Source organism: Heteronotia binoei, chromosome 6 (assembly GCF_032191835.1).
Source record: "Heteronotia binoei isolate CCM8104 ecotype False Entrance Well chromosome 6, APGP_CSIRO_Hbin_v1, whole genome shotgun sequence".
Lineage (NCBI taxonomy): Eukaryota > Metazoa > Chordata > Lepidosauria > Squamata > Gekkonidae > Heteronotia > Heteronotia binoei.
In genome coordinates this window covers 39,285,656-39,407,551 of record NC_083228.1, presented here as the reverse complement: position 1 = coordinate 39,407,551, position 121,896 = coordinate 39,285,656, and the positions used below count along the sequence as shown (strand labels likewise).

The 121,896-nt window shown below is 42.4% G+C and overlaps 3 protein-coding genes and 1 non-coding gene across 5 annotated transcripts; 2 read left to right on the top strand and 2 right to left on the bottom strand.

Moving 5' to 3' along the window:
* Positions 1–636: 636 nt before the first annotated feature.
* TBC1D12 (TBC1 domain family member 12) lies at positions 637–56,570 on the bottom strand. Of its 2 annotated transcripts, XM_060241317.1 has the most exons (14): positions 55,782–56,569; positions 39,336–39,459; positions 28,348–28,404; positions 18,275–18,390; positions 16,816–16,898; positions 14,621–14,738; positions 13,054–13,160; positions 12,276–12,356; positions 11,135–11,229; positions 6,369–6,440; positions 5,092–5,220; positions 4,371–4,480; positions 3,314–3,572; positions 637–2,298 (listed from the first exon to the last, which is right to left on the bottom strand). In XM_060241317.1, exons 1-14 carry the CDS (start codon positions 56,498–56,500, stop codon positions 2,230–2,232), a joined length of 2,139 nt encoding a protein of 712 aa, XP_060097300.1. In that variant the 5' UTR covers positions 56,501–56,569; the 3' UTR covers positions 637–2,229. The 2 variants fall into 2 exon arrangements, with proteins under 2 accessions (XP_060097300.1, XP_060097301.1); XM_060241318.1 differs by lacking the exon at positions 28,348–28,404 and having other exon boundaries at positions 55,782–56,570.
* Positions 22,545–22,619, bottom strand: TRNAI-GAU (transfer RNA isoleucine (anticodon GAU)). The gene has a single exon. It is a non-coding gene; the product is annotated as a tRNA-Ile (tRNA).
* A 28,441-nt stretch (positions 56,571–85,011) lies between the features above and the next one.
* Positions 85,012–86,425, top strand: LOC132573316 (D(1) dopamine receptor-like). Its single transcript, XM_060240822.1, has one exon. The coding sequence runs from the start codon at positions 85,056–85,058 to the stop codon at positions 86,256–86,258; it is 1,203 nt and encodes a 400-aa protein (XP_060096805.1). The 5' UTR covers positions 85,012–85,055; the 3' UTR covers positions 86,259–86,425.
* A 19,576-nt stretch (positions 86,426–106,001) lies between these two features.
* On the top strand, positions 106,002–107,301 carry FGFBP3 (fibroblast growth factor binding protein 3). The gene has a single exon (XM_060241316.1). It carries the CDS (start codon positions 106,096–106,098, stop codon positions 106,873–106,875), a length of 780 nt encoding a protein of 259 aa, XP_060097299.1. The 5' UTR covers positions 106,002–106,095; the 3' UTR covers positions 106,876–107,301.
* The last annotated feature ends 14,595 nt before the right edge of the window (positions 107,302–121,896 follow it).

Genomic DNA, 121,896 nt, shown 5'->3' with positions numbered 1-121,896 from the left:
TAATACAGCAACCATAATTTGCTAAAGGCACCATGTGTCTATTGTTTTTATCCACTTTTTTGTGCAAGCACAGCCCTGAGCAGCCAATGACATCCACAGAACTGAGAGACAGACAGAATTTCAAAATGTTTTCTTCCATAAGCAATATATTTGAGCCCAGATGCAAACAACAGTACAGAGATTAGACTAAAATTAAAGAAAGAGTGTTCCTATGTTGCTGAGTGCAACAGGAAACTTTTTTGAGAACCTTTATTTTGCACATGAAATGGCAAATATTGTGCTGCTGGTCAATCTGTTTGGAAGATTCTCTCCATAGCACTAGTATTCACAACACAGGAGGCATAGCTTCTCATCCAGTGCAGAAAGGTCTTATTCTATAGCCAGCAGCGATTCTTCTGTTTAAGCGAGAAATGTTTTTTTTGGCCTGACCTTGATAAGAAGAACCAGTTAATGTTTGGTGCAGTTTTAAAGTCTTCAGAGAAAGTTTTTATGAAGAATTAAAAGTCTTACTGGTTTAAAATGTTCACCCAAGATATTAGCTCCCATTATGCACAGGAGTGATTCAAAATTCTACAGTCATTTATTCCTTTGTATTTAACTGATAAGAGTTATTTCAGACACAATAAAGATCAAGTATTCATTTTGTTTATGAGTTTTATTTACATAGGAATTGTTACTAGTGGTTTTGAATGAAGGCTAGATCCCTTCTATTTACAATGTATATACATTTGTGTACTTGAAAAGTAAGAAAACTGTACAAGAGAACCAAATAGAGGACATATACCGGAACTAAGTAAATACATAAGAAAAATCAGACATTTTAACTTTAAACTGTATGCTGTAAGTAGTATTTAAATGTAGTTTTAAATTTGATAGCAACATAAATATTACAACATATTGTAACTCAATTTTTTTTTAAAAAAACAGGTTCTGCAACTTTTTAACACTTGACAACTGAAGTAGTTTCACTCTTTTTTAAATGCATTGATAAATTTGACTTCATTTCCACATACAGGGACCAGGTACAAAAAAGTCATAATGCAATGTTATTTACATTAATACTATCAAAATGGATTTAGAAAGACCAAGCATTAGCTGCTCAGAGTATTAAGAGGTATCCTTCCCCCTCCCCCCGGCCCTCCAGTTCAAAAGCCATTTTAAAATTCATTCAGGAGTGTGTGAAGGAAGTTGAAGAGCTTCCTTGAGTTGCCTTTACAGTATCATGCTGATGTTAACTGAGAAAAGATTGGGCTGACAGAATGCATTCAGGGTATTCATTATTGTACACTCTGGAGTTCAAAACTACTCAATTCTGCATCTTTAAGTGAAAAAAAGTTAATATACAGGGATTCGAAATTTCAACATTAACATTCCTTAAAATGTGCAAAAGGACATCACTAGCTTATTAATTATACTAGTGTTTATCATCAAGTATAAGTCACTTTGATTAGTCAACAACAAAAAATCATCTGATTTCCATGGAATAGCAATCTGATTTTCCTGTAAGCAAGCTGCCCACCCAGAACTTCGGCCACCAAAATTCTAGAAATTGATTAGTTGCTCACATAAGCATACCATCCAAGCAGCTGGTTTGACCACTGCCAAAAGACCTTCTACCAATGACTGAAGGAAGACTGGGGGCAGATTCCTCAGTTCCAACTTGCATACATTCACATAACTGAAGAATGGAGTTATAATTTCAGAGGACCTGGCAAGACAAATCTAAAGCCTCCTATTACCCGGCAAGCATGTACACCAAAGACAAACTTGTTTGGTCCTAAGAATTTCACTGGTTGATTTTGGAGGTATTTGCACCAAAACATTTGGTTCAGGTAGCAGTTTTTTGGGCCTAACTTTAACACCTGCCTTCCTCCCAAAAGTGCCTTTGTGGTAATCATAAAAAGGTATCCCTCAAAACTTTAAGTACCAACAAAAGTTATTACAAATTTTATTGCATTAAACTTTAAATATTAAATATGCATTAGCCATTTTTTTTCAGTTTCACAAGTTTATTATTTGCTTCTTGTGAAAAAGCTATATTTCCACAAAAAGCTCTTTAATACTGGCAACAGGGCGAAGATTTCATCCAATTCCACCACTGCATTCAGTCAAATACTGTCTCTTCCTTGCGTCTCCCCAAGCAGTTTCTCCTTAGTGGTTTTCATTGGGAAAATGTTTAGAATCCTTTAACAATCCAAGTGGTTTTCTACTTTACCGTTAAGCTTGAAGTTAACTTTTTAGTGCTGGACTATGATTTTTGTCTCCTTCTTTGCTATCCTTCATTAATGACGCAAACACCTGCAAAACAATGGTTAAAGGTTAAATAAAGCACATCAATTAATATTTATAAAAACTGATTTCTTCAGGGTTCTTTATGTACATCAAATCAATGAAGCCCATTCTGCCCCTCGTCCCCAGTGATCTATTGAAAAGTAAGGGAACAAATTGCCCTGTACTTGAAAAAGGCCATGGTTTCTGTAAACTGTACACCTTCCCACCCTCCAGTCCTAGCAGCCTCCTCATCTACAATTACAAATGCAACCAAAGTGCTAGCAGTTTCAGCATGCAAAGGTATCCTAATACAGCAGTCATTGCATACAGTACCCTATCCTCTCTTTTGGGAACTCAAGAAGAGGCATCCATGTGATGCACCGAAAATGTTAAAAACTTTCCTCACACTGGATTTGGCCATATTTTACCATAAAAAATCTTAACTGAGAAGCATTTTTGTACACTGTTTGCACCAATGAACTGATCTCTTAGGAGCAGAGGAACTGCAACATTACCCCAGTGACTTTGCAAGATTCTTACCATAGCATACCCTTCCTTTTGAAACAGTGTCTCCATGGGTGGTGGGTACAGAAATGGAGTTCTGATGTCTAACCCACTACATTCTACAGTTTATACCTATGGAAACCTGCCAAATCCCAACAAATGCAAAGTCTTCAAATTTAGAAAAGTCTCCATGCAAGGGCCTACAGATATGAATTGCCCCAGTACATGCCAGACAAGTGCCCCACCCAAACCAAAACATCACACTTTGTAAAGGAATATGAGTGATGATTCCTATTGGCCAGAACCCCAACAGCCAGCCACTCTTGTTCAAGTGGCATACCTTTAATTAGTAAGGTTAGAAGGTGTGTTTGACTACAGGTTGCCTAGAAAGGCTTGGCCAGGAACTGAAATGCACCAGTGTTCTAACACTGAGCAGACCTAATTCATATTATACTACACAGAGGTATATTTAAGGAATAGTTATCAAGCACCCTTTCGATGATTATCATGTATCCGGCCATACAATGATACCACTCACCTGAGCCCATTTTTTGTTACTATTCTGCATCTGAATAGATGCAATACAAGTGAAGAGCTTCTCTGATGTGATGTCTTCCGGTAGCTTTGTCAGAAACTGTGCTATATGAATGAAGTCCATCTGTAGGAGGATATCTTCATATAATCTAAGAATTCCTAATCCAGTTCTGAACAAAAATTCTTCTCCATCTCTACAAAAGACATCCCAGACACGACAGGCCAGATCAAGGGGTAGTGACTTGCTGTACAGGGTGAAGATCCTGAATTTTGAAATTTATAAGCATCAGGTACAGGGGGACAAAGGACATGCCTACAACTTTTGCTGCTTAAGAAGTGGTTTGAGTTTCTCTAGTACCTACAAGTATCAGTGATAATTATATGAAAGTAATACTTTGGGTCTGGGAAATTAACACTGACAGATTACTTTGCTTTTGAATCTACTTTATCAGATGCAAGACAACTCATCTGGGGTTGGATCCTGTGAAAGAGATCCATGGATGCAAGGAGAGGTGTTTTTCACTTATATCCCACCTGCTGCAGCCCTCTCTCTCATGCTGTTCCTAAAGGTCCCATCTCCCAAGAGCGGCATTCCAGGAAGTCAGGCTTTCATGCACAGAATTCTGACAGGATTCAACTCCTGCAGTTCACATAGAAGCCAGACTAATGAGGATACTTGCACAACAACATGTTGATGTAACTCCCCTTTTTCCGTTTCAGAACTGCTGCCTTTCCATTCCAACATGTAATATCTAACGTTTAACATTGTACTAATACCAAACATCCTTCTATAACACAAAAAGCCAAGCTCTCCCTTGTCACCCCAACACTCTTTTCTATCCACATTTTGCATTAGTTGCTGTTTTTGTTGCTATTTTGACAATCACAGCAGAGGTAGATTTTTATTTTTTTCAACTGTACACACATTCAACTGCATACAGGGGGAAGCAAATCTAGGCAGTCCGTTAAGTTTTTAGTAACAACATTGGGGACCAATTCCTCAATTTAGCAAGGTGAGACCATAACATAAAATCGAGTATTTAAGCCAGTTTTTAACTTACCAATCTATTAAGTATATGTCTGGAGTAAGATTGTAGGTTTTAAAATGATGAAACAATTTGGGGAGGTTTTCTTCGAAAAACACTTCAAATGCTGCAAAGTACTTCAGCATCTGTGAACAAAAGAGAAAATCCTAAGAGTATTTCCATGCAGGAAAAAAATGAAGTGCCAACAATGCCAGAGTCCTCAAGAAACTATAAAACGGTTGACACAGCACAAATGGGTGATTTAAGAGAGTAAGATACAGCATTTACACAGTGAAACTATTCTTACCACTGAAGCATCTGCAGTTCATTGGCCCAGATTTAACCAAAATTCCCTCATGCAGCACTCACCCCAGATACATAGATTTGCAGCAGAAGTGATTAACAGCCTGGATAACAAATAATGTAGTGTGTCCTTTTCCTTGTTATCTTTCATATTAAAAAACTGCAGGATGGATATTAGCTCAGTGTTTTCAGAAAAGGCATACTGGATTTACAGAAATGATAACTGTCAAGAGTACCACAAACAGAGAGGGGTAAACAGTGCTGATAAAGCACTTATTGTTGCTGTTGTCAACCCAGGAATGCAGGTATCCATGGAATTGATACACATGAAAGCAAAGCCACTGAGCTAGAAAAACAGAAATTCCACAGGCAATCTGCCACCCAATGTCTTGATAACAAAAAATATATTTTAAGCAAGATAAGAATGTTACAGCAGTTCAGACTGGAGGCTTACCATGCTGTGATCCACACGGAAGAAGGCTAGCTGGCATGGCTTGTTCAGGAGGTTTGCAAAGGCAATGAAAGCATCAGCCTCTTCCAGGTTGAGAATGAGGACTGCAGCAATGAAGGACATTCCCTGGACCTTTGACAAAGCAAAATGAGCGGGGGGGGGGGGGGGACTTTAGCAAGTAAGTACAACCTCATTTTTATGTTAAAGCAAGTATATAAAAGCTTGATATAGTGTTAAAAACAGCTACTGCATCTCCAAATTACCCTTCCATTTTTCTCTCACCCTTCTTCCAAAAGGTTCACATGAGTGTACAAAATAATTGCCCCCAAACCCCAATCTACCCTCATAAATTACCCCATAAGGAAGAGCAAACTGAGGTTACTGGCCCATGGTTACTCAGTGAGTTCCATGGAACAGTAGAGATTTGAACCTGGATCTCTCAGGTCCTGGTTTGATGCCAACCCCCTATACTACTCCAGCTCTCAGCTCTCAGTGTACATTGGTTATGACCAGGGGTGGAATTCCAGCAGGAGCTCCTTTGCATATTAGGACACATAGCCTTGTAAGCTCTTGGAGGACTGGCTACATCAGGGGTGTGTGGTCTAATATGCAAAGGAGCTCCTGCTAGAACTCCACCCCTGGTTGTGACAGACAACTATGGAAATGCCAAATTCAGTGCTATTTTTGTTGTGCTGATCACATCTGTCTGCATCCCTGAAACAATGAAAATAGTTAATTGAGAGCAAAGGCAGGTAATTTAGGAACACCATCAAATGAAAGCCAGAGTCCAGTGGAGTCCCTGTTTTATACAGACTATTCATGCATCTGAAAAAACCAGTCACTGGGAAGCCACACTTACCAAGTGGCTCCCAACAGAGGATCTAAAGCATGTAAGATTCTTAGACACTGCAGCACAGCCACACCCCCACTCTATGGACCAGACCTGTTTGTGACACAGCAAAGTTTCATGCAAACTGACTTGTCTGCAAGTCCCACTAAGTTCAGTGTGGCTTGCTTTGACCCATGCCCAAAGTTGCAGCCTTAGACTCTCCTCCAATCTAAGATGTCACAAATATGGTCATCTTTACTAACAGTCATCAGGGCAAATTTCTCACTGCACTATTTATTAATGCCACATAGATCAGGAATGTTCTACAGACATTTAATATCCATGGAAATTGTTCTTAAAAATAATACTGTAAAATTTACAGATGCTATGCATCGGTAGTTATCTATCTTCTGTACTAAGGCAAATATTGCAACATCATGTGGATACTTACATATCCTACATCAGGTCTGTAACACGTATATGCTCCCAGGACACTGTGCAGAAGATCATGATATGGGCCCCCCTAGAGTAGAAACAGAGGACAAAAAATGATGTTAAAGTACAGAATCTAAACAATTTGTTTTAAATCCAATAAATCCATTTACATCCTTAAATATTTTTGAACAACTAACATTTATCTATCAATATATCTAATTCTCAACAAGGCCAAAGTTGTAGATACTTAAATCTGGAGATTAAAGCTATGGATAGACAAGAAAGGTCTGTCTACAAATCCGAAAAAGACAGATTTGCAGAAAAACCTGAAATCTAAATAAAAATACACTGAGGATTAAAATCCTCTAAACCAGGGGTGGCCAACAGTAGCTCTCCGGATGTTTTTTGCCTACAACTCCCATCAGCCCCAGCCATTGGCCATGCTGGCTGGGGCTGATGAGAGTTGTAGGCAAAAAACATCTGGAGAGCTATTGTTGGCCACCCCTGCTCTAAACTAATGCAAGCAGTTCCTGTAGCTTTAAGAAACAAATGCACTGTCAGTGGCTATTGTAGGAGTTGCCAGGTAGTGTAGTGTAGTATAATAGCAGTAGTGTAAGCCTTTGGGCCTTGCTTTCTATCAGTAAAAGGCAAGGGGTGGGGCTAAGCCCTTTCCAGGGCTGTTTTGGCCTTTGAAGGAAGACTCAGCAGCGTCAGGCCTGCTAGCAGCCATCAGGCAACATCACAGACTTGCATGACTCACCCAGGACTGGCTACTTGCTACTGTTCAACAGCAGCCACTCCAGAGAAGCCAGGGTGTAGTGGTTAGAGTTTCAAACTAGAAACTAGGAGACTAAGATTCATATCTACTCTGCTATGGAAGTTCACTGGGTGATCTTTGGCCAGTAACATACCTCAAAGGGCTACTGTGAGGATAAAATGGAAAGCAGAAAAGATGTAAGCTGCTTTGGGTCCCCATTGTGAAGAAAGGCAGGGTATAAATGAAGTAAATATAGCTGAGAATGGCCGGCAGATAAAACACTGATGGACAGAAAGAGAGAAGGAAGCAGGGAAACGTGAGGATAAAGGAGCTACCAGGAGGAAGGAAAGAAGAAATAGGGGGGAAAGCGGGACAGAGGGAAAAGTGTTGTTCCCCCCCCCCCAAAGTTCTCAAAGGTTTCCCACCTCACAACCAGAATGAGAGAAGGGGGAAAAGCTGAAGACAAGGGGGCAGATAGAAGTAGGTTGGCTGGTGGGTGAGAAAAGAGAGAGGGAAGCAAGAAAATGGAATAGGTTATGGGGCCTTCAAGGAAAGGGAAGAGAAAATAGTGAGGAAGGAAAAACGAGATACCCTTGCAAGTCTTTCAAGGTCCCCCGCTCATGTACTATATATAGCCTCCCTTTCTCACAGAAAGGGGATTAATATAGGATAAATCAATGCAATCAATATAAGCCATCTAATAAGCTATGAATTAGGATTACAGAAATCTGAACAAGCACAGAAATTACACATGATACAGAACACAAATGCAATGCAGAAAAATGATACTACATCAGTAGAAAATAATGCAGTCACAGCAGGATAACACAGCCAACTGATAATACATCCTATACACAGTGGTGTAGTCTGCAGTCCCTTTATAAGCACTTTCCTGAACTATTCTGTTACACTATAACCCTATTACCATTGTAGGAATGCCCTCCTGAACAACTGTTTCACAGAGTTCATAGAACAACAGAATGTGGGGTCCACAATCAAGAATGCAGGCCTATGGGCAGCTGTTTATCTTGCCCATCTGCAGAAAGCCCTGAACAGAGGAGCAAGGCTATCAGGGTGGCGCATAGGAGGAGAGGTGGCCCTGCAGATATGAAGGTTCAAGGCCCTGTATGGCTCTGTATATGAACTGAGCCCAGTAACTGACAAGCAGCTAAGACCATACAGCGTGTGAGAGATACATGCTCCTGATAATAACCAAGCTGCAACAATCTGTAACAACTAGTCTTCAAGCTAACTTTGAGGAGAAACATGTGTAGATACAGTATAGGCTCTTAAACAAGATAGAAAGGGTCACCTGAACCCCCTTGAAAGTAGAACATACAGTGTCCTTGAAGGCCTCGGCCTTTCACAGCCAGAAATGCTAAATTGCAGATATAGCCACTTGGCAAATAGATGCTTCCTGTTCCTACAGTCCTTGCTCCAAGACAACATGGGAAAGTGCAAGCTAGTCGAAGTTTAGGAAGTTAATCAGCATTTTAACCTGGGTCCTCATCTCTACAGCTGAAAACTGGAGAGTTCACAAACACCAGAACACTGATTTTGCTTCATGTTCTCCGGACTGTACACATCACCTGTTAGTTACAAAGAACTCAACACTGAATTCAAATTAGGTGCAATCTAGATCTCAGAACCGCACAACCTGCAAAGCAGGGCTCTCCTTTCTCTTCTCACCACAACCCTTCTCTTGACAATTCTGAAGTTTAAGAAGCAGCCTGTAATAATCTTTAAAAACCTTCACAGGCTGAGACCCTCATGTCTGAAGGACTGCTCTTCTTTATCCAGAGCCATGGGCCAGCTTGTTCCAGGGAATTGCCTGTTAAAAGTGGTCTGTAAAGTATCCTCTCTGGTTAGATTTTTCTAACTGTGCAAGAGCATACTATCCCAGTCAGCATTTGCTGGTCAGATATTGACTTTTACGCCTTCTGAGGCCCAATTCTGGGCCAAAAAGGATGATGCAGATGGCTTGTGGACCTTGTACAAGATTGCTTGGGCAGGTTAATGCATGTACTTTGGATGCAGCTTTGGTGTTATGCTCCATGATGATCTTGTATATTATGACATTATTATGGATTATATGCTGAAAGCTGCTTTGAGCACAGACAGAAGCAGTGCATAAATTTTGAAAGAAGAAAAAAAGGCAGATATTCCACTGGGTAGGAAGTTTCTTACAAAAACTACTTTGGGGCATGTAATTAGCAATTTCCTCCTTGTTTATCAGGAAATAACAAGCTATTTTATTAAAGAAAGTGAATTTAGCAACTTAATAAGTCACTTAGCTCATATGGCAGTCTTATTTAGAAGTAAAAAAAAAAAAATCCAACCTGAATATTTATGTTTGGCCCTTAATACAAAACAGAAACGGAAAATTAACTTCAGTTTGTAAATGCCAGGAATGCAAGCTGGCCAAGCAAACAAAGAAGGGAATTGCCAGACTAAAAATAATAATGTTTCAATTTCTCTTTCAATACAACAGATTAACTCTATATCTGTGAGCCTGACTGGTGCGCAGCTCTAGGAATCTAACCACAGTAACTCAACATTCAGTGAATATACTACAGGAGTTCATAACAGCTTTTAATATCATCAACAGCGGAAGTGGAAGATCACTTTGCTCGATTTGCTGTTTGGGGAGACAAATTTTCAACTTCCTTGCCCCCAATCCCACACCTAGTAGCCACTCCCTGTGTTGAATTTTGTATTTTAAGCTCCTTTATACAGGAATCTGCCACCATTATTATTATTATTCTAAAATGCTATGCATTCTGGGGGCACTGAATAGATCACAACACTATGTTCAAAGTGCACATACACATGAAAACAAGGGGGGCACAGGCATCTTAAGTTTTCACCCCCTTTCATTAAAATACATGCAAGCAGATACCCAATTATTTCCTGCTCTAAACTGAGTTGGAACCGACTGGTGCTTGCACAGGGGACCTTTCCTTTCCTTTTTCCTTCAATTTCTTGAAATGGGAAAATAAGCATTTTCTTCTCTCGCCCTTATCAGATATAGTTTGTAGTATTTGGGCACAAAATACAAGATGTCGTATAAAAAGCAGTATAAGATCTAGATATTTATACCCTGCTTTTCTCCCCAGCAGAGACCCAAAGCAGTTTACAACATTCTCCTCTCCTCCCTTTTATCCTAATAACTCTGTGAGGTAGATTAATGACTAATGTAGAAATGATAAAGAAGAAGGTGAGTGTGGGCAGAATCTAAGGGAAATGTTTCACAAAATGCAGCAGAGGAGCATAATTGAGATAATTAAAATCATAAGACAAGTATCAATGAAAACATCACAGGGAACACTACACTGCCAAATGGTTATTTTAAATATATGTCATAAGATTTTTTTAAAAGAATATGTTAATTTACTGAAGAAAAAAAACCCCTCATGCAGCTATGCATGCATCAGACTATTAAAACTTTGGTATATGTGTAGTGGATCTGAAAAACTCTAGAACTGGCTTTTGGAAAGCTGTTTTTCCTAGTTGCAGCAAGAGGCTTCCCCACACACCCTATGATCTATGGCTGCGCCTGTGCTTTTCACCCAAGCCAGAGAAAAGGCACATGCATTGGAAAAATTGCTCCACATGCTCAGCTAGAAAATGGTGTCATTTTGTCCCTCTGCAGCAGGAACACACAAGTATCCATGACATTTGCCAGTCTAAAAGTAACATTACAGCTTACTGCCTCTTGCTGCCTCTCCCTTCATTATAATCCACTGCAGTGTAGTTGGTACTCATAATGTATCTTGGGGTGGTGACAATATCCACCCACCTTCTTCCATACCAGGCTAATCTGATTCAGAGTTACCTACTGCAGCCATTTAAACAATGGTTTAAAAAGCTTTACTGTTTAACTTGCAGTTATTAGTAAACACCCATTCAAGACCACGAAACTGTGACACAAGGCTCTGCAAAAACTTTCACTGACTCAACTGAATGGACTGCAATGGAAAAGCTACCTACTGACTAATTTCTAAGCAAAGTCAAAAACGTTTTACCTTCTGAAAAATATAGAGGGATGGAAAAGTGCGGGATATATCCAATTTTATTAGTTCCAAACTAGCCTCCCGGTCAGCCACCGATACTCCAGCATCTATTTAAAGCACGCAGATTTAGAGACATTTCTGTATATTAGTTTCCATAAGCATGTTAAAAAGTATGTCATAATCCTACACACAGCATCAGATCATTACAGCAGATCAAACACTCTGAGGGCAAGATTGCTTCATCACAGAGGGAGAACGGAGCTGAGAAAGTTACTTAATCGGCCTGGGGGTTTTTTTGGTTGTTGTTTTTTTTTTAAATGCAACAAGTAAAAATTGATATTCTCTCAGAAGGCTAATCTATGACAAAAAACTTCATTCAGGATACTATTGCACAGAAATTATGTTTCAGCAGTAATCAAGAGATTAAGATATTCACATCAGATGATTCTGCTGGGAAGGAACAGACATTCCCCACCCACCCCGTCCCATTTCTATAGCAGTTAGAAGACTCGATTAAATAAGCAGACTTCTACTGAACTGATATATCCAGTTCACCACCCTCTTGTTATATAAGAAAAAAGGCTCACACTTTTGAAAAACTGAGAACAACTAAACCTGATACTTAGAGGTTGTCCGGGGCTGGCACCTCCACCCCTGTACTCACCAACCCTGAATCAGCCCCAGGACTCCAGTGGTCTCAAAAGTAGGGTTTTTTGAGCTTTAATGCCAAAGGCATACAACATCTTGGATTTTAATGGTATAGGAGAGTAGCACATTGCCCTACTGGCAGAACTTTTTCCTAATGAGCTGCTACACTAACAGAGGGGACACAGGTGTAGATCTCTGAAAGCAATCAGCAATATTATGTGTTATAGCCTACTCAGAGATGTACCGCTTCATACTTAATGGGGAGGGTCACATGCTATTTGACACTCCACCCTGTAAAACTTCCTGCATACAGTACATTAGCTTGAAAGGGAGAAGGTTTAACCAGTACTCTTCTCCCCTACATGTCTGCATTCCAAGGGTTAGCATCAAAAGGAGATTCCCTCATCTTCTAGTATAGACTAGGGGACCATAAGCTTTTATAATTGTCAGTACAATATGCACACAGTGAAATCTGTTACAAATAGCAGCTAGAATTCTAACTCACCTTCTGTGTCATTCTCAGCACCTGTCTCCCCAAAACTTTTCCATCGCTCCTTGGCTCTGGATAAGAAGATTTCGTAGAGTTCTGCAAAACACATAGCAAAATAAAACTCAATTTTAGCATAAAACAGAAATGTATAACTGAGTTCAGCCTAGAGCTAGCAATATGTTTTTCGGATCTAGACATTTTAAAATGAAGAGATTCACATCTGCTGCAGTCTTCAAGGTACGTTTTTGGGAACAGTCACTAAAATTAAGTGACTCTAGTCTGAGAGACCTACAGGCTGTTAAAATGCACAAGATATGGCAGTTAAAGCAACGTTGGTGATTTTTTTGCTGAGAAATAGAATCCAGAACGCACTTGGCTTTACTAATATTTGCTCCATGAGAAAGTGAAGTCATAAAGTCAGCAGTATCCTCAAACAAAATCTTCAGCCAGCACCCTCTGATATTTACAGTTATAGCTTGTGTGCATATCCATCCACACACAAACCTGGCATCAAGAAGCTTTAGACTTTTTATATACATTTCAAGAAAAGGGATTTTTTTATTTCTTTTGCTTCATTTTGAAACTGACACTGGGCAGCACATCTTATCTTAGAAGGAAAGTAAATATCCTATACTGGTGAGGGATTGCAATACAATCCTCTCTCAGCTGAAAGGAAGTTTGTACCTCACCAACAGAAACAAGTTCTCTCAGCTTCAGAGAAATCATACTTGTATCAAATATACAGTTATAGACCACCACTTCACTGAGTAGGTCTCCATGCTTTATCACATACCAGGAGTGATATTCAGTTCATTTCCTACAGCGAGACTCCAAACCTTCCCACGTACACTTGGAGGTAACCCTTGCCACCACAATTCCCGAACTCTTCGTGTAGAACGCCTAAAAGAGAGAAAATAAACATTTTTTCCTGCTTAAAAACCAAAGTGCTTATGTCCTGCAAAAGTACTGGTACAGTAATGGGAAATAGTGCAGCTATAGATATTGTTACCCACACAGGGGTGCCAGTAGAATGGAAGCCTCACGTACCCCCCAGAAGCAAATGAGTAGAGGCCCACAACATATATGACATGCCCCTAAGTCATCATTGCAGCATGTAGCTTCTTGAAGTTTGAATTGGCTTGCCTTAGTAAACGCTGAATATTGTTTACCCATTCCTCCTTCAGCTGTTGCACATGTGCAGGTTTTTATGACTTCTGTGATTATGTTCATAAGCCCGGCCCCCACAGCTCTCCCTTCAAGCATTTCAGTCTAGCATCAATGGCAGCAGTGTTGCCCTTAACTTGATGAATACCAGTAGTAGAAGAAAATGATATTGGATTTATATCCCACCCTCCACTCTGAATCTCAGAGTCTCAGAGCAGCTAACAATCTCCTTTACCTTCCTCCCCCACAACAAACACCCTGTGAGGTAGGTGGGAATGAGAGAGCTCTCCCAGAAGCTGCCCTTTCAAGGACAGCTCTGTGACAGCTATGGCTAACCCAAGGCCATTCCAGCAGCTGCAAGTGGAAGAGTGAGGAATCAAACCTGGTTCTTCCAGTTAAGGGTCTGCGCACTTAACCACTACACCAAACCCTAAGGCCACTGTCTCCAATGGAACTCTGCTTCTGATTGCACTGTTAGGCACACACTTCTAATCTGTTTTCTTCCTCTGATCTTATGAGATGTTCCTAGACACTGGGTCTTTCTTTCAATTCACCGTATCAGGCACTTATAAAAGGTTTTTTTGAAGAACAATAAGAATTTGAAAGCTGTGGTTCTATATGACAAGAAATCACTGGCTTCTTTTGTGGAAGTAAGATCACTTTGTGTGTCAGGCAGCAATACTTCCCCAACAAAGCCGGGTTTTTTCCCCACGGTCTCTTTGTGCACTGAACATGGGGGAGCTACCAGTCCCTAAACATTCACAGTGTAATTTTCTGAGACGCTGTTAATGACAATAATGCCTTCCTATAGGCACTTTTGGCCTGGACCTGGATGCTCCAGGATAGCCTGATCTTGTTAGATCTCAGAAGCTAAGAAGGGTCAGCCCTGGCTAGTGTTCAGTTGAAAGACCACCAAGTAAGTACAGGATTGCTATGCAGAGGCAGGAAATGGCAAGCCACCTCTAAATGTCTCTTGTCCTGAAAACCCTACAGGGTCACCATAAATGTGCTGTGACCTGATGGTACTTTCCACCACCATACAACCTGTTAGAGCCATATTTGAGGATGTCAGACCAAGACTCTAAACCTGCATCAGCCCAACTAATCAATTGTAGATTGTAAACAAATGGTGGAATTCTTAAAAGGGATCCAGAAGTTTGTATCCATCTTCTGTTACTATGTATTAAATTACTTACATGCTCTCCCAATTAGGCAATATTTCATTGATCCAAATCACCATAGCGCTAGCAATATTCTCCTCTTGTTTGAAGCGTTCTTTCATTATTTTCTTCCGCCTGTGGGCATCCTTAATTTCTGTTAAACCCAAAGATTGGAAAAATTTGTTCTTAAGAGAGTAAATTTGATAATATGTTCAACGGGGTCCCTGAAATACAACCAATTTACAAATTTTCTTAACACGTCACCTGTATATAGATGTGCTCTCTATAGAAATACTGGTTGCCATGCTGGAATATATAAGCAAGGGGGGAAATGGCTGTGCTTACTCTACTAATAAACAGTTTTCCAGCAACTTTTCAAAAATAAATGGGTAACCGTACCACTTTAATTTGGAATTTTACACAGCTTGCTTTGTTATGTTTCTTACCAAATTCTTCAATATTCTGCTGAAGAGCTTTTTTTTAAAAAACGTTTCAAGAGAGAAGGTTGTATATCATTCTAATTTGGTAGAACATTTAAAACAGCTTCCAAATAAACTGTTATGGAAGATGCTCATACTAGACTTCTTATAGCTTACAAGTCATGACAAGCCAAGTGAGGTTAAACATTAGTGGATGATTTAATTAAAGTCTCAGAACTCAGCAAGGGCTGAGAAACTCTTTTAATTACAGCTGATTCTAATTAAACAGTGGCTCTGATCTGGAGTAGTAACAGTTTTAAATTTCTTGTTCTGATCAGAATGACCAATACAGCAATGCTTTTGTGTATGCTTTTTAAAATGGAGATGCTACATTTGAAAATGTACTCCATTTTATCAGATTCACCAGTAACAGCTACAGATAGTTCCCGCCCCTGCCAAGTCATACGGTCTGACCTTGTGATTTCCTACTGAGGCAGAACTTCTGTGTAGTACTGGCAAGTACAAACTGTGACTCCCTAAGCCTAATACCACGTATGACAGTTCAGAGGTATAACAGTATGACAGTTCAGAGGCTATTAGCCACAGTGTGTGTGTGTGTGTGTGTGTGTGTGTATATTTGGCCGCTGTGTGACACAAAATGTTGGACTGGATGGGCCATTGGCCTGATCTAACATGGCTTCTCTTATGTTCTTATGTAAACCTTTCTCTGCTGCCCATCTGGGATGACAGAAACCATGTGAAGGGCCTCAAGCACCTCAAATGTCACAATGCATGTTTGGTTAACTATACCAGTTGTGAGATTTACAGGTTTACAACCACTACTGACTGATTGTGGACACTGAGTTTCTTCAGGTCTATTTCTTACCTATGTAGAAACACCCACATACAAAAGCATTTACACCAAGTTAGGAAAGTCTTTTGCGAGGTCTAGCCCTAATCCCCCCTTTGCATGGTGGCTATAATGTGACCATTTCTGGACTGGGGACAGAATACACTAAACATTGTTCTGAGAAAGGATACTAAAGCTTAGGCGCAGCAATCAGCTGCATTTCCACAGCCACAGCTTGTATCATATACAGGTTTCCAAGCAGAACTCAGCGTGTGGCTAGATTGTTGGGTCTCAGAGGTAGACTTCAATTTTCCACTCTGCTATAGAAGCTTGCTGGTGGCTTTGGACTGGTCACTCACTCTTAGCCTAACCTAACCGGGATGCTGTGAGGATAAAACAGGTGAGGAGAATAATGGAAGCTGCTTTTAGTCCCCAGTGAGGAGAAAAGGAGGCATAAAGTAAAATCAGAAAGCACCAATTATGAATGATGTGCACATATGTTAATTGCAGCTTCCTCTTGCAAAATATGTTAGCAGGCCACTGCTTCCGTTTCTTCTATCAGCAGAAAGTGCAAGTTTATATATATGCCTATAGTATTAATGAGTGGCAAATTCAAAGCAGTCTATGACGCAAACCTGAAAGTTAGTGTTTCTAAGTTCCTCATTTTCCTGTTGAGCTCCCAGTGGACCACGCAAAAGTGCTACAGCAACAATACTTTTAAAGGAGCCTGAAACCAAACTTCACTTTCTAGAATTTGAATAGTACTGCCCCTACATGTTAAACCCAGGCTCTTCTCCCAACATGAAGTGAGCAGTGACTTGTGAAAGCACTACTGGACTTTTGTCCTTTTCTGCTGCTACAGACTAACAGGGCTACCCATCTTGATCGATCCCAACATGTGTTCAACATGATGCTCTTTATGTTACTGTACAGACCAATAAGGCTGCTATACACTAGCATACCTCTTTTTTTTGCTTCTGCTACCATTTCATCATATTCTTGTCTGTGACGTAAAGCCTCTTCTACAGATTTGGCAGGTAGATTCCTGAAAACAAAATTTAAGTAAATATAGGGGTGGCTGAAGCAAATTTAAGATTTAATTTCCTGTACAAAGAAACAGCTTTTGGTTCAACAATTCTTCCTCGCTGAAGCATTCATGCACGTGCAACTTGGTCAAGGAAAACATTATGCCTAGCCAAAGCTACAAATAAGGAAATATAATGCATTAACCTGTATTACACAGCAAAAGGTACATTTACTAACAACCAGTTATCAGTTTTATAAAACTAACAGCCTCCCCAAAAGAATCCTGAGATCTCTGAGTTAGTGATCTCAAGTTTGTGTTTACTATACTTCAGGCTAATCAGTCGAGTTTTATAACACCAGTATGAGCAGGTTAAGTCATTTTCAAACTGTGAAAAAGTCACTTTCATTGCCCAGTCTGACTTTTGGGGCTCACTTTGCAGTGATATTAAAAAAAATACGACGTCAATATTGTAACTCTGCTCCAAATGACTACTAAAATAGAACATCAAGGAAACTAGAAACTTCTATTATGATAAGTTTACAAAAGTTATCCCACTATATTTATGTCTTCTCTCAAACTAGGAAAAAGGAAGAAAATATATGTCCTTCCTTTTAAAAATTTGTATGAGTTTACCATTAGGTCTACAAGTTGAAAAATACTTTGTTATATCTATTTTTATGTCTACATCTGAGCAATGTGAACAATAAAGTTATGCTCTTAACCACAGTGTGCCCTTTGCTTGCTGAAAATCAAGCAGTAATTTGCTAAGCATCCCAATACATCCTGTCAGAGCCAGTTTGGGGTAGTGGTTAAGAGTGGTGGATTCCAATCTGGAAAACCTGGTTTGACTCCCTACTCCTCCTCCACATGCAACCAGCAGGGATCTTAAGTCAGTCACAATTCTTTCAAAGCTGTCCTCTCAAGTGTAGCTCTCTCAGAGCTCTCTCAGCCCCACCTACCTCACAAGGTGTCTGCCATGGGAGAGGAAGGGAAGGAAGAAGAAGTAGACAGTAGATTTATGCACCCTGCTCTTCTCTCTGAATCAGAGTCTCAGAGTAGTTTACAATCTCCTTTATCTTCTTCCCCCACAACAGACACCCTGTGAGGTAGGTGTGGCTGAGAGAGCTACACAGAAGCTGCCCTTTCAAGGACAAACTTTGTGAGAGCTATGGATAACCAAAGGCCATTCCAGCAGCTGCAAATGGAAGAGTGGGGAATCAAACCCGGTTCTGCCAGGTAAGAGTCCACGCACTTAACCACTACACCAAACTGGCTCTCAAGAAGACTGTAAGCCGCTCTGAGACTCCAAATGAAGGGTGGGACATAAATCCAATCTCCTAATCTTCATTTGTTTTGATACAAAATGATTTTTAGAAGAATTCACATTTACTTACGATGGCCGATCCTCCAAAATAAGAGCAGTGGTTGAAAGTGGCTCAAATTCAAAGTGCCTTCGTCTTGTTGCTTGGGGTACAGGTTTAGATGCTTTTCCTGTCCTTGCTTCATATTCCTAAAAAATGCAATTGTACACTTACAGCACTCTGTTTAGTTCAATTAAAAACTAGAAGCATCATATAAGTACTGGTAGCAACCAAGCAGTAGTAATTTGAGACTCAGGAGTGAAAGATATTGCATTTGATGTGTGTGAGCACATATGCACTTTTGGCCAACATAACCTTAGGTGATTTAGTGCGTGAAGAAAACAAAAAGGTGAAAATTCAGGGAGCACATGGGGAAATATACACTATCTACTGAATGAGATTCTGACTTCTGAATCTTAATAGCCAAAATCTTGTAATGTCAGAACATGCTGGGTCTAATTCTGCTATCTTGTTGCTAATGAAATAAAGATTGATTGATTAATCCTGCAATCCAATGATCAACTCAGATGTGAATGTAGCAGCCTTATTAAATAAAAAAACAAAAATAAAGCTATGTGTTTTTATCTCATCAGTACACACAGCCAAGCTGACTGAAAATGAATCATAGAGTTGGAAAGGACCTCCAGGGTCATCTAGTCCAATGAAGCTAAACATTAATCAGGATAGTGTCCCAAACACTGAACAACAACAGCAACAACGAAACCCAGTTTAAGATGTTCATCTCAAACAACTGCTTGAGAGAGGTTTTGCAGGAAATCCTGCCCTAAAAATCTGGCCAGTCATTAATGGAAGATGCTCAGGGCAACATTATCAAAAATAGTTTTTAAAATGCCAAGATATTTAGAACACCTTTGAAATCCAAAGGCAAATTGTGGAGAGCAACCAGTTGAATACCACTGGAAAACATGCTTGCTTTTAAAAGACTGGATTAGCTTTTATGACTACTATAGATACTACACACTCAGGAGCACAAGGTAAACACACCAGTTTCCCCCTTAAAAATAGCTCCGCTTTTTTTTTTTTTTTTTAACTTTTCCTTCACTTTAAAGAAACTGCCTGTAAACCATCTGGGACTATTTTATCCTGTTTACTGAAAAGTTATTGCATAATAGGCTTGAGTATTTCATAGTACTATTATAATGTGATGTCATCTTTTAATTTTTAGTATAGCTAAGAACTGTTTTAGACCTGCTAGCATTCACAGAATCAGAAGAAGATGCAGCAAGCTGATGGTCTCACAAGCGAAGAATGCTGGGTTTTGGTCCTAAAGTACAAAACAGCACTTCATTTGACGCATCAATTAACAGAATCTATTGTGGCACCTCATCAGTTACAATTAGAATACATAAAAGTAAGAGGTTATCTACCACCCGCAATGACAGTGATATAGGGGCTGCAGCATACCTTGGCTTCAAGCCACACTAGTGTGGCTGTTACTTTAGAGAAGGATGCTGAAATCTGCTTCTATTAATAGACATTCCAACAACAGAAGGGAAAGACAAGCCCTTACTGCCTTATTCTATTTTACAGCAGGTGAATTCTATTGACAGAAGCTGCATTGAAGATTTTTTCCAGTAACTATTACTTAGAGTGCTAAATTATATACTCTAACACTCTAAGCCAAATAAGTCTACTTAAGCCAAATGATTCTACTTAAACTAGTGAGATTTAGTTCTGCAGAATGTGTCTGAAGAGAATTCCCCATAATGGAGCATTTTTTTAAAAAAAATTACACTGCAATTCTAAATTAGTAATTGCCATTGCCAGTGGCAATCCAGAATCTGCAAAGCAAGCAACTCTGCATGACAGGATCACTGAAGAATGAGCAGGATTCCTTACATGGAAACACTAAGTAAAAGATGGACATTTCATTTTTCTGAAAGTTAACATGGCATGCAAGCAGCTATCCAGAGAATTCTTCTCAAAAGTAAGGTACTGGATCCCCAGCTAAATTTTCCACAAGGGGAGACCTTCCTTCAATTTCTGCCAGTTCACTGACTGAAGTGCATTCTGTCAGTGAAAAATTTAGCTGGGATCCAACCCAATGAATTATTTTTTATTCAGACTGGGGGGACAGGAACCCAAGTTGCTAATGAACGTAAGATCCAGATACGGGTGGCCAAACTTGTTTAACATAAGAGCCACAAAGAATAAATGTCAGATGCTTGAGAGCCACAAGACAGGAAGGCAAATAGATGGGGGAAGAGAGGTGAAAAGAAAGCAACTTTAATTTTAAATGCATTTTCCAAGCCACCGGCTGGATTGCCTTGAAGAAGTGATTTAAAGAGGAAATGCCTTCACCAAGCTGGGCTGTGGGGGCTTTGAGGGCCACAAAATATGCGTGAAAGAGCCATATGTGGCTCCCGAGCCACATTTTGGCCACCCCTGCTCTAGATTAAAGCTTGCCAATTTCATCAGCATAGCTAGAACTGTACAGTGGTAGAGAGGAAAAAAATGGTGCCAAGGTAATCTAAATTCTGCTTGATTAATTCCGTTTAAATTAACATGCAGAGCTGAAGTCTTGCCTCATGACCACTACAGACCTCTTCCGCCTCACTTTAATTTAAGATATTTCTCATGGGAATGCCCATAATATTTATAAGATCACATGCACAGCCACAAGGGGCTAGAGGCCAGTTTTAGCATTTCTTTTTTAAAAATTATCAGGCTACCAAATTCTCTGTGCCTTCAACTGATTATGCACAGTTTTCATTACAGCAATATTGAATAGGTAATTCAGTGCTGGCTGGCATGAGTGCCACTGCCTTAAACACAGTAATTTCAGCAAACTGCTGCCTTCTACAAGATAGAAAATCAAAAGACCACTGTTTTGGAAATTATTTCCCTCTCTCAGTACCAGAATGCATTAAGGGCAAGGAAGAGATGCAAAACTCTGGAACACTAATACTCATTGTTTACTTTGTGTACATGTGACTGAAACAGAAAGAAAGCCTGTTCAAATGCTCTGCAACTGAGCATCATTGAACGTTTCAGACCACCGACAATTCTAAGTGTATTAGTTAAAGACAAATCATAGGCAGTAAAACCAGTCAAAACACAGAAAATACCAGATGATCTGAGTGATCATCAGCTGCCTATACAGCATAATCTCAAGCTGCACTGTTTGACAACACTAGTTTGAATACCCAAGTTGGGGTCCCCAGTCTTTTCAATGGCTGCTGCTGGAGGTGAAGCCAACCACAGTATGCCAGGATAATAATTAACTCTTGATAATAATCTTCAACATTTCAGGCAGAAATTCTGTTTAATAGGATGCTTTTTAAAATGAACGTATTAATAAAAATATTTTCTTGCATATACAGAGTAACTTAGTCCCTGGATGTGGCAGCCCAATGGTTAAGAAGAAGCTGGCTGAAGCTGAATCCATCCAAGGCAGAGGTCATGTGGCTAGGACAGACTGAAATGCTAGCTGAAGGATCACTCCCTAGACTTGATGGTGTCCAGCTTGACAGCTGTAGACTCTGTAAAGAGCCTTGGGGTGCGGTTGGAGTCTGTGCTTATCATCAGTTAAAACAAGTGTCCATGGTAGCATGGTCAGCATTTTTTCACCTCCAGATGACCTTGGGCCAGACCTTGCCACATTGATCCATGCAACCATCACTTCCAGACTGGACTACTGCAATTTGCTCTACATAGGGCTACCCCTGAAAATGTTTCAGAAACTGCAGGTAGTCCAGAATGCAGCAACCAGGTTGCTGACTGGAACATCATGGTCAGCTCATACTACTCCAATTCTGGAGCAGCTGCACTGGCTACCAGTTAGTCACCATATCCAATTCAAGGTGTTGGTGTTAATCTTTAAAGCCATTAATGGTCTAGGTAGGATTCTCATATCTATGGGACTGCCTCTCCCATTACAACCGCCTGTGTTCCCTTTTGGTCATCGTCTAGGGGTTGCTTGCAGGTGCCTAGCCCCAGGATGGCTCAGTTAGCAGTCTCCAGGGAAATGGCCTTTTCAGGTGGCCCTTGCTCTGTGGAATGCACTCTTGGATGACACACATGCCCTGTTTCCACAGGGCACGCAAAGCTGAATTATTAATTTGGAGGGTAACCATATGTTTGGGCTATTTTAACGGTGGTATGGTGACAGCCATGTATTTTCATATTAATACTTTAATGCTAGACATATGGACCTATGAAGCTGCCTTATACTGAATCAGACCCTTGGTCCATCAAAGTCAGTATTGTCTACTCAGACTGGCAGCAGCTCTCCAGGGTCTCAAGCTGAGGTTTTTCACACCTATTTGCCTGGACCCTTTTTTGGAGATGCCAGGGATTGAACCTGGGACCTTCTGCTTATCAAGCAGATGCTCTACCACTGAGCCACCATCCCTCCCCCAATGTTTAATATTTGTTTTTAAGGTGGGGGTTTGCCTTATTGGTTTTAATGCTGTAAGCTGCTGCAAGATCCTTAAGGTGAGTGGTGACTAAAAAGAGAGGAAGGATCTTATGCTGTGGCAGCAGCTGTTGCTGAAGCATCAGATTCTATCAGTATTGGTACTGAGATCAGGCTACATCTTCCCAATGCATGTAACACAGATCCTGAAGGTCACCTGCCTCTTTTCCATACTTGACATATCTACTGGGCTAAACTCCAGTTTAATGAGGCTATACCCATGGCCAGCATAACTGCTACACAAGGTTGTTTAAAATTGGCAGCTGAGGAGAATGAAGAAGTATCCTAATGTCCTGCAGTTAGACTTAAATAAGAAATTGTTTTTATTCATTGGTATCTGATACTTTTACATATTCCTGGAGTGGTGCGAGGGAGCACCGAGATTCTTCTAACCTGATTTTAGGTGCTCAGGAAACCACACATTGAGTTTTCCAGCTCTGCCTGCTCTCATTGATAGTTTCACTTCTTTCATTAATAAATACAGCTGCTACTATTCATAATAGATACCTTGAGAGCTGAGAAAAGCACAGAATGAAGAAAGACTGCATCGTATCTGTCATTATCTGGTACATATCAAGAGAAGTCACTACACTATGCCATTCCCTAGAACACAGACTCCATGTTCTAGAATCACATAACTAAAAATATGCAAGGGGCCTACAGACCATCCAGTCCACCTCCTTGAGCAATACAGGACAAGTTAAAGCATCCCTTACAAATGGTCACTCAGCCCTCAATTAAAATTCACCAAGGAAGGAAAATCCAACACAACCCTCGACAACCTATTCTAACTTTCTTTCCTAAAAAAAACAAATGCACAAGAGGCTTCCTGGTAAACTGGGCAAAAGGAAAAAAGATAGAAATGTACAGTGCTGGATTCGTGAAGTGTTGTATTTAGGGTTGCCAGTCCCTAGGTCACAGCAGGGATCCCCCACCAGCACCACCACGGTTTTTCGGGCTTCTGCCCATTCCAGTTAGTAATGATGTTGCTGGACATACCCAATGTGATGACATCACCCCAAAGTGATATCATCATGCTGGGAACATCACACAGGGATGCTTTGGTTTGAAGGGAAAATTCTATGGTTTGAAACTGGTTTTGCCATGAAGTTTTGCACCAGAACATTGCCACACGACATCCCTGATGTGGTGCCATCATTTCCAGATTATGTCATCACATTGGGGACATCCCAGAACAGCCCAGATCCCTCCGGCACAACAAGGGGACTTGGCAGCCTTAGTTGTATTCAGGACACATAAGTCAAACTATTCATCGCTCCTGAGGGACTGAAAGATCAGAAAGACAATTCTTCCTCACTATAAACAGATAAAGACTCCATATCCAAAGATTATAGTAGCTACTCAAATGCAAAGCACTTTTTCCCAAAGGTATGCCATTAGAAAAAGGGGAAGTCATCTCACATTCATATACAAGTTATAGTTAGATCAAATAAAATGCGTTTTGTGTATAATGTTTTTAAGGTGGTCATCTTGTATTCGGGGTTGTCTTCCTTATGAATAAATGTAGCAATTCAGTTTATTTAGGGATCTGTATCAGAGAGAGGGAAGAGTTGCTAGCACAGTAGCAAAATATGTGCCCCTTGCCCAGCTGGCAAGGAGTTTTAAGATGGGATGCCATCAATATGCTGATGACCCAGCTGTATCTGCTAATGGGTGACCAGCCAGATGTTGTCCCAGCAATTCTGGATGAGGGGCTGGAGGCTTTGGTGGGATGGTTAAAACACAGCTGGCTGAGACTGAATCTTGCTAAAACAAGAGGTTCTGTGGCTGGGTAGGGAGGATTCAGATTTAGGGTGCTGACTCCTGGCCTTTGACAACATACCCTTAATACACTGATACCAATTGTCAAGAGCCTGGGTGTGATTCCGGATGCCCCCTTATCAATGGAGGCCAGATCACAAATGTTGCCAGAGTGGCGTTCTTTCAGCTACTCCAGGTTATGCAACTGGCTCCCTACATGTCCTGCCCTGCCCTAGCCACAGTACTCCATGCAAGACACCTACAAATTAGACTACTGTAACTCACTCTACATAGGGCTATTCTTGAGACTGAACCAGTAACTCCAACTGGTCCAGAATGCAGCGGCGCAGGTCCATATAGGGATCCTGCTAACTGCACATATTCGGCCTGCGCTGTGTGCGTGCTGCACTAGCTTCCAGTGTAGTACTGGATCAGGTTCATGGTTTTGGGGCTTACCTTCAAGGCCCTTAACAGTCTGGGATCCATGTATCTCTGGGACTGTCTCTCCTGGAAGAACATTACACTCTGCAGGTAAGAACTTGCTTGTGGTCCCCAGCCAGAGAGATATCCAGCTGTCCTTGACCTGGGTTGGGGCTTTTAGTGCCCTGGCCCCAACCTGATGGAGCTCTATGACCAGTAACATCTGTGCCCTGAGGAATTTAATGCAGTTTTGCAGGGCCTGTAAGGCAGTGTTGTTCCACCAGGTGTTTTGCTGAGGACAGTGATGGCATGCATCTGGCTGGCACTCTTACCCCTGACCATCTTCTGCAAGGCAGTAGCACAACAAGAAGTTTCTGATTGCCATCTAATTAAACTGACTAGTGTAATTTTATTGTAATTTTAAAGTTTTAATTTTATATTAGCATGAATATGGTTGTTTATTTTTCATTGCATACTGCCCCGAGCCCTTTTTACAGGGAAGGGCAAAGATAAATAAGATAATAGAGATGATAGACACATAAAAGCAAAACAGTGGCTATCAATGTGAGCCATTTTAGAAGCAAAAATTCTGCTTCTTAAAAAGCCTTTTAACAGAGATGGTTAAAAAGTACAGTTACCTCAGGAAAAGAGTTGGAAACAGAGGAAGATATAACAGCAAGTCTATCAATATTTCTCACTTTGTCTAGATAAAGGGTATTTTGATCCCTCTAATGACTAAGAAATCACTAGGGCACAGCATGCCATCCTTGCTTCTATGAACAAAAAAAAATGGCAAAATGTAATCAATTCCTTCGTTTTTCATTAGCTATGTAAGATTATCCAGGATTTGCCTTATTCATCCTTGCCTCAAGTTAACAAGGCAGAAAACGAACACAGATAAAGCCAAGTATCTGAAGATAAACCCTAACACAACAAACATAGAAAGCAGAATAGTTTATGGCAGCATACACCTACCAACGTATACTTTAACAAATTCCTAATTCTGCTATTACGGTTTGTGAGTCTCCAGGAGAAGTAATTCTTCCCCATACATTGCTAACAGCCTCACCCCCAGGGCTTTTTTTGAGCAGGAATGCACAGGAATGCAGTTCCAGCTGGCTTGGTGTCAGGGGGTCTAGCCTAACATGCAAATGAGCACCTACTGGGCTTTTTCTACAAAAAAACCCTGTGTGAAGCAATAGTTGTGTCAGGTGTGGCCTAATATGCAAATGAGTTCCTGCTGGGCTACTTTCTATTCACACACTACTTTCTATTCAACAGTACTATCAAATGAATAATTAAAGACTACGATGTAAACCTAAACATAGTTACACCATTCTAAATCCATTGAAGTAAATGAGCTCAGAAGAGTTTAACTCTGTTTAGGATTCTACTGTAAGAACAGCTACTGGTTTATGATCAAATAAAGTATAAAAGTATAAACTACTTGAAGAGTTAGTCTAGCCTAACCCCATCATTAGGCTGAAATCAATGGGCATAGACTGGAGAAATTCTGCAAAGGACTGCATTGTCTACAAGAAATTAGCTAAGAAATTCTGAAAGCCAGTTTCTTGATTACATATCAGTGGCGGACTGGCCAGGGTGTCAGCTTGCCTGATGGCAAGTGGGCCCCCTTAAATATTAGACAATATGTTAATTTTGATGCCTGTTTTGATGCCTGTTAATGTCCTTTTAGTAGCTTGAAATATAATAGAAGTTCCATTATTATTACTGTAATGCAACTAAAATTTACATTGTATTTAGGGTTGCCAGCCTCCAGGTGGGGCATGGAGAGCTTCCGCTTTTACAACTGATCTCCAGCTGGCAGAGATTAGCTCCCCTGGAGAAAATGCAATCTGTATTTACATTTAGTATCTACTGCATACTGCCAGTAAAACATACAATATATGTACACTGTAATTACTAAAAATATATGTACATTTTGCAAAAAGTTTTAATTGTACCTTTTTCCACTTATATATTTTTTAAAAAAATTATTTATTTCTTATAAAAAATTAATGATAGCCTTATAGTTGTGGCTGGGCCCCCTTTGTCTCCTTGCAACCAATATTTTTAGACCCAATCTGCCACTGTTACATATTACTTTATATTGAACTGAACAACACTGATGTAATTTGTTGTACTTCCATCAAGCAAAATTAGAGTCCAGTATCAATTGTTATCTTTAATTTCTATTTATTTGAGGAAATGTGCTTACGAAAGCTCAAACCTTGAAAAAACTTTATTGGTCTTTAAAAGTGCCACTCTATTCTATTGTTTCAGATCAACATGGCTACCCACCTCAATTTCCCTTCAAGCAAGTCAGATCCCAGCTTTGGAAAGTAATTTTTCTAACTTTGTTGTTTACTATCTATAAGCAATACAAGGCTTCTTAAAAGGGCAACTGAATTTACTTAGAAACAGCTTAACTTTCATAAAATATTTAATGCTCTCTATAAGGACATTGTTGTGGCAGAGAAAGAAGGTGGTGGCCAGGCCTTAGAGAAGTAGAAGAGCCAGATTTGATAAAATATGGAGGGAATAGAACATGCTTGTTATGGTCAAGAGAAGACATGTTTTGGGTTCACAACTGGCCTTCATATCTTCTTCACAAACTAAATTAAGTTGCATCTCTGCTGAAGTTTAACTGTGCCATTGTTCACCTTCATCCATTTGGAGGCAGCATTAAAATTATCTAATTTTAGCACGCAGCTAGAGACAGTACATTGGGTCTGGCCATAATTTTCACTGATGGAAGTGATTTCTGTCAGTACAACTTTCTAGTCCTTCTCACTTCACTGCAGCCCAAAATGCTCCTGTGGTGACCCTAAGATACAGCATGCAGGTGAACTGGAGGCCTGCAGTAGCAGGAAATAATCAGCAAAAATCACACCTTTTTCATTAGTGAAAATTTATTTATGGATCCAAACCAGTGGGTTACATCCTACCATTCTCCTAGGCTAAAATCAGCATGTTCCTCCAGTGTAGGAAGCTTTCCACTGAAAGAAAGGACATAAAAAGGTAGTCCCCCCCCCCCCCCCGCAAGCAGCAGTCGTTTCCGACTCTGGGGTGACATCGAATGACGACATTTTCACGGCAGACTTTTTATCGGGTGATGTACTACTGTTAGCTGAACAGCAGAATACATGATCTAATGAAACTACTGTACATTTGTGCTATATAGCTAAATAACCTTTGCCCAGCATGCACAAAGATCTCAGAGGCTGAAACCTGAAGAGAACAAAGATGAATATTAGGTTCAAGCATATCTGGACTACACTGTTGTAAACTTAAATGAAGAAAGTGAAAAATTAATCCACACCAATGTATCAAACTAACAAGGGCTATGAATAAAACTTGTTTTTCAATGACATAATGAGTTAGTACTGTTAACTATGCTATGTGATATACTGTCCATTTCAATGACTGCTAAGAAAATTCCATGCATGGAGCAGAATGCAATAGAAAAAAATATTAAATTTCATACCCCTGTGTTTAATAGATTGAGTGTAGATACTGATGCAACACTGCCAGAACTTTCATCCTAATGAGAGAAACAGAATTAAATCCTTAGACACATAACATAGTCATTAATATTAAGCAAAATACATGCAAAGGCTTAGATTCTATTTGATGGTTTATCTGCAGCAACTGCCATCTTTTGCTTTTTCAAATATACTGGTATAAAAATCAGAAAAACCCCTAAATGATGACAAATAGCAGCCCAAATTCTAACATTTATGTTAGAAAGCAAATTAAGCAAGCGGAAAATTTAACCACTGCAGTCCACGAGGTTACCACCAAACATTTTAGATGTTCACAGAAAGGTTCCGGCTGTACCTTTTGAGCATTCACACAAGCAGCACACATGCTGAGAGAAGATTCATGTATGAGCTTTAGGATAAAAAAAAATTATATCTGCCTTTCCTAACAATTTACAGCAGTGTGCCCTAAAGCTTTTCTAGTCTTGTGTACTCTTTATTTCACTCTGCTTTCGCAGATAACTATCTTTCGTGCCCAGTTCTGAATGTATGTTCTCTTATCAAAAACAGTATCGCTTAAACTAGTGACCAACTGTGTTAATGGTTTTCACCACACTTTTAGCAAGATAAGAACAGTTAAAAGATATTTTAATGTGCCAGTTTAAAGGTTTTTATTTGTCCAGGCCTCCAGAAGAATCCAGGTGACTCTGAAGTGTTCTTTGGCTGAAAGTTCATTGTTACTATACAGGTGGATCCAATCCTATCCCACCATGCCACTGAGCAAAGTTTATTAAGGTATTTATACTCCACTTCTGACTTTTGCTGAAGTTTCTTCCTCCAAGTTAGGTGGTTCTCCCATTGAAGGGGGAGCCCCTTAAATTGGAGGAAGGAATCTGGAGGACAGTTGTATGCATCCTGCTATTATAAGTTCTTTTTATTTTGGCTTCTAAAGTGTTTTGGAGGGCTAGATAAGATGCAGCAGAAGTTTTAACAAGCACCTGTACTCCATACAGGAAAAAGCTAATTCTCAAAAACTCTATAAGCAAGTTTTATATGAGGAATAAGCATTTTCTCACTGGGTATGTAGTAGGCTGTTCAAGCAGGTAACTGGAATAATGTAAAGTACACAAGCCATTTAAGCCAATTAACTGAATAAGTAATACCTAAAACCATATAAATCAGTGGAACTATTTGTTGTGAGATTTACAACATTCAAGGAAAGTCACAGGATCAATTATAATATTCAAAACACTGTAAATAGAAGCTGTGAGAAAAAGGCCTCAGTGGGCCAAGTGGATTTGGGAAGTGGGATTTAAAAACAAACACCATGCCATATCGAAAGATACTTTTGAAAGTTCCTTAATTTCCAAGGTTGATGCTAGAGGCACTAAATCCAAAGCCAATTTGCTACTACCCCTTCTGTTCCTATAACTAATGGTATCCAGCTGCTTTTGAATCAGTTTCTCAGTATAAAAGAGGAAGTCAGAAAAGCAGAGATTGCTACTGAAGAAGCTAAATTCTGCATACAAAAAAAAAAAGCTATACAGAGATATTGTTAGCACTTTAAGAGAAAGGGCAGTGGTGAGCAAAGAACTAAGCAGAAAAAGCTTGGAAACAGAAAGAGGAAGAAGAATTGCTGATTTCAGGATTGCAATTATTTTCCTTCCCCCAACAGGGGAAGAGTTAGAAGCTCTGAAGCAACACTAAATTCTTACAACAGGACAAAAAAACCTTACAAATTTTCTGGCCAAACAGCATTTTTGTTCATGCTAATGATATGAAGTTACAATGACCAGTTGCCATTTAAAAAAAAAACAAACCCAAAAATATAAGTACAAATTAATAACTCTTCTAGATTAGGGTTGCCAGGTTCCCCCCTAGCCACTGGCAAGAGATGTGCCAAAGCATTTAATGCAACATATATTCCTTCTATTAGCATGCATCCAACCTTGTAGTTATAAAGGGCACAAGCCTTTCAAAGAAGGCTCTGATTTCTTGTGGCTCTCCCTCCTACTGTTGACCTTCACTTTCCCTCGAGTGGTCTGACCCCCAGGAACAAAATTTCAGGGGACACAGGGAGAAGTGAGGCCTGTATATCATTGGATACACACCACTGAAATAACTTACTGGGCTCATGCATGGTGATTGTGCTGGGCCAGTGAAACTTTGCAGATTTTCCACTGCATATTAAACTACTTTTGGAAAACCCTATTAAGAACAGACTGCTATACGGGGGTGGGGGGTGTACACAGAGAAAGGGAAACTGCTCTTCAAGTCAAATAAATCTAGATCTCTCATGGGATGAGATTTCATAGTTCTTTGGACCCTGCAAAAAGTGACATGAATATGGCTAGACTTTTGATACAATGAAATTTTGGCAGCTTTGCTTGTAAATGGATATAGTGTGAGTCACAGTTTTTAATCAACACTGCAGCTGTAGCTCTTCCTAAATGACCATCATTCTACCAGGAAACTCTTTATATTTCATGGAGGATTCTTACGGTTTCATTCACATCTGCCAAAACAGAAAACTGGTTTTTAGAAGATGAATTCACCTTATCCCTCAGAAACATAAGACTAAGTATAAATCAGAGAGAGAGTTAGTAAGGAGTACACCCCATATCCAAAAGCAAGAAATCCAAGTTTTCTGCCATCATTGTGAATTGCTTCAACAACAAATGTGTCAATTAAAAACAGGCATTTAGAAAAATGCAGGTATTTAACCAACACATACTTAAATCAAAAGACCTATTTAAAGAAGAAGAAGATGAAGAAGATATTGGATTTATATCCCGCCCTCCACTCCGAAGAGTCTCAGAGCGGATCACAATCTCTTTTATCTTCCTCCCCTACAACAGACACCCTGTGAGGTGGGTGGGGCTGGAGAGGGCTCTCACAGCAGCTGCCCTTTCAAGGACAACCTCTGCCAGAGCTATGGCTGACCCAAGGCCATTCCAGCAGGTGCAAGTGGAGGAGTGGGGAATCAAACCCGGTTCTCCCAGATAAGAGTCTGCACACTTAACCACTACACCAAACTAAAACATAGATCTATTTCTCTATAACTAAAGTAAACAAAAAAGTTCATTATGTGTAAAGACAAATGCTCTTTACAACCTATATTCCAACAACAGTTGGTGGAAAAGGCTAGGCTACTTGTGATGGACCACAGATTCAATAACAAAGTTAGACAAAACTGCTAAATACGCCTACAATATGCTGTCATCAACACCTAGAATAATCCATTACACATTTATGATTTCACGTCATCTATTTTCTATCCACATTTTTATTTTATGCCATACTGCAAACATATTGACTAAATTATGCTTACTTATCGTCTCAAGAGGCTTGCTTAATCACACAAGAAAATGAGATCACAGTATGAAGCCAAATTGAGTTTCTGACTTTGTTGCAGCAGCAAGAATTCAGCAGAAGGAAATACGGTTCTGAATTTAGAACATATAGAAACAGAGAATTCCTCTCTTTTCCTAAAAGGTGAGAGCCCACCCTAGAACACACCAATGCCCCCTCCCTTCAGAAAGCTCACAAGAACTGTGCCTAAAAGGCTAGTGTTAATCCTATGTGACTGGTTTCTATTAGTAGTAGTCAGTTGCTCTATTCAACAAAGGGCAAGTTTATTTAATGCCCTGGTCCAGGATGCATCTGTAATACCCAGCACCGCATCACTGATCAGGGGATGACTATACCACAAATACTGCTTTGACAAGCTTTAAATGATTACTGCTATGGTGATTAGGGGAATCAGAAATTAGTCAGACTGTTCACTGACAGAGATATGAACGTCAAATGGTAATTACTGACATCACTTTCAAATCTGGGCTAATGCTTCATATCAGCCATTACTTTATCTATTCTGAACTGTGATAACTAACATAAGAAACTCCTTGCAGTAGAGCAATTTCTGAGCTACTTTATAGTATGGGAGACATTTATACCTTGACCTGGAATATAATCAAGATCTTCTTTATATTTTCAGTGAAGTTATTTAATCAACTCCTTTCAATAAACTGCAAGTGTGCACTGGACCATTTCTGTCTGAAGCTGATGTAGGAAACCAGAGTTAAGAATGCAAGATCTGACTGTGCATTTAGTTCTAGAGAAATGCTGACACAAAGTTCTTTTTTTTTTAAAAGTAACACTTTAAAAGAGAAACAAGTGTCAAAGTTTAGATATAAATCCAGCAAAAGAATTTTGGCCTTTTAAATGACCTGATATTAAGATTTCTTAAAGCTTTAGAGAATTATTTCCTTCCAAATAGAGAGAATTGTTTTGTGGAATTATTTTCACTCTACAGCAGGGGTGTCTGGCCCACAGGCCTCATCTGGCCACAGGGCTCCAATCAGGCCCAGCAGCAACCGGCCATCATCTGCTTTCTTTTCCCTTGCCTGCTTCCTTTGGTCGCCATTTTTCCGTTTCTCCATGCAATGCAGTCAAGCCAAGCAGCCTCTTGCACTTTCCCTCTTCCTGCCTACCTCTCCCAAAGGGAGGAGGAGGGAGGAGGAGCCTTAGTCAATGGAGCAGCTTAGCTTTGTAGCTCTGCTGTGTGATTAAGTTTGCCAGGCTCAATTAATCACACTGCAGAGCTACTAAGACAAGCTTCTCTTCCTTCTAGTGGTTGAGGCTCCTCCCCCTCCTCGTCTCCTGGGGAAGGAGAGAAAGATGGAGAGTCTTGCCCAATTCCCTTGATCCTACTGGAGAGATAAAGAAAACAGCAGTAAGACCAGCAACGTTTTATTCAAGGCATGAGTTTTTGCTTTGCTACAGAGAGACAGTGTGTGCGTTTTGTTGGGCTTGTTATGGGTGTAACTGAGTTTGCCTCCCCCTTTATTCACGCTGTCATGATCCAGTCTTTCTAAACAGGAAAGCATGCAAACTGTTTAGAAGAGGAATAACAAGCCGGGATTAGACTGAGAGTGTGTGTCCTGAACAACTTTACCCAGCACATTTCCTTTGATTTTTCTTTCACATTTTCCTTTGGTTGACTTAGACTTCCCAGATAGTAGGCTGATACTGACCACTATACATGGCCATCTTTCTATTCCGATATGCCTCATAGGAGCTGTGGTAATTTCTGTGGGGAAGATTATAGATTTGTAGACAAACACATAGCCCTCAGTCTGTGTCATATTGCCTTCACATGTTCTTCACCAACACACAAAGCAACTTATGTACAAAAGCTCACAATACTCAGCCATTTCATGTTTTCCTCTGGGTCTTAGGATCAAAGGATTGACCATGAGATTTCTGTAATGAATGTCAATAAATTAAAAGTAGGTTTGCAACTTACAGATGCACACCTGAACAACATACTCAAAACTGCTACAGCTCAGACAGTGTCTACAGTTTTTGATGCAATAATTCAGAGCAAGAGATGTCAGTTATCAGAGTGTGTTAAACAAAATATTGCAAGCATGCTAATGTTTTAAGAATGTTTTATGTAAAAAAATATTTAATTGTGTTTGTCTGTGCCCTTTATAAAGTTTATATCTGTGTTACCTGGCATTAATTTTATGACACACATGGCCCTGTCCACCAAGGTCTCACTTATGTCAGATCTGGCTCTCATAAACTGCTCTGCTGTGTTGTGATTCTGTTCATACACCCAAATACATTTACCACCTCATGACTGCATCATCCAGCATTTGAATGGGGCATCACAGATCAACACTAACCATCCTGCTTTTGAAAAAAAGCTTAAGTGGATTTTGATTCTTTAAAAATAGCCTGGTTTAACCCCAAGCAAAAAGCTGTATTAAAGCTTACACATTAATACAGATGTACAAACATCTGTATTAAAGCCTACAAATAATTTGTTAACTGAAAGATGACTAAAACATGAAGTAAAATACTGCCTTTTTATTTACACGACAGAATCACAGGGAATAACATCTGACTTCTGAAGTTAAGTAATGAAGAAAATATCCTTAGGGGACCTAGGAACAAGGAGATCTCAGGATCTGCAAATCACTTAAGTCTGTGATTCCATTCTGAATTAATTTTTACTCAGCATTAAATAACATTTTGTTCAATGGGACTGGATCACAAGTGTACATAGGATTGTAGCCTTAGGATTCATATCAGTGACTTACCACCAACGTTCCCTCTAAGCTGTGGAGTCTTATGAGCAAAAATTCTACTTCATGAGCTACTGGCATTAAAGTTGTGAGCTACTGCATAAATTAGTTTGCTCTGGGACCATTTTTTCTGAACGAAGACAAAAATGTATGATCTGGAGGTTAAAAAACTGAGCTAGCTCACACTAACTCATCTTAGAGGGAACACTGCTTACCACAATATCCTCTAAGGTTAAATGTAAGTCAATTATCTTCAGTACTATGATCAAAAATTAATTTTACATTGGGAAAGACATGGATTGCACAAACAAACAAAAGTTTTGGATAATACTCCAAAGACTTTGGTTGCAAAGCAACATGCTTTATTACTTAAAGCAACCTATTTAAACAGAGGCTTGTTTAGGAGCTGTCAACTTAAAACATATTAAATTGCCCTCATTTAAACTCATTCCATCCTGCAGACAGATATTTCTGATGTCACAAAAGTACTGGAGCTTTTCACAAGAGTAACTTCACACATTCAGCTGGCATTCATCAAGCATACACTAATATAGAGTTTTAAGTAAATCTGTGTTTGGTCTGAACTAACCCAAATAATGGTTTAAGAGTTAACAGATCATCTCAATGTGGGTCACTATAGCAGGAATGGTTATACACTAATGTGATATCCTGGCTTCATCCTGCTTTGTTGGCCAATGAAACGTCATGCCTACTCCGGCCTCAAAGATACCTGGAAAGAGCAGCTCAAATTCAAAATTCTTACATGTGTTGACACTTGCTAAGAGAGTGCCTTTCCACACCCTAAATTCCAAATCCGCCTGACAACAGATGTCCATTCATTCACAGCTCTGCCTTTTGAAGACCTAGTGCAGGGGTGGCCAACGGTAGCTCTCCAGACGTTTTTTGCCTACAACTCCCATCAGCCCCAGCCACTGGCCATGCTGGCTGGGGCTGATGGGAGTTGTAGGCAAAAAAACATCTGGAGAGCTACCATTGGCCACCCCTGGCCTAGTGCACTCCCCCCCATACCCAGAGCAATACCAATGGAACCTTGGCTTTTTAAACAAGTATCCAATTGTCATCATTATATCTAATCCTTAATCTGGTCAGATCTGTGGATACTTAAATCCAGAGACTGGATCCATGAACAGACAAGCCAGATCTTTCTACAAACTTGAGACAAACATCAGGTTTGCAGAAAAATCTGAATTAAAAAAAACCAAAACAGGCACTGGAGGTTACTTCCCAAATAACAGAAGCAGCATCTGTTGCTTTAAGAAAAAATGCCCTCTGGGCCATTGCTATGCTCCCTAAGTCCTTGCCAGGTCCCTTACTTGTTAATACTTTCTCCCCAGAAACAACTGTCTGGGGAAGGACTGCTTCTCCACGCACATTCCCACTTAAGGCTGCCAGTTGTCTTGTATTTAGGAATAAGTAGTCATTTATCAACCATCCTCAAATTGCATCTCCTGAAAACCTCCACTCAAATAAATAGGCACACAAATGATCTTAGTGCCACTATGACACCACCTGCAATACTACAGTACGCCAAGGCATGCCCCATACCTCACTTACAAATAGCTCATGCACCACAATACCATGTTTACTCTGAGGAGAAGTACTTGAGCAGATAACCTGAGGACTGCCCTGCCAACCACGGCATAATGGTCTCCATTGCTTCTGGAAAACGACAGCTAGGACTTCAAATTCAAAAAGATGAAGGGCCATGCAGCAGACCACAATGAGAACACATGGAATGTTTTTATAGATTTTCAGGACATTTAGAGATCTATGGCTCTGCAAAGAAGCCCAAAAAGGGCTCACTAAATAGTGTCATGAGGCAGCACATCATTGGTTTTTCCGGAGAGATGGCCAAGAAGGCTATGATCACAGCCCTATCTACAATTACTAACTAGGTGGCCATTCTCCTCCAAACACACACTGGTGGATCAACTGGATGAAAGTGAAACCACTGACCACTGGAAACCAAGCAATGTTATTCAGATGTGGCTCATTCCCCCATCTCAAGCACAGACAGCAGCTCAAAAAGAACCACAACTGCTATCATAGCAGGTCCCAGATGCTCTTGGAGAACACATTTGAGGGAGTGCTGGCATTTCCTGTTGGATAAGAAGGGAGACTGAGACTGACATGCTCACAATGTGCTGCATCTGACATAACATCTGTGAGTCAGGAAGGCATAAGATTCTTGAGCAGCAACCAGATCTTCCATGGCTGTATGAACTGGATGTCTCAGCAGCCTCTAGAATTGCAGATTCCAGGATAGCCAGCAATCACTCCATTAAGCAAGCTGTTCATAACAGGTGGAAATTATCAACAAAGCCATCAGCCAGCATATCTAGGATAATTACCTCTGTGTCACTAAAGACCCTTGAAAGTCCATGTCTGCCTTAAAACTCCCTACCCCAGCATTTCTCACAAAGCTCCTGCTTTTTATATATGACTTACCCAAGTTAGAGCTCAGAACTATTCCTGCTAGGCGTTTGCTTTCTCTTTCCCTCAGGAATAAAATTTATCTGTATCCTAACTGGATGAATGGAGGGGGAGGCCGACACACACTGGCTTTTCCAGGGGCTTTGGTGAAAACTGTATGTGAGTACTCTAGGTTTTATCTATATCCTGTTTCATCCCAGTCTGCTTGAGGCTGTTTAATGATAGCGACATTGTCAATAAAAACTATAATCAGCATAAAATGGCCATTACAGAAATCAATCTAAAAGATAATCAGAGTGCTCAGCCAATACTTGACAAAAATAGTTGTGTCTGTAGCTGATGCTGAAAGAAGACCATGGAGGGGCACCCATAGACTTCCAGAGGAAGGACATTCTATAGACAAGGAGCAACAGCTGAAAAGAGTAGCTTGAGGAAGTCATAGGAAGGGCACAGAGGAAGGCCTGTGATGATGTGATGTCTTGGCAGAACAATATGGAAGGAGACATTTCTTCAAGTGACCTGGGACCCAGACCACATAGTGCTTTATCGGTAAAACCCAGTACACTGAAACAGTCCCAGAAACAAGGTGGTAACCACTGTATCTTTCAAAATGAGAGAGCTATGATGATACTAACCCCTGCAAATAAATAGGCAGCTACGTTATGAACCAGGTGAAGCTTCCAAATAGTTTTCAAAGGCAGCCTGAAGCAAAACATATTACAATAAACTAATCTACAGGCAATAAGCACATGCATAATTGAAGCCACTGATTTATTTAGGGGAAAGAAAACTACTCCAAGGAAGCTGCCCTAGATAGTTTGCAGAATAGATCCCCCTTACTGAGGAAGGGTTGCAGCACACAAACCTGTCAAAGTTGTTATGTACTACACTGGGGACTTGTTTAAATGTTCGTATTTTGCTTTCACACAATGCCCAAGGCAGCACCGCCTCTCCATCTGGATCTCACCTTTAAGCTACCAATCTGCTCCTTCAAGGGGAATGGTACCCTATCCTAAGGCCCATAATAGAATAACTTCCACAGAGCTGAATAAACCTTTGCCTTCTCCTTGCTCTTCTCCTTCTGGAAATGGTCAGCCAAGTAGGAGCAAAACCACCAGAAATCTGTCTCCCCCCCCCCCCCAGCTCTCAGTAGGATGTTCCAGAAGCATACCCTGGTTGATGACATGAAAAGTCCAAAGTTCCAGCTGAAATACACTCCCCCATTATGAAAGTGCACAAGGCCCAGGTGGTATGTGGTTGGTGACATGCTGAGACGCACAAGACAAATCAAGAGGACAGGAAGAGACATGCAGGTTTTGCTTCCAGTATATTCTATGGCACTTAACAGAGGCAGGATGTTTAGGAAGGTAGGTTTGGCTGAGTTTATACTGGCAAGTATTAAGGGGCAGGAGGCTTTTCCTCAGTTTCTGTGAAGGAAGAGTTAATGTGAAAGACTGGAAACTGCTAGGCCCGGGGGCGGGGGGGGGCATGTCTCAGTAGCTGCTTGCTGTTCCAAGACTGGCCAAATGTTCCTATGCACAGATTCCCTGTCCTTGTGTTGCCATCAAACAGTAAGGGGCTTAGTGATATGGAAAAGCTTTGCCCTCAATTGGATGCCAGGAATCAGCCTTTGATACCAGCTGAGGCTGGGGGAAACAGCAAAGATACTAAAACCGGGATTTGCTGAAACAAGTCAGGATTCAATGATGTCTGGGGAGGGGCTACAGCTCAGTTGAAGAACCTCTGCTTTGCATACAGAAGGTCCCAGGTTCAAGACCTGGCAGATCCAGTTGAAGGGACCAGGCAGTAGGTAATGTGAAAGACCTCTGCCTAAGAATCTGGAAAGCAGACACCAGTCTGAGTAGACCTTGATAAAGTGATGGTCTGATTCAGTATAAGGCAGCTTCATGTGTCAGTTTCATGAGTCTGAACCAATTCAGTTTCATGAATCTGGAAAGCAGACACCAGTCTGAGTAGACCTTGATAAAGTGATGGTCTGATTCAGTATAAGGCAGCTTCATGTGTCAGTTTCATGAGTCTGAACCAATTCATTTTGATGTATGTACAAATGTCCACTAGCTAACAAAACAAACACTTTTGCCACATGATCACTGTTTACTATATGTAACTTGAACTTTCCTGCTATTACCATTCTTTTAATTTTTTTGCTACTGTATTTATAGCCTATAAGCTGTTCATGGTTCCAGCTAAGCTATTTAAATGCAAGTGACTCCCACACAGTATCTGCAGTTATGAAGAATTAGAATTTGCTTTAAAATGTTACTGGAAGAGCAAATAAAATAAAAGAGCTTAAAAAAACTACTGACCATAGCTACCGGGGGACAATTTATCTTAATCATTATTAATCATTAAGCTTTAAAGAAATCTGCTATGAAATTAAAAGGACAAAGTTATATTTCTATTTACAAACTATGGATAATCACCTGTTGAATTATTCTGGAGTCTTTCTGAAGATTCTCTTTAGGTGGGACTTTTCCAAACAGTTTCCAGCCAGGAGCACTGTGGACTGCAGGTCTGAGTTCCTTTGTCCTTTTGGAAAAGAAGTTCCTGTTTTTTAAAAAAAGCACATTAGCTAAAGTTAAACTTGCAGTTTGAGAGTTTTTGAGCCTAAATTATAAATACTGACATTAACTGTTAACCAGAATACTTTTCATCATTCCAGCAAGGGACAGAGGAAGAGAGGAGAGAAAGAAAAAACTACTGTTGTGTCAAAAATTACTACGCCAATCTTGAGATCTTTTCCCCTAAAACAAAGTACAACAGTTAGCATTAATGATTTTCAGTAGTACAGAGTAAATAAGAAACCCAGCCATAAAGTACTGTTTTTAAATCCATATTATCAAACCAAGCATGTTGTAGTGTTTCTAAGCAGCAAACTTTCTATAAGCCTTAAACCTTCTAATTTGACACATTTTGCTGAACTTTCAACTATTAATTCTATAGTGGAAGTGAAAAGTGTTCTTTCTTCCAGTTTCAATACTGACTCAGTCATTTTTACTCTTACAATGATTAGGTGCCATTAAAAATAAACTTTCTGCAAACGTTAGCCTCAGACACCATGAAGTGTGACCAAGCATCCTTAACCACAAGTGGAGACCATTGTCACAAGTGTTCCTAAACTTCTTGTCTTACTTCATGGTTTGCATAGAAAGAGTGAAAGGCATGGCTAGAACACACATAAGGTCATCAAGTCCCAGTTCATTTGAAAAGTGATTCCCCCCGCCCCCCTGTTCCATACAGTACAGGCTCCTGAAATTTGATATTGTTTCAAATGTGTGTGCATGATGAACTAAAGCCATCCACAACTAGAAAAAAATCAAGTCCTGAGAAAGACTAGCAGTTTAATGTTTAGAGTTTAGTGCTTGTACCAATAAGCTGCTTCTGAAATAGCACAAAACTGAGGGCCCACTTGCAGCCAGCATGTGCAATCATATCTGTAGGGCTACGGGTCTGCAAGCATTCAAATATAACAACTGTATGATCTGCCATTCCTCTAGGATGAACTACCACTGTCATCTATCATAGAGAATCTGTAACAACACACTTGCCACTATCCCTAGACAGCCATGGGAAGGCTGAACATGGAAACTCTTACATCGCAAGAGATGCGAGCTCTTTAATACTAGAAACACACATGCTGTGTGGGGGGCATTCACAGCATCATTAATACTGTGAAAGCAACATATGCACCTTTTCTCTATTACCGAAGGGCCAGTAATGGCCAGAAGAGCAATTCAGCTTGAACAAGAATGAGGCACCTCATGGGAAGTCCTAGGGATGGTCACAACAAACTCTGTACGACTGAAACATAAAGATAAAGAGGCAGGAAGACTGAAAGACCGTTTCTTGATTTTTAAGAAGCTCCTGGACCTTTGCAGACTGCATGCTTCTGTCAAACAGATAGTCTTCTCTTCATTTCCCTCTGCTGGTACCTGATCATGGCCCTTCCCCTCACTACCAAAAGATTCTTAGAACATGGGAAATGTTGGGAGGCTATCTATCCAGACTATGGGAAGGGGCTGTGATAGGGCAACTGTAATATACAAAGGTCCCAGGTTCGATCCCTGACACCTCCAGTTAAAATATCAGGTAACTGGGAATGTGAGAAATATCTGAGATCCCAGAGACCTGCTAATACTAATCAAAGTAGATAATACTGATAGACTAATAGTCTGGTACAGATTTCTGTGTAGGGCCAGAATAGAAAGTGCAGACAGTGCCACTAACAGCTTCTGTTTTCCTACCACAATCTTCTCCCCCCCACCCCCAAGTTACTCACCTTAGTCTCTCTGTACAGAATACCAATGTCATTTTGCAAGTAAGAAGGGAAACATTTGGGAAAGGAAAAGCTGTAGTAGGTGGACATAGGGTAAATGAGGCCAGATTATCACATATTGGTTCAAAATAACCTACCACAGTTGTATGAAATCTCTAGCACCTGTATAATACCTTACACAGCTATTTTTCTAGATCCAGTCTTACTTATATTTAGCATGCTCCTTATAATAGGTAATAGATTAACAGTAAAATAATTCCTGCATGAGCTGTAACCAAACTCTGAATTTTGATTCCAAAGGTAAACTGTACAACTATTATGAGTTCTATCCATGTGGTTCAAAAAAACAGTAAAATAAACACTAATTTGTTAAAGTACTGTACGTTTTTCAGCTTTCCACATAGTTTCCATTTCTGAACACATACTCTCATGGCTTCAAAAACTTTCCAGAAATTTTTATTTGATTTTTGCTGTTGACAAAATTGTGCTGAATCTATTGAGCATGTAAACCTACTGCGTAACCTCCCCTTTGCTAGCTGTGGCAGCACCTACTCCATAGTAAATATCTGAACAAACTTTGCTATAGCAGCTGAATAGATGCACGCTATATAAATAAGCCTTTAAAAACAATAAGAAAAAAAAATCAGAGGAATATGCTCAACCACCAAAGGGCTTCTTGTCTTTAAAACACGGCAGAACTAAGATAGCTGCATTTGTGTTCTGAGTTGTTTTCCTCCTGACATTCTTGGCCTTGTTCTCATGGACACGTTAACCCTGTGCTTGAGTTGTACTACTCTGGAACACAAATGGAGGCACACATGGTTGAATGCTCCTCCTTTCAACACAATACCTTGCTTGACCCAATATAAAAAATTGGCACATCAGCAAGAAAAGTTCTAGCTTAGTGACGTTTAGTATGGGGGGAGGGGAGAACCACAGGTTCTTTTCAAGGACTTTTCAACTTTTCCGACAAAAAACCTGGGAAATTTTAGGAGTGTTAAAAGAACTCCTATGAAACTATCGTTTGGCATGAGTGAAATGTCTTTCAAAACAAGATTTACTCAAATATATGGTGGTGGTGGGGAATTATGTAAAACAATTTGCAGTATTAACATAATTCCTAAACAGGCAACTGTTTTCACAGGTATGTTTAAATGTGAATAACTTGGCAACAATACATTACAATGTGTTTGATAACAAACAGCTCAGGGTTTTCAATGTTATAGAGGTTATTCAATATAGTTAGGATTACTGGAATATTTGGATAAGGGTTTCTCTGCCAAATAATACTTCTTAAAAACTACAAAAAGCAATTTCATTTTTGCTCTCAGCAAGAATTAGGATACAGCTACAAATATAACACAGAGTGTAGAAACTTGTAGCTCTTTCTCTCAAGTACTAGAAAACTGTGGAATTTATACTTTCAAATTTCATAAAGCCACCAATGAGCCTAGCTTTCTATCTTAACAAAGTTACAGATGGTGCATGATAAAAAGCAGTAAAATAAATTTTGTTTTGATAGGAAAATACTGCATATGTTTCTTTTCAACAGAAATCAGAACAAAACTTGTCCAGCAATTTTACATCTGTATTCCAGTCAAGTCTCTTCCGCCTACACACATTTTTTTGTAAGGAAGAACAGTCAAGTGAACCTTTCTGAAATCTGAAGTTTTAGCCCAGACATCAATGAGAACTAGACCCCATTACACAGTTCCCAGTGAAGGCCAACATTCACAGGGATCCAATTTTGCCTAGCTTGCTTTGGCAACAGTAGTTCCAGCAATGCTACTGTCACTGTTCTGTCAATGCTACTGTCATCAGTTCTGAAGACAGTCCAGCAGCTCAGCTACCTGGGGTGCATCATCTCCTCAGATGCCAAGATCGACAAGGAGATTGACAACAGGCTGGCAAAGGCAAACCGTGCATTTGGCCGACTGCACAAAAGAGTGTGGAGCAACAAGCATCTGAAAAAAGGCACAAAGATCAATGTTTACAAAGCGATTGTGATGACAACCCTCATCTACGGCTCCGAATCGTGGGTTTTATACCGTCATCACCTGCGACTCCTCGAGCACTTTCATCAGCGCTGCCTTCGCATCATCCTCAACATCCACTGGAGTGACTTTGTGACCAACACTGAAGTCCTCAAGCGGGCGGAGGTTACCAGCATCGAGGCACTGCTGCTGAAGACGCAGCTGCACTGGGCAGGGCATATTTCTAGGATGGAAAACCATCGCCTTCCCAAGATTGCCCGGTATGGCGAACTCTCCACTGGCCATCGAAATAGAGGGGCACCAAAGAAGAGGTACAAGGACTCCTTGAAGAAATCCCTTGGCACCTGTCGCATCAACCATCACCAGTGGTCTGACCTAGCCTCAGATCGCAAAGCATGGAGGCACACCATCCACCAGGCTGTCTCTTCCTTTGAGAATGCACGCATAGCTGGTCTTGAGGACAAAAGGAGATTGAGGAAGAATCGCACTGCTACAGCACCAACCCTAAATCAGACTTTTCCCTGCAGCTACTGTGGCCGGACCTGCCTGTCCCGCATTGGTCTTGTCAGCCACCAGCGAGCCTGCAGCAGACGTGGACTATTGCACCCTTCTTAAATCTTCGTTCGCGAAGCCAAGCCGAGAGAGAGAGACTGTCACTGTCCAGCATAAATGGCACTAACTGAAGTATAACTGGTACACAATCTAGTACACTTCCTAATGCAGTTGACTTTAACTGTAAAGAAAGCTTAATGATGGAGGTCTTGCTCACATCCATACAAACAGGAAATGATTTACGTTGGTTGTAGGAATATGAAGGGGGAGATTGGGCTCTGATATACATATTTAATGCATTTCTATGACACTTTGCTACTCAAGCAGTGGTCCCCCAAGGCAGTGATCAATCAAAACATTTTTAAAAAGATTAAAAATTAAAGTATTCAAAACATTAGAATGGTGTTTAAAACAATATATATATGAAATAAACAATTCAACAAAAACACAATGAGCAACAAGCACACATACCACCATAACCAGGGAGAAGGACCAATGACACTTATTTTTTGGGGGGGGGGCAGGCCTCTGCCAAACCAAACAAAAAAAGCCTTCACCCTCTGGTGGGTGGCCTTTGCAGGAACACAGGATGACAGTAAGCGTTGTCCCAGAGCACAAATTTCACAAAAATCTCTGAACAGTATTCACCCTCATGAAAAAAAGGTAAAGGTAGTCCCCCGTGCACGCACCAGTCATATCCGACTCTGGGGTGACATCGCATCATGACATTTTCACAGCAGACTTTTTATAGGGCGGTTTGCCATTGCCTTCCCCAGTCATCTACACTTTCCCCCCAGCAAGCTGGGCACTCATTTTACCAACCTTGGAAGGATGGAATGCTGAGTCAACCTTGAGCTGGCTACCTGAACCCAGTTTCTGCTGGGATCGAACTCAGGTCGTGAGCAGGGAGCTCGGACTGCAGTACTGCAGCTTTACCACTCTGTGCCACGGGGGGTCTTATCACCCACATGATACTAGTACGTAAAACTGTATTGGTAGTGTAAACTCAGGAGGAACTTTCTAGATTGTATTCAGAACACTGCCAGTTCCAGCACAAGGTAGTATGGCAGAAAGCCAGTTTCCCAGTTTCTTTTTCCCCCTCATACAATCACAACCTTCTACCTGAAAGCCTGATAATCCAGCTTCATAAAGGTGCCACAAAAGAAAAGCTTGATTAACCAGGGACAGGTAACAAAACACACACACATTTAGTTAATGAACTTAGATCTGCAACTAAATATTAGCACTTCTAAAATCACAGATGCTAAGCTTGATTACATAAAACAAATAGCAAGACATTTTAAAGCAGAACTAGGGACTCATCTGTTCTGAGGAACCCCACAACTTTTCTGGCCATTCATGATAAAATTGTAACAGCAACACCACTGTGCAGAATAGAAGGAATTTATGTTTACCAAATTATACTTCATCCTTCTTTAGGCTGCATTTGAATGTTACGACTCAACTGTGGTTTATTTAAACCAGCATGCTATTCAGGCCACAGTTAACCTAATAAAATATAAACAGTAAGCCACAGTTTGTTTGTAAATCCTGGTGGGCAGTCATGTTGGTCTGAAGCAGTACAACAAAATTTGAGTCCAGGGGAACTTTAAGATCAACAAAATTTTATTCAAGGTATGAGCTTTCATGTGCATGCACACTTCCTCAGATACACTGAAATGGAAGTTAGCTTGCGCCATTTTTCACATGCTAGCAGAATTTCTGGATGCTATCCAAAGCTCCCTGCTGCTTGTGAAACAGAGTTACATATGCATCCAATTTGTGCTGGCTGCCTTTACTAAAAGTAATACCTAGGGAAATTCTAGGACTAACCACACTTCCTTGTTCTCATTTTATTTATTGGTTTTATTTATAGACCGCCTTTTTCACCTAAACTCAAGTCAAATTACACAGGGTAAATAACTGTCAGTCCCTCGCTCTGTCTGGAGAGGGGGGGGAGTTGAATGGAAAAGTTCTTTATGGGAGAAAGGTATGACAGTAGATGGATTGCAAATTGCTTTGGAGTGGAACAATATTTTGCATGGGGCAATGTTTACTGTATGTTAGCAAACTGAATAAAAGTGATAGAGATCTTTTGCTCCGCTGCATTTCAAATTTCCCCTTGGGGAAGACTGAAGCTACACAAGACCTGCTCAGTGAAGGGAGGGAAGGCTGGAGGGGAGACTGAGGAAGGAAGAATTTGTTCTGAGAACAAACCATGGAATGGCTATATATCTTCCACAGATCTATGCAGATGTCTTAAAATGAAAGAGGCTGAGAGGGAAAGTGCTACTGAGCAAGCTTGGATTTCTGAATTCGGATGCAACAAGAAACTGTAATCACACAGATCAGAACTTATCCCCTCCAAAAAAGAGAGGGCGTTTACTGGGCATTTGAAGCATCACACTAAACTGGAATTTAAAACACAGTTGCTAAAGCATTGCTTAATGTGGTGTCCAAATGAATGTTTAATCTAAATGGACTTGCACATCAGTGCTGAAAGAGAAGTGTTAGTAGGTCCCTAAAAGTTAGTAACATGGAACAAACATTATTCTTACCCACCATGGAAGAAAAAGGTAATCTAGAACAGAATTTAGGCCTGGCGTTGGAATGGAAGTGACCTTGGCTGCACTGGATGATGTTCTCCTCTGGGAGGGTGATGTGAAGAACAGGACCCTTTTGGAAGCTTTGATACTAAGGCATTCTTGTGGAGATGCTAGCAGGGTTAGCAGTGGAGGGCACTATTTTTTGGTTGTTCCACACTTATTTGGCAGGCCAATTTCAGAAGGTGGAGCTGGTGGAATGTTGGCTGGCCCCATGGCATTTTTGCTGTGAGATTCTACACAGGGTCCATCTTGTCCTCATGCAATTTATCAGCAATTACATCGGCCAATCTTAGGTGGTACCAATACAGAGATGACACCTAGCTTAATTTTTTTCTTAACAGATTAGTCAAGGAGGTCTGTAAAAATCGTGGAATGGAGACCTGAAGAAGTTAATGAAATTGATGAGGGCCTATAAACTGGAGCTCAATCCAGATAAGAATGAAATGCTTTCCTCCCCTTGAGGATTACCTGGCACAAACCTTACTCTCCCCTTTTGGCATCAGACAAAACATTTTTTTTACCAAGTCCATTAAGCAAGATATTTCATATTTTTTACATGTCTGCTACTGAACGGAGGATGGCTTTGTGAATATTATTTCAAGTTGCTCAATTGTGTTATGCTGTTTTCATGACTTGTGTTATTGCTGGCAATTATTATTTTACTGTATTGTTTTTACTTTGTGAGCCACCTCAAGCATCTCGCTAAAGAGGCAGCTAAATAAATAACTGTAGAGGAGAATTTCCCCCAAAATTCAAATACAGCGTCTGCCTTCAAACTGGCCTGCAAAAGCATGTCCAAGCAATACAAGACTATTCAAGTATTCAGCTAATTAAACCCAGGAGTCCTGTTGAAATAATACAGATGTGCACATTCACTTCTTCAGATTCTATTTAAAATCAAATTCTTGGGCCACTGCTACCACAACAGTTTTTCATGCATATTATGTTGTGGAATTTTCCATATTTTACCCTGACAGTATGGATGCAGACCCAAGTCTAAGTTTGCCATAAACTACCTAGTGCTTAGTAAACACATGCTATTGCTCAGTGATTTGCTCTAGAAGTTTATCTACATCTTATTCAAAAGGGGGTGGAGAACAATCTAGGCTTATCATTTAGTGTTTCACAAAATATGACTACCATCTATCACTTGAAAACAAAAAAGGGCACGCAAAAGGTAAAACAGACAATAATGAAGACCAGTTACCACAGTATAATTACAACTCGTGAAAGTCAAATATCAAACAATGAGATTTTAAACTTGATGTCTGTAATCAGTACTTAGGCTAGCCATGCACCTGAAGTTACCACTCAACAATAATTCAAGGGTTACAGAAAACCTTGTTAAATGTTGCACAGCTGAATATTATACAGACTTGGCATGACCGTTATTCTTCAGACGCTTAATTAGTTCTACCCCATTACCTAACAGCAGGCACTGCAGTCTTCGGACATATGTTACACCAGGACAACCACACAGCTCCTGCTCTAGACAAAATTGCAGGGTGTATGATATTCTATTTATCGGCACCTTTATTTTGACTTAATGGAAACATTCTAAAGATCTCCACTGCCTTCCACTTCCAGCCAGGGTTACTCAGGTTATCTTCTGTATGTACAAAGTGAACCGTACACAAAGCACATTGGATCTTAGAAATCTCCCTTTGACTATTTAATAGGATACTATTGTCTCATGCCAACAGTTTCTTAAATCTACAAGCTGACTCATACCCTTCAAATAAGCAACCTTCCTCAGAAGCCACATCATGTGCTCCCCCCCCCCCTTTTCCTTGTCATGTACAGCTCTGCTTATTTCAAAATGTTATATATTTCAAAAACTAAATTAGTGGCAAAAAGGGCAAGGCACCGGCAAGCACCATGATATGAGCTACTAGTGTACTTGGGGTAAGATAGAAGACTGCTTACCCCAGTCCCTGCCAAGTTAGCAAGCAATACCATCACTGTTTGAGCAAATATGCTTTATAAGAACAGTGATGTGGGTTTCCTGTTGTTTCCTTTGTAGTATGGGGGAAAATAAATTCTAATAATTTTTTAAAAAAAACCCTGTAAACCCCCCCCCCCCCCCCCCTGGAATTGCAGCTTCCAAGGATTCACAGGAAACACCAACTGTATTCCCTGCAGTTCTTAAATTTTTACCCCACAATTACTCGGCCTTTTACTTTGGGCCTTACTGGTTAACCTAAGTTCTCTGAACTTCATTCCTTCCACCATCTCGAGTCCTTACAGTGTGTGTGTACGGGGGAGGTGGGGGAAAAGTGTTCCTAAAAGAAAAACTGGAAGGGAAATAAATATCAACCTACACAAGCAAGTTGCTATAGCTTAACGGTTTGAAAGAAGGGTACACATAATCAGGGGTGTTGGTGTTTTTTTTTTAAAGAGGTACTAGTACTGACCAGTAAAAGAGAATATTTCAAGGACCAAAGAAGTTAGATACTGTAAGTGATGACAGTGCCACAAGCAAAATCAAGAGTTTGGCTCCCACCAAAGATAAGTCTCCAGTGGCCATATCCATGGGGCCATCAGCAAGGGGGGCGTAGGGCTGGTGGTAGCACGGAAGGCCAAGGAGGCTGATTGGGGGTGGTAAGTGGTAGAGCAGGGACCCCTGTATTGGTGCAAAAGTAGTGGGGCTGCAATCCTGGGAGCCTCACCATAGCTATGGTCCTGGTCTCCACTGGGGCTCATTGCATACAGTAATACCTGGTGAAGTGTTAATACCACCCTTAAATATGTAACTAATGAAACTAGAACCCGTTATTCAGTTGAAATGCCCATGTTCCACTTAAGAAGTTTTTAGAATGGCAACTGCTGATGTCTGCCAAATGGGAGATATATCTGCAAATATATAGTGGCAACGTGGCTTAAGAAACAGGTGGAAACATAGATTAAAGCTAGATTTACTGAACAATCAGTTGCATGTACATATAAACCAATTAATATTTTAATTATGAGGGGGGGGGGGAACGCCCATGAATCCTATTTAGTGCTATGTGGAGAGTCTGAAAGGCTGGGACATTTTCTAGCACTCTAGATCAAGTTGAGGCAAAGGTGAAATTGATACCTGTGAGAGTCATTCAGTATACAGATAAGTACCGCTTCCACAAACATGAAAGGTAAATACTAAGTTACAACAGGAATAACTTTAATCTTTATCAATTTGAATCAGAATCAAAAATATATTTGGCGTCAATGGTGCTACATACCAATGCAATACAATGGTACAAGAATGCAAGGCAATGAATTACTGCTTGAAGAATAGAGAAATTGTGCCAGTCTAATTTGTTTTAGTTGGGTCAAAACTAGATTCTGAAGGAACCACTCACAACTGCAAGTTAAAGCACAGCAAGACATGCCACTACTCATGAGACTGCTCCAACAAAATTCAAGTCTAACAGCTTTTTAAGTAGGTTATGTGACGTCCTATTCCCACGATAGTAGAAAAACCAGTAATTGAATGGGTAAGGATATACATGTATTACTACATCTATTCAGTTTTGAAATAGATTGGTATTCTTCATTATCTATTTGCATAAGGGATACACAATTTTATCAGAAAAAGCTAACATCCTTAAAGGTTTCCTTAGCTGCAAATTACAAATACAGTAATACTGATATCTGGCAAGAGACAGAAGAAGACAGACAAGTACATACTAAAATGTCCTGATGTCACAGTATAATAAAATCCAGAAATTAAGTAGTGAGTAGCCGTCAAAGCTTAGGTTTGTCTCCCCCTCCAAACCACAGGTCATTTTGACTACATACCCCGAATCACATTTTTAACCCTTTGTGATATATACTGAACTTTCATTTACAAATAATGTTCCCGAAAAATAGATACTTATAAAGTCCATTACCCCAAAGCATTTCAATTTATTCTCAATAAATTAATTCTTCACTGTATCCAAGCATTATCAGTTCATGCCTTAACATATACTGTATTCAGCAATATGTTTTTTTCAGCACATCAAATGACATGATGGTTCCAACATTATTAATTTTCCAAATGTTCTTTAATTCACAAGTACTAAACACTGAAATATAACTTACATGGTTCACTGTATTCTAACATTAACAACTTAGGTTGTTTTCAGGCTCTATACCAGTAGCCCCAGCGCTGAAGTAGTAAAATAATTGTGGTGCTAAGCTCAATCAAGCTTATCTAGAAACATGTCCCTAAACCCAAGATGAATAGGAAATGACCATTACTCCTTTGCATGTGCTCAGAATCATCAGCTAGCTTCCACGTACCGCTATTACTAATGCAAATCATGGTTCACAGGTCATCAGCTTCCAATATAGATTCCACACTTGGGACTCAGCAGAATAATTTGTGATGCTGTTTCTTACATTCTGCGTTGTTAAAACAGTGGTTTCCCAAAGTGAGCAGTACTGCTCCCGGGGGGGGGGGGCTTACCTAGAGAGATGCTAAGCAGCAAGGGGCAGTATGGGGAGCACTGAAGATGGGCACCTTCAACCACATTCACTTATTAAAAACCTTGCTAGAATGATAATTGGTATCCCAAGTTACTTACTCTGCACAATGCTGAAATCTCATGGAAACTATTGGACTGTTTACTAAATACACCACCAGAGCTGTAGGCAGACCAGCACACCACATTTTGAGAAGCTGTTGTCATCATGTGTGTGTTTTCTCTCTTTATCATTTTTCAAGTTTTTAAAGTTACTGTTTTGAAGTTTATTGTTATTATATTCCTTAGTGGGTCCTGCAAATTACTATTGTAGGGTAGGGGGTACTGAGGACCCCCTCAGTGAGTCGTGCAATTGCTATGGTAAGGGATATTGGGGATGGATTTATGGAGCCAAGGGTACAGTGATCTCAGACATTTGGAAACACTGTTAAATCAACCTGACTATAGAGACCAACTGGAGAAGTAAACCCCTGTTTTACATTTCATTACAGCTCTATAAAAAATAACTTAAGATATGGTTTATGACACCTCATTGGGATATTACAGTAAGAGGCAGAAAGTCTCATTAGTGTTTAAAGGGTCAGTCAGGTATATGCAACATGTGAACTTTCACAGCATGGTAAATTTCACATATGATCTTCGTCAGACTAACATTTGAGAATTATGAGATTTAAAGTTCTAACTAAGCAATACAATCAAAAACTATAACTTATGGGGAATAAAGTATTTCAGCTGTTTTATACTAAAACACTACTACATCCCTCTCAGAAGCCAGAGAACAAACCTTAACAAGATTTGTAATAAGAATTCAGAGTCACTTCTGTCAATTCAGTACAAGGATGCAGCCTTACTTAACTACCGTTAAGTAAACATGTGCAAAAATCTATCATGCTGCAAGGTTCACACATGCACCTCACTCCATCACCATCCTTTTTTGTTTCCCATGAAAGAATCAGGTGGGTGGCTGTGCTGGTATGAAGCAGCAGAATGAAGTCTGAGTCCAGAGCCATCTTTAAGACCCACAAAGTTTTATTCAAGGTGTAAGCTTTCATGCGCACGCACACAAAACTTACACTTTGAACAAAACTTTGTGGATCGAAGGCCCCACTGGACTCAAACTTTGTTCCACCTTTTTTGTGCATGAGCAATTAAGAATTAAAACACTAAATCCAATTATCTGTGATGCTTAAATACAGGCTCTTAGTTTCCCTCAAAATTCTAGGGATGCCAGCCCATGGGTGGAACCTGGGGATCCCCCAGAGTTATAGCTATTCTCCACACTACAGAGAGCAGTTCCCATGGAGAAAACAGATAATTCGGAGGGTGAACTCTGAAACTGCAACCCACTGCAGTTTGTGTCCTCCACAGGCTTTACCCCTAAATCTCCAGGAGTTACTCAACCTGAAGCTGGCAACCCTAGGTTAAACCACTGGGTTAACCTGGAAATTCATATATTCATTACAGACATGCTTACTTTTTTAGCCAACATCATCCAAAAAAAAAAGGAAGAGATATGAAGAGGTACGTATGCATTCTTAGTATTGAGTTCAATGCTAGTACTTTGAAGTGGTCTACAGCAGTCTACACAAACTGACTTATTTTAATAATTCTTCTAATTTCTATTTAGAATGGTTTTTCTGACACTTGTTCAAGAACAGGACTACCATTTCTCTACAGCCTCTAATTGCTATTGCCAGAGTTACTGTACACATTCTACTAGACAGAGTTAACATCTTTACCTACAGTATAAGACATATTCCAAGACAAAATTTAAACTGAAGTGCAGGAAACAGTATCAGTACTTTTTCCAAGACATTTTGCATGTGTGACAGCTAAGCCAAAGAAAAATACTTAGCAGTAAATAACAGAATGGCATCTAACAGTTACCTAACAAGAGGATTACACAGTGCAATGCAGAATTTACAGTATGTAACCATACCTGGTCAATCTTGCTTTCAGGTTGATCAGTAACTTCAGCTGACTACAAAAGTTACTAAGATTACTTCACTGGACTTGCTCATCAACTTCCTTTCACATTTGTGCTATGAAAAAAGGAAGTAATGACAGAGCCAGTAGCACTCAACCAGATTTTTGCACTCAACCAGGTGCATAAGACTGTGATATGTAATCCCAAGCATGGAGGAAGGCTGAAACAGCACATATTATTCCATGTAGTATCAAAATATAAAAATTGTATAAATGATCAAAAATAAAACCAAATTAGAGTAAATATGAAACAACATATTTCAGGAGTAAGCTAGCATATGAGAGAAGAAGAATTGCAGATTTATACCCTGCCCTTCTCCCTGAATCAGAGACTCAGAGCGGCTTACCATCTCCCATGTCTTCTCCCCTCACAACAGACATCTTGTGAGGTGGGTGGAGCTGAGAGGGCTCCCAGAAGCTGCCCTTTCAAGGACAACCCCTGTGAAAGCTATGGCTAACCCAAGGCCATTCCAGCAGGTACAAGTGCAGGAGTGGGGAATCAAACCCGGTTCTCAAAGATAAGAGCCTGCATATTTAACCACTATACCAAACTGGCTCTCCAAAATACCTCTGGAGAAGTAATGTTAAATGTCTTATTAGTTGCCTGCCACTGCAATAACAGTAATATCTAACAATGTTCTCAACATTGTAACTTTAGAAGCCATATAATGCTTTGGTTCTTTATCAGTAGTCCAGGATATGAAGCCAATACCAATACAAAGTTTCACTTTCAACACAACTTTGAGCATTTCATACCTTTCTGCAGAACAGCATAAAACTTCAGCATTGACTGAAGGAAAAGACTTGTTCTTTGCTGTTCCAGAGGGCAAGATTAGATCTAAGCAGGGCTGGAATTCAGCAGGAGCTCACAGAAGCACAGCTCCTGAACCTACAGCAAGGGTCTGCATGCAGCAGGGAGTTCTCTCCCCGCTGCACACAGATCCTGGGGCATATGCAAATAAGATACGCCACTGAGCTCCTGCACCTTTTTTTTCTACAAAAAGACCTCTGGATCTAAGGGACTTAAGATTCAGGATGGCCAATTTCAGCCAAACACCAAGTCTAGAGAACAATCTGTTGGGAATGCTCTATACATTTCCAGCATTGTGATGTATGGTAGACTAGATATCCTATGTGGCCCCAATTTTATAACTCCATGACTGTTTTACAAGGAGAAGATTTTCTTACTCAACAGTCAAATGCAGTTAGGAATTATTAAAAAAAGTTTCTCTGGGGATCATCAGAAGCCCAGGGTCTGCCACACCCCCACCAGCAGCTCTTGAGCTGGAGAAAATGCCTGGAGATACAAGGAAAGGCAAGTTGTCTGACAAGACCATTTGCCTGTAAAGGAAGAAGGAACACCAGGAAATTGCCCGGCAATGACCCAGTGGCAGTGAAGCGTGATGCACTGTGCACATGACCTGGCTGCCTATGGGAGTAGGGAGAAGGAACAGAGTTGAACAGGCAAGCTGAAAGGGGATTGGATCAGAAGAATTGGAGAGTGGAAGGTGGACCCTTAAAAAAGAGTAGCTCCCATAATGGCCCAGGAAGACTGCTGATTGGCCTTAAATGGCAACTCCAAAGCAGTCCAGCCAAATCGAGGGAGGTACTGGTGCAGTAGGCTCAGAAGCACCACTTGGGAAGAACAGCAAGTGAGACCAAGGAAGATGGAACCTCACGATTTACCTCATACAGCATAACTTGTAAAAGACAGGAAATTGTTAAAGCACACTGGTATTTTAAATAGTTTACAGTAAGCCACATTCCCACTGGCTACACAATTGTCCTTGGACAATCACTGTAGAAAAATGCAGAGGGACTGGATTTCACCAATCAGGTGAGTGCTACTTATTTATCTAGAGGTGCGTTCTTTCAGAAGCGACAAAACTGTCTACGAGCAGTCCCACAGTTAGCAAAGTGATAATGTATACCAGTTCTGTGACACCTGAAATAACATTTTATAGGGGTATGATGGAAGTGCATATGAATGCACTTTACTGATCAAAGGGTTTCCTGGATTGTTTTAATCTGGAGAGTCTTTACAGAAGCAGTTGGTTTTAAAAATGCTGCAAGTGGCAGGTGCAGATATGGAACTAATGGGTCTTTAAGAAGTTACCATATACAGAAAACACCCTATCTACACTGTGATTTTTATAACATATGTATATAGACTTGTTATAGTCTTACATCCAGAGACAAATCTCATTTTAAGCAGAGGAATCTCAAAAAAATATTTTCACAGCATTAAATATGTGGAGGCAAGCTAGCTATTCTTTGGTGCTGGAGTACCTAAAATCTCAATAAAATGACAAGTGCACATAAATATCTATCAAAGGCCGCAATTCTATGTATGCTAACCTTGGAGTAAGCTATCCAATATATTGTCTTTCTTTTGAGTAAGTCAACACAGAATCAAGCTCCAAAACAAACTACCCAGTTTACAATAACATTTTACCCAAAAGTAAATATGCATAAAAGGAACTTAACTGTAACTTAGCCAACCTGGAAAAGTTTCTTGTAGCCCTTGTAATGCTTCAAGGATTGCCAGCCACCCTCCAGACCACAGCCATATAACACTTAAACAAGTTATACAAGGAACTGTACAACCCAAAACAAAAGCTAAACCAGTTCTTCCGGGAGAGCGCAGGAGACGTCCTGCTCGAAATGTGTTACCCTCTCAACACGGTCTCAAGCAGGCTGTTTCACAGTACCATCCTGAGCAGCGTGATGCCCTTCCAAATCCATTGACGTCTATTGGCCTTAAATGGTTTAACCGTGCTTGGGAAGACACGGTAACGGACACTACGGAGGTTTGCACCCAACCTTTTACTGTGTGCCTGCCTGCAGATAAACGCCAGCGTTGTGCTCTGCTCTGCTTGGGGGACTGCGAGCCCACCCCCCAAAGGGCTGCCTGCTCGTTCCCGTGCAGAGACTCAGGAGGTCCCCCTCGTGCATGTGGCATCTCTCCCTAGGAGTGCCGCGGGGAGCGGCACGATGAGTCATTTACCTCGTGAAGAACTCGGCGAAGCTGGAGCCGCCAATGCCGCCCAGCCGCTTGGCCCCGTCGCCTTGGTCGGGCACGGCGGCAGCTGCATTGGCGCTGGGCGGCTGCTGCGACGACGACGACGGCTGCTGCTGCTGCTGCTGCAAGTGCTCCGGGGCGCTGCGCCGGCGGCTGACTTCGAAGGTGTTGCGGGAGTTGAGGTTGATGTCCATGAAGGCCAGGCAAGGGAGCGCCCTGGCCGGGGAAGCGGGACTCTCCGCCTCCTCGGAGACGGGCGAAGGGCTGCCGGAGGAAGAGGACGACGACGACGACAGGGCTGCTCCAGCCGCCCCGGCCAGGCTGCAGCTCTTCAGCGGCTCCTCCAGAGCCATCCCGCTCGGCGGAGCAGACAGGAAAAAGGCGCAGCCGCCGTTGTGCAGCTTCTCTTCCCCTCGCAGAGGAGCGGGCGGCGGCGGCGGCTCCTCCGGGCTCGGCGGGCCCTCCTGAGGCGGCGGCGGCGGGAGGAGGAATCCGGCATCCCCGTTGGTCATCCTGCCTCCCCCGCAGACGTCCCCGTTGGGGGGCCTCTTGCCAGCCAAGTAGCGCTGCAGGCGGGCCGCGGAGCCCTCTCGGCTCCCATCCCGCTCGCCGTCCTTCTCCGACGCCGCCTCCTCCTCCTCCTCCCGGCCCGAGGGAAGCAAGGCTGCGCCGCCCTGAGCTCCGGCATCCTCCGGCCCAACCATTTGCCGACGCGGAACCCCAGGGGAGCCAGCGGCGCGGCTGGGAGCGGGGAAGGAGAGGCAGGAGGAGGAGGAGGCGGCGGCGCAGCGGGACCCGCGGAGGGAGAGGAGGAGGGGGGCGGGGCGCCCGGTACTGCTGCTCGCCTCAGCGCCAACCGGCCGCGGCACACATCCGAGACGACAGCGACGGCGCTGGCAGGAGCAGCCGAAGGGGGCCCGGCTCGCGCAGGCGCACAAGGGCCCCCTCAGCGGCGACGCCGACAACCACAGAGACGGGGTGGCTAGTGCGGAAGTGGAGCTTTGTAAACATCCGGCATTACGTGGGTGGGCGGGGCCTGCTCCTCCACGGGCTAAGGCGGGCACACGGAAGCCTCCCGTTCTAGTTTATTAATCCAAAACTCCCGGAAGACGACCGAGGTATTTGAGAAAGGGAAAACTGATTCCCCCCACCTTCTCTTTTCGCTTCGCCCTTGTCTTCCTCGCCACGCTGTCCCAGTGTTTGACTGAAATTTGCATATAGAAAAAACTCTCGGTAACCACGAGTGACAGGAGCGTTCCAGAGGTTTAAACAAAAAATAAGTCGCAGAGTTGCCAGCAACGTCCTAGGGAGGAAACACCGTTTTATTCAAGAGGATTTACGTCTAAGTAATCTGCACTGTTAGTTATTCTGCGATGTTCCTGAAATTAAGAAACATTTTTAAAAAGAATTGTCCAGCCATTAGATCTTACTGATTTTAAGAGCTCCGTACATAAATTTCTTCTCTATTTTAAATATTACCATTTAGTATTATTTTGTGTTTGGACTTGATTTATGCTAGTTTTTAAATCACTTTGTCTGTATTCTCTTGTTAATTCCAGGCTTTTGAAGAATAAAATTATGTGAGGATGAATTATGGTTTCTTTACTTAAAACTTTTAAACCACGTTTTCCCGCTGTAGGTGGCCCTTAAAACAATTCACAAAATGCAATGAAGGAGTGACACAAACAAAGCTAGTGGAGTTCCTCAGGCCAGACCTCAAACCCTATACCACGAGTGGCCAAACTTGCTTAATGTAAGAGCCTCATAGAACAATGTCAGATGTTTGAGAGCCAAAAGACAGGAAGGAAGGCAAATACACTGGGAAGGGAGGGAGAGATGGAAAAGGAGCACTTTAAAGGCATTCTTCAAGCCACTGGCTGGCTTGGCTTGGAAAAGTGATTTAAGAGACATGTATTCTCCAAGTCAGCCAATGGGGTGGTGGAGGTTTCGAGAGCCACACAATATGTGTGAAAGAGCCACTGTCTGGCCACCCCTGCCCTATACCTTCACACTGATGTTGCCATGGGTTCTTGCTCTCTACAAAGAAGTTGCCAGGCTTCCACTCAGTGAGGGAAGGGACATTTCCACCCTTTGCATTGCCACCTCCTCAGGTGCTAGAACCAGGGACCACATGATGTCCAGCGACCACAGGACCATAGAGGCTGCCATCACCATGTGTCTCCTCAGCATCAGGGTGCATAGTTGGTTTATGACATCAGCAGTGACCGGGAATAAGGACCAGGGTACAGGGGGAGCCTGGCTACCTTTTTTCCTGCCCCCCATTACTCAGCTCCATCTCCTCACTAGACACATTTGGATGGGGTCCTCAGTGACAGCACCATGACTGTGGAGATGGGGGTAAGGTTGCTATGTAGCTGGAGAATCATCTGAAAGGGCTATGGGCATATCATTACTGTGTCCATTGCTTGTGCTGTGGGTGGCTGAGGTTGCCCAGTTGCTGCTGTTGTTTGCCGTTCAAGCTCCTTATTTGCATTCCTTAGTATTCCCCAGGGCGGCTGGGATCTGGATGACCCTAGCAAGGTTCCATAGAACCCCCAGAAATTAACCATATCCACCCTGCAGTGCTTTCACTGTGTTAGCAGGCCTTTATGCCAACAGCTTTGTTCTAACTATGGGTCCAGCACTCTTTGTTGGGCCAAGCCAGCTCACCAGGGCTAGCCACCTCCTCCAGGACTGCTCTGGTAGCAACCACTCATAGCATTGCTCCTGCAGAACCTTGCCATCCCAAGACCTCTCCTCCCCCCCTTCCACAAGGTGAGTTGGCCGACCCGCCATTCATGCCTGTTTGCTCTGGGGCTAGGGGAATGGCAGGCTGTCCCCTTGCCTTACTCTCCCACTCATCTGTGTCCATTTCTCTGGCTGCAGTCTTGCCAGGATGAGGTTCTCACCCCCGTTATGTCCACTGAGTCCTTAATGCTTCCCCAACACCCTCCTGTTGCTCCCTTCCCCATGGGTCCCCAACAGACACCAACCTCAGACAAGTGGAATTGCAACCACTGCAACCGGCAGCCCGCTCAATCCTTTGCTGCTGGGGTGCTTCTTCAGTGCCAGGACGCTGTCTGGAGGCTTACAAGAGGCAGATTCTGCTGCAGGGTGAGCAGTTGATGGTGGTTTGGCTGCGTGGTTGCTGGTTGGGATGTCACTTCTCCCTGTTGGATCAGTACCAGCATATGGGCCAAAACACACAGGAACAGCTGGAGACATTTTGTCATGGCAGAACAAAGGGCCATCAGCAGTTGCTTAGGTGGCCCCATGCAAAAGGAGTGCCCCATCTGGCGTTCTGATGCCACACCCTCCTCACCTGAATCTGTTTCCTTTTGGCACCTCCCTTTAATGGAAAAGAAATGGCATCAGCATCTTCAGGTTTTGGCTGGGGGTGGTGTTGCCACCTGACTAGGTGAGTTGCCTACTTCATGGCTGTCATAGTGGCCCCCATCCATGGCAGCTGTCCTAGGTGAGCCCTGACACATCTAACCACCTGATGTATGGCATTTATGTGCATCTGGGGGGCTTCTGCTCACCCCCACAGCTGCCAGGTTCAGGAGGGGGAGATGATGTGTTCAGCCCTGTTCCATGCCACCATGGTAGGCACAGGGGAGGTATGGAGGTAGAGGACTGGGAGCTGCTCTGCTTACTTGTTCACACACAGTTGCCTCTTGGGATCCCAGTGAAGGGCCTGGTGTATCTGAGCAGGCCAAAATCTAGGAGAGGTCAGCTACAAAGTGGACTTTGATCTCCCAGTGGTGTATTCCCCCCAAGTGCATGTCCAGCAGTGCTAGGTGTCCCGTCTGTGTTGTGCCTACCACTGGGGTGCATGTGCACTCACTCTAAGCTCGCATAGCGAAAAACTGTCAAATAGCAACCCATGACGTGCACCCTATCTCAGGAATTCTGGAGTGACCTGGAATCATTTGTAGGGCAAGAAGCGCTATGATTGGGTCCCAAGGATGGACACAGCTGGAGGGTTGGAGTGTGCTGATTGGGTGCGCAGTTAGCTGGTATCCTGAACTGCTTGGGGTTCTATGGGCATGTCTGCAGGTGTTTGGGGAGGAGTGAATTTGACGTTACCATGACTATCAATGGCCTATGACACCATTTTTGTTGGTGCAACTTTGTGCCTGCTTGGGGGAGGGGGTATTCCCATTTTGAGAATACTTTGGAGGCCTCTTAACTGAAGCCATTTCCCCTGCAACACCCACATCTGTGCTGGCAGCATGGTTTGTGCCATTGCTTCAAAGACATACAGCTGAGGTGTTCCTGCACTTGTAAGCCAAAATGCCCTCAGAAGAGGTTGGGGAATTGACAGGTGGGCACCTTTGGCTTAAAAAGGATCTAGAATTTATGTATACAGGATTCCACTTCCAGAAATTATTGCTTAAATTTACCAAGGACATTAAGTAAAACAATTAAAAATTTATGACAGAAAAATATAGAACACACACACATACAAGACAATAGACTCATATAACATACATACAGTCCTAATAAAAATAGAGAGAAATGCATAGAGGTAACATAAGGATGGACAAACAAGGTGATAATTACCAATCGTAGTTTTCAAGGAAGGCTCCAATGGCGACAAACGAGGATGATGTGGAAGGGGACTGTCAACTGGCCAAGAATTGGGGATGTATCTAAACAGCAGGAATGGGGTACTGCTAGATGCACACCTGTGGGGAGCTGGGTCACAGGTTATAAGGACTACCTTGAGCCCTTAGGGGATGGGAGGTACAGGGGTGGATGACAGGTGGTCATGACCTCAGAAAAAGGGGAGGCTCCACAAAGACCATAAGGGCTGGCCTTATGCGGTAGCCAATAGCCAGTTTATTGGGGGCACCTGATTGGATGCCCATACCTGGCCAATGAGCAGACTTGTCCCTGGTTACGTGATTGGACTTCCAGGTAACAATGGACCAAAGGGGGAGGCTCCAGGATGACCATTAAGGGAACGAATGGGAGAAATTATTGGGGTGTAGGTGATTAAAAGGCTATCAAAACTTATCTAAAAGGTGACAATAGATGGCCAAATCGCTACCTAAGGTAACACCCGATCTATACAAAGAAACTTGGCTCCGGGTGAAGATGTTCTTCCTCTTCTTCATTCCTCTGCTGGCACCATCCTTTGTCTTGGGTTCTGCTGGACAAAGACTTAGGCAGTCTGACAGGATCCACACCTAAGATAAGCTTGATTGCCTTATGCATAGGTGACATCTGTTGAGTACGTGTGCCTCCCACTTCGCTGTAATGGAGTCTGGCACTGCAGGAAGATAGCTGCTGGTGATGTTAGCCTTCTCATATGGATTCTATGGTCAAGACTGGAAACCGCTTGCCTAGACAGTTCTTGGCGGTGCAACTTCTTCCGCTGCAACGGCCAAGATGGTGATCGCATAGAGCGACTGGAAACCCATCTGTTCTCCTGGTTAGCACTCTTCCAGAGACATGGAGTGCTGCTGCAACATTGTGGCTGTTAGTACTCACATAAGTCCCTTACAGTCTGGTAGACAAAACCCACGTTTTCCTGGCAGATGTGTGTGTGAGTTGAGTCTCCAGGCACCCTGACAACCAAACGGGTGACTACGATGTTCTGAAATTAGGGGTCTTTTCCTCACACACTAGTGGGACCCAGTGGCTCAGTGCCACTAGTGCCCTGTGCCAGCATAAACTGCCCTTACGCCGAAATAACTCCAAGTTACACCAGTGTAGAGGTCAGTCAGATCCCTATTCTTTGGGTCCCCCCTCCACACACAATTTAGGATTGCTCTGTAAATTAAAATGCTTTCAAATATAAAAATATTTGCCCTGGAAATTCATCTTCAAACATTCTAATTCAACTTCTAATAAGACTTACCAAAAGGCTGATTATATACATTATCAGAACAATTTATGTACAAGAAAGGCATATTCTATTCAAGATGACAAATCAAGTTAAACTATTCCTCATGCAACGTTACTCAGCTGGGAGTATCCCATTCCACAGACCAAAACAAGTTTATCCTGTCCGAAGCCAATCTTGTGTGACAAACTCAATGTCACCCTTATTATTTTGTTTATAGTTCATCTAGGAACCTTTAATCTTGGATTAGAGCTCTCACTTTGTCATTTGGGATATCTCTGCTTTTATGATTACAAAGTTCTGTTTCCACAAGTTTATAATTCAACCATAAGGGCACATTCTAGAGTGAAACTTGGCATAAGATATCTCTGTCTTGAAGTTAAATATTTCACAGAAAATTTAGAAGCACTCGGGTATTGTTTCTAAGAGTCAAATGCTTTCCATTGTGCAAGTCCTTGGTTCATTTATAGAGGTCCCACTTTGCTGGGAGATCGAATGTAGGAACTGATCTGAGATCCAAGTCCTAGACCCTTCTTCTAACAAGGAAGACAAAAAAGATGGACAGAATTAGGTCCTCTGACTAGGCAATATGAGGCTTTTGGACTGTTTAGGTTCTGAGCAAATACAAGCACACTGGATTTTTTCCCCTTGCCTGGTCAACAGAGCAGCATTTTCTAGCTGTACTTCAGGCTCTGGCAGCTGTACCCTAGGGCGACTGGTTTGCCAGAAACTATTTCTATGTCTGGTTTCAGTTTGCCTAGCCACAGCCCTGATTCTCCATATTCAGAATAATAAAAGAATCAAAGATTTGCATTATGATCCAAACCGGGAAACGGAATATAGCAGTTAGGTCAGTATTCACCATTCTCTGCCCAGCTGTCCTTTGTTGCTACTTGGCACACCAATGGAGGGTCTTATTTTAGGGCAGCAGCTCAACTTTGGCATACTCGGAAGGCAGGAGGATATGATAAGGCGAGGTTTTCCTTCCTCCCTCTATTCACCAAGTGCTCATGGTACTCTACCTGGTAGCCTAGATCTGTGGAGGATCTAGAGAAATCAGGCTAGATTACTTAAATAATAGAAGAATGGGGTAAACTATCCAAACCAATGCATTTCACCCAGCCAGTCTGTCTGGTGCTAGCTGTTCTTAAGGTCCATCTAGCTCATATTCTGTCTGCAATAGTGGCCAGCCAGATATACCTAGAAGCAAGCATTCAGAAGCGTTACATCTTTGAACCTGGAGGTTCCATTTAAATGGCTTTGCAGCGAGCAGTTTGGTGTAGTGGTTAAATGTGCAGACAGACTCTAATCTGGGAGAAACAGGTTTGATTCTCCACTTTTCCCTTATACCTGCTGATGTGATCTTGGATCAGCCATAAGTTTTCTTAAAGCTGTTCTGCTCAATAACAGTTCTGGGAGAGCTCTCTCAGCCCAACCTTCCTCACAGGGTATCTGTTGTGGGGAGGGGAAGGGAAAAGAGATTGTAAACCACTCTGAGACTCTTTTGGCTAGCGAAGGGTGGGCATAAATCCAATCTCTTCTCTTCTGACTGACCTTGGGTTAGCCACAGTTCTCAAAAGAGCTGTTCTCTCAAGAGCTGTTTTCGAAAGAGCTCTCTCAGCCCCACTTGCCTCACAGGGTGTTTGTTGTGGAGAGAGATTGTAAGCATTCTGAGACTCCAAGTGAAGAGCAGGGTATAAACCCACTCTCTTTTACTATTTTCCATGAATTTGTCTAATCCCATTTTAAATCCAAAACAGCAGCTGTCAATTTATTTTGGATCAACAAATCCCATTAATTATGGGTTGTGTGAAGAATTGCCTGAATCTGTTGCCAATTGATTTGGGAGAACCCAAACCATAGTCCCATGATAAAAAGTTCTTCTTATCCACTTTTTCCACACCAGACAAAAAATCATAAGCTTATTTGATATTCCTCTCCCTTAGTCTTCTCTAAACTCAAACATCTCACACTTTAATCTTTCCTTTTAAGGATGGTGTTGCTGCACACCTGATCATTTTGCTTGCCCTTTTTCAGTTATTTTGTTCAGCTCTACAAGATCAATTTTTGAGTTAGGCAACCAGAACTGTGCTCCATTTTCCAAAAGATTTTCTGGAACTAGGATTGCCAACCTCCAGCTGGGGCCTAGCGATCTTGCAGACTTACCACTGATCTCCACACTGCAGAAGAAAATGGCTGCTTTGGAAGGTGGCCATCATATCCTTGGTCAAAGTCCATCCCCTACATTGGCAGCCAATGTAGCTTTTTAAATATAGCCAGGGTTCCCATCTGCTAACCCCTAACAGTAATTGGGCTGCTGCATTCTGAGGCATCTGCAGTTTGTCTTCAAGGACAGCCCAATGCACAGCCACTATCCTAGAGATGCTTATATTTAAAATGATATCTCTGTGCCTTTAAACATTTACAAAACAGCATTTCAGCAAAGTCGCTGAGATATTTCTGGACACCAAACTCAGATTACCAAATACCTACTCATTTATTATTGATGGTTTTAATTACAATAGTGCCTCTAACCAGGATCCAATCTGTATTGTGCTATGAGATCCCAGCACATACAGTTCACGTTTCAAGATCAGTAAGGGAACAGTATTAAATTCTCACCTGCATTTTAATTCCCTGCTCTTTTATCTCTTCAGACTACTCTTCCACAAGACTTTACATTCTTCCCCGGCCCTCAAAAGGAAGCCTGCATTATTGAGATAGCTGCTGCAGCCATTTATCTGAGCACTATTTTCACAGCTTCCTTTTCTTGCAGAAAATAAAACTTGCAACTTTTGTGGCAGATTGGTCCTTTAACTCACTGGAAAACTTTCTGGTGGGTAATTGTCCTGGAGGTGGCTGGCAGTCAGGAGCAAAGTGTACCCCAGTGGCACTGGTAATCCCATAGAGACCACTTGCCTTGGAGTCAGCCAACGGCATGTGAGATTCTCCCTGCTGTTGTTATAGCTGCTTCCTCCTCGGCCATTTGTAATATCCCAGTTCTTCTGGGAAATGAATTGCCAGTAAAGTTTTCAGAACATGGTAAAAGCCTACAGAGATTCATAGGTGGCTATTATTTATTTATTTGATTTCCATTCCTCCCTATCCTGTGAACGGGCTCTGGACAGAGTACAGCAAATTTAATAAGGTAACAGTAGACAATAGATAATTAACAACACATTTAGCGATTAAAACAATAAGAACAATTAAAATTATTCCAGTTCAGGTGGAAAACAGGCTAACTGAACCATAATACAAACAGAACTGGAACCGAAGATGCAGCAGTACATCACTAGGCCCAATAGAAGATGGAATACTGTGACAAAGGAGGCTAGACTTGATGTACTATGGATGCCCGCTGCCTCACTCAAAGGCCTGGTGGAACAGCTCCATTTTACAGGCCCTATGAAAAGGAAGCAGATAGGTAGATTCTCTTCTTTCAACTAAATGTTCTAAAGTTTGGAAAATATGGAGCTCCTTTTGCCCCCATGTTATGCTTTTAATTTGGCTCACATATTGAAGCTGTCAGTCCTGATGAAGATACACAGAAATCAGGTTTTTCTTACTGGTCCCTTGTAGTCTTGCATGTTGTGAATCTGGCATTCATTTACAACCTTTTGAATTGTTAATCTCTCATAACATTGTGCATGTGTATAGTTTTGTTTATAATTCAAGTACATAATGTATTGTCCCTTTACAACAATTGACACCATACAATACAAATATTGCTTATGTAATTTCTTTATTTCAGTCGCTATATATAAATAATTATACACGGTGCTTTAGTGTTCTAATATGGCCTTCTACACCATTGTCCTGTTGTAGTAATACCACCTGGGGACTGGCAACCCTGGCATTTGCATCTCCTTTGCTTGGAGTTTCCCAGGGCTTTTTTGAAGCAGGAACTCCTTTGCCTAGTAGGCTACAAACCCCTGATGTAGCCAATCCTCCAAGAGCTTACAGTAGGCCCTGTAAGCTCTTGGAGGATTGGCTACATCAGGGGGTGTAGCCTAATATGCAAAGGAGTTTTTGCTACAAAAAAGCCCTGGAGTTCCTGAGAAACCTCATCCCAGTGGAAACTGAACCCTTGTGTGGAAGAGGTCTTGTGAGTTCTGAGCAGGTCTCTGGCAAGTGGTCTGTCTGCAGAGGCATGTGGCCAGAATGGTCCCATTTCCTTCCTTGTGCATGCACCTGGCAAAAAGGAACATGGTTGCAGGAGAATCAAACTTGTGCCTGCAGAGGTCACTAGTGCTTGTCCATTCCAGGGCATCTATTGGTCACACCAAAGCCCACCTTACAGTGCAGGGAGCAATGTTCTCTTTCTTCTCTCTCTAATGCAGACTGGCATTACGGCATGGTCACATCAGCACATCAGTGTGCACTGACTGGTTGGTTGTTTCCCTCCCTTGTCTATCACAGGGGTATTGCTGGCACACCAGGTCATGGTTGGTGGGCTGTAGTGGGGTTGCTATGGTTTCCTGTGCAACTGCTGTGCACACTTTAGAGTGCGGGGTCCTTCTTTCACATATTTCCCCTCTGCAGCCTCAGCAGAGAATACTCACTAGTGGCATAGGTAACACACTGATGTCAGTGATGGACTGATGCCAGAGTCTTAGGAGAGCTCAGCCTAACAGCCACAACCACTATTTTGCACACAGCAGTGTCAGCAGAGGCACCAGTTAAGGGAGGAGTCGCATTACAATAGCAGCACCAAACTGTAATTCGTATGCTGCACTTTTTGCAATTGCAATGTTGACAAAAATGTATGAATATGCCACCAAAGGGTTACAAGAACACCCTTATTCCTCAAATCATAAATAGTCAGTACAAGCCATTTGTTTTGTTACAGTACATTTCCTTCAAACCCAATTTCCCAGGAGGTTTTCCATTACAAAATAAAAGCAATCTTAAAATAAAGAGACAGATGAATAAGTTTCAAGAGGATTTTTTTGTTATCAGGAATTTTTAAAAATTAATCTAAGTTCAAACGAGTACTTGACAAACATTTGTCTTTAAACTTTTGTCAGTTCATTCCACTCTGTCTTTTGATTTAATGTGGCTTTTCTCATATCAAAAAACATTTCTTGAGCCAAGTAACAAGGGTAGAGGAACAGTTTGCTGACAAAGATCATCGAGTTTCCCTGTTCAAAGCAAATGGCTACCCACTAATGCAAAATTCTTTTCCCTCTGGTTTCAGAATAGGGCTTTTAGCTCATTTGTTAACCACCGGATGCGCTAATTATGATTTGCCACAACATCAGAGTTCAACAAACCAAAATTGGCTGAATAGTACTGCCTTTTGCAGCTGCTTAGCCACAGGAATAGCTTATATGAAGATGTATTCCCTGCCAGGCTGTAGAGAGGAAGAAAGAAATAGGAAAATGAAGGTTTACAAAGAAACCAGGAGTTGTTCCTCACATCTAATAGACTCTCCAGATCACGTTGCACAAGCCATGGTTTATTGTGACATCTGAACTTAGTTACTGTCTTTCAACCCTAAATGGATAATGGAGTTACTAAAGTAAGACTTACTTAAATAATGTCCTGCCCTGGATAGTCCAGGCTAGCCTAGGGTTGCCAAGTCCAATTCAAGAAATATCTGGGGACTTTGGGGGTGGAGCCAGGAGACATTGGGGTGGAGCCAAGATCAAGGCTATGACAAGCATAATTGAACTCCAAAGGGAGTTCTGGCCGTCACATTTAAAGGGACGGCACACCTTTTCAATTCCTTCCTTTCATAGGAAACAATGAAGGATAGGGGCACCTTCTTTTGGGGCTCATAGAATTGGACCCCCTGGTCCAATCTTTTTGAAACTTGGGGGGGGGGTATTTTGGGGAGAGGCACTAGATGCTATACTGAAAATGTGGTGCCTCTACCCCAAAAAACAGGCCCCCCAGATACCCACAGATCAATTCTCCGTGATTTTCTATGGGAATAAATCTCCATAGGGAATAATAGAGTTCCCAGAAGACATTTCCCTCCCCTCCCCCCGCTTTCTGACGACCCTGAAGTGGGGGGAGGGCCTCCAAACTGGGGGATCCCTTGCCCCACCTGGAGATTGGCAACCCTAGGCTAGCCTGATCTCATCAGATTTTGGAAGCTAAACAGGGTCAGCCCTGGCTAGTATTTGAATGGGTAACCTGCAAAGAATACCAAGGGCATGACACAGAGGCAGGCAATGGCAAACCCTCTCTGAGATGTCTCTGGTCTTAAAAACAAGTCTAGCTCACCATACATAATGTTCTATTACTTCAGACCAACATGGCTACCCGCCTGGATCTATATTGACTGTTCTGTCCTGCTTACTACCTAAGAACCCTATCTACAAATCAAAAGCAGTATTTACATCAGTTTAGGATTGCACAAAAGGAAATTCTTGTGCCTATATTACCTGTACAACTGGGAAAGATTCAGCAAATGTTCTGGGCTGCTGTGATTTTTAAAAGGTGTTCATCTCCAGCAGCTATTGAAAGCACATGAATGCCAGTAATATAGTTTGCCTCTTTTTCATTAATCTGCTACATGGGTTATGGGAGAGGCAGTAATAATCCAAAATTCAGTAGGTTGTTGGAATCTCATGAAGTATTTCTGCACTTTTGCAAAGCGCTAAAACTAAACCATTTGAGCTAAGTTAGGGTTGCCAGATGACTTCTTTGTAGAGGACATGTCCTCTTTTGGGGTTGGAAGGTTAAGAATATTCCTAGCAATTATCCCAGCACAAATAATAAGAATATTTAAATTGAGGTTTGTCACAGCAATCACCTGTTTAAAGTAGTCAGTCAGGAAATATGTCCTCTTTTTTTGCTTTTCAAAATATGGTAACCGTGGCTAAGTTAAAACGCATAGACCCAAAGTTTGTTCTCTGTGTGCATAAGGCAGAGCCCAAGAAAATTTGATCAACCCAGAATTGCCATGAAGTGATGGGGGGGGGGGGGCGGTATCGAGTTGACCTAGACCTTGCACTATTGCTAGTGCTGGCAGAACAGTGTGTTTTCCTTTGCTGGACCCAGCCCAGTGAGCCCACTGCCTGTCATCTCATTGTATTGAGTGGTTCGAATAAGAGGAATGAACTCCAGAGTCTTGGCCACACCATATAACAGGGAGCACTTGCAAGAAGCGGACAGACACTTCTGATATGCCTCCTGTGACCGCTGCTTGAAATGACTTCTGCAGAGCAGCAGCAAAATGCAGCCAGCAGTTTTTGTTTGCTGGCTTGTCTCAGGAAACAGCTCCACCATGTGGTTTCTTTTTATATCACAGCCAAACATTTCTAAGTGGGTTTATGGATACTGAGCCACACCATGGGTTGCGCCTAGCTCAGCGTTCTCTTCTCAGCCTGGCAACAGCTCTCCAGGGTTGACCTGGCTCCCTCCATCTCCCTGCACATCTGTCTTCATCCTCTTCTTGATGGAAGGAAGCACTTCAAGTGTTTCCAGTAACATTCAAGTCCTGGTAAATGGGTACCAGAAAAGGTGGAAGCAGTACCTTGTTCTGCCAGGGGGTTTTACTGCTTCACATGCAGGTGAGCTCTCACATGGGCTGCATCCAGACATCATTGGATAATACTGCACTGTTGCAATGCCACAACAGTCATTCATGGCTGGATTTTACCTGTGTTGACAATACAGTGGCAAATGATGGCTACAATGCAGGGGTGGCCAAACTTGCTTAATGTAAGAGCCACATAGAATGAATGTCAGATGTTTGAGAGCCGCAAGACATGGATGTCAGATGTTTGAGAGCTGCAAGACAAGGGAAGGAAGGAAGGCAAATAGATGAGAGGAGGGAGAGAGAGATGGAAAAAAGCAACTTTAAATGCTTTCTCCAAGCTGACCAATGGGGTGGTGGGGGCTTCGAGAGCCACACAATTTGTGTGAAAGAGCCACTTGTAGCCCCCAAGCCTCAGTTTGGCCACCCCTGCTATAAAGCAATGACAGCAACAATATCCATGAACATCCTTCATATCAAAAAGAAGAGATTGGATTTATACTCTGCCCTTCCTTTGGAGTCTCAATGCGGCTTACAATCTCCTCCCTCCCCTGCCACAACAGACACCCTGTGAGGTAGGCGGAGCTGAGAGAGCTCTTTCGAGAACTGTGACTGACCCAAGGTCACTCAGCAGTTGCATGTGGAAGAGTGGGGAATCAAACCCAGTTCTTCCAGATAAGAGTCTGAACACTTAACCACTACACCAAATTCAAACTGGCTCTCAAAAGTCTCCATATAGCCCAGTTTCTTCCCAACATTCTAGTTTTCTGCATTCAGGGGATTGGTTTGTACAGAGGACCTTCAGTTACTGTAACCTCCACCTGCTCCCTGAAACCACCCAGATGTAGATTTTGCCACCTCAGTGAAAACTAGGCTGGTACAACACCACCACTTGCCACAAGAGATTTCTAAAAAGAAAAATAAATACAAATAAAAATAAGATCAATGAAATACTCTAATAGTAAGAGTTTCAGTGGGCAACTGTGTTGCTCTGTAGTACACCAAGTTTGGTTCCAGTGAGAGCCCTCTCAGTCACACCCACCTCACAGGGTGTCTGTTGTGGGGGTAGAAGATATAGGAGATTGCAAACCGGACTGAGTTTCTCACTCAGAGAGAAGGGTGGGGTATAAATCTGCAGTCTTCTTCTTCTTCTGGTCACTCCTTAGAGACTAACAAGATGTTTGGGGTACAAGCTTTCAAGTGCCAAAGCTTAGACCTTGAACATTTTGTTAGTCCGTAATGTGCAAATGGACTCCAATCCAACTATTATAATTGCAACAGAATAATAAGATAGGACAGCTGGGGGGGGGGGGCGGTGGGTAGCAGGAATGCACAGGAATGCAGTTCCAACTGGCTTGGTGCCAGGGGTGTATGGCCTAATATGCAAATGAGTTCCTGCTGGGCTTTTTCTACAAAAAAAGCCCGGAGGACAGCACACAAAACTAGTGATGCCAACTCCAAGTTGGGAAATTCCAAAATATAATGCCATAGAATAGAACCCGTGCTCTAAAAGAGCCTTTTCCTCCAGTCCAGGGGAACAGATCTCTGTAGTCTGGACATTACTTGTCATTCTGGAAGATCTCTAGACCCTACCTAGAGAATGGCAACAATTACTAGAACAGTAGAATTTAGCAGCATAGTCCTAATAACACTTTCCTGGGAGGCTGGGAGTAAGTCTTGGAAAGAACAGGGGGAAATAGCTGGTGAGAAGTGGGGCAATTTAAAAATCCTCAAACTTCTTCAGTGGGGAGAGAGTGACAGATGCACAAAAAAATAAGATGGACTCCAGGGGATCAAATAGCCATTTGGCCAAGTCTCCAAAATACTAAATAGATTGCTTCTAATTTTAAATCTTTATCAAAACTTGGAAATGATTAGTCTGCAGTGGCTCTGCAGGAAGTGTGTAGTCAAGCCCACAAAAGTCTGATTGGATCCACAAAGGCTTGGGACAAAGGGTTAAAACTGCCAGCCTTGTTGGCAACATTTTTGGGGCACAAGCTTTCAAGTGCCAACTGAGTAAAGTAAATGTGCAGAGACTGAAGTCTATGCCAAAACTAGGAGAACACTCTTTGTCCAGCTATGACTTCCTTTGTGCCCATTTCTAGGACTTAAATCCTGATGTTTTATACTTGTAAATTCAGATAACTGTAATACTTCTTTATCTAGTACTCTGCATAATATCCTGCTGTTTTCTGATTAATCCCCACACAACTCTGCTTTGGTTTTTGTTAGGATTCATGCCTACTTATGAGAGATCTTCTCTCTAAAGTATCCCTGGTGTGTTCTGAATGCTTTTAACACTCACTTACACACCTAGTTGCCTTATCATGCAAGAATACCAAAGATTGTGGACAGAGGGTTGGCTTGGGTTATGGGACAGAGGGAGGTTTGTTCTTGCCCACAAACAAATACACCATACTTCACTTCTGCTGAACCAAGGCACAGGGAAAGGGACATAGCAAAGCAGGGCAAAATATGGATTCCACCTACAGAACAGGAACTTCCTAACTTTGGAAGTGTTGGAGAGGAAAGTGTTTCTGGAAAGGGGGTGAAACACCCTTTCCACCATGCATTCCAGACCCTCTAGACTGTGTGCAGGGGAAAGTCAATGGCATGGGAACAACATGAGGAAGAGGAGGATATTGGATTTATACCCTGCCTTTCACTCAGAGCAGTTTACAATATCCTTTCCCTCCCCCTCCCCACAATAGAAACCCTGTGATGTGGGTGGGGCTGAGAGAGCTCTTTTGAGAACTCATGAGAGAACAGCTCTGAGACAACTGTGACTTACCCAAGGTCACTTAGCAGGTGCATGTGGAGGAGTAGGAAATCAAACCCGGTTTTCCCAGATTAGAGTCCATGCTCTTCACTACACCTAGCCCTCTGTTAAAAGGAGAATATGTGAGAAGCCCCACTGAATAGGCTTCAGCAGGATTCTGCACAGATCTGCTAAGAATTACACTGTAAAACAGAAATTCTGCCTTGACACAAAATTCCCATAAACACATCAAAAAAGGCACCAGCACTTGGAATTGGGCAAAAGAATTGAGAGAGGCCAGACCTGTCAACAAGGCACCACAACGGCCCTCTCCTGTCACCTTTCACCTCAGCTTCAAAGGCAGGGAACATGAAATAGGTCTTTGATTATCATCAAGCTCAAACGATCATATGGGAGCAAGCTATCCTTCAGGTACCCTTCAATGCCACCCTAAGAAGAATAACATTGAAGTCATGGGTTGTGAGGGCCGTGACTCTGCTTATGGTGGCATTGTGTGTCCCTTACTTGGAAGTAAATGCCACTGAAATCAATGTGATGTACTTTTGATATGAGCATGTCTAGGGTTTTGATGTTAACCTTCTCTTCTAAACATACCTTTACCTCAAGGCATGTGAAGCAAAACAATGGATCATGTACCTATTCATTGTAGAAAGTTCCTGGACAGATGATACTATCAGGAGAAGGGAGGGGAAGGCACATGAAGGAAGGAGAGTCACTAATCTCAGAAGGCATGTTCTTACCCTTGATTATTCCCTTGAAAGGAACAAGCAAAAGATCTTTTCTCAGACCACTTTAGACCTTCGAAATCCAAATGTGACATTTTTATTTAGCTGCAAGCTGTTTCTTGTCTCCTTTTTTAAGTCGGACTCATTTGTTTCGTTATAATGAGGCAGTAGCTTTGCTCTGCGCAGGTGACCTTGATGCTGAGAAGGAACAAAGCTCAGTCTTTTCCCAAAGTGTTTTCCCTGCGTTTGCTGTTACTGATATAGCAGAACCTAAATCTAAAATAAGCAGACCAGGTTTAATTAGGTCATTACAAAAAGATGGCTTTGCAAAGTAAATCCATTCTGATTAAATTTTTCCGCTGGGTTGTTGCTCTGCAAGTTACATATTGCCATGATCAGTGTGAGGTCTTACGTACCGTATATTTAATATATCTAATTTATGGTTTGGATAAAGTGCAATAGATCTGTCCTAATTATAAAGTCTGTTCTAAAAACCAGTATATTCTGTCAAATGTGTTTGCTACAATATTACAAAAATATTTCATCATCATAATTTTCTGCTTCCTGAATGGCAAAACTGCTCAAAGTCTTAGTGAAATAAAAAAAAAAAGGAATTCACAGTACTGTCCTAAACCCCATCTCTGAAGAATTTCACATGGCAAGTAAGCCATATGTCAGCATATTTGAAAATTAAGCAGGGCTTTTTTTGTAGCAGGAACTCCTTTGCATATTAGGCCACACACCCCTGATAGAGCCAATCCTCCTGGAGCTTACAGTAGACCCTGTACTAAGAGCCCTGAAAGCTCTTGGAGGATTGGCTACATCAGGGCTGTGTGGCCTAATATGCAAAGTTCAGCTCCACCCCTTCCTGTAAGGTCACATCCTCACTAAAATTTAAAAAAAAAAAATTCCTGCCTAATATGACTCCCACACCTTTTTCTCCTTCCTTACATGGTTTTAAGCTGTATTGTTTTATGGAGTGAAATGTTACTGGTTTTAATGTTTAAATGTTAATTATTTAATTGTTTTATATTTAAAATTGTTAAATTTATGTTGACTAGTTGTTGGAAGCCGCCCTGAGCCACTCGTGGGAAGGGCGGGATACAAATCCCAAATAAATAAATAAATAAATCGCTTGCAGGCTTCTCTATGCATGAGTTATATATGTCATACTAACCCTCTGATCCTAAATATTTGTGCTGGTATAACTGGCTGCTATCCAGTTGCATTCCACTCAAATGAGAAAACATGTCAAAATATTCAGGCTTTTCTCAACACTAAGGAGAAAAATTCATTCTGAAGGCCCCTAGGAGGTTGCTAGCCAACAATAGTCTTATTCCTATCTCAATTTCCAGCTGGCCTTTAGTGGTAACAAACAGTTTCTGATAATCTTTATGGTATTCCAGAGAAGAGCCCTAGGTCATCCACTCTCTGTAGCCACTCTATCGTTTCTTGTAGACTAGGTTATACTATATAGACTTCACCATCCAAAGCTGCTATTTCCTCCATGGTAACTGATTTCTGTGGTCTAGAGATCAGTTTAATTCCAGAAAAACTCCAGATCCTACCTGGAGGTTGGTATCCTAGCTGTGATGGACTGCACTTTAAAACTGCTGTAAAAACATATAACAGACTGTGAAGGGTTAATGCCTCATAATGCCAGAGAGTCTTGAGTGACAGGCTGCTCAAAGGAATTTGATTGAATAGCATCAGTCGAGCAGAAAGACCTGGGAATTGACTGCTAAAGAGAACTCAATTTAATTTTAGCCCTGAGTATGGAAAGTTTCACTTTGACTGAGGAGAGTTTAAGCTCTGACTGAAAACAGGACTGGGAAGGTGGGCAAGGAGGAGTGGGTGGATCAGTGCAAACCCCCATTCAGGCCAGAAAAAGGGATAGATCTTCTAGTCAGAGAAGTAATTCTCTATCCAGTTGGAAAGGGAAATAGCTCAAAGAGTGGAGTTACCCCTGGTGTGTGTTGAGAAAGAATTTGGATACTTGGTAGCAGGCCTCAGATTCAGTGGGAACTCACAGGAACACAGCTCTTGAACCTTTCTGAGAGTTCCACCTCCTTGTTCATTGAATAGTATGTGCAGCTGCATAACAATCCCTGAATGAGCTCCACCACCTATTTTTCTACAAAATGACCTCTGTTGGTAGTGTATCCCTGCCTTCTGAAACCTGAAGTCAGTTAAACTCAAGAAAATGGGCTGGAATGTTTAGGAAACACAAACAAAAGCATCTTATCTCTAAGATTCTAAGACCTTGTGAAAAACTTAAGAACTCTCATATGCTGGAAACAAATGAATGTGAAATTACTAAGTTACTTCAGAGTTTATTATTGATTCACTTCAGACATTTTATGCCTGGTTTCACCTGACCTTTTCCCCTCTATGTTGAATATCTTGTTTAGTTTTGAACATTCTAAAGCCATTTCCATAAGTTTACACTAAGGAAGGTGATCTTGTCTCTTCCCTCAAGTTCCTGAGCTGAGCCAGCATCAGAGTATAATACCGTGACAGGGTGGGACATCCATGAACCTTCACAAAATAGATAAAGGGGCTGCTCAGTCAGAAAGGAATAAAATATGGAGGAAAAATCTTGTGTCTAAGAGAGGGAATGGAACTGTATCATCATATTAGCCTTATTGGAAAAACAGCTTTGGCAGCCCCATTCATCTTATTTGCTGTCCATACGTCTGATGTTATTCAATATATGTGTGGGTTGTCTCAGAGCTGTTTCTCTGATTGATGTTTAATAAGATCATTCCATATGGCATTTGAACTGCAGGCAATAGGACAGTTGTTTGATGATGTCAAGAGCTTTATGCCATGTCTTGTTCCATAGTTGTTGGGGAGACTGCTGCTGCTTTGTGTCTGTCCAGCAGAAGTCTGGGGTGGGGCATGGGAGAATGCCTTCACTATGAGTGTTACATCACTCTTGGAATCACCAGAAATTCTATGGTAAACATAAAGTTTCTGGCGATTCCAAGAGTGACATGCCATCACACAATTGTACCAATGGCAATTTAAAAAAAATAAACTTCACCCCACCAGTTGCTGCAGCAAGAGCCGGGAGCAGGAGATCCAGGCTGTTGGTCAGGGCAATTGGTGCACTTTACTTTGTCAGCATTCCTCCTTAAAGGGATCCAAGTCCAAGGTTCCAGTTTGCCACACAGGCACTCATTCTCACTGAACTATTAGGGAATTGACTGGGAAAGCTTCTATCAGTGTGCAGTTATGTATTCTTCTGTTACTGACCTGGGGTCTCTCTCCCCTGGCCTGGTAAGTCTGGTCCTTCTGAGACACTTCTCCTGATCTTGAACCCCTGTGTAGGAGGGGTGTGCAGGATTTTATCATAGCCAACAAAGGATGTGCTTAGAGCAGCTATGTTTCCTTCCCTGTATGCACACATAGCAACCAGAAATAGGGTTGCAAGAAGGGACAAACCACCATCTGCGGAATTCCATGGTGTTTGTTAATTGCACAGTTTGACTTAACTCTGCTTATAATGAAGGGTATTACATCCCCTCCCTTGTTGTGTTTTTCATGTGGGTGGCAGCAGGCTGATTTCAGGATGGTGTATGCCTTTGGTTGCATTCACTTATTTCATGGAGGTGCTGTCAGCATGCCAAACCATGATTGGGGGGTTGCGGTGAGGTTACTATGGTCTCTGGTATAACTGGTGAGAGCTCTTTTGTTTAGTTTTCTCTCCTCTACAAAGCAAGCACAGGATACTGACTGACAATGTGTCTGTAACTTAGGACTGGCCTGGGCTGCTCAATTCTTTGATATGGAATTCATACAATTATAGAGATTTGGTTGGTTATACTTTGGCAGGGGTTGACCAAAGTCTACTGTATTTCTGGCCAAGTTTCTGTTCTCTGCTGTGAAATCCTGGACCAAGATAATGTCCAGTGTACAATGTACGCAGATTCTAACCCTTAGACATATTAGAAGAAATTATGTATGCTGAAATTTTCTGTAGACAATGAACTTGTGTTTTTACCAGGCTTTTTTCCTGCTTCTGAAATGGCCTGTGAACCATAAATAGCAACTAAATGACTAATAGTGACTCTTCAACATTTCAGGCAGAAGCTCTGCTTAACAGAACTCCTTTTAAAACGAATACATTATTTTAAAATATTTCCATGCTTATACATAGCTTATCTTCAGTCACACAGTGAAGCTCCTTGTTCTGTGGTGGTAGCTGTTAACAAAACAATGTTGTTTTTTAAAATCTGCATAGTCAATTAGCTCTCCAGTGATCAATCAGGAGGCCCACCTGATCCCACCCACCTTCTAAAAACACTTGGTGGGCACCAAGAAGGTGTTGGCAGGCAGCAGGGTACCTACGGACACCACGCTGATCTAGATGATGAAAATGTCATTGATAAATCTCAAACACAGGAGAAGAACTAGTGGGTAGGAGCTGAGGAAGCATTGCTCTAACTCACCCATGGATCTGATCTTGTACTGTGAGGCATGTGCTCTGCTGTCCCAATAACTCGAAAGTAAAAGCTGCTGCCAAATATGAAGTAAATCTGGACAAGGACAAAGTGGCCAAGCTTGGTAGAAAGGTGTACTGTAGTCCCATCAAGGAGAATGTTCCTGATATATAGTCTTGGGGGAGGGGGGGGTAAGTTGTTGGCAGGGCTTTTTTTGAGCAGGAACACAATTCTGGCTGGCTTGGCATCAGGGGATGCGGCCTAATATGCAAATGAGTTCCTGCTAGGCTTTTTCTACAAAAAAGCCCTAGTTGTTGCGTCAACATTCATAGTAGCCAAGATGCCATTCACTGGGAGAGTGCTGATGGACTGAAATTTTCTCAGGAAGTCAGGATCTTGCACGTAACTTGGAGTGTAGACTGCACAGGGCTTGAGGAGAAAATCCATACAGCTTGACTCCCTGACAGCGATTGTGCTGATATGTATGTGTGTGCACATGGTTGTACACACACACACACACACACACACACAGAAAGAGAGCCCTAAACAAAGGAGGAATAGAATAAAGCAATAGAACTTCCACTATCAAAGTGATCCACAGTTAAATATTTATAATTCACATTTACAGCAGCATGCAGTCATGATAAAAATCTTTAAAAGCTAGCATTTGCCAAAAATATTATTTCATTTTCTTAGTGCCAGATGTTTCCAGGTGAAAGGAACCTTCAAGCACAAAAGTAGCCATGGAAGATTAGCAAAAGTCCACTGAGTTTGGCACTGTTTTCCAAGAAAGGCCAATCAAGTACCCCTCTGAAGTTGAAGCAGGGCTGTGCTTAGTGTAGGCATTTCTGTTGCTTGACCCCAGCTTTTACTGATCCTGGAGCTGGTGTAGCAGAGTGGCCGAGAGCACAAGCTGAAGCCCAGAAGGGCCCTGGCTCAAATCTCATTTCTTCAACAAGCTTACTAACTGACTGTAAGCAAGCTGCTATGTTTCCCCACCTGCAATGTGGGGACAATTACGGTGCAGTGTACAAGAGCTTTCCACACTGGAAGTTAAGTATTATCTGCCATCCCGCACCCTTGTCTTTATGCTTTGCTTTTTCACATGCTTTCCCTTAGCAATGACACTTTATAGAATAGATGATTACTGCCTAAGCCTATAATTTTTTATCTCTGATTTACAGAACAATGACATTTGTTTGCCTCTTGCTATTTGATTAATTTGGTACTGCTGATTCAAAGAATTGAGGTGAAAAAAACTTAGAATAAATGACATCATTTTCTTGGTAGTTAACCAGCTTTTAAAAGCATCCATGATTCAAGATCTGGACAATTAACAGGCATTTAAAAGTCTGTTTCAAATGAAATTATCTGAAGGCACAAAATAAACTTCATAGAGTACCTTGATGTGCAAATTATTTCCACATGCTAGCAGAGACATTATGTCCTCGCAGTTACTCATCCTTCTCTAAGCTTGTCTAGCCTCTATGATGATAAATTATATATTTGATTTCAATGTATTATGCATTCATGTAAGTTATTATCCAACTGGTACAACCTACTTCCAAAGGATAAAAACACCTTTCAAATCCAAGTACATATGTGTCAATGCATTCTGTATGTGATTTTCTTTAGTATGGATTAAAGAGCATTAAAAGGCTCTGATTTTAGGCCTCACACATCATTAATGCACAAGCCAGAGTCTGTCTTCTCTCAGCAGAGAGCACACAGGCAGTCATACCTGACAGGCATTGTTCTTTATATGTCCTGTCAAGAAAGCATTCACAGGAACTACTGCTGGCTGATATTCTTATACTGATCTTAGCCTAATCCTAAATTACCTTGGAGGATGTGGAACATAGGTTCCCATCTTCCTACTGGGGGTGGGGTTTCCCCCAATTTCGAAGCCTCCTACTGCCAGCACAGGACTGGCCGGCAGAGGGGAGCCCCACCCCCAAAGAGCTCCATTGGTGCCCAACTTGCTTGGCATGATAACATCACCTGGAAGTGGCATAATTGCACTGGACACATTGTGCATAGACTCTCTAGCATTTGGGTAAAAACTCTATGGCACCATAGGGGACAGTCCCCCCCTGCTGGCAGCCAGGTAAGACCTGGCAACCTAATGAAATAGTATAACAAAGTCTGCTAGGGTTGCCAGTCTCCAGGTGGTGGTTGGAGATTTCCCAGAATTACAACTGATCTCCAGGTGATAGAGATCAATTGCCCTGGAGAAAACAGCAGCTTTGGAAGGTGGACTCTATGGTATTATATGCCACTGAGGTTCTTCATCTTTCCAAATCTCTCCCCAGGCTCTGCCGTCAAATTATCCAGGTATTTCCCAGCCCAGACCTAGCAAACCTACCAGTCTTGTCAGATCTTAGAAGCTAAGTGGGGTCAGTACTTTGATGGGAGGCCACAAAGGAACTTTTCAGAGGAAAGCAATAGCAAAACACTTCCCTTGAAAACCTACAGAGTCAGCATGGGTTGGCTGTGACTTGACACCACAGCCTGGGGCCTGCATATCTTTGGGACCACCTCTCCCCATACAAGCACCCCCGGGCTTTGAGATCATCTACACAACATCTTCTTGTGATCCCTGGTCCTAAGGATGCCCAGTTGGCCAGGGAGTTGCAATCAATTCCTGCACAGTCTAGGACCAAGCTATACCAGCGATTACTATGTTTCATGAAGGTCTTCCTGTGTGTACTGCCATAGCGGAGAATAGAGCAGGAAGTAATAAGGGGCGAAGTCTTTTCCATAGTGGCACAAAAGTTTCCTCCAAAGTCCACAGTTTTCAGCTTCTTTCTTGCTGTCCAGATTTATATTAATTTTGCACTTTTCCTGCATTATGATTGTTTTGGGGTCTGAAGGGTGGTAGTGTTAAGACACACATAGGGTTGCCAAGTCCAATTCAAGAAATATCTGGGGACTTTGGGGCTGGAGCCAGGAGACATTGGGGGTGGAGCCAGGAGCAAGGTTGTGACAAGCATAATTGAACTTCCAAGGGGAGTTCTGGCCATTATATTTAAAGGGACCACACACCTTTTAAATGCCTTCCCTCCATTGGAAATAATGAAGGATAGGGGTACCTTCTCTTGGGGTTCATAGAATTAGACCTCCTGGTTCAATCCTTTTGAAACTTGGAGGGTATTTTGGGGAGAGGTACTAGGTACTATCCTGAAAATTTGGTGCCTCTACCTCAAAAAACACCCCACCAGAGTCCCAGATACCCACGGATCAATTCTCCATTATACGGTCTCCATAGGGAATAATGGAGTGCCCAGCAGACATTCCTCGCTGCTGCTTTCTGATGACCCTGAAGCGGAGGAGCACCTCCAAAGTGGGGGATCCTCTGCCTCCACCTGGGGATTGGCACCCCTAGATACACAAGGACTCAAGGAGATGGGGAAATCTCTACACTCCTGTTTGTTTCTGCTTCCTCCATCTTGTTGATTCTCTTTTCCTCCCTCATTTCCTCTGCTTAAGTTAACCTTTTGCCTCTCTTTCAGCAACCAGCCTGTGTTCGCTCCCCTACTTGCTGACCCATCCACACAGTCTCTCTCTCTCTCTTTCTTTGTGTGTGTGGTCTTATACCCAGCCATTAATTCTTTGTTTTTTCTCTCTTCTCCACACAGAATTTCTAGTAGGGATCCAACCTGTTATTTCTAAATCAAACAAGCTATACCTGAATGTGTCCAAAATTAAAATATATTGTATATTATGCTGATCAGAGGTATTGGGAGGGGGGAGAACAATTCTTTTCATAGCATTTTCCCAGAATGTACCTACAACAGAAAGATAAAGTAAATTGAGATAATGAAAAGTTTTGGAATTTCAAGGCATAAAAAACAGAAATCTCATGACATGTTTCTTAGAGGTTAATTTGCATTTTAGAACTGTTGCTTAGATTCAAAGCTACTGCAGCACAAAACACATTTTTTAAATAAAATTGACCATGTTATTAACAACTCTCGCACTCTAATGAAATCCAGCTGGCTTCTTATTTTAAAGCCAACAATTTTCACAGAACACCATGTCGCTTTTCACAGCTCCAATACTCTTTTAAAAATTGTGGCAGTATCTGTTTTAGTTACCAAACAGGGTGCTCTAGAAAGTGGTAGAAATCAGATTCAAAGTGGTATTGCAGAACTGAAGAAGAATGAAGCTTCATTTAAAAAAAAAAACCCTATCAAAAAACCCCAGCAAATTGTTAACACTTTAACCTGGTCTGAGAATGCTGAGTTATAGGGGATTCAAATGGAATTCTACAGTTGAAAGTGGCAGTTAGTATAGAGAAGCTGTTAAGCAGTGCGAGAAGATCAAGGGGGATCCTGAATTAAGGAAGTGGGACAAATACCCCTTCCCACAGGGAAATAGCTTCTAGCAAAAGGGGATGATCCCTATCACATGTTTAAGAAGGAAATATGGAATTTGTGTATATGTTCCTACTGTCACAAACTTAAGTAATTTTGATACAAATAAGCCTATGCTTATTTTAACAGTGACTGTCAAGAGATCTCTCTCCTGTTTTAACAACCTGCCTGTATAACAAAACAGCTACTTTATTCTGACAAACTTTCTATTGTTTATATTTCTACAAAGTTACCTCCTTACTGTTGCCTGCTTACCTGCCAAGTTCCAAATCTGATACCTACCCAATCATTTCCCCACATAAGATAAGAAAAATAAAATAGTTGTTTGTTTTGAATTAACATTGTTCTTTCCTGTGCCATTCATATACAAATGAAAGATTTTTTGTCAATTTCTTTGTTCCCTTGGCTGGGTCGTATCTATATACATTTAATCAAGTGGGTGGGACAGACAGTGAAACAAAGAAGAAGAAAAGGGACTGTCCTGCCAAGAAAAAGCAAAAGGGAAGTTGGGGTAGGGAATGTTATAGTATTAAATTTAAAAGCTTATATAGATAAACAATAATTTCTAAGCATCAGGACTTGAATCCTGAGTGGGTCTATGAATGGAGAACCTTGGAGATGCCAGGAAGGGATCCAGTATCTTCAACAAACTCTGTGCTAATGGGAAATGGCATAGGCATCAGCTAAAGAAGCTTCCTTGCAATAATGGGTCAGAGAAAGTTGAGTAGATGCTCCCTTACTGTAATCAGAGCTTTCTGACTAGATTTACTTGAACTGAGCAATGAGGAGACCTGCTGTTACTAGCTGTAAAATGTCTGTACAATAAACACATAAATTAGTTCTAACCCCTCATTTCATTGTTTTAATTTGATTTTTTTCATTCAATGGCAACCTTGCAAATACTTTCTGAATACTGTGCTCTGCCCAGTTAGACATATAACAAGTAAGGTATAACAATCTAGTGGCCCCATCTAGGAATCTGTGTACACAACCTTGATCTCTGAACTTAGCAGGCTGTCATTTTTTGATAACACCTACTTGGAAGTGGAGAATGGCCTTTAGCTACTTCTTTCCTCCACAGCAGGTGATCAGCACTGACCATCTGATACACAGAAGATCTTCCCACACAGCAGTAGCTGTCGTGCATGAAAATATCTGTGGCCATATGTGGTGTGACAAACAGTGCAATCCTATAACAAGTTACACCTTTCTAAGGCAATTGGCTTAGATGGGTGTAGAATCATAAGAGTTGGAAGGGACCTCTAGGGTCATCTAGTCCAACCCCCTGCACAATGCAGGAAACTCACAAACACTTCCCCCTAAATTCACAGGATCTTCACTTCTGTCAGATGGCCATTTAGCCTCTGTTTAAAAACCTCCAAGGAAGGAGAGCCCACCACCTCCGGAGGAAGCCTGTTCCACTGAGGAATCGCTCTAACAGTCAGGAAGCTAATGTTGAGCCAGGATTGCACAGGATTGCAAAATAAAAGGCTTTTTCTCAAAAGCTTTCCTTTGAGGAGTCATACCACTGGAATGATTTGTTCTCACATTTTCATTTCCCCGCTTTTCTTCCAGGTTTGTATCTCTGCTGATATTATCAGTGATGTTTAGATCCATATACCATGATGTGGCACTCCTATTTTTCAAAAAGTCTGAGAATGATTGCATAGCATATGAGTTTTTCAAATGTGGCCAGAATGGCTTCATGCAGCTACAAGATTTCCTCTTAGAGTCCAGTTTCTGATTCTTCCTTTGCTTTGCCATAGTGTCTCCCAAATTTGGTTTGGTATGATATTTTCTGAACTATCACAATCAAAGCATGACCTGCCTAGATTTCCACTACATTTGTTCACCTGCAGCTATTATTCCACCCCCCTCAGAAGACTTTTTCAGACATCATAGTATTGTAACAATCTATCTACCATGTTCACTAAATCCCTAGCTTTTATTTAAAATGAAAAAGTAAATCCCAACTCTTTTTATGGCAGACTTATGCCTTTTCCCTTATATATCAATAACAAAATGGGCTGAGTGCAGTAAATAAATTTCTCAAGAAGTATATGCAAAAAAGGTAAGCTTTCATTTATTCAAGTAAATTCAGTTCACATTCAAGTTGCAGTTCAAAGAGGGAGAGAGTGTGATCTCTACCATTAAATCATGTGTGCAGGAGTATGAGGGCATTGTAGCTACAGGAGAAACCTGCAGAGTGACATGCATCTCAGTGGAAGTGCAATAAGAGGACAAGGGGAGAGAGAGGAGGGGTCAGAGGGCAGCTCCCAGGTTAAGACAGAGAGGCATCCCATTCCAGGAGAGAACACCTATACACACTTGGAGTGATGTACTGCCCCCCCAATATCCAGAAAGCATGCTGTGTTGCTCACTCTAACTCTTACAACTCAAGTAAATGTTATGTAGGATGGCAGCAGAATGAGGCCATGCAGAAAATTAATTAACTACCATGTGGCATTGTTGTAATATATCCAAGAGAACCTAAGCTTGTCTGGCAGCCAGAAGTTCTAGTTAGATTTTTTTTAAGGCAAGAGACATTTCAGAGATGGTTTGCCATTGCCTGCCTCTATGTCTCGGCCCTCGTATTCCTTGGAGGTCGCTCATCCCATTCCTAGCCAAGGTCGACCCTGCTTAGCTTCCAGGATCTGGCAGGATCGGGTTCGCCTGGGCTATCCAGGGCAGGGCACCCATGCAGAAGCATGAGATTGAATGGAAGCAGGTGGTAAAATGCAGGTGGAAGATTAGGAAGCTTCTCCTTTTTACCTTGCTCCCCTCTGCGGGAAACTCCCTGCCTATAGAAACCCAACACTGCTGGGGAAAAGGAGGTTTAAGAGTTTTTGTTCCTGCCTCCCCATTTGCAGAAAGCCGTTTTTGTTTGGCAAAGGCGTACTCCAAGGTGGACTCCATCCCCGGCCTATAGCCCAAAGGTCCAGCCCCCTCCCTACCTCAACAACACCCCACCCGCCCTAATTTGCAGCCAGATCACCTGGCGAGCAGGCAGCGCAAGGGAAGAAGAGGGCGAGGGTCCCACCTGCACCTGGGCGGCAAACGGCGGCGGCGCACAGCCCCCTCCCTTCTCGGTCAGGGCAGGCTCAGCGGGGTAGCGAGGCTCCTCCTCACACGTGCTTCCTTCTTGGCTCCTTGGGGGAGTCCCCCTTCTGAGGCTCGTCACCGGGAAAGAGTCAGCGCCGGCGGCCGGGCTTCCGAAGCCTCGAGGAATCGTCTGTAGCAGCAGCCCGATCGCTACCGCCTGCAGGGCCCCCTCTCTTTCCCGAGGGATCATCCGCCAAAGGAAGAAGGCGCCCGACCGCTTGGGAAACTTTGGCCATGGCGTCGAGCGAATCAAGGAGTCCCTGCCCAGCCTCAGTCCAGGCAGCCGGACCCAACCCGGGCCCGGGGGCTGGTGGTGCCTAAAGCGTTTGGAGAGGAACGCGCTTCCCAGCCGCGGATGGCGCGCACCCCAAGGGCTCCTGCGGGAGTCGGGCAAGGTAGGGCGGTCGCCGGATCCGGCTGGCTTTGGGCGGGAAAGGCAGACGGACCTGGGGCGAGCGGCGGCCGCTGGGCACTCATGGGCGCCCTCTGATGGAGAACGCCTCCAACAGTAGCCAGGGGTCCTTGGAGCCGCAGGGCGTGGGGGGCAGCTGGCAGGTGCTGGCCGGGTGCTTGCTGGGCCTGCTGGTGCTGAGCACCCTGGTGGGCAACGCCCTGGTGTGCCTGGCCATCCTCCGGTTCCACCACTTGCACTCCAAGGTCACCAACTGGTTCGTGCTATCACTGGCTGTGTCCGATCTCTGCGTGGCACTGCTGGTGATGCCCTGGAAGGCGGTCACGGAGGTGGCGGGCGGCCTTTGGCTCTTTGGCAGCCGCTTCTGTGACACCTGGGTGGCCTTCGATATCATGTGCTCCACGGCCTCCATCCTCCACCTCTGCATCATCAGCCTGGACCGCTACTGGGCTATCGCCAGCCCCTTCCGCTACGAGCGGCGCATGACCCAGGGCGTCGCCTCCACCATGATTGCCCTCGCCTGGACTCTCTCTGTTCTCATTTCTTTCATCCCCGTCCAGCTCCACTGGCATAAAGCTGAGGCACGAGGGGAGCAAGAGATGCTCAAAGAAGGGCCCCACCTCTGCGATGCTAGCCTGAACCGCACCTATGCCATCGCTTCCTCCTTGGTCAGCTTCTACATCCCCGTGGCCATCATGATTGGCACTTACACACGGATCTACCGCATCGCTCAGGCTCAGATTCGTCAGATTTCTTCTCTGGAAAGAGCTGGGGGGCTGTGCTCGGCTCAGGGCAAAGGGCCCTCCACTCTCCTGAGGAGTTCGCTGCACAAGGAAACCAAGGTACTCCAGACTTTGTCGGTCATTGTGGGGGCCTTTGTCTGCTGCTGGCTGCCCTTCTTCCTGCTCAACTGCCTGTTGCCTTTTTGTGAGCCAGTCTCAGGCAGCAGGAGTCCCGGGCAGCTCTCTTGCATCAACCAAACGACTTTCAGTGTCTTCACGTGGTTTGGCTGGGCCAACTCTTCCATCAACCCAGTGATCTATGCTTTTAATGCAGACTTCCGGCGAGCATTCAGCAATCTTCTTGGCTGCCCTTATCTCCCTTGCTGGTCTGCCAAAAGCTCCACCACGAAGAGAGTCATGAGCAATGAGCTGGTTTCCTATCACCATGGCTTCTCCTGCCACAAGGATGGAGATGTCCCCATTCCATTAGCTCCACCTACTATTGTTGCTTGGAGTCCATCGCTGCCTCATGCAATGAGCTTCCAAAGGGACGAATAGAGCCATGGAGAACCTCTGCTGGAGAAAGGGATGCTGCTATCTTGTAAAGTTGATCACAGAATCAATGCCAGAAATCTTAACCTGCCAGCCTTATTGCCCTTTGAGTGCGAGGCTGAGGTATCTTTGGAGACTATCACTCCTTTTACAGGGGTTACTGAACAAACATGAAGCTGTCAGAACATTGGTCCATTAAAGTCAGTACTGCCTACTCAGGCTGGCAGCAGCTCTCCAGGGTCTCACACTGAGGTCTTTCACCTCACCTGCTACCTGGTCCTTTTAGCTGGAGATGCCAGGGACCAAACCTATAACCTTCTGGATGCAAAGCAGATGCTCTAGCACTGAACCATTGGCCCTACAGGCCCACAGGAAATTAAAATATCTGCAGCCCATCTCAGATATATGGAACCAACACACATCTTGCATAGGTAAATAGCTGCAGAGAAAAAACACAGTCCCATAATCTTCTTCTGCTTTTCTAAATATGGTTGTCATCAGTTGGCAGTTAACATTTCCTGTTAACTTATGTACTTGGTTCTCTCTCAGGCAGTGTTCCCTTGAAACTGAGTCAGGGTGAACTAGCTCACAGATTTTTAGACTCCAGCTCTCACATTTTTGTCTTTGCTCAGGAAGGATGACTCCAAAGCACACTAATTGTGAGCAGTAGCTCATAACTTTAATGCCAGTAGCTCACAAAGTACAATTTTTGCTCACAAGACTCCACAGCATAGAAGGAACATTGCTCTCAGGTAGAACACCTCTGTCTGGGTTGTACCACTATAGACTACAAGTGCTAGTTCACATGAATAAATGGCCTTCCAAACAAAAGGGAATCCCTGTGTATGGAAAACTGGATTTAAGAAAGGAAGGCTCTAGCTTAGTCTTCTCCTTCACATGCTAGTTTTTTTATATATAACTTTTTTTTTGCATGCGTGAATATTCAGTCATGTGAGTCCTCACTGAAGTAGTTCCGCTCAGGCACAGATGTACTACTTCTTGAAGTTCTAGATTCAGCAGGTCATACGTTGTTTCAAGACACCTAACTCTACAAGAAGATCTTTCCAAGGAATGGTCATATCATATGCTATGCTGATAAGCTGTGTTTCTGCAGATTTGTATAAAATTATTCATATTCAATTTCTGATCTTTCTAGTTGTGCACCATTTCAACAGTTTTCAGCTATTTAAATAACTACTAAAAATTCAAAGAATAAGCCGAACCATTGTGGGGGGGGGGACCAAAGAGCTCGTTTGTTATGAAAGTTAAATATTGTACTAAATATTCTGCACAGATTTTACTTGGAATACAGGCTGTAATGCTATGTATATGGCATATGCGCTTTCAGTGTGCATGTCTTCTAATGAGCATGCTATTCTAGGGTGTGTGTGTGGGAGGGGGGTTGATAGACAAATGTATTCATTCTAAAGAGGAGCAAGAGGGTAGCTGTATGGATAAATGCACACTGGCCCCATCATCCACTCATGACCAATGTGTTGGCCCTAACACTCTTACGTGCATTTGCTCACATGTGAGCACAATGCCTGTGCATGTACAAACAATACACATGTACAATGAGCCCCATGACTAGGACATTTGTTCCCTATCACTCCTGATCATGGGAATGGAATCTACTGATGTGCACTTTGCATATGTGTAGGCACTATGCTCACCTGCATGGAATACACTAGAAGGAAGAAAGAATGCTAAGATGCACAGGAAAAATGCTATGCGCCTGATAGTAGTGCATGCTGTGTGCACAAATTAAGAACGCATGCATTCCTATATTATCATCCTAATATTCCCGATAGTCCATGCATCCCAATATTGCCCAGTCAGCTAGAAAAACCTTCATCCACCTCTGTCCAGATCTCAATTTTCTTGGGAAACCCCCTCAAACATCTTTTGCCTAAGTATCTCCAGAATAGCTGGCAGAGCTAGTGTCAGCATACCCTGATGTGGAGCACCTCCCAGGGCTTCTAGGTCCCACTGCTGTTGACCCCACCCCTCACTCATTCGCAGATGGGAGGCCGAGGCCTCCAGGCAGGGAGAACGGAAGGAGGCCGTGTGTGGAGGGCTGGTGGTAGGTAGAAGAGGAAAGGGGAGCCTTGAGAGCTCTCTGCCCAGGGTCCCTCCAAATCTGGAACCAGACCTGATCTGGAATAATATATAAGTGACTCAGCAACATATGTATGGGGCTATCACACAAGTCCCAATTATGAGATCAGTATCGGACTTCATGATGGTGTCATTTAAGCATCACCTCACAGTGTGTGATATTCCACACAGAATATTTGTGAGCTGGGGGGGGGGGGGGTTGTTGTAGAAAAAGCCCAGCAGGAACTCATTTGCATATTAGGCCATACCCCTGCCACCAAGTCAGCCAGAACTGTGTTTCCGTGTGTTCCTGCTCATTAAAAAAGCCCACACCAGGATTCCTCCATGCATTTAACTGGGCTATCTTGCAGTAGTGAGGAGGGCATCTGCCCACTGTCTATAAGCTGATCAAGAAACTATACATGTATCCTTCTGAGCATTGAGAGTGAATTGTGTTTCCAGTTTTAATCCATAAAAAATGAACTGTGCCTCAGGTCTCAAAATACTTGCTAGTTGCTCTTGTACCAGTGTGGCCTTGATCTTAGAACTAGGGTGTGAAAAGTTGCCAATTTCCTTACAGGAATTACTAGCCCAATAATCAATTATATCTTTTGCTAATATAAGTATTTTGATGATCAGATATTATGGTGATGTATAAATATTACATAGCATTTTTTTGCTATTTAATAATAAATTAGCTGCCAAAATTTTTATGATAATTTAACTGCCCAAAGCTGTGCAACATCTTGATTTCTAAAGTTAAATCCTCTTTAACTGGAAAGGTTGTTGAATCTATTATTGTACAAATCATTGAAAGAACAGTTGATTTTTGCCTCCATCTTTGCTCAGCATGCATTTAATGTCGAAAACCCAGCAGAATTCCCCCTTCCCCCCAAATAACACTCTGCCATGCAAAACACACAATGCAGGCACTGTGTTTATATTTAACAAGGCTCAGCGTGTGTTGAAAAAAATTACATGATGTGTTTTCCATTAAATGTATATATGCTGCTTTTGTACGTTGTGATTATGTTGGTCTAAGTGTGAAATCAGTGGGCCTATACTGAGTGCACAGGAAATACATGTATTTGTTTCCCTCTTTTTTATGGCAATGAGTAGTGTTCTGGATAATAAAATCTGCTGGCAGAAATGACTTTCTGTAAAGGAAGAAAATAGAGCTGATTATTGAAGAAATTTCATTTGGCCAAAACTGTGCTTCTTTCATCTGGCTGTAAAATCACTGTACCCATCAGGTTTTTTTAAAAAAACGGGAATGCAGTTCTGCCAGGCTTGACATTGGGGGTGTGGCCTAATATGCAAATGAGTTCCTGCTGGTGTTTTTTTTCTCTGCAGATAATCCCTGGTACCCAGCACAGAGCTGACATACTATTTTCCTACCCTTTCTTCCATTAAAAAAAAAAATCTTGTAAACAAAGCATAATCTTCTTATTGGTGAGATATCTAAATTTTGCAGAATTAATTCAGAAGACAGCACAATATAACAAAATATGTTGTTCAGATGTCAGTTCCTTTTAAGTTGAGAGTGTGTCAAAGGCTAAAAGCAAGAATGATAAAAATCAGCCATCAGGGCTGGTCCTAAACTAAGTGGCATTTCACGCCAGATGCATCTTTGGCATATGTGCGCACACACACACACACACACACACACACACTCTTCCCATTTGATTAATTTTTTCATACCTTCTTTTAAATTTCATTTGTAGCACATTTCACATCTTTAATGTATAATTTGCACAGATAATTTATCCTTCTCAAATAGGATAATAAATTTGCATACAGTATTTAGTCATGTCATAATAATAGATAAGTCAATAAAAACATTTGTTTCCCCCCCAAGCTTATAAAAGCTTTTACATTTAAAAAAATAACTGAAATGTACCAACTTCGTGGAATTAAACTGCACTGGCAGTAGATGAATTGGCATTAAATTGTGTTATAGCTGACAGCCTTAGACTTTTGTTTTTAGTTCACCTGCTGAATGAATTGCTGAGCAGTTTCCCCTCTAGCCCACTACCCCAGGGGGCTACCTATGTTACCTTACTCTAACTCTGGCATTGCCAGGTAACCCTTAATCTGGAGGGGGTTACTGACATCTGCAGACTAATCAGAGTACAGCAAAAAGAAAGTTTAGCTGGAATTGTCCTCTAAGATGGCCTCTCTCTTGACAACCAACAACAGCAGAGTTCCTTGCAGTTCCATCCTAAGCAATGTTACACCCTTCTGAGTGCATCAGAGTTAATGGCCTTAGAAGGGTGCAATTTAAGATTGCAGTGCTAGTTGTCAAGGCCAGCAAGCAAGTCTGACCCTGAAACCTTCATAGAGATGGGGAAGGATTGTAGTCTAACTTAGTTTACTGGTGTTGACCAGGTTACTTGTAGATTGGTCTCCCTTGCAGTTCCATACTTTGGGTGGTGGCATCCAAGCTGAATCCCCTGCTTTCATTCTTCTCCACCAAGACCTAATGTGGGGTAGGCTGGTACTTTCAGACTGGCAGATTAATCTTAAAGTACCTGTATCCAGAAAGGGTTACCTCTGCATTGAAGTGGGTGTCTGTGCATAGATCCAGGCGTCATTTTAGGCACAAGCTCACAGGAGTGGAGGCCCGGAAATTCTAAGTTTTATTGTGCTCTTTCTTTCTTAACCTCTCCCCCCAAAAAACAATACTTGCTTCTGGGCTCCATTGTTCAACACCTCCCCCCCGCCCCCTGTGAGAATTTTGGTGAACTCTAAGATTTGACAAGCTTTCTAATATTTTTCCCCACAAAAAATGGAAAAATAATCAAAACATATCAAGCAGACAGATGGAAATCTTCATCATGCCACTGTAGCCACATAGGAGAAAGTAATTTTAAAAGTATGATGGGAGTAAGGTTTTATTATGACAATTATAATTCAAGACGCATTCTAAGGTAGATGCTGAATGGATGTATTTTAAGGTGGATGCTGTTTATCCCTCCATGCTTAGTTAAATACTTTCAGCTTCCCGTGAACTTGGCACATACTTAATAGTTTTGCAACGCAATTGTAAGCAAATTCACACCCTTTTAAATGCATTGAAGTCAATGGGTTTAGAAGGGTGTAGCTCTACTTAAGATTGCATTGATAGCAGCCAGTGTGTTAAGAAATGGACCAAGAGGCATATGCAAAAGGCAAACCACCCTTGACACTAGGTGTGATTCTGAAATTCTGATGTTGCCTAATACTGTATATAGAGCAGAAGCTACCAACCTTTTTGACTCCATGGGTACCTTTAGAATTCTGACACAGCCTAGTGGGCACAGGCACAAAATGGCTACCACTAAATGGCTGCTATAGGAGGCAGACCCAGTCACTAAATGGCTCCTACAATTTACCTTCAGTCACACAGTCCTTGTGTTATGGTGTCAGCTTCCACCAAAGCAGTTTTAAAAAATCTGTATAATCAAATCTCTAACAGCCAGTCAGAAGTCATGCCTGTTTTCCATCCCTGTTTTTTGTTATACTTCTTCAAAACATAAATTGTTTACTGAACAATAAAGTTTCTGGATTTTTTTTTGCATATGCATATTTACTTCACAGGCATACTGCATCATGGGCAGTGTAGTCTAAAACCTGAACACACAGACATTATCTCACACATATGTGTTTTTGCCCTGACCTAGGTATCCCAAGCTAGCGTGACCTCTTCAGATCTCAGAAGCTAAGCAGGGTTGGCCTTGGGTTAGTACTTGGATTGGAGGACCACAAAAGAAGTCCACGGTTGCTACACACAGGCAGGCAATGGCAAACCACCTCTGAACTTCTCTTGCCTTGAAAACCCTATGGGGTCACTATAAGTTGGCTGTGATTTGATGACACTTGAACATATGAACATATGAAGCTGCCTTATACTGAATCAGACCTTTGGTCCATCAAAGTCAGTATTGTCTTCTCAGACCGGCAGCTCTCCAGGGTCTCAAGCTGAGGTTTTTCACACCTATTTTGCCTGGACCCTTTTTTGGAGATGCCAGGGATTGAACCTGGGACCTTCTGCTTCCCAAGCAGATGCTCTACCACTGAGCCACTGTCCCTCCCACTTTCCACCACCACCACCATGATATGTGTTTTGGCTATCGCAGGAGTTGTTCTTGAAAGGGCAGCCGCTGTGAGAGCCCTCTCAGCCCCACCCACCTCACAGGGTGTCTGTTGTGGGGGGAGAAGATGTAGGAGATTGTAAGCCGCTCTGAGTCTGATTCAGAGAGAAGGGTGGGGTATAAATCTTCAGTCTTCTTCTTAAAGTCATGTAAGCACAGTTTTAAACAGGACATACAGTAATCCTACACATGTCTTATCAGAAGTAAGTCTTGCTGTATTAAATAATAAATTGATAACAGCTGACAATGTTCCGAATATTGTTGCTGAATTAGTTGCTAAATTCCTGTCTATTATATTTTCCTTCAGAAACTGAGTACTCTTTTAGCCATTGCTCAGGAGCTATTGATCAGAGGAGCTCTGAAAAGGAAATGAAATGTAATATATATTCATCTGATATAATAGCTTTGCATGGGATCCATTAAAGCAGCTTTTAAAAAGAAGGCTGGTTTAGGTTCAATTCCATTTACCATAAATAACTTGACATGTGGAATTTCCCCTAGTCTTCAGTTTTCAGCCTTCAGCAAAAAATTGAGTCCACAGGAAGTTAACAATCCCTTCAGCTTCTTGTTACTGCAAAGAGTTCTTCACATGCTTTGAGGAACCTACTATGACCTAGGTAGTTTGATCTTAGCTTAGTTAACTGTATTACTTTTAAGGTCTGTTCTGTTGTTGCTGTGTGTCTTTCCTTGTATTGTGTTTTTGGCCCCATCTCTATCACCTTTTGAATCCAACCACCCTTTTCCTTTTTCTCTATTTTATAATAAACCTTTCTTTATAAAGGCTTCCTCTTGATATGGTGTGTCTGTGTTACTTGGAAAAAGTTGGCAGCAACTTGTGAGTAGAGAGGTCACTCCCTCACTTCAGAGTTGCCAGAAATGGCAGGTGGTGGGGGGTGAGGGGTGGTGGAGGGAAACGTCTGCTGAGCACTTCATTATTCCCTATGTGGATATTGATTCTCATAGGGTATAATGGGGGATTGATCTGGAGGTTTCGGGGGCTCTGGGGGAGCTGTTTTTTGAGGTAGAGGCACTGAATTTTCAGTATAGTATCTAGTGTCTCTCCCCAAAGTACCCCCCAAGTTTCAAAACGTTTGGACCAGGGGGTCCAATTCTATGAGCCCCAAAAGACGGTGCCCCTATCCTTCATTATTTCCTATGGAAGGAAGACATTTAAAAAGGTGTGCTGTCCCTTTAAATGTGATGGCCAGAACTCCCTTGGAGTTCAGTTATGCTTGTCACACCCTTGTTCCTGGCTCCGCCCCAATGTCTCCTGACTCCATCCCCAAAGTTTCCAGATATTTCTTGAATTGGCAACCCTAGAGTATGAATAGATTTATAGTCCTAGAGAAATGTATCCTGAGATAGCATGAGATTACACAAGAATGTCATAATATCACCCTCCCCCCCCTCCCCAAAAAATCGTTGGTACACTGTACAGTTTCGCCCCAAAGTGGAAAAAAGTAGAAACAAAATGGAGCTGGTACAAGCAAAATGGATGTTTGGGAAGGGTACTAACTTGCTAATAGATCTTTCTCCACCCTATGCAAAGATACTTAAACTCATCAAGGGGTTTCTCAGGGTGTGACAAGCATAATTGAACTCCAAAGGGAGTTCTGGCCATCACATTTAAAGGGACGGCACACCTTTTCAATGCCTTCCTTCCATAGGAAATAATGGATAGAGGCACCTTCTTTTGGGGCTCATAGAATTGGACCACCTGGTCCAATCTTTTTGAAACTTGCGGGGTATTTTGAGGAGAGGCACTAGATGCTATACTGAAAATTTGGTGCCTCTACCCCAAAAAACAGCGCCCCCCCCAGAGCCCCAGATACCCACGGACCGATTCGCCATGATTTTCTATGGGAATAAATCTCCATAGGGAATAATAGAGTTCCCAGCAGACATTTCCCTCCCCTCCCCCTGCTTTCTGACGACCCTGAAGCGGGGGGAGGGCCTCCAAACTGGGGGATCCCCTGCCCTCACCTGGGGATTGGCAACCCTACAAGATGGTGTGGCCTAATATGCTAATGAGTGTGTGACTTAATATGCTAATATTAGGGGTCTAATATGCTACTGAGTTCTTGCTGGACCTAGGCATTTGCCTAGGTTTGCAGGTCGGGTGGGTGTGTGCCAGATTAGGCTCTCCCCACATGACTTCAAATAGAAAAACAATTATTTGCATTAATTTTGCTGGCCTGAATAATTCTCCCTTGGTGGAGCACTGTTTTTAAAGTTGATAATTTTTTATGGCCTGCAAATGATGTTATAAATCTCCATATGGCCCTTGGCAGAAAAAAGGTTCCCCACCCCTGCTGTAAAGACTGGTGGAGATCTCACTCATTACCCCCTCCTGCTAGCTCTGTCTCCAATTATGCTACTTGCCCCAATAAATTTGGAGACTCCCGATTTGGGTAACAGCAGGACTGAAGTTTTTAAAGTATCCCCTGTTTTTTTTCCTGTTGGATTTGATAGTATCCCTAGGAAAAAGATCAAACAGAGGAGATTATGGAAAGTGAAACAGTCAAAACTTCAGATTCCACTTAAATATTTATTTTTTGTCAGAAGATCTTCATATACAATATATGTCTGTAGATTATATAACAATATGGCACATTATCTGAATTAGCGGCAGCTCTTCATTTATATCTACGATGAATCCATTTGTTTCACTTTAGCTCAGAATGCACTTCTTGTCAAGAATCCAGCCAAAGCCTAAGCTATAATGCGTCACTTTCCCCTTCTTGATCCAAAAGAGCATTAGGGGTCCAAAAGAGCATTTGAACATAAAGCAGACCAGGGCTGTAGCCAGGATTTTAAAAATCAGGGTGCTTTTTAAAAAGTCAGGGGGCACCCTTTCCCATCCACTGTGGGGTTTGCAGCTTCTCATAAGCTTTCTTCTGTCAAAAAACAAGAAAAGCAAATTACACCCAGAGGACCCCCTAGAAGTCAGGGGGCCCTACCCAGAAGTCAGGGGGCAGTGCTTCTGCAGGCCCCCTGTGGCTACAGGCCTGAAGCAGACTAATAATTCATTACTGAATCTGGCAAAAAGATACTGGAACACTAAATTTTCAGTATTAAAAACAAAGCACGACAGCAAAAATATTGAAAGACTGTGCCCTTGGCACCACTACTTCTTTATAGAAATATATGATTTTTTTAAATTAGAAAAGTGCATAGAGATGTAGCATTATTTCAGTAATGAGACTCCTCTGTAAATATAGTTACTGTTTACACTCCAGAATTTTTTTTCCCATTGCAAAGGTGAAGGGATACCAGACTCACTCCACAGCAGAAAAGTATTAACCCCCCAGGTCTTTTTTTTTGAGCAGGAATACAAAGAAACGCAGTTCCAGCTGGCTTGGCCAGAGCTGTGGTTCAAGAAAAGGTCTCCAGCAGAGGGAAGGAACTAGGCAGCCACATGCTCCGTCCTCTCTGCTGCCTCCAGCCTCCAACAGGCTTGCAAAGAGAGCGAGAGATGCGGAGCTGCCCACGAGCACCCCTCCCAGAAGAAGATGGGCCTGCTGCTGCCTGTTCTGCCACACATAGCTCTCTCTCTCTGGCCATGTTTTTTTTTTTGGGGGGGGGGGGAGAAGGCAAAACAAAGTCTCTCATTGGGCTGTGTGAGAACTCACAGGGCTTTTTGTAGCAGGAGCGCCTTTGAATATTAGGCCACACACCCCTGATGTAGCCAATCCTCCAAGAGCTAACAATAGGCCCTGTAAGAAGAGCCCTGCAAGCTCTTGGAGGATTGGCTACATAAGAGGGTTGTGGCCTAGTATGCAAAGGAGCTCCTGTTATAAAAAGAGTCCTGAGAACACACATCCATGAAATGCAGCTGATGGCACTGTACTGTTATGTGTCAATAAGTGGAAAGTAACCTACTGAATGGGTGATGTCACTTCCGATGATGGTGGGATGTGTGGCTTAATATGCAAATGAGTTCCTGTTACCCCTTATTAAAAACAAAAGGCATAGAAAACCCTTTGTTATGCTGTCTTATGTCTTTTATAAACCCCAATCGTGCCTCAATTTAATTGTCAAACTCTTTAGCCTGTTGTACAGAAATATGCTCTGTGAGAATTTTAATAACACTTTTTCCTATGTCTTTTCCAGCTCTGGAGTATCCTTTTTGAAATTCACTGATCAGAACTCTACATAGTATTCCAAATAAAACTGTACAAAGACATGCTTCGTGTTTCTCTTGACATGGATATTTACACTCAGGCTGTTCTTACAGTGAGAAAGGACTTCTGCCTTCCTTTTTTGACAAGAGCAGGCATATTCACATGCAACACACACATTTCTCAATGGTTTTATTTCCCAAAACCTTCATTTGCATTTACTGGGAATAAAATAGAGACTATAAAGCAAGCAGTTTTAGATTTTGCTGCTTGTTTGTTTATCTTGCAAAAATGTTTGCTCTCAGGCATTTTTTGGCCATCATAGATAGCACCTCACCACCACAAGCTGGCTTGATTTTGATTCAAATCTTTGCAAGCTTGGGCACTCTGTGGGAAGAAGAAAAAATGGGCTGTGAAAATGTCTCCACCCCCACATTAATCTTGATTATCCCCCCCTTCCTTCTAATACTCCTCCACATATGTCCTTTCTGATCATGTGAATAAATGTTCTAGGTTTTCTAGAATATCTGTTTTCCCTTTTGGAGACATTGTCAAATGTCTGCAACTGTTCTGATTATCTGTATGAGTAGAAGGAAGACCTCACCTTGGGACCCCTCTTTGCTCTGTATGACAAAAGCCAGCATTCATGTAGGACTTCTGACTGATAGTTTAGACCAGATCACATATATATTAACTCAGTAGTCCTTACAACAACCTTGAATGGTTGGCCAATATTTGTATTCCAATATTACTCATGGGTGATTCAGAAAACAGTATCTTGTTTATGCCCGTGGTGAGTTTTGTGATTGGAATGAGGCTTGAAACAGAGTACATGGTCTCATGATGGCAAGACACATGACTGGTCAGGGCCTCTGTTAGCAATGTGCTTGACTGGCTAAGATCACCTGCTTAATAGCAACGTATTTGATTGGTGAGCTACAAATATGCCAATGCTGGTCATTTGGAATAAAGGAAGATCTTTCATTCTGGTTTGTGCCCTTTGTTTGAATTACATCTATCTTCAGGTCACCTTTTGATTCTGACCCAGATGGGCCTTGCTTGCTGAAACTCTGTGCTCAGTCTGGTCAGGTAACATCTGGAACCAATGCTTGCAAAAGTGCTTAGGTTAGATAATTAGCTTTTATTATTTTATCCTTGCTGTGCATAGCTCTTATATTATTTATGTCTGCACATTCCTTTCATAAACCTTATTAATTATATTTTATGGTGTTATTGGGTTTTGGAGCTTTGATCTGAAACCAGTACTTTAACCCTATTGACTACAGCAACCAGATTAATTGTTTTGGGGGGAACTCTTCTTGCAAGAGCCCCATTTTATAGGGTTGACTTCTCAGTCAACGTCTCACAAGTAGAAAGGATCCTCTTACACATTTATCTCCTTTGACATATTTATTGTTCCCCTTTAATTAAATCTATACAATAATACCCAGCTAAAAATAAAGATAAAATGGCAAGCAACAAATCCCTCTCCCTCCCTTCCTTAAAATATGCCTACCCTTCGAACCCCCTCAAAAGTCCCCCCAGAAAACAGGTGGGCCTTGTAGGGCCTCCAGAAGATCTCCAGTTGAGGGACCCAACAGGGGGACAGCAGAAAAGATGGCTTCAGCTTTAAAGCTCATAACCAGCACCCTGAGTTGAACTCAGAAACAGGCTAATACCCAATGTAGCTGTTTCAAAATAGGCAACATATGTTCTCAGAGGCTAGCTCCTGACAGCAGTTGGGCTGCCACAATCTGGATCAGCTGTAGTTTCTGGGTTGTCTTCAAGGGCAGCCCCATGTAAAATGTGTTGCAGTAATCCAACTGTGAGGTTACAGAAGTCTGAATCACTGTGGCCAGATCAGCTGAGACTTAGTAACAAGAAAGCTGGTGAATCAGATGCAGCCAATACTCCTTCTAAGCTGTGAAGTCTTGTGAGCGAAAATCTACTTTGTGAACTACTGGCTGGGGCCATTTTTCCTGAGCTAAGACAACAGTGAGTGAGCCGGAGGCTAAAAAACTGTGAACTAGCTCACACTAACTCAGTTTAGAGGGAAAAGTTGAGGAAGCTGATAGAAGGTGCTCCTGACCACCATACCAGCCTGCTTTTCAAACAGCAAGGCAGGCGCCATGAATACCCCCAAGCTCTTAGCCTCCTTGGAGAGAAAGCCAATGTTACTCCATCTAGGACAAATGGATTCAAGCCTTCTAGAGAACTTGCCTTCCCAACCAGCTTTACCTCTGTCTTGTTATTCTGGTACTGCTAATTAAAAATGTAAACATATGCAAAGAATAGTTCAAAGAATTTCTGACACTACTCTTCTGCATCTCGTATATGTTGCTGCTGCTAATCTGCCACTAGATGTCTCCCTTATGCTGAATTTCTCATCCTGGAGTTTGCTCAGTTGATGAGGAACTTTTATTGGCCATGCATCCTTTGTAATCTCCAGTGCAGAAAGATCATGTTTTAACAACTTTATTTAAAACTTTTATATAACTCCAGCAATTTACCAATCAAATCCTCCAAATGTCCTTCAAAAGCATTTTTTAAAAAGGCCAACCCTTAAACAGCTACTTGCCTGGTTACCTACAGCAGGGCTCCCTGACCTTTTCAAATCTGAGGGCACCTTTGGAATGCTGACACAAAAATGGCTGCTGCAGGAGACAGAGCCCTTCAGCTTCTCCAGTTCCCAGGTTTCAAGCAGGGGTTCCCCTGCTTTTGAGGGCTTTGATCTAACTACCCACCAGCTGGCTGGTGAGTGGAACCTCATCCCCAAACAAGGATGTTACCACATGACATCCCTGACATGATGACATTACCTGAAAGTGACATCATCATTTTGCTAATGTCAAGGGTGACACTCTAGGTTTTGGGGTTTTTTAAAAAAGTAAACTCTGGTTTTGAAGGCAAAAACCTACAGAGTTTTGCGCAAAACCTAGACTCACTCCCCCCCCCCTCCAACGCACTGACATCACTTCCAGGTGACATCGTCATGGTGGGGATGTTGCACAGTGATGTCCCTGTTTGAAGGTGGAAAGGACCCAGGAGCCCCCAATCGGCCACGAGGTAGGACCTGGCAACCCTAGACTGAGGTTATGCATAACTCCAAGTAACTCTTCAACATTTCGAGAAGAATCTCTGTTTAACAGAATCCCTTTTAAAATAAACATATATATTTTTAAAAAACACTTTCTTGTATACACACAGTAGCACAGTGAAGATCCTTGTGCTGTCGCTGAAGCCACTTTTAAAAATTCTGCACAACCAATCAGATCTCCAATGGCCCTGCTGGGCAAAAGCCCCACCTGGCTTCACTCACTTTCTACAAACATCTGGTGCATGCTTGGAAAGGTGGTGGGTGCTATGGTAACCATAAGCACCATGTTGAGGATTCCTGACCTACAGCATTTTAGGACCCCTGACCTGCATTTTAGGTGACCAGGCACAGAAAGAAAAAAAATCTATAAATCGTCCAGAATTTCCAATCTTGGAATTGGAAACCATAGTAGACTGGAAGACTAGTAAACATTGTGATGGGCTAATACTTCTAGTTATTTGCATTATAAAAATACAAAAAAAGAATAAGAACTGAATAAGAAAGAATAAGAACTGAATAAGAAAGAATAAGAACTGAATAAGAAAGAATAAGAACTGAAATAATGATTTCAAAGACTTTTGAAAAAGTCACTAGCCCTGTAATGTTATCTTAGTTTCCAAACAGGCCATCCTTCTAAAGGCTGGGATAACTGCACATAAATGAACATCCTCCAGAAATCTGTTCTTTCACCTCAAAGATGCATTTGTGAGGAGCTGTTTGTTTGCTTAGGTGTTCCTTCCAGACTTCCAGAAAATAGTGACTGCAAGCCCAAGGGATCTTAATATTGATCTACTACTATTGACCTGCTAGTATTTATAACTAAAGCACTGATAAAGTCAACAAGATCAACGGAATCACAAATATTACAGTAAAAAGCAGCATTTCTGCTTAAATCCACAGGGATGTTGAAAACGGAATGCCAAAACAAAACTGGAACAAGGAGACAAGCTGGAAAGGAAGCCACATTCAAGGTGTTATCCCGCATCCCTCCTCCCTCCCACTGCACAGGTTCTAAGGACCGAGACGGAATTTTCACTTTGGGGGAAAACAATAGACCTTTTTTCAGATGTTAAATCACACATACTGGGAACCTACCAGCTGGATGTAAGGAGAGAACACAGAACCTGTGATCTTGATACACAGGTTATCATGCTGCAACATACATACACAGCTTCAGTTTGTGTGAACAGACCACTGGATTTTTCAGGGTTTGCATTCATGAGTACTGAGGCTACACACATGATAAGATGCTCATTATTTCTGTTCGCACAACATGGTGACAGTGCTTCTTGAAGGAAGGAATTGCAGGTAGGGTGAGGCCCCCTTTATGTGTGGTTGGTAGGCCTCTGGTGTATGTGACTTAGAAGATCAACTGTGTAAGATAAATAGAATCTGTGGTTTGCTACAGGAATGTAATTTTTCACTCGCCAGCTGGCCAAGTGTGCAGAAAAACTACATAAAGTGGTAGTGCAGAATCCAGCTCCTGGACAATCTCAGCTTTCATTGTTGCAAAGGAAAGTCTCTAGACCTTATTGCAGCATTCAGCTTTCCTTGGGGTGGACTTTAATATATATATTTTAGCAAAGCCCCTAAAATGCATCCCTTGTCACAGACGCCATTGTAGAATACAGGCCTCCATCCTGCTGTGCTTAGCAGCTGTTTTACTGTTTGGTCTAATTCCCCTTACAGAGAACACCTGCTGAGGAGGGCGCGAGAAAGTCAAACGTGGTGCTTGATTTAAGAGTCAGCCAGTACTAGGGAGAAGTAACAGTAGGGATGGGAATGTTCTAAAAAATCCACAGTCAAGAAAAATGGTAATGCCCATTGGAGCAGCAGTGTCTGTTCCTGGGTGTCTGAGGTGCATTCAGGGGTTGCAGATCTCTGTGCAAATATTTTTCATCAGCTGTCTAGCTGATGGCTGGGTACATTGTTAGGCTTTTTGTGTCTTTTGCTGTTCCACAGAGACTGTTCACTTGACATTCTGTCCTGTTCCTTAGGGGTTTTTTTTGTTTCAGTCAATCTAAATAAATGAAAGTACATGAAGGCCTGAATTCAAATTATGCAGAGAAGAATTATCTGTGCTGGAGTGTAACTCACAAAGTACTCTGAATCTCTATAGGGAGACTTCTGTGTCCATTTCTGGTTAAGCAGCTGTCTGCTGGCCTATCAAAGGACGAAAAGAGAGGGCAATATGGGGATGCAGAGACTCTGCAGCTCTTAACACCAAAGAATACCATGTAGAGAAAGTGGTTTTTAATTATACTCCAGTGTTTAGAACAGGAATTTCTGAATTTTAACCTAAATTGGTGCACCAAATAGAAATCATAGTTGTGTACCTACTTTAAAGACAAGAACTGTGACTTCAACTTTTTTTAAAAAAACCTTTCCTTTGTTATATTAGCATAAATGTCAGTGAGATTTAGCTATGCCTAAATCCTATTGAAATACATAGGAAGCTAGGCAATTATTAGGGCCCCATTGATTTTAACAGGATTTGGGCATAGGGTTACCAGGTCAGACTCAGTAAATACCTGGGGACTTTGGGAATGGAGCCAGGCAACTTTGGGGATGGGGCCAGGAGCAAGGTTGTGACAAACACTCTGAAAGGAGTTCTAGCCATCACATTTAAAGGAGCCACATTCCTTTTAAATGCCTTCTTTCTGCTGGAAATAACAGAGGATGGGGGCAGCTTTTTGGGGGGCTCATGGTGTCAGACTACCTGGTCCAATCTGTTTGAAGCTTGGAGGGGGTTTTTTGAGGAGAGTCACCAGATGCTATGCTGAAAATTTGGTGCCTCTACCTAAAAAACAGCCCCTTGAGCCCCAGATACTCACATATTGATTCTCCATTATACCCTATAGGGACTGGTCTCCATAGGGTATAATGGAGGGTTCAGTAGACATCCCCCCCACCAGCTTTCTGATAACCTGAAGTGGGGGAGGGCTTCCAAACCAGGGGATTGGCAACCCCATCTGGGCATGGCTAAAACTTGAGCAGAGGGTTGAATGAGATGATCTGTATGGCCCATTCCAACTCATTGATTCTATGATTATTCTGAAGATACATTTTGCAATGACATTGAACCAAATCAGATTTGGCTGTGGTTAGTGCCTCGGAGATTGTACAGAGAGCATAACTATGTTGTTTTGACCATGGAAGAAAAAGTGAGATACAAATGTTCTGAATGGAAATGAAACCATTGTTCTCTCTCTCTAGGCTAACTATGGAAACTTAACATTTCCACTATGTTCCATTTTTATACACTGGAGATACCCCAGAGTGAATTTTCTTTCTCTGTTGTATTTATTTTTGGTGGAATGTATACAGAAGCAACAGTTTTGTCCTCTTAAGACACTGTCATCCAGAGTAAAGCCATTTATCACAGTTTGCTTTCTATAAGCAAAATTGCACTAAATTAAAACCTTCTCCTGAAATCTATGCACTGATCCTGGGAACTATTTTTAAGCACTCAGGAGAGATATAATGCTTCCTAATAATCTGAAGACTCTTCTTGATAAACTGGAGAATATTTGCTCACCTCAGAGAGAGATATGTACGGGGTTAGTACTTGGAAAGGAGACCTTGGGAAACCACCTCTGCTTCTCACTTGCCTTGAAAGCTCCTTGCTGGCATTGCCATAAATTGGCTGTGACCTGACAGCAATTTACACACACATCTGTTTTTGGCATGAACTGAGACAACATAGACCTGCTGACTTGGTTGGGTTCCACCCTGCAGTCTGGAATTCATCAGTCCCTTGGTTCAGTGACCTCAGTAGCATTCAGCAACCGCCTAGTGACCCCAAGCATAAGATTCTCATGACCAATTTCGCACTCACCCTACGCCGCTCTCATGTTCAGCTTCTCAGAGCGGCATCTTTCAGATTTCCCACTATCTGCCCTGGGGCTGCAGCAAAGATCCGCATTTGAGTGCAGCAAACAGAAATGAAATAGCTGAAAGATTAATTACACACTTGGGAAAGATACAATGTGCGGATTTGGAATGCAGGTGGAGATCACATATTCCAGTACTCCCTTATTCTGGTATCTTGGCTCAGACCAGACTTAGCTCAGACCATCAATTTTACTACCTGGTCCAATACTACTACTACTACTACTAGTAGTAGTAGTAGTAGTATTTGTTGTTTTGGTGTCATGGTGTCAGACTACCTGGTCCCTGTTTATCAACAATGATAAGTAGTAGCAGCAGCAGCAGCAAAAACTGCCATTGCGTCTAAATGGAAAACTAATTCATCATCCCCTATGCTACCTCTCTGTTTAGACAAAGGGTGTGTTCACACACAGTAAATAATGTGGTTTGTAGCTGGATTTTCGCTACATAAGAATAGCAAACTTCACTTGGAAATAGTTACCATGTGAAAGCACGCAAAATTTTGAATATTTATGTAATGGAAAAGATCACATAATTTCTTGCAATCTGAACTCTTTTCGTGATAATCTGATTTCACTGAGAAATTATTCCCCATTCTAGATTTTTTGTAGCTTTGTTATATTCTAGATTTTTTTTGGCTTTGTTATATAGCTTTGTTATATAAGTCTCTTGTTTTTTTAAATCTTTCTTTACTACAAGTCATTAAGAGGTTATTGGTTTTGATACTTTGTTGTAGTTTCTTCAATCACTTTATATAACGATGTCTTGTTAAATGTTGGCTATGATCATTTGTAATATAAGTTACACCTCTTTGGTGTTGGTGATATCACTGCCTTATGAATGGATATTAACTGTTATCTGTTATTCTAATATGCTGATTATTGAATTCAATAAACTTTTCAGATGTTTTAAAAATACTTTAAAATAAACTAAAATCTTAGCAAAAAATTAGCTGGGCAGGAAAACTTGATGATCACTTTAAGGCATCTACTTAAGCAAGCTCCTTATCATTGCTAAAGCTGGGGGGGGGGCATGGAGGGAGCTGTCCTTTGGTGCTGGACAGCATTCTGCTGAACCTGAGCTTCTGTATGGCAATTATGTGTGTGTGTGTGTGTGTTGTAGGGCTCAGTACCTCTTGGCATAATAACTAAATACAGTGCCAGAAAATGTTGTTCTTGCCACTTTCATTTGCTTTAATGATACGCCAACATTTTTTAAAAAATTAAAGAGTGGGGGGGAACAATTCCAGCTAAATAAAGGAAGGAAAGCAGTAGCAATTTCAACAAGTGAGGGAGAATCCCATCTGCTTAACAAGTCATTATGGTGCCGTATTGGAAATAGGTTTGTTCTTTCAAGAGCCCCCTGTTGTTCTCACTGTGGGTGAGCGTATGTGTGTGTTTGCATGCACGAGACTGGGGAGGGGCATAGGCTCTGGCTTGGCCCCTCCTGGGCTGTTGATAACATATGCATACTCTGGACGTCCCTCTAACAGAGGCTAATCCTACACACACGGGCTTCTCTTTTTCCCTGTAGCACTCTCTGCCTCTCACAGTCTGACGGTAAGTGTAACCAGAAAGAGGGGAAAGGGGAGAGCAAATAAATGCAACAGTAGGAAGGCTTACTTTGATTTAGGCTGAGTTTAGGCTGGCCATGCAGCCTCTTGAATGCTGCAGAAGAAGGAAGAGGTTTGTGTTCTCAACCTAAGTAACTTTGCTTCCCTATCTACCAACAACTTACTGAGGCTTTAAGAAAGGTATAAATTGGATTGAGCATTTTGTACTCAGGAAAGGCAAGAAAGAAAAATGTGAAAAAACAGATTGCTAGATGGCACTGTCTTTGTTAAGAAAGAAAGAAAGAGAGAGAGTGAGTGAGTGAGAGAGAGAGAATTGTGGCAGCATAGAAGACACTTAAACAATGTTGCTATAATACTTGGGGTATTTCAGAAACAAATCTGTTCCAAAGTCAAATCAAATGTACCTGTGGACATAAATGGAGCTATATCTGGACATTTAAGGCGTCCTGTGTGTTCCATGGTTTCATTTTGAACAACTAAGCTTCTGTATAGAATGAATGTCTTTTCTAGTTAAGAAGGCAGCTTAAAAAAAATCTGTCTAGAATTAAAGGATGTAGATGAGTTATTTTGGTAACTATGGAATAGTGAAAACCATGCATGAATGTATAGAAACAACAAGGATCCATGAATACTATTACAAACACAGCCATCAAGTCAAAGTGAGCCTATTTCACTTGCGTGAGGCAGGTAGCAATTGTTTCCTAGAAATCAGGATTTCTTCTTTGAGGCATTTTCTCACTATTGAGGGTCATGTGTTTATGTCAGAAGTGTTGCTTGCAGTGCAGTATTGATTTGCTTATGTGCTTTTTGTTCTCTGCTTACCAGTTTTCTGTTTCCGTGGGGCTTGGGGAATGCACAGGGCCCTTCAGCTAGGATTTTATTTCTGATGTTCTTTGAATACAAGAGGCGACAAATCCACTGACTTCAGGAGATGAGGCTCCCCCAAACCCTTCCGCTCACCCTGCTGTTTCTGAGTTGCCTGGAAGGTGCTCCTGGCAAGAAAGGCAAAGAAAACCATGAAAAAGCCAAGCCGTCCTCTCCTTGGGCACAGACTGGACAGTTCTCCACCCGGGACAAACACCTCTGCAGCTGGCAGCTGATCCCAGGGGAAGAAGTCACCGAGATCCACCTTAGCTGTCACCAGCTGGGAGAGGACAGTGGCAGAGGGCAGCAATGCATCTACCGGGGCCAGCCGGAATTGTGCGCTGCTTATCGCTCCAAAGGCCGTCAGTTTTGGAAGCAGATCCTGGGTAAGCTCCGCAGAAAGCACCACCCATGCCAGGACAGCAGTCCGCTCAAATCCCGGCTTTGTAGCAGCAAAAAAGGGGCATCCGAAGCAGAGCTGCACTTGGTACCCCCAACTCTGACCACAGCGGCCCCAGTGGCTGAGAGCACTGCTAAAGGCAAAGCCAAGGGAAAGGCCCATGCTAAGGACTTGCCAGCACCACAGAAACCACCTCAGGCACCCAGAACTAGGGTACCCACTAGCTCTTCAAAGGCAGACGCCCCTGACAAGCGCAGCAAAGGAGGGAAGAAGAAAGTCACTCCCAGCTCCTCAGTGGCTCCAACCCACCTGTCCAGCGGCAGACCCATGGCAGTTGTGGAAAGCACTGAACAGCCCACAGAGCTCAATGCAGATGTGGCAGCGGCCTACTGCGAAGAGAAGTGGCACTCGCTGTGTAATTTCTTTGTGAATTTTTGGAATGGCTGAATGAGTGGCCACCAGGGACAAAGGGGGTGGGGTGGGGGGGTGGAGCTAAATGTACAGCAGAGAGCCTAGTTAGAGAGGAAGCCTGATGGGGGCATTTGCAGTGAAGTCAAGATAAAGGAAAGAATTATGTTCTAGAGTGCCAACAGAATGTGGCAAAAATGTGGAGAGCTGTGTGCAGCTATGAGGCTTTATGGGGTGTAGCATTTACACATTCCTACTAATCCAATAGCAGCTGCGTTAACTGAGAGGCTAGGATATGGAAACTCTATTTTTTCATGAGTTATGTGTTAATATCCCTCTTTCTTTGCAAGCTGATCTCAAGTTGCAAGGAAATTGCTCTGCTGTGTTAGACATTTCTTTCTTATCCATGATCCGGGTAGCTTAATGCTTTGTCAATAAAAGCTATTTGGGATTATCCTATTTGAATCACTTGTGATGTTCTTCTTTCTATACCTAGAGGATCTCTAACATTTGTACAAGTTCATGGTGGTATAGATGCTACTGGACATGATTATATTAATAATAATAAATGAAGTTCTTTTACAACAACCTGTGATTGTTATTTCATTGAGTTGCTATGGTATCCATGCTAGTCAAGACTGATACCTTCAAGAGTGCAGTTATGTTTGGTTGGATCCAGTGCTTGTTTTCCTTCAGCAGAAGGGCATTTCCACCACTTGAGGAGGGTGCATTTTTAATGATTTCCCCCTCCCACTGTAGGCTTCTACATCATGCCTAGGTCTGTACTTTTGGTATCCTTGGGGCAGTGTTTTGAGACACTTGGTGGGCTGGAGAGGGGAGTATTCCATTCCACAAGCACAACTACAGTCATGTTTTTTTGGATCCAGTCCCCTATATTGGCAAAAAGAACCTGTAAGGGAGATGGATGGAGCATTGACCATTATGACACATGTAAGTTTATAGAACCTCATCAATGCTAGATCAACAACAAATTTCTCCCCCTCCCCCAAACACACTCCTGCAGTTGGTGTTCAGCATGCAGTCTTCCATCCTAATGAATGCGGCTATTGATACAGTCTTGACTTAGTTTATGTACCAACCTATTGTTTAGCTTTTTGAAAGAGCTGAACAGTCAGTATTTATGGGCCTATAGAAGTGTCACCATAAGCTATTGCTTTCTGTGTCCTATGTTGCTTGCATTGTGGAGCCTCTAAGGAATGCTTATTGAGGAGCTTTTTCCACAGCTCTGGTGGGAATATGCACATTCTCCCAATTTCAGGTGAATGAACCTTTTTCTTCCCAACACACAAAATCAAAATGTTGTGATATCACATGAATTGAATCACATTTGTGAGAACCCTGGCTTGGATCCTAAATTCCCTTTCTGCTTACTATAGACAATTGTACTCTCAGAAGAAAGGGAAGGCAATTTTCACCAGTTCCTTCCTCTTACTGCAGTCCTCCTACTGACTCTCACAAGTTCCCTAGAAATCTGCAGCAAAGTCATGCAGTGCAGATCTCTTTGTGCTGCACCAGATCGAAGCCTATGTCAATAATGTAATCTCCAGGCTAGTATAACATTTAAAAATCTGATTTTGTGGTCTTCTCGCAACATCAGACATCGCCTCACACCAACTATGTAGCACAATTATTAGTTGTAGATTTTCTGGGCTGTATAGCCGTGGTCTTGACATAGTAGCCCCTGAAATTTTGCCAGCAGCTGTGACCAGCATCCTCAGAGGCAAGGATGGAATTCTAGCAGGAGCTCTTTTGCATATTAGGCCAAGCACCCCTGACATAGTCAATCCTCCAAGAGCTTACAAGGTTCTTTTTTGTAAGCTCTTGAAGGATTGGCTACATCAGAGGTGTGTTGCTTAATATTCAGAGTTAAAGTAAGTATACATATGCAGGTAAATTATGTGCTACAGACTTCCTGTGATTAAACTGTGTGCTTCAGTGCTTCCCTCACATTTTTTTAAAAAAGCCTTATCAGGGAGAATTTAGGATTCCAGGCTGGCCTCTGCCCATATATGCCAATGTCTGCATTTTTATTGAAATGATTCCAATAAGAGGAGGATAACCTGGAGAGGGTGTTGTAATCCATACCATAAACAGATGAGCAGTTGACCTAGATATGCATTATTCTGCTTCAAAAATTTTAGTACAAAGAAGGAGGCAAAAATGGGGATGGGGTATGGATATTGTAAATCATGTAACCAGTAAACAGAGCAGTAGACTTTCCGGGACTGTGATGTGTTAAAACAGTTGCTCTGCTGCAGAGAGGAAAAGGAGACCAACTTCAAACTAAGGAGTTGTTCAGTCTTGATTTTTCAGAAGCAATGCAGAAACTTGAATAATGTGCCCTAAGCATTTACGCTAGTTTGTCCCTAACCTGAAGGAATACACTTCAATACTTCAGCATATTTATACTACCACAGAATCACACTGCTGAGCATTTATGGTGATACTTGTAATGCTGAAGAATGAAGGGCTCACATCACCCTTCAGGATTATATGCAATGGCAACCATGCTAGTTCAAAACCCTACCACTGGCTCGGCTGTACCATTCAGGCCTCAAAAGAAAACCCTGAAACAGCTCAGACTTCCAAAACTTTCACAGCAGTGGCCACAAAATGTATAAAACAATGCAAATGATGACTGGAAGCTGTTGCTAGGTAACGGAAGGCTCCACAAGAATAGTGAGGGAAGCCTGGGCCTGCCTGAGGTTTGACGGTTGCAAAGCTGGAGAGGGTGGGTCACGTGACAGCATTTGGGCAGCAGCCCCCAAATCTTTGATCCATTTGTTCCTTTGTTCTTGTGTGCAAAGTACACAATGGACACGATTGGTTCCAAGGCCGCACACTGGGTGCTTAGGGACTGAAATGGTCTAATCAAAACAATTAGAAAAGAGGAGGGATGAGCAGTTTTGGGGGTGAGGGAGTTGTTGAGGAGGGGGATGCTGGAGAGAGAAATGAGAGACGGCTAGGAAAGAGGCTATTCATCAGTCTAAACATGTAGCTCTCACTTAAGTCAGGCTGTCTTCCTGTTTTTCTTCTCCTTATGCTGACTGCTGGTAAGTTTACTTCAGAAGCCCTTATCCTGATATATACTTAATTGGAAGAAAATTCCATTGTGTTTTACTCATGAGTTACGGTTCCTATTTTGTGCCTGTTTCTTAAGTAAACACTTCATATAAAGTAAATTCTGATTTTATTTATGCTGTTTTATCATGCACTAAAACATTCTGCAGGGACACTAAACATTCTTGTGTGCCAGAGACCCCTTTCCCTCACCACTTGATGGTTCTAGTAGTGCCCAAGTTTGGTTTCCTTTTTCCATTTGTCTACTTGCTCCGCTGAATAGTTGCAGCATGGGAGAGCCAGTGTGGTGAAGAGGTTAGAGTGTCAGACCAGGAGCTGGGAGATTCTGAGTCCTGCTCTGGCTTGGAAGCTCGCTGGGTGAGCTTGAGCCAGTTACACACTCCCTGCCTAGCCTGTCTCATAGGGTTGCTGGGAGGATAAAATGGAGGAGAGGAGAATGAATAAAGTCATTTTGGGTCCCCACTGAGGAGAAAGGTGGAGTATAAACAATGAAAATAAACAGCAATCTTGGTCTGATCTTTTGCATCTGAAAGTTATACTCTCCTTGTTTTATTCTCACCTTTTTAAACTTAATTTGTTTCTTCTTTCTCTGTAATTGAGTTTTCATATGGAGTAGCATTAAAATTATATTTACTCAGGGATTTTTTTGTGGAAAAAGCCCAGCAGGAATTCATTTGCATATTTAGCCACACCCCCTTGACAACAAGCCAGCTGGAACTGCGTTCCTGTGCGTTCCTGCTCAAAAAAAGCCCTGTATTTACTGAATTATTTTCATTAAGAGTATCAAAGGACATCTCACCCATCACTGGTGCAGAAAGTAGTGTGTGATACTACCCCAGTCCTAAAGCAATACACGTCACACATAATCCAGTGTTCTAACCTTCCTCTAAAAAATTTTTGTTGCCTTCTTGTCATCATGACCACTGCTGCCACATAGTAATAGCAGTGCTGACAAGGACACATTGCTCTGCTGTGCTGTGGAATTTTGCTAACAGTGACCTTGAGTCCATCAAAATCTCTCAGTTTAACCACAGTCTCACAAGGTTGCTGTTGAGAGGATAGAGGAGAGGAGAAGGATGCGATAAGCTGCTTTAGGTCTCACTGGAGAGAAAAGTGGGATACAAATTAAAATCCATCCATCCATATCCATCTGTCCATCTATCTGTCTGCCTATCACCTCTCTCTCTCTCATACCCTGGAGAACAGTATCATATCTAGCGGCTATGTATTAGTAAACAAACAAAAGAATACTTATTTATATAATCTGTAGTATTCAGGACTTTTTTGTAGAAAAAGCCCAGTAGGCCACACCCACTGATGCCAAGCCAGCCAGAACTGCGTTCCTGTGCATTCTTTCTCCCCCTCCCCCCCCCAGAAGCCCTGGTAGTATTCATTGTAATGAGACTGCTAATTCATTAGCTAAAATAAAGACAGACAAACAAGCTAGCAATTCAGGGTTTTGCATAACACAGAGTATAAAAGGATATCAAAAAGTTGGTGTAGGGCAATGGTTAAAGCAGTGCTTCCCCCTTGATGGCCCCTGATGGGCTTTCTGGAGCTCATTTGCTTCTTCTCCAAAGCAGAGTCAAGACTTTATAACAGTAGTTGCGGAAAGATATAGTGCCACATGAATGACAAAACAGTAACTGTAGAGAAGTAACTGTGCTCCTAAAAGCCAGATGTTGTCTAGCTCTTAGATGGCCGTGTGTCTTCTCTCCTCTCTTGTTCGCAAAATGCATGATGTATGACATAATTAGTTCCATGATCCATGTTGCAGTTACTGGCCACAGGTGGCGGGGCAGGGAAACATGTAATATTTCATATTATATATTCTGATTTACTGAAGACTGCAAAGTCAGAGAAGAGAAAGAGATGGGTGATTGCTGTATGTTGCATAAGATGTAGCTCCAGCTAAAGATACACTTCTCAAATTATTGTCCTTTGAGAAATAAGTATGCAGAAGACAATGCTGGTTGGTAATAGCCAAAGTATGCTTTTTCGAGTGGTTTGACTGCCCAGTTTCAGTGTAAATTATTTCAAAGAACAGCATACACAGAATACAGCCAAACAGTTAAGTGAGCTTTGAAGAGACTGCTCCTCCTTTAACTTTGCACTGTGTGCACAGAATGGCTGGCCAGGGAAGAGAAAGGGCATGCAAACAACAGCAGTTCCATGACAGACTTTCCAGCTTTTTCTACTGCATAAAATCAGTTACTTCATTCATGTTAGATTTCGAAGGATTTTATGTATAAACACACCACAAAGGCAAGAAAGAAGGCTTTTTCAATGGAAGTGTTGGAGTTTTAGGCTAATTCTCATGCCCCACAAATGTTCCATTATTGAATAGATGCTCTGAAGCTAGATCCTGTATAAAAATATTAACCAGCTTTGGAAATAATTTGAAGTCTTACAGCTTAGCCATTCCTCCCCACCTCCATCCCTTTTTACGTGCCTTACTTGGTTGGAACTTAGCCCCGTACAACACAAGTTTCCCTCGGTTCACGGCCAATACTCTGTCCCATTGATTGCCTGCCTACAGAAGGTTAATTATGCATGTACCTTTGAAGGGGGGAAAGGGCATGAGAGGGAAGGCTGGGCCATGCTTAACTCAGCCCACTCTACACTTCGCTGAATAGAGGAAATGGCCTGATTCCATGGCGTGATTTGACTCACTAAGAGCCAGCCTCCTCTCAGAACAGGACCCTCCCCTCCTGGAATACACCAGGTCTCTGTGCCACAGCCACATTACAGTTCTCTTGTGATTCACAGGCAGTCCATAGTGACAACAAAGGCCATGAGAATTTTCAGGTCTCTGCAAAGGTCTTTATTCAGAGCACAAATGCCACGTCAGCAGCAGAAGTATGTTCTGCTATTGCAGACATTGATATCTGGAAATGAACACTCTTATTCTTGTTGACGTTATATTCAGGGTCAACCCTCTTGTACATTTTGTATTTTTCATAAAAAGTACAAAAGGCATTTGTGCTGCATCCACTGTAAATAAGACATATGCATGAAAATTGCAAAATCAGGAAAAGATTACTGGTTCCTTCCTTCCTTATACTATAGTCCAGGGCTTTTTTTTTTGTATCAGGAACTCCTTTGCATATTAGGCCACACACCCCTGATGTAGTCAATCCTCCTGGAGCTTATAGTAGGCCCTGTTCTAAGAGCCCTGTAAGCTCTTGGAGGATTGGCTACATCAGGGGTGTGTGGCCTAATATGCAAAGGAGTTCCTGCTACAAAGCCCTGCTATAGTCTGAAGGCACAGTCTATAACCAGAGTTGTCCTATCACAGAAATGCTTTATCTGCAAGGGCTGGATCCAGTTCACAAGTTGAGGGTATGTATGCTGGGTCTGGGGTCCTCACCCTGTGTAACAATCAGATGTGAGTTGCAAGTTTTTCTTGACTCCTATAAACATGGTGCTTGATTTGGATTGGGACCATGGCATCCATGGAGAAGGAGCTTCAGCCTCCTCCCCCACAGCAGCAGTGGTGGGGTGCTAAGCCTCTTCCTACATGCATACTATGGGACCAATCCAAATTGAGCAACACATTAACAAATGGAAAATAATCCCAATACATATCTACCTGTTGCAGAGGGTTGCCGACTGCAGAGAGGAGGACTTACTTGAATGGCATCCATTGATGCCATGATGCACTTTTGGCTTCCAGTTACGCAGCTGGAAGAGATGTTGCAGTGTCAACAGGTAGTGAGGGCTGCAGGTGATCAGAGAGGTTGCTTGCCAAAGCGGGCAACCTGGCCTGCCTGTGGAGACAACAGACCTGAACTACATACTGTGTAATGTGTGAATTAGCAGCAGGGGGACATTTATGAAAATCACATGAAGACAATCTGGAAATTTGAAACTGAAATATGTGGGACATTCCACACATAGCTGAGTTCTAGGAATACATTCGGACCTAATGAGCACTCTAGACAGGGAAACGGGGGATAGATATAGGACTATTTCAAAATAGAAGCTTGTAGAAATGAACCATAATGATATAATATAAGGGTGCTTAAGGTAATAATTAATTAATATTAAGCTATCCCCTGCAGTCTCTCCCCCACTATTTCCACTTGTCCTTCTCTGGCATCCCTGATAGCTTCTCTTCTTATCCTGCTTCACTGTCTCCTTCCTTCCCACCCACCAGCCAACTTACATTTATCTGCCTGTGTTCAGCTTTTTCTCCATCCTCCCTCCCTCCAACAGTCTCTCCTAGGCAAGAGTCTGGCTGGATTGTGTGGCGGCTGCTAGTGCCAGGCTGGCCTCAGTTCTTTGGTTACTGCCAGTGCTACGTGGGGCTGAATTGTGTAGATAGAAAGTTTCTAGTGGTTGCTGCTGGACACGAGTCCTCATCCATTATGGGACCTTTTCGAGGGCTGTTTTTGTTTCCAAGTCCCCCTCCCCCACCCATGCTCCCTGCATGGCTTTACTTTACAGAAATCAAGGCTTGGAAGGCTCAACAATATTGTTGTGGTTGGCAAGCAGGGCTGGATCTAGGGGGGGCAGAGGGGAGTGCTAGCCCCTGGCGCCGATGGAGAGGGGGCACCAAATTGGGTATGTATTTTATGAGACCATAAGATATAATGGTCCATAAGGGTGCGCCATTTTTTAATTTTGCTCCTCCTCAAAAAGCATGTAGATCCAGTCCTGTTGCCAAGCAACCTCCAAAATGGTCACCAAGAGCTCAGTCACAAGTTATCTCAAAGCTATTCTCTCAAGAGCAGTTCTAAAGAGAGCTCTTTCAGCCCCACCTAACTCACTGGATGTCTGTTGTGGCAAGGGGAAGGGAAAGGAGATTGTAAACTGCTTTGAGACTTGGAATGAAGGGTGGAGTATAAATCCAATCTCTTCTTCTTAAAGTTACATGCATTGTTTCTATTATTTGAGGGAGTTTTAATCCCCTGATGTGTTTTTGTTTTGTTTTGTGTGTTTTTGGATTTTAGATTTTTTAAAAACAAACAAACCTGGACTTTCTTCAGGTTTGTAGAGAAATTCCTCTATCTGTCCCTAGCTCCATTTTGCAGATCTATTGATCATATCTTCCATGGCACAGTTTGGAATTAGCTATGACCCAGTATTCTTCAGATCATTTTTTCATGAGGCTTTAAACACTATTTCCTGAACTGGACTTTAGAGACATCTTGGAAAAGGAGGATTCAACCATAATTTTAATATACGCATGCGTTTACACACACATCTTGTAGGTACCTATGACCTCGAATTAATATGACCTGATACCATTATCTGTGCCTGATATAGAAGTTTCTTAGGGCCTGCCCTGATTTTTCTTCATATGATTTCAATCAAACTTGTATGGAGAAAACTGTGTGAACCCAGAAATGGACACCTTTCTGGTACAAGAGACTGCAGCAATTCTTGCTGTCCTGGCAGTACCATGGAACAGTTGTAATAGAAGCCAGCAACAGGACATATTTGGCAGTGCCGATACATGTTAGAATTGGGTTTTGTTTTATGCATTTCTAAAAGAAAAAAAACTTTTGATGAGTACAGAGGCTAGATACATTTTGCTCACTGGAAAGTGGTAACAAGGAGTGAAGGATATTGCTTCATGTTTGTGGAGACAAATGTCAAGTTCTGGCTCTGTCCAAGGACAAACAGTATAAAAGTTATATGCTTGCTTTTGCCCTGACAGTAAAGTCCTTCAGCCCAGCCTGGCTGAGGGTTAACAGCTATTTGAGATTCTACTCTGTAATGTACCTTGGCTTCAAATGGTAGCTTACAATTCATCTCTCCTTTTAACAGGAGCTCCAAGACTACAAGTATCTTTTTTTTTTTTGAGGAAAAAATGGTCTCCTTTATCCTAAGGCAGGTTGCATTTTCATTGGATCTGAGACCACATAGTAGGAACATCCCCGCCCCCCCCCATTTGCGTCTGTTCTTTAGCAGCCCTCGGCAGATATTTACACTAACTGAAGAACCTATTGAAGATAAGGCATGATGTCATGCCACCCAGAGAGCGACCAATAAGGACCCTGCTTTAGACCCTCACAAAGAATGATGTGGATATTGACAGCAGTTCTGCAGCAGCTAAGAGCGTTTAAATCTGCTACTTCCAGGGACATTTCAAGAGTTTAGATTCATTTATTTAAAAATATCTTCACTAACTTATAGTTATGCTCTAGCAGGTTGCTGACTCAAACCTGGCCTCTGCCATAAACTCAGTAACTAAACAGTTTGGGAATAATACTACCAGCCTTTCTTACGGAGCTAACACAAGGATTACCAAATGCATGTGAAACTCATGAGGTCTTTGAAAGATGGAAAATGTGCCTATTTCCTTTGGAAGAGAGAAAGTAAATGTATTCTTCCTTAGGAAAGAAGAGATTAGCTGTTTTGATTAAGAGTAAAAGGATTTTATCTTTAAGTTTGCAAGGATCAGATAGAACAAAAGGAATTCTAGAAATATTGGCTTGCCAACATTTTATTATTGGTCCCACTACCCCTTTTTGTGGTGCTGCCCATTTCCCATTCTCAACATTCCAACAATGCCTACAGGCTCAACAAGATCAGGGGACCCCTGGTCTAAGTCAACACTCTGTATTTCACCACATACAGAAACTAATGATTAATTTCTAAAACAAATAAGTGCTGGGGTTCTGCCTGTAGCCTGGCAAATTCTAATTCTTAATCATAGTGGCTACAGTTACTGAGGAAACTGCTTATACCCACAAAATGTTATCTATATAAAATATTCCAATATTTCAGCTCCACAAGTGAAAACAGGTAGTACAACTGCTCTAAGGTTCAAATTAATTGTACAAGGGAAGAAACTGAAAAACAGGTTGCTTACCTGTAACTTATGATCTTCGAGTGATCAACTGTGCAGTCACACACATGGGTTTTCCCGCTGGGATGAACCCGACCTTGGAGAATTCAAAGCTAGCCTAGCCGTTTATTTTGGCGCGCGTTCCCTCCCGCTCTGGGGAGCAGGCATCCACTGCGCATGCCTGAAGTAAGGGGACAGCACTCCACCCACCCAGTTTCTTTCACACCGCTGTAAAGTAGTAGTATAAGTGTAGATCAATTTAACAAACCAGCAGCGGGGATGGCTGGGCGGGCGTATGTGACTGCACAGATGACCACTCTAAGATCGTAAGTTACAGGTAAGCAACCTGTTTATCTTCTTCGTGGTCTCTGTGCAGTCCCACACATGGGTGACTGATAAGCTGAACTGCATGGAGGTGGGTGCTGGTTCTGAAAAGGAACTTCAGATGTTAGACATGCATATCAGTCAAGAACATTCATGTAATACAGTAGAACTGCACTTACCGATGGAGAGACTGCGGGCTTCAATCAAAGATGGAGCGGAGTACAGCCTGTCCAAAGGACAAGTCTTGCCGTGCACAAACATCTATGGCGTAGTGCGTGGCGAACGTTGATGTAGAAGACCAAACTGCAGTAGCACAGATGTCTTCCATAGGCACGCCTCTGGAGAAGGCAGAGGAAGTAGAAAGAGCTCTTGTAGAATGGGCTTGTAGGTGTTCTGGGGCAGGTTGCTTAGCCAGTTGATAGCATAGTGCAATGACGGCCACCAGCCATTTAGAAAGTCTCTGGGTAGAGATTCTTTGTCCTTTTTTGTGGGTTCCGTAAGCTACGAAAAGTCTCGAGTCTTTACGGAATGGACCCGTTCTGTCTATATAATAAGCAAGGGCTCGACGTATATCAAGATTGTGCAGAGTTCTTTGGCCCCTATCAGAAGGGTTTTGAAAAAAAGACGGTAATGTAGTCGTTTTTTGTAAATGGAAGGGTGACACCACCTTTGGGAGAAAGGTGGGGTCAGGTCGTAAAACTACCCTGTCATGGTGGAAGACAGTGTAGAGAGGGTCTGCTCGAAAGGCACATATATCGCTGGCCCTTTTGCCGGATATAAGTGCCACTAGCAGTGCTGTTTTCCACGATAAGAGGTGTAGTGGGATAGATGCCATTGGCTCAAAGGGAGGCTTCAGTAGTTGACTTAGGACTAAGGATAAGCGCCAGGTAGGGTATAATTGACGGATTGGTGGCCGAAGATGTAGAATGCCCTTAAGGAATGATTTTGCAGCAGGATGGGAAAATACTGTGCGTCCTTCTATATGTGGATGGAAGGCCGAGATGGCTGCCAAATGCACTTTCAGCGATGAATAGGTAAGACCGGATTCTGAGAGAGAAAGGGTGTATGATAGAATTTGTGATATAGAAGTTGATGCTGGATGGAATTTGTGGTGGGTAGCGTAGTTAGTGAACCGCTTCCACTTCAGGGTGTAAGACTTCCTAGTTGATGGTTTTCTGGCATTTAATAGGATGTGTCTGACTTCCTCAGGGAAGTCGGAAAACTGATCCTCCATGCGGTCAGTCGGAGGCGACCTGGGTCGTGATGTAGGACCTTGCCATTCTGTTGTGAAAGGAGATCCCGAGCTTGAGGGAAGCAGTGGAATATGCTGTTGGAGAGGACAAGGATTGTAAACCAAGGTTGACGGGGCCACCATGGTGTGACTAGTATGCAGTCGGTTTGATCCAGCTGGATCTTTTGAAGTGTCTTTGTTATTAGTGGAATGGGCGGGAACAGAAAATGAAGTGGTCCATCCCATTGTTGGAGGAAGGCATCCCCCGCAGATTGGATCGAGGGGGGGCCTCGCATATAGAAGCGGGTGCATTGGGCATTGTCTGGAGAGGCAAAGACATTGATAAGGGGGACTCCAAAGTCCTTGAAGACTGGTTGGAGGTATGACCTCTTGAGTGTCCATTTGTGGTCGTTGACGAGTTGTCGACTTAGGGTGTCCGCTTGGGTGTTCTGGAACCCTGGTAAGTGTGCTGCTGTGAGGTGTATGTTGTGTGCGATGCTCCAATACCAAAGGGCTAGAGCTCTTTTGCAGAGGCGGGTGGATGCGGTCCCTCCCTGTCAGTTGATATAGAACACAGTCGCCACATTGTCTGATGTTACTTGGATGTGACGACCGTGAAGTGATGTGACGGTGTGACGACCGTGAAGTGATGGCAGGAAGGACTTGAGTGCTCTGTGGACTGCTAGAAGCTCCAGGCAGTTGATGTGGAGGGATTTCTCGTATGCTGTCCACTGTCCTTGCGCTGTTAATGTGTTGAAATGGGCTCCCCAACCCCATCTCGAGGCATCCATGGTGACGATGGCTGATGGAGGTTGTCTTAGGAATGGCATCCCGGTGAGGAGGTGACGTGGGACTGTTAATAAGGTTCGTTGAGACTGACGCTGAGGATGGAACGTTCAAACGAACCATAGTTGTAAAGGTCTCATGCGAAGTCTTGCATGAGAGAGAACCGAGGTTGTGGCCACCATCAATCCCAGCATGCGTTGGAAGGTAAAGGCTGTCTGGGTTGGTTGAGATATTATAGTGCTGGCCAGATATTGGTGATTCTGTCTATTGGCAGGTAGGCCTTGTGATCTACAGTCGATAGACGTGCTCCTATAAATTGGATATCTTGCGTTGGAGTGAGATTGGACTTCTGGTGGTTGACCTGTAACCCTAGAGTTGACAAGAGTTCCAGAGTTACCGAAATGTCCTGTTGTAATTGTTCTCTCGAGTGACTCACTACAAGCCAGTCGTCTATATATGGATAAATTGCAATCCTCTGCTGACGAAGGGATGCTGCTACCACTGCCATGCATTTCGTGAAGATTCTTGGCGCTGTGGATAGGCCAAATGGGAGTGCTCAGAACTGATAGTGATTGTTCCTGACAGCAAACCTCAGGAATCTTCTGTGGCAATGGTTGATCGTAAGGTGAAAGTATGCATCCTGGAGGTCGATGAGTGCCATCCAAGAGTTCTTGGGGATGAGAGGCAGGATGGACTGCAGGGTAATCATGCGGAATTTTTTGTATTGTATATATTTGTTGAGTTCACGAAGATCCAGTATCGGGCGCTGCCCTCCATCTCTTTTTGGAACTAGAAAGTATCGGGAGTAGAATCCCATGCGATGGTATTGAGGTGGAACTGATTCTATGGCCGCTTTGGCCAGCAAAGCGGTAATTTCTTCTTGGAGAGGTAGGGAGGGGTAGGTATGAAGTGATGGCTTTTCGGGGGCGAAGCGAACTCTATGGAATAGCCCCTGTGGATAATTGTTAGAACCCATGAGTCTGTTGTTATTGACTCCCATCTGGGGTAAAAAGGGAGGAGTCTGGATGCAGTTGGGTGGTGTATCGATGGTGGTGGCAGGGTGAGCAAGTCAAAGAGACTGCTTTGTAGCCGTAGCAGTCTTCTTGGTTGGTTGAGGCCTTTGGCGCTGGTGGAATGGTTGTTTAGCTGGAGGGGCCTTGCGTTTCCAGTAGTCGGTTTGTCTGGGAGAGCGAGGGCGTTTATAGAACGGTGTCTTCCATGGTCTCTGTCTATTAGTTTGAGATTGTTGCTGGTTGACTCCCAATCTCTTGGCTCTCTTCCTATTATCGTCCACTGTGGTTAGGATGTCATCTGTGGTTGCATTAAATAGGCCTTGCCCATCAAAAGGAAGGTCTTCAATCTTGAATTTTATGTCTGGTTGGAGAGATGATGAGCGTAGCCAAGCATGCCTGCGTAGTGCCACAGCAGCAGCCATTGACCTGGAGGAGCATCCGACAGAGTGTCTTACAGTATTGATTTGCTGCTTGCTTAAACGGTTAAGCTCGTGTAAGAGCTTAGAAGCTTGTTTCTGGGAGGCTTCTGGTAAGGAAGTTACTAGGTTGCTCAATTGAGAGGAGATGTTGTAGGATTAGGCAGCAAAGTAGGCAAGGTAATTATTTATTTTAGCTGTGGCTGTAGAGATGGAGTAGAGCTTCCTGCCTAGTGTATCTAGTTTCCTTCCGTCTTTTTCTGGTGGTACAGGATGACATGTTTGCTTGGACTTAGATGACGAATACACGATCATCGAGTTTGGAGCAGGATAATTAAACAGGAACTTGGATTCTGGTGCATGAATCTTGTATAGAGATTCTACATGTTTTGATGTAGGAGGGATGGAGGCTGGCTTATCCCAGGCTTCTTTCAGGGCTTCAAGGTGGACTGGTAACATTGGTAGAGAAGATCCAGCAGGTAGATCGGCGTGAACCAAGTTGTGGACTAAATCCGATATTTTTGGGAGATCAGTTGTTAATTTGATATTCAGTGTGGTAGCCATATTAGAAATTAAGTCCAAATAAGATTTTGCTCCTTCTGAAGGGGACAGCTCGGCTGGCTTAGCAATATCGGATGCTGGTGATGCTGGAGAGGAGACTGAATGCGATGATTCAGAAGTTTCAGCTTCAGACTCCTCTTCTGGGGCATCAGGCGTCGTGGGTAATGTCGGTACTGAAGGCAGAGGCTTCGTCTTAGGTTGATTTGGTTGTTCAGAAGGTTGCTTCAAAGTCAAAGGCGTCGGTGATGTTGGATCCTGGTGCACCTGAGCGATTCCTCTGTATCGAGGTTGAGGTACCGGGGTCGTGCCTCTTGGTATCGTTCGTTACGGTACCGAGGGTATTGGTGGCGATGGTAATCAACTGAAGGGGATCTTGAGGACGTGTAGCAGCGCCTATATGGAGATCTAGATGGCGATCGAGACCTACTATAGTAGCAGTAACGATCTCTGTCCCGACTTGCAGATCTTTCGTGGTATCGACGGGAGTGCAACTTTCTATCTCTCTCTCTGCTAGGGGATCTTTCTTGGTACCGATAGGTCCGGGGTTCCCGGTGTCGAGGGGATTCCATTTGCAGCAGAGATACGGTGGCATCCTTGAATCTCTGTGGTGCGGTCACGTCCCGGAAGGAGTGTAGGTCAAGCTGGTGTTCTTGCATCTGGGTTGACAATTCTGCCGGCTCCTCGGTTAGGAAGTGTTCAGGCATGGACTCGTGGTTGGACAGCGATGGCGAACGGGACTGGATTCGAATAACTTCTTCTTTGATCCTGTCCCTCGGTATCGAGATTGGAGTTGATTTCGGTGCGGGGGCCACCATTGGAGCTGCGACG

What these genes read in the sequence shown, in the direction of transcription:
- TBC1D12 (XM_060241317.1), bottom strand. Translation starts at nt 56,500, where the DNA reads ATGGTTGGGCCGGAGGATGCCGGAGCTCAGGGCGGCGCAGCCTTGCTT. An exon ending in ATTTTGGAGGATCGGCCATC is followed by an intron (nt 16,899 to 18,274) that starts GTAAGTAAATGT and finishes TTTTGTTTTCAG; the next exon opens with GAATCTACCTGCCAAATCTG. An exon ending in TGAACTGAATATCACTCCTG is followed by an intron (nt 12,357 to 13,053) that starts GTATGTGATAAA and finishes TGTGTTTTGCAG; the next exon opens with AACTCTACGAAATCTTCTTA.
- LOC132573316 (XM_060240822.1), top strand. Translation starts at nt 85,056, where the DNA reads ATGGAGAACGCCTCCAACAGTAGCCAGGGGTCCTTGGAGCCGCAGGGC.
- FGFBP3 (XM_060241316.1), top strand. Translation starts at nt 106,096, where the DNA reads ATGAGGCTCCCCCAAACCCTTCCGCTCACCCTGCTGTTTCTGAGTTGC.